General features: G+C 48.9%; 3 protein-coding genes across 6 annotated transcripts; 1 reads left to right on the top strand and 2 right to left on the bottom strand.

Moving 5' to 3' along the window:
* The first annotated feature begins 8,987 nt into the window (after positions 1 to 8,987).
* RIMS4 (regulating synaptic membrane exocytosis 4) lies at positions 8,988 to 64,901 on the top strand. 2 transcript variants are annotated; one of them, XM_064475651.1, is made up of 6 exons: positions 8,988 to 9,136; positions 43,960 to 44,101; positions 56,663 to 56,775; positions 57,069 to 57,170; positions 57,767 to 57,906; positions 60,200 to 64,901. In XM_064475651.1, the coding sequence occupies exons 1-6, from the start codon at positions 9,040 to 9,042 to the stop codon at positions 60,416 to 60,418; spliced, it is 813 nt and encodes a 270-aa protein (XP_064331721.1). In that variant the 5' UTR covers positions 8,988 to 9,039; the 3' UTR covers positions 60,419 to 64,901. The 2 variants fall into 2 exon arrangements, with proteins under 2 accessions (XP_064331721.1, XP_031289611.1); XM_031433751.2 differs by having other exon boundaries at positions 43,963 to 44,101.
* A 773-nt stretch (positions 64,902 to 65,674) lies between these two features.
* On the bottom strand, positions 65,675 to 70,544 carry KCNK15 (potassium two pore domain channel subfamily K member 15). The gene is made up of 2 exons (XM_031434437.2): positions 70,256 to 70,544; positions 65,675 to 66,379 (listed from the first exon to the last, which is right to left on the bottom strand). The coding sequence occupies exons 1-2, from the start codon at positions 70,536 to 70,538 to the stop codon at positions 65,676 to 65,678; spliced, it is 987 nt and encodes a 328-aa protein (XP_031290297.2). The 5' UTR covers positions 70,539 to 70,544; the 3' UTR covers position 65,675.
* Positions 70,545 to 85,632: 15,088 nt separating this feature from the next.
* On the bottom strand, positions 85,633 to 98,374 carry CCN5 (cellular communication network factor 5). Of its 3 annotated transcripts, none has more exons than XM_010977722.3 (5): positions 98,207 to 98,374; positions 97,962 to 98,054; positions 93,953 to 94,169; positions 88,577 to 88,831; positions 85,633 to 86,613 (listed from the first exon to the last, which is right to left on the bottom strand). In XM_010977722.3, exons 2-5 carry the CDS (start codon positions 98,019 to 98,021, stop codon positions 86,393 to 86,395), a joined length of 753 nt encoding a protein of 250 aa, XP_010976024.1. In that variant the 5' UTR covers positions 98,022 to 98,054; positions 98,207 to 98,374; the 3' UTR covers positions 85,633 to 86,392. The 3 variants fall into 3 exon arrangements, with proteins under 3 accessions (XP_010976024.1, XP_010976025.3, XP_064331722.1); XM_010977723.3 differs by having other exon boundaries at positions 97,962 to 98,076; XM_064475652.1 differs by lacking the exon at positions 98,207 to 98,374 and having other exon boundaries at positions 97,962 to 98,178.
* Positions 98,375 to 118,139: the final 19,765 nt, after the last annotated feature.

Raw genomic sequence — 118,139 nt, forward strand, 5'->3', positions numbered from 1 at the left:
GACCTAGAACAGTGCCTACCTCAAAGGAGGTACTCAGTAAATATTTACTACCTAAGGACCCTGTGATGTGCGAGTGAGTCAGCCTGGTTTGGTGGTATAAGGCTGGGGAGATGGCAAATGTTACCTTACTCCTCTCCCCCATATTTCTCCCATGGTTCAAGATCTGAACCCACATTCCTCCCTCCTGCCTGTCCCTTTCTCCTCTGAATCAGAAACAAAGATACCTACCATTAAAATCCACATTTGGAAGTGGCTTGGAGAAGCTCTGGCTGAGTCTGGGGTTACTTGTTTTCAAGAAATAAGACAAAGATATGGTTTTATTGAAGGGATGCAGGGAAATGTCAAAGACTCATTGGCAGGAATTATAGTCAGGTGAGTGTATCCGTTAGGATGCTTTTCAGTGACAGAAAACAAAATCAAAAAGCCCAAAGCAATATATATTAAACAGTAATGAAATGTACATGCTAACAGTTAGACTAAGCCACTAAGTAGGGCAGCTCCAAGGTTGGTTAATTCAGTGGCTCAATGACATCATTAAAGATCTAGGTTCTTTCTTTTACCTGCTCTGCCATCCAGTTTTTCAGGTTTGTCCTAATTTAGTTTCCCTCTTGGTTGCAATGAATATACACCCAGCAATGGAAAGGGTAACGTTTCTAATGTGTCTATTTTTCAAGGGCAAAGGAGGCTTTCCAAGTAGCTGCTTGCCCACTAAGTTTCACTCATATTGGTCAGAATTCAGTCATATGAATAAACCAAACACTGGTAGGAGGAATGGCTGTGTAGTGGAGGGTGAATCTCCCAGATAAAATCAGAGGAGGGAGCAGGAAGATGCATTTGGATAAGCAACTTAACACCTATGTTTCAGATGATCTCATGAAGAAATGAAATTAAGAACAGAAATATCAGGCACCAAGACCCCTTCCTATTTCCACAGCTTAATTTTTCTCTGTTCATCTCTACTGAGTTTTTTTGTTTGTTTGTTTGTTTGTTTGTTTGTTTGTTTGTTTTTCTCACTCTCCTGCTTCTCTGGGAAGGCTGTCTTTCTTTGCCCGACATGGCCCATGGCTCAGACAAGGGTCCTTTGGCCCCAACTTAATTTCTCCTCCCAATTCAAGTGCAAGGCCCAGAAGTATTAGCCAGAATAGGCTAATGGCTGTAACAAAGAAGTCTAAAATCTCAGTGACCTCAGACAATACAATTTTATTTCTTGCTTATATCACAATCCAATTTGGGTCTGTGTGTGTGTGTGTATGTGTGTATGTGCACACACGCTCTGCTCTATGTTGTCATTCAGTCACCCAGTCAACTTCTATTTTATTGGCTTGGCCTTCCTCTAAATTTTGGAGCCCTCTCCATTCCACTGGGCGATGGGGGAAGCTCCAGGGATTTATGGGACAGGCTTGGAAGTGACGTACACTGCTCAGATCTCAGTCATATAGGCTCCTTGTAATTACAAAGGAGGCTGGAAAGTACAGTCCAGCAGTGTCTATGAGAAAAAGTTATGGACTTTTGTATGGACCCTATAAACTCTGAGAAGACTTTGCCTCAATCTGTTTTACAAATATGATAATTAAAGCCAAGAGAGGAAAAAGCAGTAGTCTTGTGGAGGTCGGGGTCTAGGGGATGAGATACTTTTAAATTCTGCCATGACATCTTACACACTAGTGGAAGAGATAACATTTCAGAAGGGCAGTTTTAGTTAAGTGACAATATGTAACATGCACATACCCCTTGATTTTACTTGACCACTTCCAGAAATAAACTCTAAGGAGTTAATATGCCAGCAGGGTGATGAGATGAACAATGTGGATGTTCTTTACAGAGTTGTTTATAATATTCTCAGTTAGGTACAGCCTAACTGTTATCAACAAAGGAATGATTAAATTATTATCGGGACATAGAGACCATGATGGAGCAGTATGTGTAGTTGTTGATACTAAAGTATATCCACGTAATGTTGGATAATTTATAAAAGGTGACAAAACCTGATCTTGTTTATTTAAACGAGAATGAATTTTGAGCTGGCTAAGTCGATAAACACACCTATACAGTCCCCTGATTGATGACAAAGGGGCCACAATGGGGAATTGACATGTGAGGCCCAGAGGGAGAGAATGGCTTCCCCAGGGTCACACCACAAACCTGTGACAGAGCAGATGTGAATCCTGCTCTAGGCTTCTAGACACCAGCTGGCTCCTTCTGTTGGTCTGGGTGCCATCAAAGGAGAGCTTCAGATGTCAGGGTTGCCTGGTGGGAAAAGGGGTGCGGTAGGAAAAGGTTCTGGGTCCTGGAAAGAAAAAAGTCCACTTTTAACACCCAGATAGGGCCTCGCTTGGCTCAGGAGAGCAGGTGGCGGCCTGGGAAATGGCAGGTAGTTATCTGGGGCAGCTTAGCCTACTTCCCCACTCCTGGCCCTTGGAGCATGCGCCCACCTAATCCACGTTCCTGGCGTCAGAGTTACCAGGGAGATAGTGTGCAACCTTGGCCCAAGTAACACATTGACACTGTAACTATTTACTCATTGTTGATACTCACTGCTCTTTAGGTGAAGAATGTACTTAAATTATTTTATTCAAAGTAATATATGCTCATGGTAAAAAAAAAAATTCACATCATAGAGAAATAAAGCAAAAGATACTGACTACTACCTGTAAGTTATCTGTCTTACTTCCCAGAGGAAACCGTAGTTAATAGCTTCCTATATACATCTCCTGAAATTTGTATGTCTATTCAAAGATATATATTTAAATATGAATATATATGTACATGTACATAGGTATATACACATACACACAGATGGGATCATATTATATATACTATTCAGACTTTGCTTTTTTAAATTTAATTGTACATCTAGGCTATCAGTGCATACATTGAGAGCTACATTGTTCTTTAAAATGACTGTAGAATTCCCTGTATGGATGTACCAGTTTATTTAATGGGCATGTAGCTTATTTTCAATCTCTTGCTGTTATAATAATACTGCAACAAACATTCTTATACATATTATATATGCACATATGTGCAAATATTTCTATAGAATAAATTCATAGAAGTGGAATTGCTGAGCAAAATGGCAAATTTCTAAATCAAATGATTTGTAGATTTGAAAATTTGATGGATAATAACAAATCAATCTCCAAAGAGTTTCCATCAGTTGGTATATACTCCCACCAACAACTTGTGACAGTGCCTATTTCCCCGCTCCCTCTCCTATACAGTTTATTGTCAAGCAATTTCTTCTTTGTTAGACTGATGGGTGGAAAATGATGGCTTATTTTTGTTTTAATTGGTATTCCCTTCATTGTGATAGATATTGATTAACACTTTGCTATTTATATGTCATTTTATTTCTTATTCTGTGGGCTGTCTGTTCATGTCTTTTCTCCATTTCCTATTGGAGCAATAGCCCTTTCATATTGTTTTGTAAGAGCTCTTTATATATTAAGGAAATTTATCTTATTTAGCCTTTAAAAAACTTAACAGTAGTTTTATGTTTTACTGATAGAGCTCATTATTTCTCATTATTCTTCCATACTCTCCCCAATTCCAGATTTTCCTGATAATTTTTACATGTTTGTTTTTCCTTATGAACTGTAAAATCAGTTTGTATAGTTCCAAAGGCTCTTTTCCATTTTTTCCCCCATTATTTCTAAGACCCTTTTACATGTATTATCCCACTTAGCCTTGAAGCTACTAAATGAGGTTTGTGGGCTTATTTTCCAGATAAGAAAACTGAGACTCAAAATGTGGTTTAGCATTGCCCAAGGTCACACAGGAGTTTTCTCATAGCCAGAATCTGCCCCTACCTGGAGGCTCCTAGCTCCTTCTCCACTACCCACTGCTGTGTGTGTGTGTGTGTGTGTGTGTTTGTGTGCTGGTTGAGGATGACCCAAGAAGTGCAGCAGCTCTTGATGCAGGGGCCACTACAGGTGAAGCCTTGCTTTAGGGCAGCTCAAACCAGGTCTGCAATAAAGCCTGACTTCATTCCTTCTGTCTTCCTGTCTCTCCCTCTTGCTTGTTTCTGCCTCTGCCTCTTTTGTTCTTTGTCTCTTGTGTCTGTCTGTTACTATGTCCTGGTCTCTTTCCTAATCTCTGTCTCATTCTACCCTTTGTTTCCTTCTTTCTCTGTCTCTTGTCCAAAGGGGTGCTTTATTGGGGCAGAAATCACACCCCTTATACAGTTCCTTTCTTTTCTTTTTTGTAACCATAAGGCCCCTCACCAAATAGTAAGTGAAGATGCCCTTTGTGGACAAGTGAGGAAGGTGTGTTCTTGCCCACTTAGCTTCCTGTTTCTCACACGTTTGCTCCCTGCCACCAGAGCACATTAGGTGCTTCCAGAGGGAGAACAGAGGCTAGAAGTGGTAGAAGGAAGAAGCAGAAAGCAGTGGACTGAGCCCTGTGGTGGCAACAGGTCCTGGTTTTGTCCGAGCTCCTCCTGACCCTCCAGATGACCCAGGACCAGCCCCTGACATTCTGAGGCTCTGGGGTGTCCCTTGTCAGCCTACATAACTCTGCATAGCTCTTTGCAGTGTTTAAAGGGCAGGTGCACTCAGAATCTCCGTAAGGGAGGAGGGGCTAGGGTGCTCTATCCACTCCATGGGTCCAGAGTGGGCATAGGCTTTAGCAAGGTCACGCAAGCTGCTTAGGTAGGGCCTCACCAGCTTCTAGCTCGGGGTGATGCCCTTAGTAAAGGCCTGATGTGAATTTGCTGAAATGTACCAGCCACCACAATGATGATGATAGTTAATATAGTAAGCACTTACTATGTGCTATGCAATGTGTTAAGTGTTTTATATGTAATATCTCACTGAACTCCCCCATGCCCCTACTCCTAGCCTTCTTAGGTATCATCCCTGTTTTCTTATCTATAAGACACAAAGAAATTAAGTAATTTGTCTAAGAGAGATAACTATATAACTAGTAAATGTCAGTGCAACCAAGATGAATGGGTGGGTGGGTGGATAGACGGATGGATGGATGGATGGATGGATGGATGGTTGAATGGATGGATGGAAGCATAACTTAATGATTAGGATGGTTAAGTAGTTGGTTAGGGGACTTGGAGTTAATAAGAGATCTTAACATCTCTCTCCCCATCAGTTCAGTCACGTATTAGCTACTTAAAGGCAAAGATTAATCCAAGAAAATATGACTCCTCCCTTAAGCTACCACTCCACACGGACAAGTTCACACACAGCAGCATTTACACACAGTCAAGGATAAATTCCACACTGACCAGGATGCACGGAGGCAGATACACACACACATACATGTGGACAAGAACAGAAGTCTGACACTGTTGCCCAAATATAACCAACACAATCCAGTTACACACACACACACACAGACACTGATACACTGAGGTAAGGCAGGCACAGAGAAGGTCACACTATCAATAGGAGACACCAGCACATACCCACTCAAGAAGATGCAGAACCACACAAAGACTGGGGCACATGAGTCATGCCTGCAGAGAATGGACCAGTGCTCTCATCTGTCTCTACCTCTCTCTGTCTCACACACACACACACACACATGCACGCACGCACACACCCCACCAATGCATACAAAGAGTAGGATGCATATTGCATTTAAAGCCAGACCAGATTCACTTAACACAAGAACATATACTTTGCAAGGACATATTTAGAGACAAGGTCATTGACAGACAAGGACAGAAATATGCAGAAGTGCCCATCTATTCAGAGACATGCACAGAGAGATGCTTTACACACACACACACACACACACACACACACATGCACACGCACACACACGCCCACCACTAACTGAGCAGGCAAAACACAAACAAGATCAGTTTTTTCTCACTGACAGAGCAGCAACTAGGGCCCTCTTGGGTTTAGCTACATTCCAGCCATCTCTCACCTCCCCTAAAAAGGCCCTCACCTGGGTCTTGCTACATATGCAAAATTTCGGAGCCATGTCCCTCCATGCTTCATCTTAAAGGAGAGATGCTGAAGAGGAGGAGTTCCATCCATATGTGCTGTTTTCTCTTGATGCTGCAAAGCTTGGCAGCGCCTCTGTCCCTCCTTTTCCTTCCTGATCCTCACCCATCCAGCCTGTCTCTTAATCCTGCCCAAGTCATCTCGGAAACTTTCTCAGGCTCAGCGACTTCCTGTCTTCTCCCCAGCCTTGGCCCTTGTTGCCTCCCACTAAAGGTCCACAGAATTCCATCTGGCCTTGGGACCCACAGTCCCACCCCCTCCACTTCACCTTCCCACGGGACATTCTTTCTCAGCCTCCCCTGCCATTCGCATGTTAAAAACAATCAGTGGCTTTTTGGTTCAAATCAGGATTTATCTGAAGAGAAGAGGGGGAGCCACCCTCTGAATTCACTCCAATCCCTTCCTCCCAGAGCAGCCCCAGAGATTATTTTAAAATGCAAATGTGAGGGCAGTGACTTTATTTCATTCACTGGTGTATATATATATCCCCAGGGCCAAGAACAGTGCCAGGCACACAGCAGGTGCCATTTTCAGCTTAAATGTCACCTCTCCAAATAAGCTTTCCTAGATCCCTGCAGGCTGGGTAAGATACCTTCACACACATGCTCACACACACACACACACTTGCAGGTGCACACACATGAACACACATTCACTACAAAGTACATATATGTATATATCTTGTAAGTGATATTTATAAGATATATATATGATATATATGTGTCAAGATATATATATCTTGGGGGGACAGTATAGCTCAGTGGTAGAGTGCATGCTTAGCATGTGCGAGGTCCTGTGTTCAATCCCCAGTACCTCCGCTGAAAAATTAAAAAAAAAAGATATACGTATCTTGTCACATCACAATTGTAATTAAACTTATTATAATTAAACTATTAAATAATGTAATTAACTAATTATTGTCATAATTATCTGTTTGATGTTGCCAGACTCTAAACTCCATGAAGTCAGAGACCAGGTCTGTTTTATTCATCTCTGTGTTCTTAGAGTCTTTACTAAATCACTGGCACAGAGAGTTTTCTCAGGCCAGTAAGCACAAGGGAAGTTAGAGAGATTTTAAGGATGAGAGGTGTTTGACATCCTGATAATGATCTTGAGGATGGAGGAGACCATGTGCAAGGACAAGAGAACCGCTTCTAGGAGCTGAGAGTGACTTCCCACCAAAGGCCAGAAAGGAAACAGGGGCCTCAGTCCTATAGCCACGAGGAACTGAAAATTGCAAACAATCTGAATGAGCTTGGAAGCTGATTCTTCTTCAGAGCTTCCAGATAAGAGCCCAGTCTGGTCAATATCTTGTGAGGCCCCAAGCAAAGAACTCAGTCAAGGCTGCTCAGACCTCTGACCTAAAAAATGATAAACTAGGCCTCTTTGTTACACAGCGATTGAAAACTAAGGCATATTATCTTACTTAATCCTCACAACCATCCAAAATGGAGGGTTCGCATACACCTTATACAGATGAAGCAGGCAGGTGATGTAAAGGACTTCACCTTAAACCACATAGAAGGATAGAGCTACAGATGGGATCCAAATTCTGTGCTTCTGCCATCCCAGCAGGCTGCCTCATGAAGCAGATGTGGGAACAGCTGTGACAAGTTAGCCAACTGGGCCTGACTAGGTGGGGCCCTCAGGTCTTGGGTCAAGGCCAGGGAATGGAGTTTGGGTTTTTGATTGTGATTGTGTTCACCTAGGGGGCTCCAAATGTCTGAGCTTGTGTGTGTGTTTGAGTTCCTGGGGGTTTATATGTGCAAGTATCTGGGTGAGCGAGTGAATCTGGCAGCTCACTCAGTGTCCCTATATAAGTCTGAGGGTGTCTGTGCATCAGAATGTATCCATCACTGGGAGTGACTAAGTCTGTGTGGCTGTGTCTGAGTGTGAGCCTGTGTGAGCCCATTGAGGTGTGTTTGAGTGTCTCTCTCTGAGGGTGACTGTGTGGGAGTGTGACGCTATTGGTCATAGTATTTCTGTGTGTATGTGAATTTGTGCTGCTGGGGTCAACATTGGCGGGAGGAGGGGCACTGGTGTCTCTGTGTGCAGATCTGAGAGTGTGTGTCACTGGTTATGTGTCTGTCTGTGTGAATTCTGTGAGTAGTGTGGGTTCATGAGGGTGTGTGTGTCCATCTGAACTTCTTTGTGAGTTCCTGTGGGATCTGAGGGTCTCCCTGTGTGGTCAAGGGTGTCCCTGTTTGTTGCTCTGAGTGTCTCTGCAGGTCTCTGGATGTTTCTGTGTGTGTCCGCGGCTGGACCTACCTTTGCCGTTCCCTGGGTTTCTGGAGTCTAAGAGGGTCCGTGGATTGGTTCCCTAAGTGTCTCTGTGAGTGAGTGAGTCAGGGTTAATCTCTCTGGGTGTGTAAGAGTTGGAGAGTGTCTATGGTGTACCTTGCAGAGTGCGGGCGCCCGTTTGAGATCCTCTGCGGGTTCACGTACGAATTTGAGGGTCTCCAGTGAGGGTCGCTCTGAGTGTGTTCCTCTGAGCAGGTCTGTGTCCCTGGAGGAGGCCGGTCTCCATCAAGGACTGGACACTTGGAGCCGGGGAGACTCTGGGGGCTGAATGGGGGTGGGGGTGGGGTAGGGTGGGGGTTCGGCCCCGGGACAGAGGGCGCCCAACCCCGCGCTCTTTTCCCCCGGGGCGCGCACACCTGCGGGCCTGGGCGGCGAGGAGGGGCTCCGCCCGCGCTCTCCGGCTCCCACGCCCCGCGCGCGGCGCCCCCTCCCCCGGGCGGCGCCGATTGGCTGCGGCGGCGGCTGGAGCCCGCCCCGCGCGGCCGGCGGGGGGCGCCGCGGGCCAAAGCGAGCTGCGCCGCCACCTCCGCTGCCGCCACCGCCGCCGGGAGCACAGCGCGCCTGGGGCTCCGCGCGCCGCCAGCTCCCGGCCCGCCCGCCCGCCTGCCGGCCCCGCCGCGCCCGCCAGCCCCGCCACGGAGCCCCGGCCCGGCTCCGGGCCGCCGCCACCACGCCGCGCGCCGTACTCCGCGTCAAGAATGGGGCGGCCAAGCTGCCCAAACCGGCCGCCGCCGCTGCCGCGGCCGAGGCGCCGGGCGCCGGCGCGGGCATGGAGCGCTCGCAGAGCCGCCTCAGCCTGTCCGCCTCCTTCGAGGCGCTCGCCATCTACTTCCCGTGCATGAACTCTTTCGACGACGAGGACGCAGGTAAGCGCGCAGTCCGCCCCCGACCCCCGGGGCGCGTCCCGGGAGCCAGATCCCGAGGCCCCCTCGCCTACCCGGTGCTCTCTTAGAGGTGGCCACTCTCTCCTCCCCACCCCCAATCCCAACCCCGCTCGGGAATGCGCCCCCAGGGTCGTCTTCCCCACCTCTGGGACCTCAAGGTCTCTAGGATGCGGGGACTTCTCGCCTCCTGCCGTCCCCCAGGGACCCCTAGATTATCTGCATTCACCCCTTTCCCGCAGGTGGGCCCTTTAGGTCGTCTGGACTTAGCTCTTCCTACTCACCTGCGTCTACCGAATGCTCCCTGTCTTGTGCCTGGATCCGAGCTGCTACCCTCCCCGAGCTTCCTGCCTGTAACTGTGACCACTCCTCAAACCTCGGGGCTTTGGCTGCCTCACCCCCGGGGCCCCGACGCGCCCCCCGCCGTTTGAGGTGGCGCGCAGACCTTGCCGCTCCATCTTTGTCTGGGCTGCATTCAGAGGCTCCCTGCCCAAGACCCCCGCCCTGCTCCCAAGGCCTTGAGTGCCCCGGTTTGTCTCTCCTCCCCTTCCCCCAAAGGCAGGGGCTCCGAGCTCCTGGTTCTTACCTGACTAGCACGGACCACGAGGGGACCGACCGGGTGACGGCCTTTCCTTAGCGTACCTCCCCGCTGATCCCAGAGGGAGGCGTAGAGCGGCGCCGATTCTACAGCTGCGCGCCCTCCGGAGTGTGTCTCTGACCACGGGTGCTCTTGTGCCTGGAGTAGCCCTTCTGGGTGGGCTGAACCCGGCCACCATCCTGCGGCCTGAACCTTAGGCTCCCAGGCCTGCGCTTAACCTCAGCCAGAGCCCAAGGGGCGGGGAAACGTAGGGAAACCTGCTCTTTGGGGCCCTGGGTCCAGGCAGAGGCAGCAGAAGGGCTCCGGATATAATTCTGTGATGAGGAAGCAAATCCACCAACAGGTGGGGTAGCTAGAGGGCTTGGGTGAGAGTTCCCCAAAGAGTGCCAGGTTGGGAGTGGGAATCAATTTCCAGACTTGACTCTCTACTGATTAGCCATGACCTTGGGCAAGTCATGCCACCCCTAGCCTCCGTATCATCTGTAAAATGGGATGACAGGACTCAGATTCAAAGGTAAATTTTAAAAATGTTTTGTAAGCTGAAAATCTGAGAGTATTTTAATTCAATAAGGGGACAAACCGGAGAGGGGTGTGTGTGATGGGGAGGAGCCAGATGGTTTCATGGACACTTTTGAGAACTTGATGAAAATGTGGACAAGCTCTCCCCCAAATACACTTATGCACCATTCAAAAAATTTTTTCCAAGTTTTAGTGAGTTCATGGGCCCTGCTTTAGACTCTGCCTGCAGGCATCCTTATCTGGTCAACCAGTTATTTGATAAGCATTGGGATGCAGTGGTGGGTGATGGGCACTCAAATCTTCCTGCAGGAGCTAGAGGGAGATAGGGAGAAAGGCAGAAGGTTCTCCAGAGACTGTGTTGGCTAAGTAAATGATGAGGTATGTGAGTCCGACCCCTGACAGACCTGTCTTGCTGTTGACCTGGAGACAGGGGTGGAGTAAAGATGGTTACTGCAGAGCCGTTTTACAGAAAACATAACTGAGGCTCAGAGGCTTAACCTTCCCCTCGTTGCAGCTGAGGGAGGTTGTATTATTAATCTGGACAAGGCAAGGTGAGAGGGAATGGAGGGGCTCCCTAACACAGTGGACTCCCCTGGAGCAAAATCAGAGAGAGGAAATCAGGCTAGCGTGGGAGCCCCACCAGCCTTGTGGAGCTGGCTCCCCAGCCCCTCACTTGATATTCAAGGACACTCCTGAAGTTCAGCAGGCCACTTGGGTCTCGAGAGCCAGGCTGGACAGGAGCATGGTTTTGTAGGCGCATACGTGGCAGGGACAGTTGGGCTTTTCTCCAAAGTCATGCTCCACGTCATGGATCGGATGCCTTGGTTATTATTGCTGGTGCAGGCGGCTAGCTCTGGTTTCACTTAAGTCAGAATAGGTAACTTCATGGAACGTTAGAGATTTTTAAAGGTCCACCTGATTTTTTTTTCCCCCAGTGGGTTTCTTTAAATTCTTTTTTAAAAAACATTTAATTTATTATCGTATTATTTTTAAATTCTTTTTGTTTTGGGGGGAGGAGGTAATTAGGTTTATTTATTTTTTTAGAAGAGGTACTGGGGATTGAACCCAGGACCTTGTGCGTGCTAAGCATGTGCTCTACCACTTGAGTTATGCCCTCTGCCCCCAAATTGTTGTTTTTCCCTTGGAAGACCTAGTAATCAACTTGTCCAACCCCTTTTTGACCCCAAATGGATGTGTGTGTGTATTTGTGCGAATGTATTCACATGTGAGTTTGAAGCCCTGGGGTTGTATGTGTTTGTGTGTGTATGTGTATGTGTGTGTATGTGTGTGTAAGTAACCCAAGGTCACCCAGTGAGGCAGGCAGAGCCAAAACTAAAATCAGGTGTCTGGCTCTCTTTCCAGTAAAGCACTGGCCCTCTCTGAAAGGGAATTTTTTAAAAAGTTGAATCTCACTGTGTAGAAAATGGTTGCTAGGTGGGGAGGCCCCAGGGAGCAGCTGGTAGCAGAGTTTGGTTTGGGCATCTCCGTGCTCACTGTCTGCTCATCTTAAGGGATGCTTCAAGTTTGGGAGGGGGAGAAAGAAAGTGAAGTTTCATTTCCGGAAAGCTAATGCGTGTTTGGTGAAAATCAGAAGTTGGGAATGTTGTCTTGGTGCGTAATTTCTCCTGTTCATCTCAAAGTCATTAACTTTCTCCTAAAAAAAAAAAAAAAAAGATCCAGACTTTTGGATTTATTCTTTTAAAACAGCACCACACTGAACTAATTTCAAAGAGCAGTTTGAATAGCTCTCAGATGCTGGACAGAGACTGCTTCAGTTGGAGGGCCAGCAGAACTGGCTTTGCTCTGCCTTTTTCTTCTCCACTCCTTCCCCTGGCCCGTTTTATGCCCCTCTGTCCCTAATGGCTCAAAATTGTCCCTGATGGTCCTCTGGCTCATCTAGGTGCCTCCCCTTTGTTGCTGCTTCTGACTCCTGTCCAATGCATTTTGTTTTTAATCAACCAGAGCCATCTTTGGGGCTTATATGCTACCCTTCAGCTGGTTTCCTGAGAAACTGTATGAGGAAAAGACTTTCATTCACCTTAACTGGGCCACAGCACTTTCCTGCCTTGGGCTGGGAGCCTTGGATGTTTTGTGGGCAAAGGAAGCTGCCCCTTCCACTCCTTTCTAGCCACTCTGCGGCTTAGGATGCTGGTCACTGCGGATTCCTAGACTTCCTCCCAAGGGGCATCTTCTCTCGTGCATTCTGAGCTCATTTCTTACACTGCTTTTGCCACCTTTCACAAAGATGCTGGGGCTTTAGAGAAGCATGCACTTGGGGACATTTTTGTTTCTGTTTCTTCATTACTCAGTCTTGCTGATACTGAGTTTGTAATTTAGGAGGGGTGGAGCTGGGAAGAGTAAAACATGTGACCTCTTTCTCATCTGTATGAAGAAGAAAATAATAGCATGGACCGCAGAGGGTCAGCATTTAAAAAATAATTTCCTTTTGCTAAGTATCCTCCTAGGCACTTTCAATATTATTTTCTTTCCTCATAGCATAGCAGTTTTGTAAAATTAACATTTAACATCCCCACTTTCAGGCAGGAAAACTGAGGCACAGGGAGAGTATTCACTCAAGGTCACTGAGACAGGAAATGAGGGCAGTAGGATTTGAACTTGAGCAGTCTGACTCAAGCATCTATGCATTGATTATTACACTGTTTACGCCGTGCAAAGGGCTTATACAGTACCTGGCCCTAGGTAGGCTCTCAGTACCTGTTAGCTATTATCTATCTTATTACCAAGTAAGACTTGTTTCTAAACATGACTGTAAAAAAGAATCTATGGGTTTTGGGAGGGGGAAGCCTGGTTTTCAAAATGTTAGCTTTTATAATTTTAATACGCTAATTTTATCGCATTGTTATAGCTATTAAGGCAGAGTTGGGCCCTCCTTCTTGGGAGGGATTTAAAGATGGGGATTTGGGGAAATTGCATGTGGAGCAAGAGGGTGGGGAGCACCTAGTTCCCCATTTCCCTGTTCTACTTAACAGTTAATTTTCATCACATCTACAGTCCCAGCCCTGCCACTCTGCCTTGGGGCACAGTTGTTGGAGCAAGAGTGTCTCCAGTTTCCAGCAAATGCCGAAGGGATTTGCTACATCAGGGTCTGAAATTGAGAATGGTGTCCCTGAGTCTGACCAAGTGGTTTCGGCGTCCAGTTCTCCCCCACCCGCCCTGGAGAGGGGCGGAGAAGCTGGAGCAGCCAGCTCCTATTTGCCCATAGGATGCTTCGATCCAGCACAGGGAGGAAGTTGCCATGGCAACACCGGCCGGCTACCCGTCCCTCTCCTAGCGGTTCAGGCCATGTCTCTGGGCTGGAAAGCCCTTCCTTCATGGTACCGCCTTCTGCTCAGGCCAAATCTGGTGGGTGGGGTGGCGTGGTGGATGCGTCCCACAAACTAGTGCCAATGCCCACTCCCCTTGTTTTTGGACAGAGGGGAAATGGAGGGGGCTGTCTGAGTTACTTCTCCTGGTTTGTAGGGTGGAGATAGCCGTGTCTTGCCAGACAGATCACAGTAGGGGGGGATGAGAGCTCCAAATCCCTCCCCAACCCCAGGCACCTGGAATGACTGTACTAGAATCCCCCCTCCCTTCCCCAGTTTACTCCTTTTGGCAGAGTTTTATTTCCCAGACCAAGTGCTAACTTTTGTCCTTGAAATTTGACCTGAGCTTTTTCTGGGAAACCAAATGTTCTGCTGTCCTACCCGTCGCCCCTGAGATGGTGGGAACAGAGTACTTTAGTCCTGGTGGAAGGCTGGGGCTGAGTAGGTAAGGGGGAATGGGGAGGGGAGGCCTTAAAATATCCTTCAGGAGCCGGGCCCCTTGAGGGCATGAGGTGGGAGGTGGAGGTTTTGAAGCCTCCATTCCCACCCTCATCCCTAGCGCAGGCCTGTCCCCTCTCTTCCCCTTCCCCTGGTATACCACCAAGCACTGTAATCTCCTTTATGTGTTGGCAGATGGGCAGAACTCTTCTAGATTTGGATAACTGAGGCATAGTAAAGAATTCAACCAATTATTCCCATAGTTCAGTTGTGGAGTGGGATGAGTGTGGACCGAAACTACTTTATCTTAATCAAATTACCCTGAAAGAAATAGCTCAGAAAAATCAGGTTCATGGGGAGTTATCCCTTCCCCCATTTCACAGATCACTGGCTTGCAGCTCTGCTCTGATGGTGTTAGAGCTCTTTCCTAAAATGCTATCTCCCTCCAGCACCCCTCTCCCCTGTCCCCAAGCTGCCAGACTCATGGCTCCAGCTTCCTTGGTGTTTGTAGCTGCCAGAGGCCCACCTGGTTCTGTTCAGTGGGGAGGGAAAGATGGGGCCAATCCACCTTGTCTCCCTTTGAGAATGATGCTCTGCCTCCCACCCGACCCATCTCCATCCTGGAGGCTGAGCCCCTTCTAACTGAAGGCTGAGCGAGGGCCAGAAGCAGGTGTGGAGGAGAGCAGACTGTGGGTCAGCTGACAATCTCTCCAATCTCAGGACATTTCTTTTACTGTGCCTCTTCTAACAACTCTTCATTGTGGCCTTAACTACCATCGCTTCAGCGTTTCTTTTAAGAATTGTTGGAAAGGCTCCAGTTTTGGAGAATGTGCTCAGAAGGGTGCAAACATCTCCCCCACTATAATCTATGTGCCCCGCCCACCCCTTTCCAGTCAATCCCAGTTTTACTGTCAGAGCTCCAGTTCCCACCCCCACCCCCAGCCCCCTGGAATGACCAACTGGAATTCTCTCCTTTCCCCCATCCAGTTTATTCTGTGGGGCTTGATTTTACTCTGCTTTGGTTCTAGGGCCTCAGGCAAGTCCTGGACCTCAATTTCCTCATCTTAAAAAAGCATCTCTTGGGGTTGTAAAGATAAAATGATTGAAAGGCTTGCTCAACTGTGCTTAGTGCTTTCCATAGTCTCATGGAGTCCTATAACAACCTAAGCAAGAAGAGGCAACTACTGTGGCTGATGCACCCATTTTCCAGATGAGGAAAAGCCAGGCAGCTTGGTGTGGTTTAATGACTTTCTTGGGTTGCACGGTGTTAATTCAAACCCAGGTGTGTTTGACTCCAGAGGCCACCCTCTGCCTCTTGGACTGAAAGAGATTCCAAGTGGGAGAGGACTGTGCAAGCTCTGATGGCTGTGCTTATGCTATCAAAACATCCACTGACAAAGGCCAGGGTATGAGGGCCTGTTCAGGGTTAGATGTGCCCCTGCAGGGTCTGCCATCCCTTTATATTCTGCTCCAGCCTGCTGGAGTGCCTTCTTGGCCATCAGTTCCTGGATGATCCCCATCCCGGGGCTGCCTGGCCTCCTTGAAGAATCCAGTTGTCTGCCCTGGCCCTGGGGGCCCAGCCATCACCTGCCTCTCCAGACCGATGTAGGCCAATGCTGGATTATATTTAACGCTGTGCTATTTCCACTTGACAGCTCCAGAGCGCCATCCCCCCTCCCCTTTTCTGCTTCCTCACCCCTCCCCTTCTGATTCACTCGGAAACTGACAAGGCTGATGTCAGCGCCTTATTCTTAGCCCCCGTAATTGTAACTGCATTTAGCAGTGCGCACTTCATTAACAGTTTCTGCGACGGGGGAGTGAGATGACTGCGTGGCTGGCCAGGGACATGGGTGGGGGTGGGGAAGGGGCAGCTGCTGTAGGGACCCTGGCCAACTGTCTCTTCTGGATGGACCAACTGGGCAGGTTCCAGGCCTAGCTTTCCAAGACTCACAGTCTTGGAAGGCCCCTTCGAAAGGGACCATTCCAAGTCCATTCTGCTCATTAGACAAGGGGGGAAACTGAGGCTCAGTGAGGCAAAATGACTTGTCAAAGTCACATGTTAAGGATCCAGGACTCTGGCCTTTAAGTCCGGGTTTTTTCCTTTGGTATCATTCATTCAACTAATAATTAGCTGCTCAGTGCCAAACAGCCTTCTAGGTGCTAGGGATATATCCAGGGAATAAGACAGACACAGTTTCTGCTCTCACAGAGTTATGTTCTGGGTTGGAGGAGACAGACAATAAACAGGAAAGAAATTAAGCAATAAATGATTTCAGGTTGTATTAAGCGGAATGAAAATAGTAGATGGGATAGGAGATAACATTAAGTAAGATCAGGAAAGGCTCACTGAGGAGGTGACATTCGGGTTGAGGCTTAAATGACAAGAGAAGCAGCAATTGGAATATGAGGGGGGATAGAGGGTTCAAGGGGCAGAGGAAACAGCTGGTGCAAAGGCCCTGAAGTCAGCATGAGTTTGGGTGTTTAGGAAGCAGAAAGCAGACCAGCATGATTAGAGTGTGTGAGGGTAGACAAGGTCAGAGAAGTAAGCTGGGGGCAGATCACTCAGCCTTGTAGACAGTGATAAGGAATAGCAGGTGGAGAAAGTGAAGTTCAGAGTGGGAAGAGAAAAGGTCCCCCGCAGGGTAAAGTCAGAGAGAGGCCAAGAACTCATGCTTCCCAAATCTTTGTCTTTTTTGTTTTTCAGACACTCATGGCTTTGCCTTTAAGTGCATCACATGGCTTCCTTTCATATTGTAGCTGGAAGGTACTACGGAGTATGCAAAGGGCTTTTTCTGCTCTCCATGCCTGCCCCTCTCCCCTCCTCAACTCTCACCTAACCTGGCTGTATAGCTTGTCTGGGTGATGGGGTGACATAGCTGTGAAACTCTGGGGAGCTTCTGAGGTGGGATAGAAAGAACATGGCTTCGGAATCTGACACACCTGAATTTTTATCCTGCCTCTGCCGCTTCTAGATTTTGTGACCTTGGGCAAGTGGCTTCAATTCCCTGGGGCTCTACTTTCTCATCTCTAAAATGGGGGCATAATAATAGTAAGTTCTTCAAAGGGTTGTTGTGAGGAATAAATTGACATAATGCACAAAACACACCTACCCCAGAGCCAGGCATGTGGAACTAAGTTTTCCTCAGTTACAAGGACTCACGAGATTGTGGGGTTAATACCGGGCACATAATAGATGCTCAGTTAGTGGTTCCTGCTGCAGTTGTGCTCGTTTTCGTTGGTTTTAATGGGTCAGAATCATCGAAGGGGCTTGTTAAAACATAGACTGCAGGGCCCCACCCTAGAGTTTCTCATTCATTCTGAGACAGGACCTGAAAAATCTCATTTCTAACAAGTTCCAGGTGATGCTGATACTGGTTCAGGGACCCGACCTTGAGAACCACTGGGCTAGAGAAAAAAGCTGGAGAGAAACGAAGGGTTCTTCTCAACCTGGGATGTCTCCCGGATACCTGTGTCTTAAATACTTGGGACATTGGATACTAAATTCAGTACCCAAGTATAGCCTTCAGGCGCTCCTGTTCCCATCACATGGTCTCAGATCATCTGAGCCTCAGCTGCTGCCCTGCTTTGCACCAGGCTTAATGTGAAAGACCCCATCAGTCCTTTTGGAAAATGATAAATGAGTCGACATGAATAACACATCAGACTATAGTATCTTTTTGTGAGATATTGACCTCAGAGAGCTCTGGGGATTTTGAGGGGCTCAGGTCTAGCACCTTTTACCAGATGGAACAGGAGGACACAGTCCCTTTCTTGCACTGGGAAAAGGCAGGGCTGTGTGTTAAAACCAGGAGGTTCATTTGAGGACGGGTCTCTGCTGGGAAGAAGTAAATCAAAGGAACCATCGGTATAAAGGGGCAAAATGCTGGGAAATGTTACCAAGGGATTTTACTGAGACAGTTAATTTAGATGTTTGTAAGAAAGGGGTTGCTGGCAATTTTCTAGGGAAGGTTGAGATTTTGCTCAGATTGGAGGCACAGGGAACAAACATGATGTGATAAGATTCCCATCCAGTCCCATAAAACTAAAGAGTCTGAAGACAAGGGTATTTACAAATACTTTCCAAGTGGAACTTGTCCTAAACTGATGGGAAATACTCCAAGAGGGGTGGCTCCGGGTGGCTCGGGGTAGCAAAAGAGCACGGACTTCGGAGGCTCTTGAGCTTGGTTTTGAGTCTCTGCCACGTACTAGCTGTGTCTTTTGATCGTGATGTGTTACTGTTCTGGGCCTCAGTCTCTTCCTTTGTAAAATGGAGTGGATAACTCCCACCTTGTGAGAATTAAGAGATAATGCTCATACTAGGTAGAAGCATCCAGGACATGGAAGCACTGCATTTCCTGCTATTGTAGACTTCCTGGGCGCAGGAGGGTGGGATGGTAGGAGTGTGTTGCCTGCGGTTGGGACTCCTGGCTCTGGTCTGGACTGCTGGTGTTTACTGTGTGCCCCCAGGGGGCCTGAGAGGCTGCGTTAGGAGTCAAGAGAAGAGATCTCCGTTCAGCCACTGAAGCTCAGCATCTCCTACAGCTGCTTCCCTCTGTCTTTTGGGCCTCGGAATCCTTATTTGTAGAGCAAGGGTCTAGCGGGCTTGGTTTAGGTACAGCCAGAGTCTCCCAGAAAACAGAGGACACTTGTTCAGTCCCCTCATCTCCTCCTTTGGATTCCTCCCCTGTTCTGTGCCTCTATGGTCATCTTCATCCCCATGGCATCCCCTCCTGCCCAAGTTTCTGTCTTCGCTGATCCTTGGCTAATTGGTCATTCAATACTTTTAAAAAGAATAAATATTATTTGAATTAAGTAATATATGCAGATGGTACAAATTTTAGAAGCATGAAAAATATCCAATTAAAAGGGCCCCCGGCACCTCCATCTTCTGGCTCTCCTGTCCCCTCCCCAGGGTAAACACTATTTCCGGCCCTGACAACCCTTTATGCTGCTGTTACTGATAATGACATGTTACATGGTGAAAAGCCAAACGGTACCAAAGGACACCCAAGGAAACATCGGTCTTCCTAACGCCTCGGCCACCTAGTCCCACTCCTACAAACCATCATCACGGTTGTTTAGGCTACCAGTTTTTCCTTTATTTTTCAGCTAACAATTTCTTATTAAATGTGTATGGTGGTACCCAGCCCTGTGAGGATTCAAGAGTAATCAGATTATACTAGGCAAAAAAAAAAAAAAAAAAAAGAACAAAGAAAAAAATTATGCTGGGTGGTATAGCATAGTGGTGGTTATACAAACTCCACAGCTAGTTGGCCTGGGTTTGAATCCTGGCTTTGCCGCTTACTGGCTGTGTGACGTTGAGCAAGTTACTTAACTTCTCTGAGCCTCAGCTTCCTCAACTCTAAAATGGGCTAATAACAGCCCTTTCCTGCCTTGAAGGTGTAATGGGGATTAAATGAGTAAATATTTGTGAAGTACTTATAGAGTCCCTGTGCACAGTAAAAGTGTGTCAGGAGTGTTAGCTATTACTGTCTTAGAGTCTTTTGGCCAGAATTCTTTGTGAAATCCTCTCCTCATCTTAGCTGAGGCCCAGAGAAGGATTGCATGTTTTGCCCAAAGCCTCACAGCAGATCTCTGGCAAAACCAGGAATAGAACTGATGTTTCTGAACTCCCAGCCAGGGCCTCTTCCTCTCCCAGGTGGCCCAAGGGGCCACTCTGGACCCTATCGGCACCTGAGTCTTCAAGTCCATACCTTGCATTTCCAGCACTCTGTGTCCCTGGGAAATGCTACTTGGAGTTGCTTTGGAAGTGGATGGGAGGATGTGTCACTAATTGGGGCCTGTAATGGAAATTAATTAGTTCCTCAACAAATGTCTTGAGAAACATCTCTCATCTGCCTGGGCTCAACACCAAGAGCAGACCAGGTGCCTCTGTAGCCCACCCAGACCCCGGCCAACCCACCCCCGAGCCATCTGGCTGGAAGCTGCCACCACTTCTGCCTAGCTTCTCTTGGGTGTGCTGAGTCCTAGGAGAGAGACTCCCAAACTGGGAAGCCTGACCCTGATGGGACTCAAGTGGGTGCCAAAAGGGAGGGAGAAATTAACATGTTATAGTGTTCTTTGACTCCTCCCAGCGATGTTTAACTTGAAAAGAATGCAGAAGATGGGAGAATTCTCTCCTGTTCCCACTGCCTTAGCCTGAGATGTGGATTCTTGTGTAGGTGATATGCTGTGCAAGTGCTCTCAGGTAAGGCCAGAATGCAGGATGAGCAGGAACAGAAGCAGCAGGTAACGATGGGCACTCAGCCTCACGCTAGCCTCAGCCTGACCCCTGGGAGGCTCTAGAGGGCAGAAGGCATCACAGAGGTAACTGGCCTTCTGTACTCCTGTATCAGTCCGTCATGGACTGCGGACAATCCCCCAGGTGGGGGCAAGGACCTACTTTTGGGGCAAGGCAGCTCCCATCAGCTAAGGGCAGTTCTCCAAGGAAGGAGCAGCTGTCAGCTGGAACCGCAGATACTCGCAGCAGCTGTGGGATGGGCATCCTGCTTGGGGGATCTGGCTGGGCTGGGTCCACCCACCTGCTGTCTGGGAGCTTCTGGCAACAGAGTGGGGAGAGCAGGTGTGGCCAGCTCTGTGCTGAGCAGTGTCCACCCTGTTCATTACAGGTCGCCCTCTCCATAGTCCCATGAAGTGTGCATGATCACCACATTGGGTGGGGCTGGAGGAATCGAGTATTCAGATGGACTCTTGGCCAAGGTCAAGCTAGTGAAGGGTAGGACAGGGCTTCAAACTCAGGCCTGCCTCCAACACATATGGTCTTGCCAACATTCTGTGCTGCATTTTAATTCTTTTCATGATACTCTGTGTTTCCTAGTGGGCTTCTTTCCAGTTACCTCTTTGAAAAATATCTATCTTGGTTTTCTGTTTTGCACCTTGCAAACGTAAAGCCCTTTGGGTATGACAGAACATGGGTGCCTATCTGATCTCATCTGATCCTCATGGAAAACTGGCCTTGTTTCCAGAGAGGTGGGCAGGGGCCCTGACAGGCTGCTTGTGGTGAAAGGTTAAGGGGTAGCTGATTTGTCATGGAATGAACCCTGAGTGTGTCGTAAGAAAACCAGAACTTGAGCCCCTATTTCTGCCCATTTGAGTGACCCTGGGCAAGTCATTCTCTTGAGCCTTGCTTTCCTCTTTGGATGATCGACTCCACGGCTGTAAGCCTCAGGTGGCCTGGCAGGTGTTCTAATGATGCTGCATATAGCAAGGACCTGGCAGGGCTTTGATTGGGATGAGGGTGGAGAGTCCAAAACCAGAGCTGATCTCTGCAGAGTGTGTGCAGGGAACAGTGTCAGACCAGGGCCTCTCTGTGGAACGGGTGCAGTGACACTTGTCTTGCTGTCCTAGCTTGGGTTCCCTACAAGACAAGGATTTGAATACAAGAATTAGGTTGAACCATAGGAAACTGCCATTTTTAGGAGTCAAAACAGTCAAATAGTGGTTATATGTGGTTCATAGGGTTCACGAAGGTGATGGATGAAACTCCAGGAGGGAGTGAGAAAGTCAGTCAGGGAAACAGTGCTGTCCTCCAAGTGACCCCTGGTGGAGGGCAAGTAAGTTAAGTCTTGCTGGGGGCTCTGGGAGACTGTGTAGAACAGGGCTCAGCAAACTTCTCTAAGGGGCCAGACCCTGGATGTTTTCATTGTTATAAATCAGAAGGTCACTGTTGCAACTGCTCAGTTACACAGTTGGCGTGCCGGTGCAGCCATGGGCAATATATGAATGGATGAGTGGGGCTGTGTTTTAATAAAACTTTGTTTACAAAAATAGGCAGCGAGCTGGATTTAGTCCATGGGCCCTAGTTTGTAGACTCCTGGAATAAAACATGCACCTCCGTCATCCCACCCAGGAGTGAGGGAGCTGGGGTGTTTATACTCCCCATCTCCCATCAGTCACTGGTTGAGGGGTGGAGAGTTGTTTGTTGTCCTTGGGACAAGAAAAAGTGTGCTGGCCACGGGAAATCAGTGGTCACTGAAATGGTAAAGAGGAGGGATATGGGGGCAGGGGATGGCTCTTGCCAACTCAGGGGCCTGACAGTTTGGAGAGTGTACTGGAGAGAAAGTGGCAGGATGGACAAGAAATGAGCTGTGGGTAGGGTCAGATTATTTAACTTCGTATTTCTAGCCTTTTCAGCCAGTTGTTACTTCCAGGCAAAAATCAGCTCCTCCACTCTTGGAAGCCTCTATCTCCCATGTCTTTGCTTGGGTGATTCCCTGGGATGCCCTCCCTTGCCTTCTTCGGGCTCTGACACCACTTCCTCCAGGAAGCACACCTCTCTTCTCTCAGGTAGGGTTGGTCCCTCCTCCTGGGCATTCGCAAGGGACTCTGACCTCCTCTCTCTCCAGCAGTTGCAAAGTCTAACTGATCTCACTGTTCCACTGCCACACCACAAGTTGCTCCAGGTCAGGGACTGTGTGATTCTTTGCTGCATCCCACCCACTGATTTGCAAAAGGTGAAGCTGAACCCCAGTCCTCCCCTCCTTCCCTGCCTCTCCCCTCCTTCCCTGCCTCTCCCCTCCATTTCTCCCTTCTCCGGTAGTTGCTGATGGCCAGATCCTGCCCTAGGTGCTGGTGACCCAGGACAAGCCCAGTCTTTGCCCTCATGGAGTTTACAGTCTGGCGGGAGAGGGTTAGACATTCGACAGCTCAAAGAAACAACTAATAATTTGATCACTACTGTGCTAAGTGCCATGCAGGATGAGCGCAGGGTGCCGGGAGAGGCTGGGGCTGAAAGAACTGACCTGGGCAGTAGGAGGGGAGGAGGCAGCTAAGCTGAGACTTACAGGATGAGTGGAGTTGGCCACGTGAAGAGGGGGAGCAGAGGGGAGTGAGATACAATGCTATAATGCTGAGAGCACGGACTTGGGAGTCCATCATGTGAGTATGGGGTCAAATCCCAGATTCTCTCAATTGTGTAACTGTCTCCCCCTTCCCTCATCTGTCTCTCTCCCTCCTCCCCCTGTCTTTCATTCTCTCTCTGTCTTGCATATGCACACATATACACATACACACGGATGGAAATATTAACCATAATTGCTTCTGCAGCTCAGAATTATGGGTAGCTTTTGCTTCCTAGTTTGCACTTTTTTGGTATTTTCCAAATTTTCTACAATCGCCATGTCATGGCAAAAATTGAAGTCTTCAGAGTCTGGAGACCACACTCCCATTGGAAGTTGTATGGTGTGGTCTTACCATGTTGTTCAATCAATCCTGCTTGTCTCTCTCTCTGTAAGATGAGGACAATGATGATTAACCCTTGGTGCCCATCAAATTCTCATGCTTTACCTCCCTTAACTCATTAGAGTCTCACAACTACCCCGTGAGGTGGGTACTAGCACATCCCTGTTTTATGGATGAGGAAACAGGCATGGAGAGGGTAAGTATGTTGCTCAGGGTCACACGATTAGTAAGAGTCAGCAGCAGGATTCAAACCCAGAGGTCTGACTCCAAGGTCTGAGCTAACCCACTTGGCTCTACCACCTACCGCACAGAGCTGGGATGAGAATTAGTGAGAGGACACCTGCCAGGCCCTTAGCACGGTGCCTGGCACACAATGCTCTATAAGTATTAGCTCTTGTTGTTATTAGCAGCTATGCAAAGGCCCTGGGGTTGGAAAGGCACATGGTGTTTTGAAAGCCCAGGGAAAGGAGTGTGTGGTTAGTGAAGTAGCAGGACTGGGTCATGCTAGGTCTTTCAAGTCAAGAATCTTGGATTTGAGCTTAAGGACAGTTGAACCCCTGTTGGGTTTTTAGCAGGGAAGTGACAGACTCAGATCTGGGCTTTGCAAAGACTGCTGTGGCTGCAGATGAGAAGAATGGAGCCAAGGGGCCCAGGGATGGCTCCCTTTGGCTATAGTGACTCTCCCCAGATGGGTTAGACCATTCCAGCGTTGACTCCTCAGACCCTGGCAGTGATGACCTTCTGGTGTCTAGGCCAGAGCACAAGACAAGGAAGTCAGGAGTGTGTCACCAGTCTGGTCTGGTGATGCTGGGAGGCTGGGAAGTGCCAGTCGGAAGGCAGGAACAAATTACTCTCCTGGAGATGAGGCCGGGCCAGTTCCTGTCGTGTTACATTATTAAATTTGTAATCTTCATTCTAATACTTCCCAGCAGTGAATAAGAACCAAATTTAAAATGCCGGCTTTACATTTCTGGAATGAAGCTCTTTGTCACGAACTCTTGAAACCCATAATTTCTCTCCAGAGGTGAATGTCTACATCCTAAAAAAAAAAAAAAAAAAAAAAAAAAAAAAAATTAATATAAAAAAAGTAAAGGAAAACCAGTCTTTAGTTAAAGGTTGGGTTTGAAGGGTTGTCCGCAACCCAAGCCCTGGCAAGAATTGAGAGAGGTCTGTATGTCTCCAGCCCCAGGAAAGGCTCAGAGTAGGACTAGACGTGTGGCTGCCCTGGACTTCCCAGTAAATTTCAACCCCAAATCTGGACCTTGCTAGGAAAGAAAGGTAAGAGAAACCTCATGCCCACCTCACCCCTCAGTGGTTGGTGAATCTGCTGATTTGTGAAAGGATGTGGTAAAAAATTGGACCACAATCCTTCAGAGAATTGCCTCATGTCAGGTTCTGATGAGTTTTCTCATGACGTGTTTGGTGAGTGGTGGACCTGGCTGCTGCTGGAACCATGGGCTGTGTCATTTCTGCCGTTACACCTGGCAAGAAGGGCCCTGATCTGGGGTTACCAGCATTATTGGGCTGATCTCCAGCCCTCGTCACTGGATGAGGAATCTGTGCGGCAAAAGGGACATGTCCATCTGGACCCCTCTTTCTGGGCCATCTTCCGGGTGTGTTGGACCCTGGAATTCCCCATCCAGATGGCCCTGAGTCAACATCCAGGGTCTGTCCAGACCCTTTCCCTAGGTCCATCCTTCATCACTGGTGTTCTGATAGCTGGCCTCGAAATGGCTGTTTGTGGAGGTGGGATTAGAGCACAGATGTGCAGAGTGGGCCCCTTGATGGATTAGGGGGAAGGTGGGGTAGGTGGGGATGAAGGGAAGGAGGGGCTGCAGCTGAGGGCCTATATTCAGCTCCTCACTCCATATTCAGCCATGGAACTCTGAGGATTCTAAATTTGAACCTGTCCTGGCCTTCAAGGTCATTATGAAGGCACATTTGTCAGAGTGGAAGGACAGAACATGCTTTATTTAATAGCCTGATTTATAACTTTTAAATATTTAGAGTAAGTATGAGGGCCTCCAATGTACTCTTGCCCTGGGCCCCATCATATTGGATGGGGGATATGCATTGTCCTTAGAACTGAGAGTGGGAGCCACCCAGGGGTGCCCTTCCCATTGTGGTCCCACATGTGGGCCCCAGCGCACACACGTGGCTTGTATGGCACGTTTGTGCCAGGTAGAGAAAAATACTTCTCATCCCTACCCAGGTGATTGAGTTTAAAATGGTACCTCCTGTAGGGGGGCGAATTAGAGAAAGGCTTCCCCTCCTCTGGCACCAGTGGAGTGTACTGCGTGGCCAGTGGAAAGAGGCTGTATCTCCACCCACCTCAATTTGGTATCTGTGCAGGTAAGCAGCCTGTCCAGTAGTCCACAGGGCACCTTGGACTTGAACCTGAGAGAAGCCCTGGGCAAGACTGGAAGGGAAAGTACTGACACCCTGGGATCCCGAGATAATCATTAAGTCATTTTACATTTTAAGTAGTCATCCTTATCATGATAGCAAATGCTCATTTTGTGTTTCTTACATGCCAGATCTGCTGAGCACTTTACCTGGATTATCCTATTGAATAATCAGGATATGACAGAATATCAGAATATAACATGGATACAGTTCTTATGCCCATTGTGCAGACGAGGAAACCGAAGCTCAGAGAAGATAGGCTTGCCTTTGGTCCAGGGTCATTCAGCAGTAAGGTCAAGTGCAGGTCTGCCTGGCTTGTGAATCTATTGGCCTGACCACGTCTCTGCGCTCCACTTTCTCATTTTGAAAAGTGTTCTTTATGCAGTCAGCATGTTTACTGCCCCCGTACTCCAGTGTGCTGGGTGCTGAAGGTGGGTGTGGAATAGAACAGGCCTTCCTCAGCCAAGGAGAAGAGACAAGCAGAGCAGATAAGTGGGTGACCCCATTGAGCAGGGGGTGCTGAGTACAGCCTTGAAGGGTGAGAAGCTGTTTACCAGGCTGGACAGGGAGAAGATGCTGCAGGTCACTGGGGGTCCTGGGTGGTCAGGGAGGAGTGTCCTGAGGTTTATTTGTGCCTTTTGGGTAGGCGCATTAAGAAATGGGTGTGGGGAGGAGGTGGGGCCAAGGAAGGAGGGTTGGGAAAGGCTCTGGTGCTGCGCCCTGGACCTGGCCCTTGGAGATCAGAGCTGTGTCATCATCTTCAGGCCTCTTGGGCCCCTGCTTACAGGAGTGCTACTTACTGTCCACTCACTACCATGGTCCTTTTCAAAGTCAGAAAAGCAAGATTGAAAGGGGAAGGAAGGATCCTTTGGTGCATTTTTGGCTGAGTTGGGTTTGGAACCAAGGCTCTGAGCCCCCTAGGCTATAGTCTGTCTAGTCCTTCATGAGCTTCTTTGCTGGGAGTGGGAGAGTCAACATTTATCATTTTAGTTTCTTAAAACAATCTTGTGCTTTCATAAGTTAGCAACACTTGTACAGTTATTCTAGCTTGCATTTTCTGAGTACACGCCATGTTCCCGGTGGCGTGCTAAGATTTCATGCATGTTACTTTGTATAGTCCTCAGAACAAACCTCTGAGGAAGGTCCTGCTGCTGTTACCATTTTACAGATGAGGAAATTAAGGACCGCTACCAAGGTCACACAGCTAGCAAGTGGCCGAGCCGATTTCCTTGAGTCTAACATCCTCAGTCTATGCTCTGTGTACTCAAATTTTCGGAGAATGCAGAGAAAGCACACAGAAAGAAAATAAAAACGACTCTAATTCTATAATCCAAGAGCAGAATGTTTAACCATCATTGCTATTTCTCTCCAGTTGTGTGTATATATATATATATATATATAGATGTGTGTGTGTTTGTGCATGCACAGGAATGCGTGTTTAAACCAAGGCAGGGTCATGCTGTGATACTGTTTTGTAAACTGAAGTCACTATTTAAAAATCACCTTAAAAGGACCTTCACAGGCTGCTCTCCACAGGAACACTCTGGTTTCTAGGATCAGGTCTAGAACTGTGTGTAATTTGTCTGTAGACCACAGACTTGCCAAGGCAGGACCAGGGACAGCACCAGGCAGCTCACCCTAATGGCCACATTTCATTTTTGTCCTCGCTTTCTGCTCCTGTTCTTGTAAAAAAAAAAAAAAAAGAATTTAAAAACTGACAGACCTACCCAGGATTTCATTCCATGCCTGGCCCGGCATTTAAATGCAAGAAGCAGAAGGCTTGTGAGCTATAAATAGCCCAGGCTGCTTCTGAACAGTGGCAGGGAGAATTTGTAGGTCCTGTTTCCTCCGAACCTGGTGACCTGGATTACTTCCTTCCTGCAGTGGTTACTTTCCTCGCTGCCCCCTCTGCCCATCCTTCGTGGAGCAGAGCAAGTCCCTCTCTGCAAATGTTTGGTGAGCATCTACGCTGGGCCGAGGTGCTGGGCACACGAACTTGAGTGAACCACCACGAGCCCCATCACAGCCTGGAGTAGCGGGGGTGGATGCGGACGCAGATGTCCGCAAATGAAAATCTGGTCTCTGGGGAAGCCCAAAGAGGGGTCCCTAGTTCTGGGAGTCAGGAGAGGCTTCTTGGAGGAGGAGATGCTGGAGCTGGAAAAGGGAAGAAGGAGACAGGGAACTTGGGGAGGGGAGAAGGAAGAGACTTATGGGACCATGGGTGTAATGCTTGGCACAGAGCAAGGTTTCGTTATACGTAAATGATCATATGCTTCTTGAGGGCATGTCCTCGGTTCCTTTGTTAGCTCCCGTGGCTTCCAGGATCCGGTGTTCCTAGGTAAAGAGGGGCTGCAGCATTTCACTAGTCCAGTGATTCTTAACTTGCTTCACCCATGCTCTTCCATCTGGAACCAGGATCCTTAGCTCCAACCCTGATGACTCAATTAGGAACCTCAGCTGGAATCTGCAAATCTATTTCGTCATGAGCTCCCGAGGTGATTCTGATGTCCAACCACATTTGGGATTCATGGTGCTAACCCTGTCTCCCATCTGGGGACCATGCCTCAGACCCCAGTCCTGTCTCCCTTGGATGACAGTGAAGGGAGCTCACACCCTCTCAGGGTGGATCCTTCCATTGACAGCTCAACTGCAGCAAAACTATCTTCCCTTCTGCCCAGAGTCACCATCACCATTAGTTGTAACATAGTGATACTGAAAATCAAATTTGTACAGTCCTTTGTTGTCTACAAAATACTTATTTAATACGAGAGGTGAAAACTACATAGATTTTAAATCCAAATAGACCTGCATTTAAACCCCACCACTTTTTTTTGTCCTACCCTATTGGCTGTGTTCTTAAACAGATGACTTAACCTCTCTGTGTCTCACTGTCCACATCTCTTAAATGGAAATAGTAATAGTACTTACCTCTCAGGTCATTGAGGGATTTGAATAAAATGCACAATAAAGGCTCAGGACTATAGTAAGACACTCACTCCATAATAATTTATTATCAGAGTTGTCCAAAGAGGCAGGAGGGAAACATGGGTTCCTGTAAGATCCGCTAAAACTACTTCTACAATTTGTCAAGAGCCTACTGGGAGTAAGGCACTTACAGATTCATTGTATTTCATTTAAGCCTGTGAGGCGATTGTTATTTACAAGTGGGGACACTGAAGCACAGAGAGGTTAAGTGACTTGCCCAAGATCACACAGCTGGCATTTGGCAGAAACAGAATCTACTCCAGATGTAGCTCACCCCAGACCTGAGTCTCTATTCCAGACAACCTCCTTCCAGATTCCCGAATTGCATCCCTCATCTTCCCAGAGAGGACAGGAAACATGTTCAAGATCTCACAGCTTAACATATTCAGAGCTGGATCTGGAGCTGTATCGCCCAGTAAAACAGCCATGAGCCACATGTGACCACTTAAATTAATTACAGTTTTTAAAATTAAGAATTTGGTTCCACAGTTGCACTAACCACAGTTAAAGTGCTGAACAGCTGCATGTGGCTAGTGCCTACCATTTTGGACAGTGCAGATACAGAGCATTCCATTGCAGAAATTTCTATCAGACAGCACTGGTCTAGAGCTTGGTCTCTTGACTCTCAGCCCAGGGTTCTTCCCCTGTCAGAGGCTACTGGAAGTTGGATTTGTCTGATCAAAGAAGTGGATGGAAGGAGAGATAGGAATAGGGCAGCTGAAGTTATGCAAGGGAGAGAGCAAGCTCAGAAAAGCTTGTAAGAGGGAAGCTTAAGTCAACAGAGTAAAAACTTGTACAGAATAAAAAACATGAGAGCCATTGGCTTGGGACCCACCTTGTCCAGCAACGAACCTGTCTATATGTCTGATTACAGGGACTGTCTACTAGCTACAGCATTTCTCACTGCCTTATTGATGTCTGCAGTTTCTCTACTGGGAACAGGGCTTTCCAACCAGTAGAGGGAGATTCAGCTGAACAGCCAGTTCCTGGAAGAGAGAACTCAGCGGCTGAAATGCCTGCTCCCTTTCCTGGGACAGGAAGGAGGCTGAAAGCAGGGGGCATTCTGAAGCTAGCCAGGGCAAGCCTTAGACCTAACAAACCCAGTGTGACCCGGACTCGGGGACTCCATGCCGTGGGGACCAGGCAGTGACTCAGGGTGGAGTGGGGTCTGCGGACAGTGGACAATGTGTGGGCATCACCCTCAGCTGCCAGGGCAGGTCTGAAGACCCAGACTGCACTCAGGCTGAAGACCCAACCTGGGAGAGCGGTCTGTATGTCTGTGTCCTCTGTGTTGGGAGCACTCTCCCCCCAGATATCCATGTGGCTCATTTCTTTACCTCCTTCATGTATCATAGTGAGGCCTCCCTGACCTCCATCTAAAACCGAAACCCCCATCCCTCCACTCATCACCTTCTAACACCCACTGTGTCCTCACATATTTGTGTGCTTTGATGTTTGCTTGCATCTCCTGGATCAGAGCTTCAGGAGGACAGATGGTTTCCCTTATTTTGTTCCCTGCTTTAGCTCCAGTGCCTAGAACAGTACTTGACATATAGAAGGTGCTCAGAAAAATGCTTGGCAAGTGAGTGAATGAATGAGTGAATGGATCTCATTTAGTCTGAGATAGACTCCCGCAGGATCCTCAAACTCCAGATAATGTCTTCTATGGAGTATGTTCAATAAGTAAATATTCCCTGTGTGGACCCTCCTTTGTGCCAGATTAAGTCTTTGGTTCTAGGGGTAGAAAGATGAAGACTATCTCAGCTCTTGAGGAAGAATTCACAGGCCTGGAGGGAGGGAGTGGGGTGACCACAGTGATGTTCTCTTCCAAGCACCGCAGTTGTAACTACTGAATGTTCCACTGTCCTATTTGTGGTCCGTCTTCCACCCTAGACCAGAAGGGCTTTGTGAACAAGGATCTTGCTTGATGCTGTGTCCTCAGCACTAGTACAAGACCTGGCAAATACATGTGGGCTGGATGCATGAATGAGCAGATCCAGGGTGTGATGGGATAGGGACTGGCAGGAAGTCTGTAGTTCTACCAAGGCAAGGAAGGGCAGAAGCGTGCAAGAATTCACATGGGAGGAAGGGAAACTTCCCCTGTCCTTTGGCAGCTTGCCTTGACTCTCACTTGGCCAACGATGGAGCAGCTTGGTGATGATGGGAGGGTGGTGGCTTCCCTTCCCCGAGAGGCTGGGTGGCCTGCCACAGCCCTTCTATATTTCAGCCTCTGCCTGCGCCTCTGTCCTTGGAGTTAAAAATAACCAAGGATGGGAGCGCAAGGACACGCTGTCCTTCTCTGCCGTGAAGCAAGGATTCTTCTACCTTGTCTCAAAGGGGGCTGCAGGGAGACAGGTTTGAGAAGCCAGCGGCTTAAAGAATTACCCCTTCCTGCCCCCTTGAGGACAAGCCCAGACCTCACTTTCCCCAATCTAAGATGACTCTAAATGAATTATGGAATATCACAGCTGGAAGGGCTCTCCAGAGTAGGCTGGATACTTGGCAGGAAGCCCATGGCCCTCCAGGCCTGGGACCTTGGCAGATATCACCAATCAATTAAAGCCCCCTCCCCCCTCTTTCCTGGGACCCTGGCAGCCATAACCAATCAATCATGGCACCCTTTTCTGCCAAATCCAGACACAGTCTAAGAATTCTTAACATGGGATATTTTAGGCAACAGCTACCAGAGTTGGCAAAAAAGAGAAAACCTATCTGTCATCGTAATCTAGTCCAGTTCCCTCATAGTGGGGAAACTGAAGCTCAGAGAAGGGCAGAAACTTGTCTGATATTACACAGGAGACACATAGTAGAGCTAGGACCAGACCCAGGAGTCCTAACTCTGCTGAGACTTTTTTCCCCCTCTGTCCCCTACTGCATCCTCTTTCCCTTGAGAACTGAGGTTCGTCTGTCCAAAAGAAGGGTTTTTAACCCACAGACTGCAAGCTTTAAAATTTTATGCCACATACTGTGTGTATGTGCTGACAGGTACTTTTCTAAGGAAAGTGAGAATAACTTTCATCGGCTTCTCAAGGAGATCCTTGCACAACCAGGAAAGGCAAAGAAATCAGAAAAGAGTGAGTGGAATCGACAGACTAATGTCTTGCTACTCAAAGTGTGAGCCACAGACTAGCAGCATCAGCCTCACCTAAGAGTCATTAGAAACGCAGAAACCCCAGCCTCCCTGGGATCTACTGAATCAGAATCTGCATTTTTAACAAGACCCCCAGTTGATTCATTTGCCCACTAAAGTTGGGGAAGCACAGGGCTGAAATTTGGAAGTGTAGCCTTTGGTCCACCTGAAAGTGTATGGAGTACCTGCTGAGTGCCAGGCACCCTTGCCAGCCTACAAGACGGCCGTGGTCCTTGCTCTCATTTGAGAGAATAGAAAGAAACCTAGGTCCTTTAGGCAAGATGGGGCCCAGCTGCTCTGCAGCTCTGCTAAGGCCAAATCAAGGGAGGAATTTGCTTAAACTGTTTGAAAATGAAAGGTCGAACTTCCGTCCAACAAGTATGCATTAAGCAGGTGTGTGGGGAGGTTCTCACCTGGAAAGCCTTAGGAGGGCACCAGGTTAGCTGCTATCCTGTGGAATGGTGCGGAGAGGGACTGGCTATTAAGCAGTCATGGGATTTGGATGAGTTGAGTGGGAGCAAAAGGGGGTGTGCTGCTTGAGGCCAGCATTGTCAGAAGCCTCTGGTGCTAAGAGCCACTAATCTAAGATGGGTTTGCTCCGATGAATACTAGTGCCAGATGATTCCAGCTGGTACCATGGTCTCAAGTGATCCCGGCTAGTTCTTCTGGGTCTGATAGGCTCTGAAGGAAGCTGACCATATGTAGGCTGAGGAAGGGGATAGTGGGGAACCTAGGGCAGAGAAAGGTTTGCTCTGGTGAGGCCGTCAGTAAGGAATTCAACCCCTGTCCACCATGTGACCCCTGCATGTTTTATCCATGCGTCATTGTGGGGATCCCAGTGCACATGTGTGCTTTGAAGATGGCACACCTGGTGTCCAAACCGCACAGCCTAGGCCTTCCCAACAGGCTTTGTGTGCTGGCCACTTGCTCAGCTGGAGCCATCTGCCACCCCTGCAGAGGCCACTGCTGACCTGAAGAAGCCTTACCCATCCCGACACTACTGGTTCTTTGACCCTCTGGGGGTCAGTGTAGAATAGGGGTTAATAGCAGGGCCTGGGAAATAACACACACACACAAACACACACACACACAGCTTTATGAGATAATTCTCATACCATACATTTCACCTACTTGAAGTGTATATTCACAGAGTTATGCAGTCATCACCACAATCAACTGTAGAACATTTTCATCACCCCCAAAAGAAACCTGGACCCATTAGTCATCATGCTTCAGTACCCCCTCACCCCAGCCCTCTAGCAACCACGAATCTGTTTCTATCTCCATGGATTTGCCTATTCTGGATATTTCATATAAATAGTCAGATAAATGGACTATGTGGTGTTTCATGACTGGCTTCTTTCATTTTGCACATTTTCAAGGCTTATCTCTGTTGTGGCATTTATCAGTAGTTCATTCCTTTTTACAGCTAAATAATATTCCAATAGATAGATATACTACTACATTGGGTTTATGTAATCATCAGTTGATGGACGTTTGGGTAGTTTCCACCTTTTGATTATTGTGAATAATGCTGCTGTGAACATTTGTGTTCAACTCCTTGTGTGGATGGTGTAGGTTTGTTTTGCATTGTCTGTCCACCACTCACTTGCTATGGGACTTTGGGTAAACTGCTTCAGTTCTCAGAGGCTCAGTTTTCTGAGAATTTTTGGGAATTGGAGATGCTACTGTCTGACTCAGAGTATTATTGATAATAGTGGCTATAATTTACTGAGTGCTTTTATCTTATCATGACAGTCACTGTACATATGCTGTGTCCTTCAGCCCCACGAGGGACATGAGAAGATTTATTTCACAATTAATGTGGACTTGTGCTATAATAGGCTTATGTGCTGCCTTGTTACAGCAAATCATTTGGTAGCTCGATGAGTTCTCTTTCCAACGTGTGTGCCCAGGGAAAGGGCTTTCTGACCTCCCCTATGCTTTTGGCCTTTTCACATTACTGGGAGGCATATCTTTAATCTTTTCTTTTGTATATTTAAAACATTTTTTGAAGTATACACAGAGAAAAGTGCAGTAACTAGAAGAATTATCTCATGGTTCCATCATTTGTATTTTCCCTCTACCATGAAAATAGCATGTCCCAGATAGGGCTTGCTCCTTCATCCTGGATTCCAAAAAAGATTCATGAGACAGAACCATAGCTAACTCACAAGGGATTTGTAATATGAGCAAGAACTAAATCATGGTTCTATAAGCCACTGAGATTTGGGGGTCACTTATTACTGCAGCACAACCTGGCGAGAGCTGATCAGTATGTTTAATCCTTATGACAGTGTAAGGTGGGTTCTATTACTGTTTCTATTTTATAAGGAAACTGAGGCTCCGAGATGTTCAGTAACATTCTTTAGTTTACTCAGAAAGTGGCAGAGTAACGTTTCCAGTCCCAGACTCAGTTATTCAGGCTCCAGAGCCAGTGCTCTTAAGAAGACGGAAGTATGTGGGCTGTTTGGTGAACGATGAGTAATCCAGTGTGGATCGAACACCTGGTATGTGCATGATGTCAGACTTGTAGTATAGGTTTGGGGCAGATCCTGGAAGCCTTGAAAGCTGTGTGGATTGTGAGGCTTCCCAGTGCCAGATGGGACCATCGACTCTACCTTTTGCCCACAACTCAACATTTCCCAAAGCTTACTCAGCTTGTCCGAAGGAATGGCTTCCTGGAGAAACCTGTGGGGAATGTAAATTATCTTCCTTTCAATGATTGCTGAGATGCTTCTTCTCCAAAAAGTCTTCCCACACTCTCAGTAGACTGGGAGCTGGAATAGAGTGAATGACTCCCTGGCCATCCCTGTTCAGTGTAGGACCTCTGCCTCCCCAAAATGCATTTACTCTGCATTCAGAACTGTTTGTCTTCAGTTTACATTTTGGTTCCACATTTTCGCCTTCTCCATACATGTTTTCCACTTGTCGGTATAGCTTTTGGTTGTAGTCTCTCAAAAGGTAGCACTTCATCTACAATAAAATCTTATGATTTTATTTGCAGTCAAGTATAATTCAGCATTGAAATAATTCTTCTTACAACCCAGCCACTGCCTCTACTTGCAGTGCTGTATTAATTACTCTTCTCCCCTGCTCTCATAATACTGTGTATATTTCTGCCCTTGAACTATGTACTATGTTGTAATTATAACACCTTGTGTTAAAATTGTCCCTTTACTTGGCTGTCTCCCAGTAAACTGGGAGTTTCAACCAGGTCTGGGTTTAATTCATCTGTATTAGGAATCTCCAGCGCAGACCCTGGCACTGAATAGGCACTTAGTAAGAGTTTGTTGAATGAATGCTAATTATCTGTTTCATCTCCTCTCCCCATTCACTGACTGTAAGTTCCTTAAAGACAAGGAGTGTGTGTCTTATTAGAATCCCCAAGGCCAAGAAAAGCGTGATATAGGAAATGAGCTTAATAAATATATACTTCACTGGATACATGACAATCACATTTCATTCCACGGGCAGAACCCTTTAGAGTCACAAAGCACATTTATATCCGTTACCTAGTCGATCCTCTCAGAATCTTCAGCTTCTCCATGTCTGGTGTTCTCAAATCCTATCATGTCCCCTTTGCCTCCCTTCCTCCTACCTCTTTCACCTCTGCATCTTCATGATTTCTTCCTCTTTCCCCTTCAAATCCTCTTGGGAAAAGTTCTGCGGGATCCTTCCTACCCCCACTCCCCACCCCACCCTATCCCACCCCTCAGTGAAAAGTGATTTAAAGGGCAAATTATACTCTGGTCTTCACTGAACCAAGATCATGCTCCCATTTAACAGCTTTGCTATCTTGGGCATGTTTACTAACCTTTCTTATTCAGCTTTCTCTTCTGAAAATGGAGATGATAGTGGTTGTGAGGCTTGGATGAAGTAATGTATGCACACATCATGGGCTCTGGTTGAGCCCAGTAAGTGGGAGTTTCTGTCTTTACATGGAAGGGTGGAATTAGAGACATCAACAAGCCCATAGGAGGGAATTGTGGTTTAGAAACAAGTAGGGGATGGGGTTACATTGTTCTGAGATCTCCCCTTCCTGTGAGCTGCCACCTTTGCCCTAGTCAAGCCAAGGCCTCAGTGCCTGGTCAGCACCACGGACAGTTCACCCATGTGCCTGGCTGGCTAATTACAAGTCACAACTTTATTTTATGTATCACCAAGAGAGATAAAAACATGTTAGAATTTAACTCTGACATGCTGTTGGTTGTCATTCATATCTTAATTTCAGAGACGTTGAAAAATATGTGTCTTAGAATCAATGAAATAATGACAGTTTAGTGAGAGATGATATCAGTGAGCTGTTGACCCCTGACCCTTAAAGAGGTTAATTATAAACTCCAGCAGTTTTTGAATGCCTACTGTGTTCCAGGCCTTTTTCACTTCCCCCCTCTCTTGTCCTGGGTGCTGTCCGCCCTCTGTACATTCACTTAACAAATAATACATTTGAGGAATATAAATTAAGCCAGATAGACAGTTTTCTCATTATCCTTCCCAAAATATTCCAGTCCTGAGCCTCATTTCTTCAGAACATTGCTTCCTGCTGAAGGATAATCTAATGTATTAAGCTTTCTAGTCCACATCATGCTTAACCCCTTTAAAGAGCATGTCAAATGCATATTCTCTGACCCAGTAATTTCATTCCCAGGTATGTGCCCAGAAGAAATGTACAGAGATGGTCACCAAAAGACATATACAAGAATGTATCTGGCCGAGTTATTTGTAATGTCCTCGAACTGGACACTACCCAAATGCTCATCAATAATAGAAAGAATAAAAATAATTTTGGTATATTCACACAATGTAAGACAATAAAGCCATGAGAATAAATGAACTGCAGTGAAACAATCAACAGGGGTGAATCTCACAAACATAATGTTGAGTGAAAGAAGTCAGATGGTAAAGAATATATTCTAGATGATTCTATGTATATGGAAGTATAAAATAGGCAGAACCAACTTGTGCTGTTAGAAGCCAAGGTAATGCTACTCTTGGAGGGGAAGTAACTTACTCAAGAGGGGCTTGGGGGACATTGTTCTGTTTCTTGATCTGGGTGTTGGTTCAATAGTTGAGTGTACTTTGTAATAGTCATCAAACTGTATACTTCCAGTTATACACTATGTAATTGTATACTTTTGTGTATTATACTTCAACAAACAGTTGTTTTTAAAAGCACCTTTCTCTAGAGGAGAAGAGAATACTTAGAATTTCCTATGCAGGTTGATGGGTAAGACATTTGGGGGAGCTGGTCACATGGAATGTTTGGAATTATTCAATGTGAATGGAATGTAGCACACACTGGGGAAAGGGAGAAAAAATGAGGCTGGAAATGTAGCTTGGGACCAGTACAGAAAGGCACTGTGTGTTAAGGCCGTTGAAATTTATTCTGCAAGCAACGGGGTACCATTGGATGTTTTAAATCAAAGAGATGACATGTTCAGGATTGTGTTTTAGAAAGTTTGTGCAGGCCACAGAGTGGAGAACTGGTAGAAGAAGACATTTCTCAGTTGGAGACACCAATTAGGGTAGAGGCTGACCACCTGACCAAGCATTTGAGTTACTTGGGGATTTCCTAAACTACAGATTCATGGGCCCCAGCCTAGACCTACTGAACCAGAATCTCCAGGAGAGAAAACCAAGGAATCTGTGTTTTAACTAAGTTCCCAACATATTCCAAACTGTCAGACTTACACTGGCCTCCGAGCAAGTGCTTGGGAGCCACCAAGCTAATTGACTCTTGTAGTAGTCCAGGCAAGAATAGGTAGGGGTGTGAGCTGTGACCTTGTTGATGCAAAGCAGGCCTGAATTTGTGTCCCCAAAAGGAGTCATGGAGACAGTTTACTTAATTAATTAACAAATAGTTATATGTCATGTACTAAATAGCACTTACTATGTGCCAGGCCCTATTCTAAGTACTTTTTGTAAAACAACAAATATTACCTCATTTAATCCTCATAAAAGTCCTGTAAGGCACATACTATTTCTCCATTTTTTTTTTTTAAGAGGAAGAAGCTGAGACACAGAGAGGCTAAATAACTTGCTCCAGATCACACTACTAATAAAATTAAGTGACTGGGCCACCTTTAAAACCCAGGCCATGCCTTTTTTTTTTTTTTTTTTTTTTTCCCAGAACAGGTCATACTTTTAACCACTAGGGTTTGCTGCCTCTTGAAGATGCTCCACAAATAGTAGTGAATGGCTCTTTTATATGAAAAGAAGCCAAGAAGTTGGCAGTTAGGAGACCTGAATTCTAATGCCAAGGTAGTCATTGCCTCATGTCCCTCTCTGGACCTCAGTTGTCCTTCTACACAAGGAAGGCATTGGTTTGGATGACCCCTAAGTTCCCTCCAAATGGAATTTTCTCTAATTTTAAGGGAAGGCAGATGTTGACAACTCTAGAAAGAAGAGGTTGAAGGTGAAGGGTTCTCACTCAGGCTTTGTGCTTCCTTGGCCTGTCCTTGGAGACACAGCCATAGGCAGCATCAAGGCTGTGGAGACCTGAGTACCTGCACATCAACTTAGCTTTTGATTTTCAGATGAGTTTTAAGACCTGGGTAGGGGAGACATGTGAGGCTTGAAATAATTGGGAATAGTTAGGCCAGGGAGAGGCTGACCATGGAGAAATAAGAGGCAGCAGCCTCCACGGTATTTATCTTGGAGGGACAAGAAGGGCAGTGGCTGTGGGAAGGGAAAGCAGTCAGCCCTAGAGTATCACGCTGGTTTGAAATAACCCGCTGACCCAGAGCTCTTGTGTCTTGAGGGATTCACAGGCTGTGATATGTATCTGGAGAGGGCCACTCACAGAGGTGAGATTACATCTGGTCAGTGGCATGTTTCAGGATTTTAGAGCCTGGGGACCTAGGGCAAGTCACATAACCTCTCTCAACTTTGGGCTCCTTGTCTGGAAAACAAAGTTGTAAAGGCAGTCTTGGAATCTTGGATAAAATGTCAAAATGGAGAATGGTCATGTCCTGTCCTTGCTTTCCCTCCCATGTGTACATTTCTGAGATATCTAATGATTAAGAGTATAAGATCTGTTTTCACAAAGATCTGGGTTTAAAACCTAGCTGTGTCCCATCTGGCGTAACCTTGGACAAGTTACTGAACTGCTTTGAGCCTGGTTCCTTTTTGTAAAATTAGGATAATGATACTCAACTCTCAGAGTTATGGCTGAATTTTATATATACATAAACATAAAAGATATATAAATATGTAAATATACTTTCATATATTTAATTTATAATTTATGTATTATCTGTATACTAATCTAATATATATAACATATATATGTGTGTGTATATATATATGATAGTGTCTAGTACACAGTAAATGCTAAAAAGAATGGCATCTGATAATTTATCATTATCATCATTTTATCATCCAGTTAGTTCCTTTGTGAACACTTGCTTTTGGGAGAAGGTACATTAAACACATTCATATTCGGTTATAGACCACAAGATGAGGCTTACTTGTTTTCTTTACTGGAGAATCTGCACTTTTCTTGAGGACACATTCTAAAAATAAAAGCAATTCAATTAAACACACTGTTAGTGGGATGGGCAATGCCAAGTGCTGTCCGTGGTACTGAACGGAAATGAAGGCGGAATGAGCTTACAGGGTCGACACAGACATCAAATAAGTTGACCAAAGAACCCACACCCCCAACCACACCACCATCAATAGAAGTGAAGATAAAGTGTCCCTGGGACTCAAGAAGTCTGATCAGAGAAGGGTTTGTAGAAGACATGGCACTTGAATTCTGTGGTAGAGCATAGTGAGTTTAGTTTAGTGGTTCATTAGAAACATGGTTATTGGAGTCAGAAAGATATGGGCTTGGATTCCAGCCCTGTCATTGGTAGCCATGTGTATCCTTGGGAAAGTTACTTAACCCTCTTTATCCTCATTTTCTTACCCTATAAAATGGGATAGTAGCTATCACACTCACAACTTACTGTGAGAATTAAATGAGAAGATGCCTATGTAAAACACTTGGCATAGCATCTGGCACAATGACATAATAATATTCATAATAGCCACCTTTACTGAGTGCTTACTGTGTGCCACAGCCAATTTAGGGTATCCTGAGGATTAAATGTTATTATATTATTACATTACCTTATTATATTTAATCCTCACAACAGCCCTAAGGGTTTGGTGAGTTCTTGATAAACTGTTATTTAAAGCTTAACTCTGAAGGATGGTTAGAATTTTGATAGAGAAGATTACAAAAGCAGGAAGGTAAAGAAGAGAAAATGTGCATGAGGAAGTTATTGAGGATGTGCATGGAGCAAAGAGGTGCCCGGCTGGGCTGGGGTGTGGAGACTGAGAGGGGAACCAGGAGCAGGTGGGGAGGGAATCAGATAATGGAAAGTCTTGAATGCCTGGGTATGAAGGTGGTACCTCATTTGACAGGCAGTGGGGAGCCATTTTAAGGTTTTAAGTAGGATCATGGCATGGTTAAAGTTGTGATTTATTTATAAACTTATATTTTACCTTCATTTACATTCTAGAATTAATATGTTTAACTATAAAACTTTCAAAAGATGCGGCAGCATACAAAAGAGAAGTATGAGCTGATTGGACTGTAAACTGGCACAACTATTTTGGAAAATCATTTGGCAGCATCTGCTAAAACTGAACAGATGCCTGCCCTGTGACCCAGCATTTCCACCCTTAGGTATATTAATGAGAGACACAGGTGCAAATGTTCACCAAAGGCCATGCACTGAAGTAATCATTAGCAGTATTATTACTAATAGCCCCAAACTGGGAAAAAAATGAAGCACCCATCAACAGTACAGTGGATAGGTAGATTCTTACAGTGGAATACTATATAGCAATGATAACAAGCAGTCTACAACTACACAGAACAATATGGATGGATCTCATAGAGTCAACATAACACTGAGCAGAACAAGCCAGCCCCTCCCCCCCAAAAGGCCTTGCTCTTTATATAAAGTTTAAAAACAGGCAAAACTAATATCTAATGTTTGAGATCAGGATAGTGGCAACCCTTGTGGCATGAGATAGAGCCTGGAGACTGGGCACAAGTGGGCTCTGGGGATTCTGGTAATGCTCCAGTTCTTCATCTGGCTGCTGGTTCCATGGGTGTGTTTACTTTGTGAAAACTAATCAGGCTATATACTAATGGTTTGTGCACTTCTCTGTATATATCTTATCCTTAGATGTAAAAGTTACAAAAAATAATCTGCCACACATCTCCTCTAACAGTCTCTCTCCCTTCAGTTATTCTGCATTTACAGTTTGGTTCACATCCTCCCTGATTTTTCTGTGCCTTTGCATAAAGAGAAAGATGAAGCTACACTATCTATAGCTTTACAAAAATGGTCTTATGTTTTACATACTGTCCTGCAAAATGCTTTTTTAACTTCACAGTATGTTGAGGCAGTCTTTCTATGTCACTGTAGATGTGGGTCTAGATGATTCTTTCTAACACCTGCACAGTATTTTATTGTGGGAATGTACCATTTAGTAAACTTATCTCCTATTGACAGACAGTTAATTCCAGCATTTCATTGGTGTAAGTGATACGTGGGGGAAACTTTTCATGCATAGCTTTGTGTACTTTTCTGACTGTGAATTTATCAATTACTAGGAATGGAATATCTTGGTCTGAAGTGGTATGTTAAGATAGCTAAGCTGTTAATGACTTGCAGGATGATTGGGTTGGAAGCAGGGAGACCAGTTAGGAGGCTGTTAAAATAGTTTAGACTTGGAGCAATTAGGGTGGTTGACTGTGAAAATGGAGAGAAAAGGAGAGAGATAAGAGATATTAAGGGCAAAGACTTTATATGACCTGGCATCTGGTGAGAGAGGGGGAAAAGTCAGAGTGGTCCTTGAGGGTTCTGAGTCTAAATGTCTGGGAAAATTGGAAACATAGGTCAGAAGAAGTAGAGGGAAGTGGGACCAGGGATGGGGTTAGTTTTGGCCAGGTTACATTCAAGCAGCCTCCTCGTCATCCAGGTGGTGATGTCTAGAATGCAGTTGAAAAAATTGCTCTTTATGGAATTAAGAGCTACAGATTGAGGCATAGGATTTATTTGCTTAGGGTGGTTCTCATGTTGTGGCAAGGGAATGAAATCAGCAAGGGGAAGGCTCTAGAGAGCGAGAAAGAACCCAAGGACTGGATAGTGAGGGCCTAATGTATAGGGATGGGGGCAGTGGTCAGAGACATAGGAAGGGATTTACTATCATGGAAGCATGTCTGTCTGCCTGCCTGCAAGTCAGGGAGGAAGGAGACACCATTGTTGAGTTAGGAGGAGGGAGGCCAGCCAGGAGAGGCTAGCAGGAGGTGTCCTGGCCTCATCCTGTTTCCCGGCACTGAGACCCAGCTCCCTGTCTTCTTGCTGAGCAGGGTGATGGGGTTTGGGAGGCCATACTCTCCCCTAGTGGGTCAGTCAGCAAGCACTGGTGAAGGCCCTGAGGTTACCAGCTCATCCCAGACTCTGTGGGGACATGGGGAAGTTTCCACTAAAGATCTGCCTCCACCCCTAGGAAACCCACAGTCCCTCCAGCAGTGATGGGAGATGTGAAGCTTGCCTTGATCACCAGCTGTGGAGCATGGAGTAAAGAGACTGCCCTGCAGTCAGATCCCTCCGGCCTTCTGGCTCTGCAGTGCAGACAAATCCCTTAACCTCATGTCCTGGGTGCTAAAGCAGGGAGAGCAGGCTCAGCTGCCTCCCGGGTGGCTGAGGATTAAGACTGCCTTCAGGGCAGACATCCATTCATCCAGCAGTTATTAACTGAGCACCTACAGTAGCTAGACTGTTCTCACCCCTGGGGCTTCAACAGTCAACACAATGAAGCTCGTTGTCTTCAGGGAATTTACTTTCTGCATCAATAACCCAACAGTGTACAACATGTTGGGGGTGGTAAGTGTCAGCAAGAAAGCCAAAGTAGGGTGATGGGTGGGAGGGGCCAAGAGATGGTCCAGGAGAGCTTGGATGAGATGATGTTTGATCACAGAGTGGGAGCAAAGGAGTGAGCTGCCAACGAGGGAAAGGATGTTCAGAGGGAGGGAAGGGAGGGAATAGAAGGGCAGAGGGCTATTGTCCTCATAATAACCCTGTTCTCCTGTTTTACAGTTGAGGAAATGGAGGCACAGAGAGGCTAGTAATTTGCCCAAAGCCTCACTGCCAGTAAGAGATCCAAGACAAACCTGGGCAGGCAGGTTTCAGAGCCAGTGGTCTAAGTTGGTGGCCCTCAGTCAGGGCTGATTTTTGGCCCCCTCTCTGCAGGGGATATTTGGCAGCGTCTGGAGACAGTTTTGATTGCCATGCCTGGCCTGGATGGGAGGGTGCTACTAACATCAAGTGGGTAGAGGCCAGGGACACTGTTAGGTCCTCCGCGGTGCACAGGACAGCGCCTGGCCGCAAAGCGATAACCCATCCAAATTGCTGGTTGTGCTGAGGTGAAGAAACCCTGGTCTAAATCGATGTAAAGCCCTTGACAGAGAATATGACACATAGTAGGTGCTCAATAAATAGCTGAAGAAGAGGAGGGAGATGATTTGGAGAAGATTGCGGGAAGAAATGAATTCAAGAAGTACATGTTGGGTGGACTTAGAGAGTATTATACTTAGTGAAGTAAGAGAAAGACAAATACTGTATAACATCACTTACACGTGGAATCTAGAAATAGTACAAATGAATCTATATGCAAAACAGAACAGACTCACAGACACAGAAAACAAACTTATGGTTACCAAAGAGGGGAGGGAGGGAGGGACAAATTAGTCATGTGAGACTAATAGATACAAACTACTATATGTAAAATAGGAAAGCAACAAGGATTTACTGTATAGCGTAGGGAATTATATTCAATATTTTGTAACAACCTGTAATAGAATATAATCTGAAAAAAAACTGGATAACTTTGCTGTATACTTGAAACTAACATAATATTGCAAATCAACTATGCTTCAGTTTAAAAAAAAAAAAAGAGTACATGTAAATGGATCGGCCAGGTTAGAGAACTCATGTGATGCTGTTTGTTGGGTGGGTCTAAAGGGCAGGGCTGCCCCAGGGAGGGTGGGTGCAGGTAAGGTTGGTGGTGGGAGGAGATTGATGGATGGATGTCGAAACTGGGCAGCCACCAGCCTTTGAAACGCTAACCAGAGGACTTGTCTCTCTGTCCCCTCCCACCCCGTGTCTCTCTCCCCATTGCTCCTGGCCTCTCTGCCCAGAAGGGGACAGCCGGAGGCTGAAGGGGGCCATCCAGAGGAGCACGGAGACGGGCCTGGCGGTGGAGATGCCCAGCCGGACACTGCGCCAGGCCAGCCACGAGTCCATCGAGGACAGCATGAACAGCTATGGCTCCGAGGGCAAGTGAGTGTGGGGTCTGCAGTCGTGTCTGGCATGGGGTGAGGCAGGAGGGACAGAGAAGCGCCTCCATGAGCCTTGGGTCAGCCTCAGGGGAAGGAGCACTAGTTCAGGACTCCTGGGTGGTCCTCATCCTCAGAAGGGAGGTGATGGAACAAGGACGCTGTGAGGAGTATGACTGGAGCACAGACTCTGGTGCCCAACTGTCTAGATCTGAATCCCAGCTCCACCGTTCACTGGCTGTGTGATCCTGGGCAGATCACCTCCCTGTGTCTCAGTTTCCTGGTCTGTAAAATGGGGACAATAGTACCAACCTCATAGAGGGGCTGTTATGAAGATTAAATGGGTTAATATTTATAAAGAGCATAGCGCAGTGGCTGGCACATCAGTGTTGGTAAATGAAGAAGGGGGTCAAGAGGGATTTTGTTAGGGTTGTTATTTCCTTTTTACTTTCTTAGTTCCTTAAATCCCAATTCGTTTTTAAAAATATGTACTACTGCTTGATAAGGAGTTTCACACACATCAAGTCTTAAAACATTGGGCCTGACTGGCTCCTCGCCCATGTGTCTCTCCACTGGCCGTGCACCAGAATCGCAGGGAACTTGTTACAAATACAGATCATGGGGCCCCGCGTCCAAGCTGCTGAATCAGAGTCCCTGGGAGTGGAGCCCGGGAACTCCATTTTTAAAAGGCTCCCTGGGAGTAGACTGATCTAGACTGGGGCCTCTCATCATTGGAGCAATTATGGACCCCTTTGAGAATTTTGGGAAAGCTTTGGGCCTGCTTTCCCCTGATCTATACACACATATCCATCCTAACACATCCACACACTCTTCTCACATGCATAGTCGTTCATGCTTCTCATAATTGTGTAGGGGGTTCCCAGGTGCCTCTAAACCCCATCTGTGGCAAAGAAACTTTGACCCAAAGTGACTTTCTCATTGTACAGGTGACCAGAGCACTCAGAGAGGTTGAGGGGATTGGCCTCGATCACACAGCATGATAATAGGTCTGGAACCCCAGCATCCCCACTCTCAGCCGGGACTTGTTCTGAGGCACCACATCTCCTCACTGTCTCAGCCATCCTTGACTAGGGAGGACCAAGGCATCAAGATCTTTGTAGAGCACAAGAGGAGATTGGTGCTTGGGGAAGTTAAGTGTTGCACTGTCCAGTACAGTAGACCCTAGGCACATGTGGCTATCTAAATGTAAGTGAATTAAGATGACATATTCTGTGCCTGTGTTGCATTAGCCGTATTTCAAGTGTTCAGTAGCAGCATGTGTCCAGTGCCGGCCGTGTTGGACTGTTCAGATGTAGAACATTCCCATTGTCACAGAAAGTTCCACTGGACAGTCCTGCCGAGTGGCTCTTCCAAGGGCAGACACCCATCCAAGCCACTGAGGACTAGGGCCTGGCCACTGCCTTCTGCTCCCCTCCTGATCCTGGCCCTGCCTTGCAGCCAGGGGCGCTGCTGGCTGAAAGCCTTCCCACCCCCAGCCCCTCCTAAACCGGGCATCTCTGTCTCTGAATGGCCTTGCCTTGGCAGATGCTGCCGTTCCACCCACCTCCTAGGGAGACTTTCCGGAGGGCGAGAAGAGGAGGAGGACAGGCGGAAGGGAGCGGGAGAGGAGGAGGAGGAGGATGAAGAAGGGAACAAATGTTTTCTTTAACCTGAGAAACGGCAAGGCAACGAAACCTCGAGGAAGATACTGTCGGCATCTGAGTAGCAGTGGGTCCCAGCTGAATTTCAGGGGGTCAGGAGATTTGGGTCCTAGTCCTGGCTTGGTCACTGACCCCCTGAGCAGCTGTGGGCATAGTACCTTATCCTCTCTAAGCTTCAGGGAGGCTGCTAAACATCCTGTCTGTTGGCCTCATGGGCAGGTCAGAGGACCAGGTCGTGGGGATGGCAGCGTGGTGCAGTGAATAGCAGCAGTGGGTCAAGCCCATATTCCCATTTTGCAGAAGAGGAGCTGAAGGCTGGGAGAGGCCACATGACTTGTCCAATCAGAGCAGCATAGGCAGGTGTTGTGAAGAAGAAACGAGGCAATGCCTGCACATGACAGGGGCTTGCGAGGTAGCTCTTGTTGTCATTTGCTGTCACGTGCTTTAAGGCACTAGAGAGTCTGATTATATTACAGACAGTTTCAAAGCCAGGACTCTGGAGTCAGACAACCCTGGTTTCATCCTCATTTTCTGCTTCTTAAGAGCTGTGTGACTTTGGGAACATTACTTTACCTCTCTGAGCCCATTTTCTTCATCTGTAGAAAGAGGTCCATAATAATACAGACCCCTGATAAGAGTTGTAAGGATTCAATGAGTTAATATATGTAAAAGCACTTAGAACAGTGACTGGCACATAGCAAGCAATATTATAATTAATAGCTATTGTTGTTTGTTGATTCAGCCACTGTTAATTGGGTATTTTGCTCCCTGTAGCCAATTGCATCCTAGCAGATACAGTGAGCCACCTCCAATATAATCATACCTAGCGCTTGCTTAGCACAGGGTAAGCATGGGATAAATGTTGGCTATGATGTTTATGATTATTAAAAGGTTTGGTGGGGGTTGTCTTATGCCCAGTTGAGGAAGGATCAGGTGGGCTGGAGGGTGCTATGTTCAGCAGAGGGGAGTGTCTTGCCCTCCTGAGAGGGGCTGACTTTTGGTGGAGCTTGGCCAGGTGCTGCCTGCCACCACACCCAACACCTGGGCAAGGAAGGAAGGTCAAAGGGACAGGTGGGGACATTGAGCTGTGGTTGGCCTCCTCTTTGTTCTGGAGGTATTTTGGGCACTGGTGGGACCCAGATGCCAGGCTCTGAAACAGGAAGGGGTGTGACCGTCCTCCCCTTGGGCTCCTGCCAGCCCAGCTGAGACTTACAGGGAGCCAGTGCATTTAAACAGCCCCCACTAGCTTGCAGCCCCTGGCGCTGCTGGGTGTGTCTGCCCCTGCACTGGATCACTGGGCATGTGTGTTCCTGCAGGTGGGCACAGGGGTGTTCCCATGTGAATTTTCATTTAGCACCTACAGTGTGCCAGATAATTTTGCCGGGTGCCTTAGAGACCCTGCCTCCCACTGGCCATGCAGCTAGCAGTGTGGTGAGAACTGCAAAGGACAGGCACGGCAAACTTTGTAAAGGCTGCATGCTGACCGGGTTATGGGGCTGGGGAAGGGGCGCTTAAGGGTTGGGCCCCTCTACAGTGAAGATCCTTGGGCTCCTGGCTATACAACACCAGCTAACAGTGGCTTTAGCCCTTGCTGTTGAAAGTGTGGTCCACAGCCCAGCAGCATCAGCGTCCCCTGGGAGCTTGTTAGAAATGCGGCATCTTAGGCTCCTAACAACATTCCCAGGTGGTTCATGGGCACGTTAAGGTTGAGAAGCTCTGGCTTAATGGTAATAATGTCCTAGAGCTAACACTTTACAGAGCACTTGCTACATGCAGGCACTGTGCTAAGTGTTTTTACATATATTGACTCATTTAATTCTCCCAACAACCAGATGACCCTGGAATTGTTAATATCCTCATAATACAGATGAGGAAACGGAAGCCAAGAGAGGTTAATTAATTTACCCAAGGTCACACAGCCAGTAAGCGGCTTCAAATTAGGGGATTCAAATCTAGCATTTGGCGTCTGCCTTTAACCAGCTCTACTCTGCTTCATTTAGTGGCTGTGTCTACCAAGATTTCTGGAGGTGGATGCTTCCAGGAAGGTTTGGTGGCTCAGTGAACCCTCTAGCTTTTCCCTCTGCAGGCCTCAGCATGGTGGACCAATCCTGGTTTATCCCCTGGGACTAGGGAGGGGCTTTCCTTCCTAGAGCCCCTTTCTGGCTGATTGAAAACTTGGTTCTACATGTTAAGGATGGAAGGGAGCAGCTATGGGTTTGGCAATCAGCCAAGCTCCCACCCACCACCCTGGAGTGGGCCCATCTCCCCTAGATAAAGGACAAGGATTCAAGGCCCCTGAGAAAGGGCTGTGAGAACAGTACCTCCCTAGCCCCCTCGTCGATCCTGAGATACTCCCTGGTGCCCATCTGCTTCAGTCTGAGTTCTCCAGAAGCAGACCCAAGACATGGATGTGAATGCAGGTAGTTCACTTGGGAAATGATTCTGGAAAACCACGGTGGAGGTGCCCAAGAGAGAGACAGGGTGGGGCAGGCATCCAATAGCGTGTGTGTTGAGAAGCCAGCTGCCACTGTGGGCATCCCATGCTTAATCCTGATGGGGACTCTGGGAGCCAGTGTGAGACAGGTGCCTGAGTGTCATTCCCTGGGAGGCCAGGGAGCCGGGGTATTTATAATCCCACTTTTATCGGTTACTGGTTGATGGCTATTTTTGATTAACTCTTCTGCCTTTCCTGTGGCAACGTCGGCCCTGGAGGCCAGAGAAATTCCTTGGGGACCAGAGAAATGTAGGCAAAGGAATGCAGGTGCCAACAGTTAGGAGTCAGTGAACACTGACATGGTGAGGGTCAGGGGACGTGCGGGAGGGCAACAGAGTCTGTTAGGCTGTCTGAGTGCACAGCACCACTGTCTCCCAGCTGCCCAAACCAGACAGCTCCTGCTCTCTCACACTCCATATCCAGTCCATGACTGGACTACCTTTTCACTCCTAATTGTCTTTGACTCCATCCATTTCTCTCCATCCCCCCTTGGAGGCAACTCATCACTCTTGCAAGTCTTTTCGGTCTAAACCGCACAGTCTGTCACTCAGCACTTACTTCTTGTTTCTGCCAGCCTCTCCCAGTCCCAGCTGTGTGCCCCGCTCCTCCACCACCCTGAACCTCTTATGCTTTCCTTCAGCTCACCTCCGGATCTTTGCATACATCGCCCCCTCTGTGTGGCACTCCCTTTCCTACGCCTATACCCCATCTTCACTGACTCTTTCCTCCTCCACATCTCAGCTAAGAACTGAACATAAGCTTTATCTCCTGTGCCAGCTCCAGTTAATAGGTAGTGGCTTCCTGAAGTGCTGTGTTGAGAAGGATTCTGAAGCCCAGTCCTGGCTTGGCAGGGGTGTTGAGGTTGATCATCAAGGTCTGCCTGGACGTGGGAAAGGGAAGTAGAACGGCAGGGGCCTGCTATTCCTCAGGCCGTATCAGCAGCTCCCACTGCCCATTCTTTCCCCGCCACAGCACCCATCACTCCATTGTACTTGTCACATGTGTGTCTGTCTGTCCTGCTAGACACTGAGTTTGGTACTTGCTTAGCACTGGGCCTGGCCCTCAGGGATGCCCTGCAGAATCGGCTGAGTAAAGGGTAGGCACTATTAGCAGAGGTACACATGCATTCCTCTCCTTTCTGCCCCTCTCCAGCCTCCTCCATCGCACAGAATCCAGGGTCTCAGCATCCTCCCTGTAAGCCCGAAGCTCTCAGAGCTGGCTGCCGGTGCCCCTCCTGCTTCTTCCCTCTGCCCCTCGTTGTCCTGTGGTGTCTGGGTCATCAGCACCCAGCTCTCCAGGTGTCTGGGTCATGGTGCCCGCAGCTCCGAAGAGCAGAGTGTAGCCGACCTTTGGGCCACTGCACCTGGCCTCAGGGTTGCTTCCTGTCATGGCTGTGTCCCTAATCACCACAGGGCCTGGATGACAGGGGGTGGTCGGAACCTGCTTCCCCTTCCCCACCTCTGCTGTTTAGCAGAATCATCGTGCCTGAAGGACAAACCAGAACTGCATGTGGCCGTGGACTTGGAAATGGGGATTTGTTTGGTTCTGTTTTATAAGCATGGTACTAGTTGAGCACTTGACTGCACCGGATTCTAAGAAGTGTATCTCCTGTAATACAGCAGCACCGAGGGTGTCCTGCCATTGTTTATTCCTCCTTTGCTGAAAAGGAAACCCAGGCTCTGAGTGGTGAAAAACGTGTCTCTACAACCAGTGAATTGGGGACAGTCAGCATTCAGATCTAGGCCTGCCTGACCCCAAACCATGGACTGCAAACCCTTGTGCTCCTCTGGGCAAGGCTGAGGTCCCCTCGGGACACACAGAGACAGTGTAACAGAGTGGTTAAGAAGATGAATCCCGGAGCCGACTCCCAGGTTCAAATCCCAGGTCTGCCACTTACCAGCAGCGTGATCTTGGTCAGGTTACCTAACATTTCTGGGCCTTGGTTTCCCCTTCTAGAAAGTGGGTATTAATAATAAATCCCTGGCTTTCACAGAGTTGGTAAATGAGGGTTGAATGAGTTAATATTGATAACTTAGTCCTATCCGTACTTGGCTCATGGCAAGCTTTTGATCAATAAAAAATAAATCAAATCCCTGGCTTCATGCCCGGGAGCTACGCTCTCATGGGGCGGGGCAGGTTTGGGACTGTCTTGAATACTTGAGAAGCTGGAGTCAGGATTGTATGATGCTGTGCATCCTGGCATACAGTCAATTCTGCTACAACGCTTGTTTTGAAAACGCAAATCTGTTCCAACACGATTGAAATATTCAGGAAGAATTTGAGCACAACATACATAGCGCCTTTACTCAGGTGTGATTTCATCCACGAGAAACACTAGGTGAACACAGGGGAACATAGAGAAACACACAACACACACCTCTCGCATCTGCCTGCTCCCTCAGCCCCCACCGACAGCTGGTGGTACAGCTCCCCGTCTGTCCGTTTCACTTTGTAGTAACTCACGCTGCAGACCCTCTGACACTCATTTCCACGAGCAAACATCAGGCTGTCTTCAAGGTAAAGCACCATGTTTATTGTAGTAACTATGCACTTCTTAACCGTTTTACATGTTTAAGACTGTGCTACCATTTTTATGTCCGTGGTTTTTTTTTTTTTTTTTTTTTTGTGTATGATCCTGGCATACTTTTTGGGTGTTATACCCCTAACCATATTTTCCCTGTAAGCTCTGGAATTTTGATTGTGGGACTTTGCACACACAGCAGTGTAATTTTTTGGAATGTGTATTTCGCATTAATGGCAGAACTGACTATATTGCAGACTCAGCAAGGCTGTGGGAAGGTGGACAGATGGGTGGGTGAACACATACAGTCAGGCTGTGGATGGATGGACAGAGAGCCCGTGAGGTCCCTTTCAGGACCACATAACCCATAATCACCATGAGGGCTGTGCTGCCTTTTAATTTCTGATGCAGCTGAGACAGGTGATCTTCTGGAAAAGAGAGTATAAGTCAAACCGCCGAATAACCCAATTATTTCTTTAACCATCGAAAAAATGGAAAATCCAGGGGCCAAACCAAGCTCAAAGTTTAATAATAAAAGACAAATGGGTTTCAGCTCCACTTACAAAACTAACAGGATTTGAAATGCAGGACATCTCATTTCGCCATTAACACAAAATAAAAGGCCAGCAGAACATGGGGTTTAATCCTGTTTCAGGCCTCTGCCTCCACCCACAGCCCCCCCCCCCCCCCCCCCCCCGCTGATGGCCTGGGCTTGGTCTCCTGCATCCAGATGCTGCACTTCCTAATAGGCCTGGAATCAGAAGTGCCATGAAAACACCACTGAGAGGAAGAAGGGGCTCTCCCAGGCTGGGCAGCAGAGACCCGAAGGCCATGATATCTCAATCCTTTCTTCATTCAGGAGATGTTGTGTGCCAGGCCAGGTGCTAAGCACCCTGCCTGTGTTATCCTATTGACTCTCCCCAACAACTCAGCCAGACGATTCCAGTCTATTCTTGTTTTTAACACGTAGCTCAGAGACGTTACCAAACTTACCCCAGGGTGCACAGCACTGGAATGCCAGGTCTGTGTTATGCCAAAGTCTAGTCTTAACCAGTATATTTTCCCAGTTTGGGACCAGCCTAAGGGTTTGGCAGTAAACATTTAATGAGTTTCTACTGCATACAAGGCATGATCTAAGCAGTAGCAAGTGTGTGGTACTTAGTAATTCAGCATGATCTTTCCTACCCCTTTGGGAATAGATCCTATGAGCAGAGATTTTCAAAACATTTTAAAACCATTATAGCATAGGCACCCATCAGTGGAAGGGCTGTGCACTATCCCTAGGGTAGGTGTGGGCTTATTTGCAGATCAGAAGATTCAAATGCAGAGATACCAGCAGCTTGCCAGAGGACACACAGCAAGGGCTTGACCAGCGAGGAATAGAATCAGGTCTGACTTTGTATCTTCTGCCTTCCATCCTTTTCCAGGGAAGACCTCAAGGTGGAGCAGGGTCTCTGATGCAGTTGGTCCTCTGGCCAGCAGGGACGTACCACCACTTAATTCTTCTTCCTCTAGCCCCATGGAGGGTGGGACAACCCGTTCAGGGATTCTGGGGCATCAGTCTGGTTCCTTGGCAGCCGGCAAGGCACCCTGGAATGGGAAATCAGGCAGCTGCCCAGATATTATAAACAATTACCGCTAATTACCAGGCCTGCCAGTTCCCCATTGTCTGCTCACAGTCCCACCAGGAACTGAGGAGCAGACAATGACGATGTTGGAGGAAACTTTCAATTTCAGGCTGCAGCAGGCCTTGCTTTGCCTAGGAGGCTGAGCCCCTTTAGTGCCTTAGAACCCGAGAGGCATTGCCATTTCTCGGGCTTTTGGAGCCCACACCCTCCTAGCAGAATGGATCCCGGACCCTCAGGTGGCCAGGAGAATAGGGTGGAAAAGAGACGGGGGCGTGGAGGAAAGGCCAGGTCACAAGCTGTGGGAGAGTCTAGGTCTTAGCTTTGGTGCTGTTAACTAAGGGTCTTTGGGTTTGCAAGAATACTGGGTACCCATTTCCATCCCCAGATATCTGTTATTTTTTCCATACTTTCTCTATAATACTCGCATTATTGTAGAGATAATAGATTCAGAAGCTTTGACTGCCTGGCTTCCAATACTACTCTGCCTGTCTTGGTTTGGCTCTGTCTCAGATACAGTGGGAACATGCTCCCTTAGGGCACAGAGGGACACACAGAGCCTCAGAGGCGCTCCGGGTTCACTTGACGAGGCACTCGGCATCATTTCCGCAAAGCGTCGGGCCCTTTTCTCAGCTCCACCCAGTAAGGACAGGCCCTAGTCCCCTCTGCTTTCAGATTCTCCAAACCTCTGTGGAGTTTCCCATCATTCCCAAGCACTGCCAGTCCAGCCCGAGGACCCAGACCTTCCTCAGCTCTCTCTCCTCCCTCCCTGACTCCCTCTGCTTTCCCAGGCTGGGAATTTGGGGTTGATTTGTTTACTGGGGGGCAGACAACCTGGTTTTGCACCTCTCCTCCCAAGACTGCTTCTTCCTACATTTTAAACTGAAAAGCCAAGAATCTGACTGTCTTGTTCTCTGCATCCTACTGGGTCATCCCTTGGCGGTGGACCTTTGGGCACCCTGGCTCCCGCCTGAGTGGGGAAAGGGTAGCAGGAAATCATGAAAACAAAAAAGCACTCAGACTGAAACCTCAAAGTATTACCCTGCCATCAACTCTGCTGGTAACGTAAGTCCAAACAGAATTTATTGGAATGATGCCAGGACATCTCACATGGCTGAGGAAAGAACTGGGTGGCCAGGACTAGGTGGCTGGTAGTTTGGGACTCTCTACGAGGGCAGGCCATTCACACGGCTCAGTTCTCATGACTTTTTATCTCCAGGATTCTCTTTTATTTCCTAGTGAGAGTCTTTGCTTGACTGAACTTGGGTCAGCTGTCTGTCCTGGGATCCATCAGCTCTGGCCAGGGGACAGGGTCACTGAATTAGTTTAAACCAGTTACTATAACCAACTTCTTCAATCAGTGACTTAATACAAATGTTTATTTCTTGCTCATGCAAACTTCAGTGCAGGTGTTTCTGGTTGTTGCACTCAGCCGGGCTCCTATATTCTTTTTTTTTTTTTTTTAATAATTCAATACATGTTTATAATTTCTCTGTTGCCAGATATTTAGATTGTTTTCATTTTTACTATGATAAATCATCCATGGCTAAATACAACCCTTTTGTCCTCAGCGTCTTAAAGTCTAGAAGAGTTGACTTCCCTCTTTCCTTTGTGGCTCTCTATCCTTTCCTGTGTTCTATGACATTGTATAAACCTGCAACATAGGCCCTCTCCAAGGTCCTGAACTAGACTCTCTTGTCCCTGCCTTGTCTCCATTACCCTCCTTGGAGAGAGGGAAGGACTTACTTTCTCCTGCTTCTCACCAGCCTCCTTTATGCTTGTGGCTTCACCATCCTGAGGACCTCAGGACGTTCTGCTGGTGACTCTGGTGGGGGAAGAGAAAACATAGTATGTGGAAAGTTACCTTCCTTCATCTTCCTCTCTTGCTGGACCTTGTGTATGCTTTGCCCTCAATTCAGAGTCTCCTTTCCTGGTCCATCCTGGTCCATTCTAGACCACTGCAGCCAGCAGTGATTGTTCTCTTCTGATGGCCCCTGGGCTCTCACAACCCGAGGTGGGTGGGTAGGGGCCCTGTTGTGCCTTGTAAGAAGACTATTGTCTTCTTTAGTTGTTTCTTTGCAAGCAACACATTTGCCCAACAAAATGGTAAGTCCTTTGTACACAGGGTCTGCTCTTGCCTCTTCACACAGCTCGCTTGGAGTTTTATACGTAAAAGTGTACACACTATTGGGTGACTTGAATTGGGCAGCAGCCTGGTATAGCAGCAGGCACTGCCATCACACAGCCCTCAGGCAACTGTCTTTCTCACTCTGGGCCTCAGTCTTCCAATCTATGAAACAGGGAGTGTGCTGGGTCAGAGGACACCTTCCTGTAACTGTTTGCAGAGCAAGTGGGTGAATCCTTTGCCAACTATGAGGTTTTATGAGTAAACAATAAGGTATAAAGACAGACAGATGTGGTTCAAGCACCAGGCAGCATGTCTAGGGTGTGAAGATTTGGGTGCAGGCAGAGAAGACCATGCTTGAATTGTTCCTTCTGAAGAACTGGGGAAAGGATAGCCTAGCAGAGTGGTTCAGAAGCAGAAGGGGGCACCTGGGGTGGAGCCAGAGACCCCACCTCCCTTGGATGATCCTCCTCCGGCTCCTTCAAGACCGAGAGTCTAGCAGGTTCCCCAAGAAGGGAGCTGGGGGCAGGTTAGGGGTGTGCTCTCAGAGCAGGGAACAAAGTGTTCAGTGCCCTTGAGACCCAAGGCAGGCTCCCCCTCCTGCTTAAAGAACCCCCACCCCACCGGCTGCTGTGGTGAAACCCAGCTCACAGTATCTGCTCGTTCAAAGTTAGCTGTTACTCCTGGATGCCCAGATGGAGAGTCACCTGAGGTTGGCATTAGAAATGTTGTTTTCAAGTGCTGACTCTGCCCTGTGAGTTCTGGCTTTAGGTTGGGCTGAACCTGCTTCCTCATCTGAATAATGCTGGTAAAAGTAAAAAAACAAAAACAAAAACAAAACCTGTCTCCTTTGGTTGTGGTGAGAATCCGATGAGAAAATGTGTTGGGAGTGTTTTAGTCCTGAAGATAATAGGGGTACACCAGGCATGGTACTTAGTGTCTGATCTTATATAATACTTACAGCAGACCTAGAGATGGGAACATTAGTATTCCCATTTCAGAGATGGGTAAGAAAAAACTAACTAAAATTGGCTTCAGCAAATAATAATAATAATAATAATAATAATAATAATAATAATAATAATAATAATAATAATAATAATAATAATAATAATAATAATAATAATAGTTGTTGTTATTATTGAATTATGTAACAAAAAAAAAAAGATGAAATATCTTGTTTCAGGCAGAGTTTGATCCAGGAGCTCATGCAGTGTCGCCAGTGTGTTGGCTTCCTTCATGGGCTCCAGATGGTAGCAAAAGACCTGCCAGAGGCTCCAGTTTTCTGTCTCAGGTTCAAATCAGATGGGAAATGAGCTTCTCATTTCCTACAGTTCAAAGAAAGCTTCCTGGCCAGATTCTTGTGGACTTTGTTGGGCCGCATGCCCAACTCTGAGCCAGTCACTGGCCAAGGAAGGCATGGCCTTACTGGCCAGACTGAGCCCATACCAGCCTCTGGAGCCATGCTCTGCTCCACAGGAATCATTGCCTTGGGGAGGAGGCTCCCTAAGGAGATTTGAAGTCTTGTTCCCAAAGGGAGTGGACATTGGGCAACCGCATAGCAAGAACAAATGCGAACCTCCAAGGCTGAGCTGCTGGCCTTGTGCGTCTCAAACTGTCCAGTGCAAATGAGTCTTCTGGGGCTCATATTAAAAGGCAGATTCTGATCCAGCAGCTGGGAGGGCGTGGTGGGGTGGGCCGAGGAGCAATTCTATTTCTAATTAGCTCCTGGGTGATGCTACAGGTCTCTGGACCACACTTTGAGTATCATGGCATTAATCATAGGAGCCAGGCACTGACAAGCATCACCTCCCACAAGTCCTACAGCCACTCCAAGAGGCGGATGTCACCATACCCATTTCATGGAGGGGGAACTTGAGGCTTGGCAAGAAGAGGTAGGAGAAAGGTACAGGACACAGAAGCTAAGTCCTAGAATTTTGGAGTCAGAGCTGAGAGTTTAGGGCCATTAAAGTAAGGAGGAGGCAGCGACAGGACACCAGTCTGCCTGAGGCAGGGTGATGGATGTGGACAGAATGGCTGTGGAATGAGGGACATTCTGGAGCTGACTGCCTGAGTCATCAGAGTCCTCAGTTGGCCCTTAGGAACGTTTGTTTTTGTCTCATTTCTTCCTTTTTGCAGTCTTAACTATGGGGGAGTTTGCCTGGCATCGGACGCCCAGTTCAGTGACTTCCTGGGCAGCATGGGGCCAGCACAGTTTGTGGGCCGCCAGACCCTGGCCACCACGCCAATGGGTAAGTGCCCCAAGGCCTCTTTCAAATGGAGGGGGGGTCCCACCAGAAGCCCTGTGTCTCTCCTTCCTTCCCCTCTGCCTTAGCTCCATCTGCTGAGCACCGAACCTGGAGCCCATTTCATACCCGCCAGGTGCTCGGCAGAGCCTAGGCGCTTGGTGTGGGGATTGGTTGTGGTCTTGTCTGGGGCTGGGAGCAGGGGGAGGGGACATCATCCCTCAGCAGAGAGGAGGATCTGAGTCTTTGACTGAGCTTCCCAGCCACTTCCGAGGCTCATCACTCAGGGCCCATTGCAGGGGACGTGGAGATCGGCTTGCAGGAGCGGAATGGTCAGCTCGAGGTGGACATCATCCAGGCTCGGGGGCTGACGGCCAAGCCAGGCTCCAAGACACTGCCAGGTGTGGGGGCTGCCCTCCCATCAGCAGGGTGGGGGTGGAGGTCAGGGAGGATGTCCTGAGGTTACCTGGGTCTAGAAGAGAGAAAATTGGGTCCAACTGTGGGGGATCCCTCAATCCCAAAGCTAGTGACTCACATATAATTAGTGATGTAGGATTTATTCTTGGGACCCAGTTGAGATTGTTGGTTGACCCTGTTGGCCTCCCGGACTGGACTGAGTTCCTGGGGGGCAGGGACCATTTTTCTTGTTTATGGTTCTACCTCATAGGGTGCATGGCTCACCACGGGTGCTTAGCAAACATTTGAGTGAATGAGTCAGCCATGAATGTGTAAGCCAGAGAGGGTGGGCAAGCCAGGGACTGGGAGAGGGGACAGGGTGAGCAAAGGAAGCGGGAGGCAGGCAGCACGACCCAAGGGGGTAGAGTAGGCCCCACCCAACCCTGGCTGCACTCCACCACCCACCCCCACCCGCCCCTGTTGCCTCCTTCTCAGACCCTGTAGAGGCACTCCGATCCCCAGCAGTGGGTCCCTCTGCTGCACCCTTTGCCCACTATTTGGGGCTCAGATTAGAACTCACCCTGCTGGCCTCTGTCCCCAGCGGCCTACATCAAGGCCTACCTGCTGGAGAATGGCGTCTGCATTGCTAAGAAGAAGACCAAAGTCGCTCGCAAGTCGCTGGACCCGCTGTATAACCAGGTGCTGCTGTTTCCCGAGAGTCCCCAGGGCAAAGTCCTGCAGGTGAGGGGCATGGGGGTGCAGAGTGCAGTACCAGGGGGTGAAGGAGGTGCTCCTGGGACTGGGGGGTGGGTCTCTGCAGGGCCTGATCTAGAGGAAGTAGAGCACTGTGGTTGATCTGAGCACATACCTTGCTGTGTGACTTTGAATAAGTTCCCTTCTGAGCCTCAGCTTCTTCATCTGTAAAATGGGGATATGAATATTACCCACTGATAACATTACTGTGACAGCAGAATGTGTGCTTTGTACAAGAAAAGCATTTGGAAGTTTGACCTGTAGTCAGTGCTCTACAGCTGGCTGCCGTCATCATCACCACCACCACCACCACCATCATCACGACCACCACCATCATCAGCACAACCACCACTACCATCATCACCAGCACCACCACCATCATCATCACCACTACCAAGATCATCACCATCACCAACCTCTGGAGGCCAGGGAGTTGGCACGGAACACACTGATAAAAGCTGAAAGTCTTTGAAGGATCCAGAGAGGTCTTTGGCTCTCTTGCTTTTAGGAGGATGCTAGTGGTTGCTCAAACCTGGAGCTGGAAACAGCTGCCCATCATGGGTAAGGCAGGGCCCTGGTTGGATGCCTGCAGGAGCCATGTGCCTGCTCTCTCAGAGCTGCTGCTGGGCACCTCTGGCTTGTACCTCAGTCTCTTGCTCCTAACCTGGGTGAGCAAAGCAAACAAGAGTAGGCTAAGGTGTTATAAGTCACCAAGACAGGGAGACTTTTGCCAAACTGGGAAGCCCAGGTCCTGTGTAGTAGGGTAGTCTTTCAACTTGTGGATTGAGACCCACTAGTGAGTTGTGAAATCGATTTAGTGAGTCTCAACAAGTATTTTTTTTTAATGGAATGGAATTGGAAATAGGACTTGGAAAGAACATTTCTCACTTCTAGTAAGGTAAGTCTTATTTGGTGGGGCACTTGCTTCAGTTATGAATCTTGTATGTTCACCATAAATACCTGTCTTACTGTGTATACCTGTCAAAAAAGTTTGGAAAAACCCTTCTGGTCATTTGCTGCAAATGGCATTATCATTCTTTTTTATGACTAAGTAATATTCCTGTGTGTGTGTGTCCCTGTCCATCCATCTGTCCGTCACAGTTTCTTCAGCCAGTCATCTGTTGATGGTCACATAGATTGTTTCCATGTCTTGGCTATTCTAAATAATGCTGCTATGAACATTGGGGTGCAAGTATCTTTTAGAATTAGAGTTTTTGTGTTTTTCAGATATACACCCAGGAGTGGGATTGCTGGATCATACGGTAGCTCTATTTTTAGTTTTTTAAGGAACTTCCATACTGTTTTCCATAATAGCTGCACCACTTGACATTCCCCCCAGCAGTGTAGGAGGGCAGTCTTTTCTCCACACCCTCTCTGGCATTTATCGTTTGTAGACTTTTTGATGATGGCCACTCTGACTGGTGTGAGGTGATACGTCATTGTGGTTTTAATTTGTGTTTTTCTAATAATTAGTGCCTGTTGGTCATCTGTATGTCTTCTTTGGGAAAAAATGTCTATTTAAGTCTTCTGCCCATTGTTTGAATGGATTGTTTGGTTTCTCAATATTGAGTTGTATGAGCTGTTTATGTATTTTGAATATTAACCTCTCGTCGGTCCTATTATTTGCAAATATTTTATCCCTTTCTGCAGGTTGTCATTTTGTTTTATTGATGGTTTCCTTTGCTGTGCAAAAGCTTTTAAGTTCGATTTGGTCCCATTTGCTTATTTTTGCTTTTATCTCTTTCCTTGGGAGACTGATCTAAGAAAATATTTGCTACAATTTATGTTAGAGAATGTTTTGTCTGTGTTTTCTTCTGGAAATTTTTACAGTGTCATGTCTTATATTTAGGTCTTTAAACCCTTTTGAGTTTATTTCTGTGTATGGTGTGAGGGAGTGTTCTAATTTCCTTGATTTACATGTAGCTGTCCTACCAGCCCCTTTTAAAAACTTTGTTTTTGATGATCTGGATGGAAGCAGAGGGCCGAGGGTGGGGCGTGGGGCAGGTAGGACACTCACAGTGTAGGGTCGGCCTTTAAGGCCTAGGCTCCAAGATGAGGTGTCTGGAGGATGGAACAGAAAGGGCAAGACTGGAGGCAGGAAGCCAGTCATTCAAATGGTGCCACTGGAGCCAGAAGAATATGGTGGGACTTGAGCCATTTTCAGGCGGTGAAATTCACAGGACTTGGGGATGAATCGGGCATGGAGGTGACCCCGGGTTCTGGTTCCAGGCCTGTGAGTGGCATTGGCAGGATTTGAACCACTGTGTCTCTTGCCCCACAGGTGATCGTGTGGGGGAACTACGGGCGGATGGAGCGGAAGCAATTCATGGGTGTGGCCCGCGTACTGCTGGAGGAGCTGGACTTGACCACCCTGGCCGTGGGCTGGTACAAGCTCTTCCCCACCTCCTCCATGGTGGACCCAGCCACGGGCCCCCTGCTCCGGCAGGCGTCCCAGCTGTCCCTTGAGAGCACCGTGGGGCCCTGTGGTGAGCGATCTTAGTGCCAGGGATGGGGAGGGGCTCCCCGAGATGGCCTGGAGACTGCCCAGCCCCGACCTGGGACCCCAGGCCCAGGGGCACATTGAACGGAGGAGGATGGGGTTCTCCCCCACAGTGGGGAAGCAGAATGGGGAGACCTGACCCCCCAGGGCCCCTCCTCACCCCTTCTTTGCCTCCTACCCCCTGAGACCTTCCCTCTCCCAATGGGATTGGCTGCACTTTTGACTTGGCCAGTTCTTGACCTGGTGGATGTGGCTGCAATCTGGAGAAAGGAAAGACTGAGGTGGCAGAGCAAACCATTCTCCTGCCCCAGACACTGTCCGACCACTCCCCCTTTTTGCCTCCTTGGAAGCTCGCTGCCCGGAGCCAAGTCCAGAACCCAGCGGCCATCTCCATGGTGCCAATTACCAGCAAGTGTCTTTCCTGCGGCACCGGGTTCAGGCAGCTACTCCTGCCCCGTAGCCAATGGGGCAGCTTTGCAAGGATCCGGAGCCAGCTCCGGGGCCCCAGAGCCTCCCACTTGAAGAGGAGCTCAGGCCTCCCTCCACCTGCCTGTGGAAGGAGCTTTGCCGCAGCCTGTTCGAGTCCATCTGTTTGTCCCCTCCTGCCTGCCCCTCTTCTGGTGGCTCTAGGAATTGGGGTCCAGCAGGGACCAAAGGAAAGGAGGAGGTGCTCAGGGCCTGGCACAGACCCCCAGGGGGCCTGGCTCTGTGGGATTGCAACAAGCTAGTTTGCAAACCATTGGTAGACTGGAAAGAACAGTGTTGTCTTTGTTTTGCTGGAGGAGCTGTTGGACCCTGATTTTCGAGAACCCTAGCCTCAGAGGGCTTACCATCTCTGAATCTTGGGGTTGCTGGATTGGAGAGGGAGTCTAAAGAAAGCTGAGATTGGGGCTGGTGGTGCCAAGGCGAGGGTTTCCCAAGTAGGAGAATCCCTCCTTGTTGGATGAGGTCAAAGGTCATCTTGTCTGTCCCTCTGCCTCCAGGCTAGAGGTCTGGGGAGGCAACAGAACTCCCCAATTTTAGTCTTTTTAAACAAACCATCCTGTGCTAAGGGCAGAATCCACCGCCCTGGCCTCAGTAACCTTGGCTCACGGAGAGAAACAGAGTGAGAAGAGGCGTGAATGTAAGAGTCGGGAGATTCCTTCTCTAGCAGGCCTGGGTAGCTGCCTGCCTGGCCCAGCCCAGCCCTCCCCTCCCTGGGACCTGTGGAAGCCCCTTTGCATGCTGGGGAGGACGCAGGCTGGCCCCTCACTGTAGAAGCACATTTCTGCCCCCTCCCCTGGGAGGCACCCAGCAGCCCACTACCCACCACCCCTCATTACCCAGTCCTGCTGTGTAGGGCGTAGTCCAGGTTAGCTGGGTAGAGTTAGCGTGCCAGGCCCTGGGCCTGGTCTTAGCTCACATCGAGTCCTTACAGAGTCCCGGACAGGGGCGGGAGGAAACAGTGCATTCTAGGAGATGGCCTTCTCCTCGCTGGCCTGGGCCTGGATCCGGAGCCTGATCCACAGGAGGCCGGCGCCGCCTCCTCCCCCTCCCCCTCACACCCCTTCCCCATGTAGGGTTGTAGCTGGACCTGCCCACAATACTCAGATGTTCTGATTTATTACCCTTGATACTGATTTTATTTAGGAAGCACTCCTGAGGATGTGGGCCTTGGCAGAGAGGTCCTGGGCTCCATCAGAGGAGAGCATTTTCCATTGAAGATGCCTGGCTGTGTTGGGTCCCACCTTGTCCCTGGTCCCTCTCTAGGCTACTTGACCAGGTGATTCCTTCCGCCTGGAAATCGCCCCACCCCTCAGCCTGTTTCAGCCCTGGACCTCCTTTAAAGTTATAGCACCTCCATGTGCTGGGAAGGGGAGACGGAGGTGCCCCTTTTATCCAGGTGGCCGGCAGACCTTCCTGGGATTGTGGCACTGGAATCCCAAGGTTGGGGTAGGAGGTAGCAGGGCTCTGGAGGGACTCCCATCAGAGGCTCAGAATCAGCCCCTCCACCATGTGTTTTTTTTAAACCAGTGTGATTTCTCTGCCGTTCGTTTATTACTCACCATTTGGAATATTTTGAGCCAGGAGAGCGCCTTCTCTCTCCAGCTGGCACTGCTCTGGTAGTTCAGGACTAGCTTTTCAAAGATGGGGCGGAGCCTAGCTGCCCCATCCAGAGGGAGGCGGGGCGCAGTCTGTGCACCCCAGCCTGAGCCCACCCTCAGGTGTCTGCACAGCCTTTATAAAGAGAGAGAGCGCTCCAAAGCAATAACATCCAGAGGGTGGTCACCGAGGGCCCCCCTCAATGACTTTCTTGTTTGTTCTGTGAAATCTCAGCTCACCTCCTGGAGGGGTGGGAGGGGGGCTGGAGCCCTCTTTCTTTGTATCATTGTCGTGAGCACATGGCCGCCTTCCGAGGGGGCTCTGATAATTTGGCGTGGGAATCACCGTCTGTCCTCACCAAGGGATAGGGGTTTGGGAAGGGGGTGATGATTCTCATTATTAGCTTTGGGGAACCTTAAAGCCCACTCCTGTCTGATCCTTTGCCAGCTCAAACTCCACCATCTGGAGAGAAGCAGAGAGTGTGGAGCTGGGGGGATTAGGGGTGGGGGTGCTGGGGTCTCTAGGGGACAATTCGCTTTTCAGTCTCTGAGCTGGAGGTCACATGCAGGGGTACCGTGGGAGGGAGTCATTGCCACTTTCCTTCTCCAAAATCTGCCTGTCATACTAAAGGGAAAGGGCTTTGGGACCATCAGTGGAGTCATTTCCATTTTCCAGATGAGGAGACCGAGGCCCAGGGTGGGGAATAGTCGCCTCTGGGGTCCCCCGTGAGTTTATGTCTCCCCCTGCCTGGGTCTCCTCGTCCACCAAAGGCTGAGCTGGAGCCAGGGCAGGACAAGGTGGGGCCGCTATTTCCCACAACATTGCCTCCGCCCTTCTCTCCCTGGAACCTCCCAGGGGCCTTGAATAGATGGGCAGGGTGAACTGTAGCCCATCTGAGAGGGGAGGAGTCTGAGGCTTAAAATCTGGAAGTGACTTGCCCAAGACATGACCCATCAGCAAGTGAGCCATGGGGCCGGAACGGGGGGTCCACTGTGCTCCCTCCTTAATGGGACAGGAGCCCGTTGCTCCAGGGCACATCTGCCATGATAAACATCTGTGGCCTTTAAGCCCTGGGCCACTCAGCCCTACTTGGTTCCACCTCGATGGGCCAGTAACTTTTCTGGGCCATGGTTTGGAGGAAAAGGTTGCCATAGAGACCTTGTTCTCCTGGGGGCCTGGCCTGGCTGACTGAGGCTGTGCAGGATTTGGTCCAGGCCTTGATGTCTAAGTGGGGGCTCCCGCTCAGGGGCCATCGTCCCTCCAGGACCAACTTGAGGGAGGCAAGACACCAGGCCCTCCCTGGGACTGTGTGGGAGTGAGGCTGCTGTGGACCACCTCATCTTAAGGAAATCCTCACCAAACCTTCAGATGTGATAACACTGATCTTCCCATAGTGCTTTGCAAACCTTTTTGTTCTCAAAGTGCTTTTACCTCGCAGATACCCTCCCAGGAGCCCCTAAGCAGTTGATGGGGGCCTGTGTTATCAGCCCTGTTTTACAGAAAAGGAAACTGAGGCCCTGGGAGGGGAGGGCACCTGCTAAGGTCCAACTATATGAGTTGGCAGCCGAGCCCGGACGAGAACTCTGTTCTCTAACAGTTGAGAGATCTTTCTTTGACCTGGGATGAAGCCAAGAGTTGAGGTCATGCACTTTGCAAGTTGATTTACCACCCATTTCCCTGAAGCAGGCGCTCACAGGGACACCCAGGTGCTCAGGGCAGCTCTGAGCCCCGCTGCTCTTGGAGCACAGCTGCTGCGTCTGGCAAGGCCACCTGCATTTATTTACTGAGCAGCAGTGCTGTGCCAGGCCCAGGGGACTGGGGTGCCCCACTTCCATCCCCCGTTCCCCTGTCACGACTCCCTTAGGCTCCGGAGGCCCCGTGTCTGTATAGCAGCACCTCCGAGCAGACCAGAAGCTTCCATGTCCACGAGCTCATCCGACTCTCCAGCTCGGTGCGGGAGGTGCTGACTGCCCGTTTGATTCAGCTTCTGTGAGGATAAAGTGGAGACTTGAACCCGGGGCCTCAGGCATCCTCTCTGGAGCCCTTTCCCTCTACCACTGCCCCCTGAGAGGGTGGCAAGAAGGCTGGACCCCTAGTTTTCAGGCCCACTCTCCGCTCACTCACCTTTCCCCTTTCCCTCTCTGGGAGCAGAAGCCCCTCGGGCTTTGGGGGAGGGAGGGTTTCCAGGGCCCCTGGGTTGGAGCAGGTCACGTTGCATTGTGTTCATGACCATGTAGCTCATGTTGAAAATTAAAGTTTTTGGCTTTTCTAACCTGGCTTGCTCTGCTTTGTGTTGACACAGTTCAATCTGGGATGTTAGTTTTAAAGAGCTGAGTGCTACGGGATGTCAGCTTTGTTAATGCCCCCTCATGGGGCCCAGGCCTGTCCCAGGAACCCTTCCAGAAATGCACAGAAGGGAACAGAAGTATGTGTGAACCCAGTCATTTTACAGGAAACTGAGGCCCAGGGAGGGAATGAGATTCCCCGAGGTCACATTGTGGGTGACCTCACAGTTCCCAGAAAAGACAACATCCAAGTAGTCCGAGAGACGTGATGTAGCGAAGGCCCCCTGCATTGCAAAAGGGGTCAGGCCAAGGACAAGGAGCATCGCATTTGGGGGTGGGGCCAATTCCGCCGTACACACTGAGTAAGAGAATGAGTAATCATTTAAATATTGCAGAGATTTGCCCACTGGTTCACACTGGACGGTAAGTGTTTCCCTTCAGTCCATCTGATCCTTTTGCTTCTCACAGAGGGAGCAGCTGGCCTCACAGGTAGGATTCCAGTGTTGAAAGTCGTACATTTCCCCTACAACACGGAAAACCCACCTCTTCACACAACAGAAATATGGGCACCTGCTTCCTCTCCATTGGGCTAGCTAGTGACATGGGCCTGTGATGTGCCACGCCTTCCTGAAACAATTTGGATCACAAGGGCAGTACTGTGTGCATTCGGGGTGACTTTAGAGTCGTGCTTGTGCTTATGATGCGACTTTAATATATTTTTGAAGAGGAGGGAGGGGCTTGCCGCAGGAGGTAATGAGAAGCCACTTGTGGCAGAGGACGACATTGAGGCCACAGCCCCTCACCCCTCTCCAAGCTCTGGGGAGGGTGCACCGACAGGTGAGTCCAGACCCTCCGGTTCTAGGATCTAGCTCCGGCCAGGGGTAGGGCCCTCAGATGGACTTCCGTCGAGCCGGAGGCCTGCCTTCCCTGCCGTCGCCAACCTCAGTCCGAGGGCTCGCGGGGGGCGAGAAGCCCAGATTGTCGCGGGCCCACAACTCCAGCTGGTGGATGCGGTAGGAGATGGAGGTGGAGCCTGCGGGGCACCCTGGGCGGCGCGGCCGGGAGGGGCCGCGGCTCTCGGGCGCCCCCCGGCGGAGCGGCCGGGCAGCGCGCTCGGGCGCATCCGCGCTGGCGGCCAAGAAGCGCAGGACCACAAGGTTGAGGAAGGCACCGATGACTGCGAGCCCTAGGAGGATGTAGAGGAAGCTGAAGACCACGTAAGGTGGCTTCCTCTGCAGCGCCTCGTCGCTCTGCAGCGCCACGAAGTCGCCGAAGCCGATGGTGGTGAGGGTGATGAAGCAGTAGTAGAAGGCGTGGAAGAAGGTCCAGCCTTCGAAGTGCGCGAAGGCCGCGGCCCCGAGGGCCAGGGTGGCCGCGCACACCGTCAGCCCCGCCACCACCATGTTCTTGGTGGACACGCGCGGCCGCCTTAGGCCCAGGCAGCGCTTAGACGCCAGCAGGAGGCGCCGCACCAGTGCGTTCAATCGCTCGCCCAGGCTCTGGAAGGTGACCAGCGTCAGGGGGATGCCCAGGAGTGCATAGAACATGCAGAAGACCTTGCCTGAGTCCGTGCCCGGCGCAGCGTGGCCGTACCCTGGATGGAGAGCGGAGGGAAGGGTTGGTGAGTGCTCGGCTCCGTCTCACACTCTCACCCACCTCTTTCCCCGGGTCTCTCTCTCCATCCCCCAAAGCCGCCAGAGCATCTTCAAATGCTAGTTCTAACTAATCATTCCCTGGCTGTAAAGCCTTCCATGGTTACTCATAAAATCGTCCCAAATTGTAAACAACCCAAATGGCCCTCAACTGGGGAATGGATAAACAACCTGTGGTACATCCATGCAGTGGAATTTGTTTCAGCAATAGAAAGGCATTTACTACTGTTTCCTCGGCAACAAAGGATGGATCGCAGATGTCTTATGCTGAGTGAAAGAAGCCAAGCTGAAGAGGCTACATACTGCATGGTTCCATTTAAGTGGCATTCTGGGAACAATCTGGCAAAACTATAGGGACAGAGAACAGATCTGTGGCTGCCAGTCCTTGGGGTTGGAGGAAGGGTTAACTAACTATAAAGTGGCATGACAGAATTTTGGAGAGTGATATAAATGTTTTATGTCTTGATCGTGGCTGCAGCTACAATGACAGGTTTTTATTTGGCAAAACCCACAGAAGTGTACACTGAAAAACTGAATTTTGCTGTATCTAAGTTTTGCATTGATAGAAAAAGAAAAGTAAAATCTTTCATGGCTCCCCAGGACCCCCAGGGTAAAGTCCCAGTTCTCAGGTGATGGATGTCCAAGCTAAACCCCCTCACCTCTCCAAGCCTTCCCCCGTGTTGTTTCCCCAACCATGCCTCTCCTCTTCATGCCTTTTCTCATGGTTCTTCCCGCACCCACAATGACCTTTTCCCCCTGCCCCAGTCCACATCTCCCTTCTCAGATCCTGCTCCAAGCCAGCTCTCACCAACACCTCTTCAGTCTGGTGGAGTTCCTCACTCAGTCCCCTCAACTGTTGCAGAGAACATAAACATGAGTGGGCTTCCCTGAGTCTTGGCACACTGTGCCATCACCATGGAATTAGTGGATACATGTCTCTTCCAGGATGAAGAAGTGAAAGCTTTCATGATATTCTCAAAGGGCCCCATAACCCAAGAAAAGTCAGGTGGTCCTTCCCCAGCAGAATATGCCTCCTCTAGCAAATTGGCCCCATCTGCCAAAAGGTAAATACACGTTTGGCCTGTGCAGTTCCACAGTTAGGAAGGTAGTCTTCCAAAACACACACACACATGCAAAGTGAGGTATATGCATGAGTTGTTGCAGCATTTCTGGTCATAGCAAAAATGAGAAGGAGCCTAAGTGTCCATCAGTAGGGGCCAGGTTAAATAAGCCATGGTGCTGTCTAAACGACGGAACACGCCACAGCTCTGGTTCCAGCTGGAGGTTCTTTTGCCCCTGAGGGGGCAATTAGCAACATCTGGAGACATTTTTGGTTGGTAGAGCTGTGAAGTGGTGGCTGTGTGCTCCTGGAGTCTAGTGGGTAGAGGCCAGGGTCCTGCTTAACCTCCTGTGATGCACAAGACAGCCCCCCCCACAACAAGAATATCTGGTCCAAAATGTTGGCAGTGCCGGGAGTTGAGAAGCCCTGCTGTTCAGCCAGGGAAACGAGGACACAGTTCTTCAAGGACTGATATAAAAAAATCACCAAAACATATGAAGTGAAAAAAGCAAGAGCATGTATAATATGTCTATATAGGTGTGTATTTTAAAGGACTGTATTGGCAGAGAATATGGTCAGAAGGGTACTCAGAAAACAGATCATTGCAGTTGATCCAGGGAAAGGAATTCATGCATCGAGGGGCGAGGTGAGAGGCAGACTTCTTTTTCATGACGTGCCTTTTCTACCCTGTGAAGTGTGTACTGTCTGCATACATAACTTCTGAAACAGCAGCACAATATATATATTTATAGATCTGACTCCACTTCCATTTTTCTATTTCATGGTCCTGTCAGTCTGCCTCTATCTATTACTGAGGGTTGGGAAGGGTCTCTGCCAACCACTAGACTATGAGGTCCTTGAGGCTAGAGACCATGCTGGTCATTTCTCTGTGTCCCTGGTCACTAGTGCCCTGTACAGAGCCTGACACAGACCAAGGACTGAATGAAAGTTTAATAATCAATAATCAAGCCAGACTGAAAGCAGAGCTGAATGTGAGACAGAGAAGCCTCTTTAGGAATAAGGGGTCAGGCAGTGCTGTTTCCAGCTGTTTGGGGCTATTTCAGGTTTTGACAGAAAGGAAAAATGAATAATGATGATAACTAAACATGCTAGGTACTCTACATGGATTATTTTTTTTTTTTTGTCCCAGTGACTGGATGAGATGATATTATCATCCCCATTTTACAGATAAGGAAACCACGTTCAGAAGGAGGAAGCTGCCCAAAGGTCACAGGGCTGAGCTATTAAGCACTATCCTCCATAGCTTCTCAGTAACTCTCTCCTGTCCATGCAGAGCTCAACTCCTGGGTTCTGGCACCTGGTTCTCTGCAAGGCTGGCTGATGCAGCCTGGACCACACGGCAAATGCTGGCGCCCCCAGGTGGCCATAAAAAGCAAAATGCTTGCTGTTTCCACTCAAGTCTCTTCACAGGATCCCAGATGCAGATCAGAGAGAAGAGGGGGACGCCGAACCTAGCTGGGAGGCCTCCAAAAAATGTGGAGGAGGGCAGAGGAAGTGGATAGGGTCCCACACCACCAGGCACAGTGACAGGGAGGGTCTTAGGCTGAGCCAAGATAGGGAAGCAGGGGGCCCATGTTGACAGGAGGGGTCAAAAGGGCTGAATGGGAGCTGGGCCCACAGTTGGCAAATAATGAACAGCACATTTTACACACTTGACCTCTCTTAAACCTGGCAGTCTCCCAGTGAGGTAGCAACAACTGCATTTTGTAGTTGAGGAAACCAGGGCTTAGAGAGGTACAATCAAATGCCAGAGACGGCAGGAGGCAATAGAGATGAGAACTGAACTCTGGTCTATGTAATTGTAGAACTCAGGCTTTTGACTCCACTGCTGAACCCACAAAGTCACACTGACTTGCAAGAGCATCCTGGAGGAGCTTTCTCCAAGGTGCTAGCTTCCGGGGTCATGGTCCAAGCCCAGATTGGCACCTGGACATCTATAGCTGGGGCCTGGGGAGTGGCTGGCACCCAGCTTGGAGCCCTGTAGAACCTGCTTCTCTCCTTTTCTGCTTCCCCAGGCTGAGGCTTAGCAGGTACCAGCCAGACGGTAGCCATGGCAACGGCTGGCAGGCCAGATGCTGCAGAGGAAGTGCTCTGGATCCCCGAGGGTGAGGTCCAAAGCTGGTGGTAATCAGTCATTCCTTCAACAAATATTTATTGAGTTTCTACTACAGGCTAGGCACTGGCCATCCCACAGTGACTAAGACAGACTAGGTGCTCGTTCTCTTCGTTACAATACAAAAATCAATCTTTTTTTTTTTAGTGCTTTCTAGGTCCTGTATCAGACCCTGTGCTGAAACTTTCTGCATATATTATCTCCTTGATGATAATTGTCCCACCACAGCCTTGAGATAGGGTCTGTTAGCACCCCTATTTTACAGAGGCGACAACTCGGGCTCAGAGAGGTTAAGCAACTGGTCTGAGGTCACACAGCTAGCGTGATGCAGCCAGGCAAGGAAACAGCTCCAGCCACTTGGGCTTCTGGCCCCACTCCATCCGTCTCCCCCTGGGGCGTTTCTGACAGTCCCACGGGCCAGCTCCTTGGCAAACGGGACCTACTGGCTCCTCCCAGGTTTGCCTGCGCGGAAGCACAGAGCGCATTCGACAAAGGGAGGCGAGCTGAAATGACTGGTCCAAAGTCATCCAGCTGATCAGGGGCAGAGATGGGATTCAAACCCAGGGGCGCCTCAGGCGGCTGGGGATGGAGCGAGCGCCGAGGGGAGTCTCCGGGGCCGCTCACCGATGGTGGTGATGACGGTGATGGCGAAGTAGAAGGAGCCGGCGAACTTCCACTGGCGGCCGGCGCGGTGCGGCTCGGCTTGCAGCGCCAGGCGCTCCAGCTCGCGGTAGTCCTCGGCCGAGAAGCCGTACTTTCTCCGCAACTCACTCCGCTTCTGGGCCAGCAGCAGCTTGCGGCCGCTCTCTGCCTCGGACTCCAGCGCGTCGAAGACCGCGGCGCCCACCAGCAGGTAGGACAGGATGCACAGGATGAGCGCGGCGGTGCGCACGTTCTGCTTCCTCATCGCGGAGCCCCGGGCCCCGCTCGCCGGCCCCGTCCATGCGCCCCGACGGCCGCCCGCGCCCCAGGAGGCAAGAGCCTCGGCTGCGGGCGGCTGCGGGGCGGCTGCGGGGCGGCACCCAGAGGCGGGGCCTCGGCGGGGCGGGGCGGGGCGAGGAGGGCAGAGAGGGCTCCTCCCTGCCTCCTTCCGCACAGCTGCCTTTGTTTACCCGGTGGCGCCCTGGGGCTAATGTGTCTGCAAATAGTGACATCTGGAGCAAAGCGTCCGAAGCCCAGGTCTGCAGGAGTCGCATCTCCACCACTATGTTGTCCTGTATCCTTGGGCAAGTCATTCCTTCCTTCCTTCGGTCCGTCATTAAATAAATATTTACCAAGAACCTACTGATGCAAACAAGATTCCTAGTGTAAAGAGAACTGATATCCTAGGACAGAGGGTTGGCTAAAATGCAAACAAACAAAAAGATGATTTAAAACAAGTGTTATAAAGAAGGAAAACATCTTTTCTTGGGACGGCGGGGGGGGGGGGTGGCATCAGCTAAGGTGGTGGGAGAAAGCCTCCCTAGGGAGTGACTGGGGCGGGAGTCCAGGCAGCAAGTGCAAGTCCTTTAAGCAGAGAAGCCAGTGTTGTCTGGTGTCACAATAACTAGGGTGCTGGGAGGGATCGGGAGGGGGAAGGAAGGAAGTGCAAGGAAGACAGAGAGTCTACTTCCCACGGGGTTTTCCAGGCCCTCAGGAAGGCTTATTCGTCAGTATGTTAGATAGCCCTGGAAAGGCTGTGAGCAGTAAAACAAACACCGATGATCTGATTGACGTTTTTTTAAAAGAGCATTCTGGCTGTCAAGTGGAAAAGGGATGGTGGCCAAGTGGAGGCCACTTAGGAGACTCTTGTCATCCAAATGCTGAGGGTGGCCTGGACCAGGGGCACCGCCCTGGAGATGGAGACAAGTTGGTGGACCTAAGATGTCAGGGAGGTGGTGCCAGGTGCACGCAAGTAGCCACATTTCCCAGCCTCCCAGGCACTTAGGTGTGTCCATGTGACGGAAATGTAGCCAATGGAATAAAGGCATAGTGACAGGTGCCACTTCCAGGCCTGGCTCATAAAACCCTCCCACATGCCATGCCTCACCTCTCTCCCCCAGCTGCAGACTGAATATGGAGACCTGAAGTCTTTAGGAGAAAGCAGAGCCATGGAATGAGGAGCTAGAGTGCCTGAATGACACCTTGCCAAGGGTCCCCCAGCAGGAACACCTGTTATGAACTTTGGTGGCATTAAGCCCCAGACATGTGGGTCAGCCTGTTCCTGCAGCTAGTATTACCCAGTTGGGCAGAGCAACAGGACTTGCTAATGGGTCTCTCCTGCAGCTATCCGGAGCCCCCACCGTCCCACATCTCTGCTGCAGCCTTGGCATGTATCACTTGTCCCCCTGTGACTCCTCCAACCCCTCTCCCTGCAGCCCCTTTGCACTTTTTGGCTCCAGCTATACTAAAATTTTCACTCCTTGCACAAACTCTTGCTTTGCTTGGAACAGTCCTCTCCCAAGCCCGACATTCAGTGAATGCCTACCAGAGGCCAGGCGTCAGCTGAAGCACTTGATGGGTATTAATGCATTTAATTCTCACAACCTCCTTGTGTGGTAGGGGCAGCTGGCTAATGCCCTATTCATCCTTCAGACTCTCCACTTAGTTGGACAGCCTTCCTGACTTCTCAGGTGTTTCTCCTCTGTACTCCCAGAGGCTGCTGGGCTCCTGCCATCTCACATTTCTCCCACTGCATTGTAATTCTCACCTTCCATGTCTGTCCTCCCTGAGGACAGAGACCCCATCTTGGTCACCTCTCTGTCCATAGTACCCGGATCCGGCACAGAGCACACATCCAGGGACAGTCTGTGGATGAACAAGCAGCAGCAGCACGTAGAAGTTAAGAGCATGGACTCTGCACCCCCACTGCGTGGGTTTATATCCCACTTCTTTTGCCTACTGCCCACCAGTGAAACAGGGTTAGAAAGGTTCCAATCTCATAAAGTGCTGTGGTCAGCGGAATAACGGCCCCTCTAAAGATGCCCACATCCTATCCCTGAGACCTGTGAAGGAGACATCCATCCTACAGACCCGGAAGGTGACAATTTTGTGTTGTTCAGGCCGCTAAGTTTGTGATAGTTTTTTCCAGCCGCAGCAGGGCACTGTTGCAGAGGTCGTGAGGATTAAATGAGCCGCCAGATGTGCTGCCCTAAGGACAGTGTCTGGCCCTGAGAACTCACTAGAAATGTTCGCCAGAATTGCAAATATCACAGCAAGGCAAAGGCCCGGGTCCACAGGGATGTTTAGACTCATCACCTGCCCTGACTCAGTTCTCGGGGAGAATCGGGGCCCCTGGTAGGGGGGCCTTGGACCCCTCCTTCCCCTGAGAAGCTGGAGGCGGAGCAGCTCAGCAGCCCAGAAGCAAGGACGCTGCTGTCTCAGCCTTATTTTAGGGATGGCATGAGCAAGTTTGATTCTCTGATTTCTTCAGAGGAACAGAAACCTGGACTATAGTCTCAGAGTGGGGTTGGGGGCTTCACCAAGGACTTATAGCCCTAGGAGGATCTGAGAAGAACTTGTGGGGACAGGGTGGGAGGGAGGCTGAGTCTTAGGGGAAGGGCCGGGTCCACCACGGGGACAGTTAATGAGTCCTGATCATGAACATAGCTGGGATCAACAAGGCTTGGGTTTAAATTCCAGCTCATCCACTTCCTAGCAGGGTGTCTATCTTTGGATAGAAGACTTGCACTTCTCTGTGCCTTGGTTTTCCCATCTGAGAAATGGGTGTCACTGTCCAAGTACTTGGTAACAGGTAGCCACTTTTCCTCCCTTTGTATGACTGTCTGCCTACAGATATCAAGCATTCTTTTTCCAGAAGCAGGGGCAAGGCTAAGACAGTGGACGAGGCACATTCATTGACGTTGCTAAGGGAGCCCTCAGTTTCCAGTGCAGGAAGCCGAGGTGCAGAGAAAAGACCCCATTTGCCAAGTCCTCACAGCAGGCAGTGACTGAGTCAAGACTTGAACTCAGGGCTATCTGGCCCCCAAGGTCACCATCCTTCCGATACATGGCACCACCTAATCAGGTAAGATGCTGGGGGCTTTATCACCCTCCTGTGGCCTCTCCGGACCTGACTTTCCTTCTTTCCGAGGAGCGGTGGCTGGCTCCCCACCCCCACCGTTGCGAGCATCCTGAGATGCAGCGGAGAGGTGTTTTGTGAAGTGGGCCTGCTGGGGGTGCATATTATTGGGGCCGTGGGGGGCTGTCTGGTCCTGCCAGGCAGGTGACTCTGCCCTGTGCTTGGCATTTTCGGTTCAGCGGCTCTATTTTAAGCCAGAGGAGGTTAGAGTTTGTTATGTGAGTTTCTCAGCTTGGAAAACTGTCAGCTGAGCAGTCACCAAAAACAGCAACACCCCAAGGCACCCCCTGCAGCTCGCCCTCCCTCTGCCTCTTGTGGGGACCTCGTGGTTTTCCTCTGTCCCTTCATGCCCCAGTCGCACCCAGGACCCGTCAATTGGGCCTTGGATCTTCTTCCAGAGCTGCAAGGTTGCCGGCCTTGAGAACAACGAGTCCCCAGCTGGGTCCTGGACACCTTTCAAAGCCCTTCACATCCTTTATGAGTCTAGATTCTTCTGACAGCTTTATGAGCCAGGCAGGCCTTGCTGTTCTCGCATCAGGGAGAGAAACAGGCTCAGAGAGATAGGAAGGACTGGTCCAAGGTGGCACATGGTAGGACAGTGGTTAAGAAAGAACATGAGTTTAAGAGTGAGCCAGACCTCAGTTCCATCTTGGGCAAGTGGCTTCCCCTTTCTGAGCCTCAGTTTCTGCCTCTGTGAAAAGGGGGTATAAGTATCTGCCTAACAGATCTGTTCCTGTGAGGATTCAGTGAAAGCCTGGAGGGGCACTCAGCACAGATTAAGTGCCCAGCAAATGTTAGCACCCCCTCCACCCAATTAATTTCTTTTTTCCCTTTTCCACACTGCTCATTCCCCAGACCTACTGGGATCTTGAGAGATTGATTTTTATAGTTAGAATATAGTTCAGTCATTTTCCAGAAGGCCAGAAGCCAGAAGCCCTGGGCATTTTCCCTAGATAAGATCTCTCTTGCCTGTCTCCTAAAAGAATGGGTTATTTGGACCTCAGGGGGTGAGCGGACCAGCTCCTTTAAGATGGCACATGTAGCCTTTCTAGAGCATCATTTAGGGATCTGCTTTGCAAGAAATTAAAAGCTGCCTCTTGCTAATCTAAAGAACATTTTAGGTAGGATTTGGGGGTCTTCCAAAATCTTACAGGCACTGGAAGACACATGGTTGGGGGGACCCAGGGAGATGGAACCTATGGCCAGGGACACATGAGAGCCACATCCACGTGGGGGACACCATTGTTTTCAGGCTGGGGAAGATATCATTTGTGGCACAAATGACAGCTGTCTGAGCATGACCCTGAGCAGTCTCTGGCTGTTGGGACCCGCCAGGGCTGCTCAGAGGATTCCGAACATATGTTTGTGGCCATTTGGTTGGAGCCATTGCGAGTTTGTTCTTCACCCTCCTAAGGATGGATATCTTTGGCTTAATGAAGATACTAAAACCTTTACTCTGGTTAATAATTTCTAAAAGCTGACTGATAGAAGTAAGGGGAGGTTATTAAACCATTCTCTCTATTTTCATGTACAATTGAGAATTTTCTCACTAAGTTTTTTCGTTTTTGAAAGAGCCTTTTCTTCCTCTCCATCCCCACCCCCATTTTTTTTTCCTGCTGTTCCTTTGGTCTGAGGGGGAGGGTTACTCTGAGGGTTGGACTGAATTAGAAGGACGTTTACGGAGCAGTTACTCTGGTCCAAGCAGAGAGTTAGGTGCTTAGCAGCTATCAGCTCACGAAATCCTCACAACACTAGGCACTTAATTTTTTTAATTGACGTATAGTTGATTTACAATGTTGTGTTAGTTTCTGGTGTACAGCATAGCGATTCATAGCGAAAAGAATATATACGTTCTTTTTCATTGTAGGTCATTACAAGATATTGAATGTAGTTCCATGTGCTATTATACAGTAGGACCTTGCTGTTGGTCTATTTTAAATATAGCAGTTTGTATCTGCTAATCCCGAACTCCTAATTTATCCACCCCCCTTCCACCTTTGGTAACCATAAGTTTGTTTTCTATGTCTGTGAGTCTCTTTCTGTTTTGTAAATAAGTTCATTTGTGTCACTTTTAAAAATTCCACATATAAATGATATCACATATTGGTCTTTCTCTCTCTGACTTACTTCACTTAGTATGATCATCTCTAGGTCCCTCTATGTTGCTGCAAAAGGCATTATTTCATTCTTTTTTATGGCTGAGTAATATTCGTGTGTGTGTGTGTGTGTGTGTATATTACATCTTCTTTATCCATTCCCCTTTGATATGCACTTAGGCTGTTTCCATGTCCTGGCTGTTGTAAATAGTGCTGCTATAAACATTAAGGTGCATGTATCTTTTCGAATGAGATTTCTCTCTGGATATATGCCTAGGAGTGGTATTGCTGGATCATACAGTAAGTATGTTTTTAGTTTTTTAAGGAATCTTCATACTGTTTTTCATAGTGGCTGCACCAAACTACATTTCTACCAGCAGTGTAGGAGTGTTCCCTTGGCTCCTCACCCTCTCCAGCATTTATTGTTTAACACTAGGCACTGTTTTTCCCTTTCCTTTTTTTTTTTTTTTTTTTTTTTGAGATGTCTTATTGATTTCCCACATTTTTTTTTAGTTGATTTATTTGTTTTTGTGAGGGAGGTAATTAGGTTTTTATTTATTTACTTTTAAATGGAGGTATTGGGGATTGAACCCAGAACCTTAAGCATGCTAAGCACGTGCTCTACCACTGAGCTATATCGCACACCCCCCGCCCCAACACCAGGCACTTTTCATCCCACTTTACAGAGGAGGAAGCCAAGGTTCAGAGAGGTGCTGTGATTTGCCTCCAGTCACACTGTCAAGGAGGGAGGGAGCCGTCCTGTCCTGCTGTGAAGCTTTTGCTCCTAAAGGTGACACTCCCCTGCCCTGAGGAACAGCTGATGCCACTTAGCTGTTGCCGAGGCTGACAGAGGCCTGCCCCTTCTCCTCCTGCCAGTGCCCACCCCTCCTGTTCCCCAGTCAACACAAAGAATTGGAATCAAGAGACATCTGAATCGGGGCTTGCACTTCAGAAGACATCAATGGCTGGGAAGGGTCAAGGCAAAGAAATAAAAGAGCCTGAGACGCTAAGAAGCCACATGTTAAAGTAAGGACAGCACAGAGCTGTGTTGTCCCATATGGTAGCCACTGGCCATAGGTGGCCACTGATATTTAACAAAAATTTAATTTAATTTAAAAATTCAGTTTTCCAGTTGCACTAGAAAATGCACATTTCAAGTGCTCATTAAACCCATATGCTAGTTAGTGTCTGCTACATTGGACAGAGCAGATGGAGAACATCTCCATCACCACAGGAAGTTCGACTGGACATTGCTAGCATGGAGAGTGAGACATAGACTTCTGGCCAGACTGGCTGGTTTTGAATCTTGGCTTCACCACTTACCTGCTGGTATCCTGGGCCTCAGTTTCTTCACCTATAAAATGAGGATAAGAATCCCATACAGTTATTGGTACACATCCAGCTCAGTTGGGACCAGTGGTTAGCAGGGAATTGTTTTAATGATACACACCTTGAGCATCTGCCACTCTGTCCTTTGAGTGTGGGGCTGTTGATTGACTTCTCACGCTCCTCCTTACATGAACTTCACCAGGATCTCTCTTCTGATTTCTAGTTTGGGTTTATTTCGAGTGGGGCCAGGATCTGAAGACACTTGTGTTGCAACTTGAGTGCAGAATCCCTCTAAATCCTCATGGTAATTTTTTTCAGATCTTTTGTAGTTGTTTCTTCCACACCTAATTTGGTAGTCTTTTTTAGTAACTCATCTTTATTGAGTTTTCATAAAAACAGATCTCCTCCTTTGTGCACTCGTATTTCATCAGTTTATGGAATATCTAATTAAATTACACCATGACAGTAACAAATGCACTTGTGCAGGCTGGCTTGGGAACAAACCCAACAGATTCTTGGCGAACACACCATTTGTCTTAGCTTGGGCTGTTCTAGCAGAAGACAGTGGACTGGGGGCTTCAACAACAAACATTCATTTCTCACAGTTCTGGAGGCTGGAAGCCTGAGATCAGGGTGCCAGTACAGTGGGGCTATTGGTCAAAGCCCTTCCCCTGGTTTATACACTTCCGTCTTCTCCCTGTAGCCTCATGTGGCAGAGAGCAGGGAGAAGACGGAAGCTCACGCGCATCTCTTCCTATAAGGGCACTAATCACGTTCATAAGAGCTCCACCCTTATGACCTAATTACCTCCCCAAAGCCCCACCTCCTGATACCATCACATTGAGGGTTAGGGGTTCAACATATGAATTTGGTGGTGATGGGGCGGGGCACAAACTTTCAGCCCATACGCCATTCTATGGGAGAGAGCAGAAGGGAGCAAGGGTGCCAGAGACTGGCCTCCTAGCTGTGAGCATTCATTATGCTCCGGCCAGGAGTGCTGTACTGAGGTGGAATGGTGAGTACTGGTTAGCCGGGTGAGCTGATTAAACAAACGTTAGTAAAGAGAGCTTCTTTGCCTAACTGTCAAAGCCTGTAGTGTGGAATTCTCTTGGAAGACACTGGCTCAGCCAGAGACTACATCTCCCAGCCTCCTGTGCGGCCAACATAAGACCATGTGACTAGTCCCCACCAATGGAATGTGAGTGGAGTGGTGCCACTTTCAGGTGGGGCCTTTATCAAGCAGGTGATCTCCACCCCTGCCTGCAATTTAGACGCAGAAGGCTGGTGGGCCCAGGAGCTGGTGGAGCTGTAACGCGTAGGTCACCTGACTCACCACGTGAGGGAAAGCTGCCCCCCAGCTAGGAGCACCTGCCTTGGAATACTATGTGAGTAAGAAGCTTCTATTGCATTAAGCCGCTGAATTTGGGGATTTGCTTGTTATAACAGCTACCATTACCCTAATTAATAAACTTACTTTATAGGGCTGTTGTGAGGATTAAGTTCGATGATATACATGTAAGAGACTCTTAGATGGGACTTTTCCTATTATCTTGTATTTCCAGTTAAAGTCCCAACGCAGGGACACAAGGTGCTGAATACCCTCATATTTCAGAAAGCCACGAGACACACACCAGCAGGACTGACTCTTTTAGGGGCATCATACCAGCTTTTCTCCCACTCCATCCCTTCCCCATCAGCCTCCCTAAGCAGAAGACTAGGATTTGAGAATGATTTTCTAGAATGAGGAGAAACGATACACCTTTTCTGCTCTCTTGGGAGAAGTGGTGAGTGGTATCTGATTCTCTGACAAGGGAAAGAGGACCCTGGCAGAAAGAGGCTGTGAAGTGTACTCAGACAGGGTCTGAAAGAGGTCAAGGGGTCCAGATTTCTCTCAACAGTCAGAAGCCACTACATGTGTTTGAGGAATAGTAGCATTTAAACAGTTGCCACACAAAAGGAATCCATCCCCTGAGAGGACCTGAAGCAACACCAGCTATGCTTGTTCCCTTTCTTTCTTTCTTTCTTTCTTTCTTTCTTTCTTTCTTTCTTTCTTTCTTCCTTCCTTCCTTCCTTCCTTCCTTCCTTCCTTCCTTCCTTCCTTCCTTCCTTCCTTCCTCTCTTTCTGATGGAGGTACTGGGGATCGAACCCATGCATGCTAAGCATGGCCTCTACCACTGAGCTATACCATCCCCACCCCCACTATGTTCTTGGCCTCATGCTAGAACTCAGAAGGGGAGGAGGGTGGGGAAGGGTTTTAGGGAACTCTCACACTGTCAGTGCTGCAGAGATTCAATCTCAGTAATGCAGAGATTAAGGGCAACTTTCTGGAGCCAGACAGCCTGGGTTTGAATTCTGTGTCTCTAATTTACTAGTTGTGTGACCTTGGGCAAGTTACCTGGCCTCTCTGGGCCTTAGTATCTATAAGATGCCATTAATAATAGTATGTACGTTATAGTGTTGTCAGGTGCACCTGGTTAGGCTGTTTGATAGTTTGTTAAATAACAGTGCCTCCTTGAGGTAAAGGGCCAAGCTTGACTTAAAGGAAGTGTTAAAAAGGATATGATTAGATGTTCAATCTGGACTGAAAAGCATGGAGGAAGGAGAGATGTGATTGAATGTGTTCAAAGGCAATGGTGGAAGAAAAACTAGACCCATTTATGCGTGTCCCTCACCAAGTTCAGATTATTCAGCCAGTTACATGTGTGAAGTATTTAGATTGGTTTGGGACACTTTGAAACCCTCAATCCATGTTAAGTATTATTATTCAAACTGATCCCAGGTCAGAAATCGAATCCTCTCTAAGCTATATTAGTTTCGAGTGTTAATAAGAATGACTATTTTTGTGGTTGTATAAAACACTGATTCTCATACTTTTTGGTCTTCAGAAAACCACTAAATTGCATAAAATATTTGTGAATCCAAATAACGTTGCCAACTCCATTTGCAAAGTAAAAACAATGGGAAAAAACCCACAAACACTCTCTTTATAATCCTCCTCATTTTTTAGAAGAATGAGTTTCATAACCCCTCAAATTAGGAAGGTCATAAGTTCAGAGTGAAGGCCAGTCTCACAGTTGGAATCCATTTTACTTGGTGAGATGTCACTGTGTTCTTATTTTTAATACCAGCTCACTGGCTGGTGTTGGAAGATCTCAGATATAAATTCCTATAGAATTTGCAAGCATCCCAAGCCATTATCACCTTTAATTCTCATGACTACCCTGTGTGACTGGGACCATGGCCTACATTTTCTTCTGAGTCTGTGGAGGTTCAGAGAGGTTAGACGGCTTGTTCAGGGTCACCCAGCTGGAACAATAAATCAAGCCTGGCTTCGAGTCTCCATATTCCTGGTAAAATATGGTCTTTTCCTCTGGGGTGAATGCGTGTTCAGCGTGTTGGAGGGGCCCCTGCTCTCCGTGGCCACCCGAGCACACAGGCTCTCCTTGCTTGTGGTTCGGTCATGTCCTAATGCAGAGGTTCTGTTCCCAGGGACAGTATCCAAGGATCTGGGGATGAAATTCCAGGATTCCTGAACTTGAAAGGGAAAATAATGGTGTCTCTGCACCGGCCTCGAGCTAACACCTAGCGCTTTCTTCAATTAGGAGCGTAGAAAACAAAGTCGTATTAATAGCAGTACTTACTTGCCACCCAAGAAACCACGAGTATTTTCTTATCACAAAGTAGTCATTGCAGATATTTCAAAATACTGTTGTTACTACCATCACACTGAAATGGTGGTTATTAGGGGAAAGGGATATTGCTCAGTGGTAGAGCCCACGCTTAGCATGCACGAAGTCCTGGGTTCAATCCCCAGTACCTCTGTTAAAAAAAAATAAGAAGAAAGGAAGTTACGGTAATTAGACTATATCAGATCCTAGACCACATTTTCACTGCAGAGAGGCAGGTGGACTTCTGGATAGCACATGAAACGTAGTGGCCATACATAGCATTTCCTTTCCCAGGCACCCCACCTCACCTCCCCCAGGCTGCTGGAGTTGCCCCTTGAAGAGGGAGCCCCAGCTTTTGTTACCAGAGTAGCCAGGATAGGCATGGGCTGGCGGGCTGCCTCCTTTGAGCCCTGGAGAAAGGACCAGCGCATCTGTCTATGGATGGGGATGATCTGGAAGAGAGGGAGAAATGGGCGATGTAGGGGTAACGAAGGGAGAATGGCAGAAGTCAGCACCTGAGCTGGTGAGAGGAGGTAGGAGCCAGGGCCTGGGGAAGGGCTGGCCTTGGGTGGAAATTGTGACTAATGAAGAATAATCAGGGGCACCTGTGAAGACATGGGGACAGGAGTGTGCTGGCCCAGGCTTCTCCCTGGCTGTCCCCTCTGCCTGGAGCATCAGATGTGGCTGGGGCACAGGAGAGGCTGGAAGACATAGCAGTGAGTCATGGAGGGAGCCTGGAGCCCACCCAGAGGGCACCTCTGAGCCTCGGAGGGGTTTAAGCAGGGTGGCGTAATCATAGTCATGCTCGACAAAGGTCCTCGTGGCTGTATGGTGTGGTCAGTGGGATGAGGGAGCTAGACGGTGGGCAGAGGGACCAGGGGGACGGATGCAGGTACCCTGGCTCTTCCAGGTATCTATTTAAAGGTTTTAAGGAAGCTGCTGCATCCGGCACAAATAGGAAATATTCCTGGGCCTAGCTCTGCTGCCGCCTCACCCTGAGGCCTTGCTTGGGTAAGTCCGTTCCCCTGGCTGTGACTCCTTTTCTCCATGGTGAGTCAGGAGGCAGGTGGGCCCCAGTCTGTGAGGAGTTTCCCTGACGGAAACCTCTCAGTGGTTCATTCACCAAAGCGCCACGAGAGGGCAGCAGCGCAGCACTGTTTTCTTCAGATTCCTATTCATCTTAAGATTTTAGTAAGGTGGAGGGCTTGTTAAAACAGATTTCTGGGCCCCACTTCCAGGGTTTCTGTGGATCTGGGATGGGGCACAAGATATTTGCAATGCTAACCAGTTCCCAGGTGACGATGAGGCTTCTAGGCTGGGGACCCCACTTTGAAAACTACTAAATTTGAGGATTAGGAGGGTGTGGTGAGTTCCAACCCACAGGGACACGGCCACTGGGAAATCACTGTGAACTGAGCGGCCACTCCATTTGTCAACTACGTATTGACTTTTCTAAGCTGCATTAAATCCCTTTTTAAAAAGCAATATGTATTATTTCACTCATTCAGTAATGACTGGGCATGGCCTGTCCTAGGCACTGCTCCAGGTCCTGGGAGCCCATCAGTGAACAAAGCAGACAAATTAATTCCCACCGCTTGCAGAGTCTGGCAACAAATAGCAAATGTTATATATAAATAAGTTTCACGGTATGTTGAAAGGTGATTCGTGCTAGTTGCGCCAGGGGGGTTGGAAGAAGGTGGCTGGGGTGGGTTTTCAGTGAAATGGTGACTTGTGAGTCAAACTTGAAAGAGAGCAAGGGGATTAGCCACGTGGGGATCTGGGGGAAGATGATGTCAGGTGGCGGGAACAGCCTGTGCAAAGGTCCTGAGGTTGGGAGTAAGTCTGGTGTGTTGGAGGAACAGCAAGGAAGCTGATGAGGTCGGAGCAGCATGCACAAGGGAGAGAATAACTGAGGGTAAGGGCAGAGAGGTGACGGGGCAAGAACAGGGGGCCTTGTAGGTCCCGCAAAGGTTGTTAGCTTTTCTCAGAATGAAAAGGAGTGGCATGGGCCAGCTTGGTTTTAACAGGATCCCTCTGGCTCCTTACACCCTGTAAGGAACAAGGGTGAAAGCCAGGCGAGCAGGAGGAGGCTACTGCATTGTTCTGGGCAGAGATGATGGTGGCCCCAGCGAGGGGGAAGCAGTGGAGCTGGAGAGGGTAATAAGAGGTGATACACACCAACACGCGCATGTACCTGTTTGCTGTTTCCGTAACTAAACCAGCTTGGTCAATCCGATTATCTAAGCTGCTCCTCTGCACGGGTGACCCAAATTCTCGACCTGAACTCTTTTTCTCTATGCCCAGACCTGTCCTATCTTTCATCTCCAGCTGCCTCTAGCCACACTGTCCTGGATGACTACTGCCTCCTTAAATTCAAAACATCTAGGACACCACCTCCTATCTGCCACCAATAGGGGTTTACCTCTGCTCTTTCCGGTTTCTGGCGATGGCCCACCAGTCTCCCTGTCCTCCAGCAGAAAGCCCAGGGATGTGTTTGTCATCTTATTTCCCCTCTCCTCACATTCATCCTTCCAACAAGATCTCACAGGCATGGTCAGGTCCCGCTGATTCTCCAGTCTGCTTCTGTTCTTTCTTTTCTATTCCCACTGCTACTCATCCAGGCCTTACCCCTGAACCCTGCAGTGACTGCATTCCTAATGTAGCCTAGTGGCCAAGAGCAGGGGCTCTGGAGTGGGTCTCTCTGGGTCTGAATTGGTTTTGCCAAATTTGAACTGTGTAAACTTGGGCTTTTTCCTTAATTGCTCTGTACCTCAGTTTCTCCATCTGTGAAATGGGCATGATTATACTTACTTCAGAGGTTATCATGAGGGTCAAGTGAATCATGTGTAGAAGAGGTTTGGAACAGTCTGGTATGTGGTTAGCACTCGATAAATGTTAGCTCTTATTTTTATTATTTATGCAATAAGTCTTTACTGAGCACCTGTTGTGTGTAGAGACCGCCATCATACTCAGAGACAATCTGACCTAGGAGAAAGGGCACAGGCCTCGACTCAGAAATTCCACTCCTGGGTGCATATCCAACAAAAATGTTTACTAATATCCAGCAGAAGACATGTACTAGAATGTTTACAATGCCTTATTCATCATAGCCTCAAACTGGAAATGTCCCAAATGCTCACCAAGAGTAGAATGGATAAATAAAATGTGCTGTATTCACACAATGTTATATTCTACAATGGCAAGAAAAAATGCACTATTGTTACTTGACTATCACGGATGCAACTTACCTATATAATGGGCGTGGCTGGGCTGGGCACCTCTGGCTCTGGGCTTCCGTGGGAGGAAGTCCTATAGGGTGGGCACTACCATTTATGCCCATTTTACAGATGAAAAAGTTAAAGCACTAAGAGGTCAAGATAATAATAACAAAAATTTTGATTTAAATCACATAATAGTCTCAACAGCCTTATGTTGAGTCCTGCCACTATCCCCATTTTAGAGAAAAGGAAACTGAGGCACAAAGAAGTGAAGTACCCTCCCTGAGATCACAGCAGGAAACCAGCAGCTGGGACCAAGCAGGTTGGCTGAACCCACAGTTTCTCAATAGTGAGATCACAGGCCTTGCAGCGAACCTGGCCCAGAGGCCAGCAGCACAATCCTTGAGCAACTTATTATTCACTTTGAGTCTCAGTTTACCCATCTCTAAAATGGGAATGTGGGTAGCACTGTCCTTTAGGGATGTTCCAAGGGTGATCATGTGGGTAGAGCTCTTGGCAGAGAGTGCCACGCATGTAGAATAGTTCCATGAAGATCCCTTGTTCTCATCCTGGTCTCAGGATGTTATCAGAATTGTTCTGGGCAATGTGTGATCAGATCCATAAAACTCTCAAGCCTGTGAGAGAACACCAGCCTTGAGAGTCTGATAAACAGCTTGGACTAAAATCCTACCGCAACTATAAGCCAGCTTTTGGACAGAGCATGTCTCCAAGTTGTTTCCTTATCTGGAACCAGAGTTAATTATATTTTGTGAAGATCAAATGGTTCAAATGCTGCCTCAGATTCTCAAACTGGGGTTCCTGGAGGAGGTGGTACCCGAGTGAAGTGCTGGAGGCAGCTGTACTGGGGAGCAGGTTGTTTACCACCTGGAATCGCCCTTCCCCAGCTCTGCTTTGTATTTCAAGGCACTGCATTCCCAGGCTCCCTCACCTTCCCAGTAGGCTGGACCAATGGGGGGCACTACTGGGAACTCGGGGGTAGAAGAAAACTGTCTCCCCATCTCCATCTGCTTTTTGTTAGCTCTGCAAGGCTGCATCTCCACGGTGGCTCCTGCTCCTGGCAGACAACCCTGTGTGAGTCCATCTTCCACCTTCTGGTCCCAGCTTCTGCGCTCTGCCCTCCCTCCGCCCCTCCACCCTGAGGACTGGTATTGAGGGAAAGATGCCGCTCATTAAAGAACAGCTACTGTATGACTCTACATGACTTATCTATGGTGATAGAAATCAGAATAGTGGTTGCCTTTGGGGGTAGAGGGGATGATGGGGAAGGAGCCAGAGGAACTTTCTGAGATGATGGAAATGTTTTATACCTTGAGTGAGGTGTTGGTTACCTAGGTGTGGATTTTTGGAAAGACTCGCGAAGCCATACGCTTAAGACCTGTGCGTTTAACTGTGTCTGCATCGTCCCTTAATAAAAATTAGTCCAGTAAGAAGAAATCCCTGTTTGAATACCAAGAGTGTTTTCTGATATCCTGGTTAGATCCTGATGAAGACACAGTTTTTATTTTTAAACAAACTCAGGTAGATCACAGAAGAGGAAATAACTTTTGTATGTAAGGTTTTTTTTTTAAGCAATAAAACATGAGACTTCAAATGGAATTTCACACGTGGGTTGGTTTATTTCAGGCCATGTTTTCCAGTCTTTGGGAGGTATTTTTCATTCTCCCCTGCTTTTCCCTAGTCAAAAATGTTCCGAAGCACCGACCTATATAAAGTGTCTAGCTTGGTGCCTGGCACATTGCAGTGGCTCAAGAAAGGTTAATTGTTACTAATACAGGTTGGGTTTAATGAGTCACTTTAAGGCCTCTTTTCTGAGTTTCTTCAAGACAGTGTGATTTCACCTTGTGATTTTTTTACAAAGCATTCAGCCCCTGAATTCTGCCCAGAGTAAGGAGGGAGGGCTTTCTCAGACAGCATAAGCCTGACATGTAAGTTCATGCATAGGCAGGTATGCAGGGACGTTTTTGCATCCCTCCAGGAAAGGAACCAGGAGATTCAGAATATCTGTGCCCCTCTTCACCATGCCCCTAGAAAAAGAGCCCATCCAGCCTGGCACCTGCCTCAGTCTAATGATTAAGGGTGAGATGGTTGCCCCATGTCCTGTAAAGCTAGCTCGTGCACATCTTTGATAAAGGCTGTGCATGGGCTGGGAATGGACCAGGAGAAACCTGGCCATCTTCCCAGGCTGTGAGTTAGAGGAAGGGGGACTAGGGCATGCATTCCTCTGGATCTCAGAGTTCAGATGGACTTGCTGGCTTGAAACACTCTTTTCCTCCAGGACCCGGAGGGTGGACCCAAGCTGGACTGTTGTCTGCAGCCAAGATTGCCAGCTGGGGGAGGTGGACACCGAGTCTCTGTTCTCAGCCTGGCTCTAAAAGGCACTGTTCCGGGGGCTGCGGACCCTGGTGGATGGGCAGGGCCTGAGTAGGCACAGACGGCGCTGGGTCTCCAGGCGGCAGAAGTGGTTCTGGTTGGACACTCGGGTGGACACACCCAGCCCACAGGTGGTTGAGCAGGGGCCCCAGGCTGTGCTCCATTCTGGGCAGGAGATGCCAGGGGGTGGGGGAGCGACAAGGCCAGAAAACTGAGGTCCTAGAGGAGAGAAAGGGGTCAGCATGGCAGAGTTAGGGAGCTAAATCCACCCTCTGGTTTGCGGTACAATCTTGGTCATGTTGCTTACCCTCTCTGGACCTCAGTTTCTTCCTTTGTAAATTTCCTAATAGTTGATTGTTAGGATTGAATAAAACAATGGAGGTGAGGTGCTTAACACAGTGTCTGGTACTTGTAAGCACTTCATAGATATTGGTTATTAGGCAGCTATGATGGTGGGACCATGATGGTCCCTCAGTAAACGGGGGTGTCTCATTTCTGTATCCTCCACAACTCCTGTGATAAGCAGCATCTTACAGGATGGAGGTTGGGGCCTGTGTGTGTGGTGGTGCCGTGACCTGGCGGCAAGGATGCTGGTGGTTGCAAGGCTGTGTCTGGGGCAAGGTAGCAGATCCACCGTGGTCTAGCTTTTCCTCCTCCTCCAGTCTTATTCTGTTCTGTTAATATTTTAGTGTCCTTCCTTCTGGTCCTTTGTAACCAGTGGTTCTTAACGGGACAATTTTACCCCCTGGAGGATACTTGGCAACATCCGGAGACATTTTTAGTGGTCACAACAGGGGGTGGGGGCAACTAGAATCTAGCAGGGGTCCTACACTGCCCAAGGCAGCCCTCACAACGAAGAGTGACCTGACCCAAAGGTCACTAGTGCCCAGGTGGAGAAACCCTGTGTTACACACACGTGTGCAGTATGTATGTGTGTATGTGTTCATGTAGCTGTAGACGCCCATATGCATACACACTGGAGATCAGATTGCATATACGATGTTCTATCCTGCTTTGTATACATAAGGCAAACCCCCTGGCATTCGCCTATGTATTTAAACAGATGTACCGCATGCCAGGGTAGGAATAATAAGCGCTGTGTGCCAAGCACTGTCATGACGGCCTGGCTTGTATTTATTTACTCATCAGTCCTCACCACAGCTCCCCGAGGTCGATGCTCTCATTCTCCTTTTACAGCTGGAGGAACCGAGACACAGAGAAGTTAAGCAACTCTTTCAGAGTCACACAGCTAGGAAGTAGAGGAGCTGGGCTTAGAACCGGGCAGACTCCATGCTTAACCTACTTTGCTCTATGGCCCCTCGGGTGGCCCCATCTTCCAGGGAACAAATGCCCTCTTTTTGGTTGCCTTCAAAAATTCATATTCATATAATAATAGCAATTTTGATGATGTGACAATAACATAATTTCTAGGGGGGAGGGTACATATCGCTCAGTGGTAAAGCGCCTGCTTAACGTGCACGAAGTCCTGGGTTCAATCCCCAGTACCTCCATTAAAATAAATAAATAAATACATAAATAAATCTAATCACCTCCCCCTCCAATTTCTTTTTAAAAGTTAAAAAAAAGATAATCTCTAAAACTGAAGGGTTTATACCATGAGGTCACTGTCCTTCCAGCCCAGCCCTAGGCCCACCTCTCAGAGGCAGCTACTTCTGCCTGGTTCGATTTTGAGTTCCTCTTTTGATAAACTCCAATAATGACATATTAATAATATTATATAATAGTTAAATTGTATTATATTAATATTATATAATACAAGAATATATAATAATATAAATATCAATATATTATATGCATATTATTAGTATAATAATAGTGTATATTATAATAATACACGCCTATATTATACCCCTGCTATGAAATGTGAGAATTTGGTTCAAGCATCCTAACCCTCCTTTCCCCTCCCACTCTACCACCAATTTTTATTTTTGATTGTTTATGATTTAAAATTATATACGTGTACCGCCGCTTCCTGTTTTGTCAGTTTTAAAGAGGTCTTGTGACTCTCTATTTGCTTACCTGTCTCCTCAGCCACCGCCCCCTCCGAGCTTTTGTCAGTAAAACCTTGGCTTTGATGTGTCCAGATGTCCTGGCACCTAAGAAGCCCTGCCCATCTTCCCACCTCCCACTCCGAGCGGCCCTGGACCAGCCGGGCACTCACCTTGGGCTGGGAGGGGCTGGGCCCCCAGCCCCGCTCCCTGGTCGCACACCCACTCCGGGCAGCACTTGCCTGGGACCTCAACCCTCCTGGGGTGGGGGCAGTCCCAGCTGGGCAGCCGCACGTCCTCGCTGCACAGCGGCACACAGGTGAAGCCGCCATCCTGGCAGTGGCAGCGAACCCTGCAGTGGGGCTGGAAGGTCTCCCCATCCCGGTATACCCGGCCGTTCACCTCACAGCTGCCGTCATCCTCTCCAACTGCAAGGGAGAAACCAGACCCCCATCAGTGACCCCCAGCTTCTCCCTGGGCAGGGCTGTGCCGGCCACATCCTCCACAGGGTCCTCTCTGGTCCAGATCCCACAGGGTGCAGTGCCCTTATGGAATCTGAGCGCTGCCAAGAGGCTCCAGCCCCCAGATTTGCACCCCACCCCGCGGCCATCCTATCCTGGGCACCTGCAGGAAGAAAGTGCAGCCTCCTACATCCTGGCTTTGAGGGGAGACTCGCCTGGTTTCAGCTCCTTTATTGGCTATTGACCTTGGCTAAGTGACCTCACTTCTTGCTTTTCCTCACCTGCAAAATGGGTTATGATGGTACTTATCTCACAGGGTGTGGTACAGACAAAGTGAAATGATATTTGTAATGAATACAATATGAAGGCAACCTTCAATAGATCCTAGCTGCTCTGTTGTTCTTGTTAGTATAATTATTATGTATTAATAATCATATCTATTTTTAGATATATACAATATTACCACTATTGTACATACACTGGGATTTCATGCAACAAACGTTCCTTGTCCATCTGCTGTTTTATAGTCATCCCTGTCAGGTCAGAGCTTAACTTGCTGGCTGTGTGACTTGGGGTTAATGACTTCTCTGAATCTCCCTAACAGTAGCAATGATGAAAACAGTAGTTTGCATCTTCAGTGACATGAAATAACGTGTACACAGCAGCTAGCACAATGCTTGGCATACAGTAGATATTTAAGAAACACTCTTTGGCTGAAGCCCTCAAGATATGGGCATCATTACGACCTCTTCCTCCACTGGACATGAATTCTTTGAGGGCTGGGGCCGAGAGTGTTCATGCTAGGATCCCCCGTGCCAGCTTAGAGTGTAGACGGGATACACAGAACCGCAGGAAATGCCCTTTGCACAAATGCCTGGCACAAGGCTTAGCACGTGAGGGACGCTGATAAAAACACTTCCGACTCCTTATGATTTCAGAGATGTGTACCATGCCCCTCCTGTGTGCCAACCACTGTGCCCCTAGACAGGACTAAGGCTCAGTCCTTACCCAGAGGGATTCAAGGGCCAGTGCAGGGGACAGATGTGAATGTCACCATCTCCAAGACAGGAGAAGGTAAGAGCCCTGGGGAGGTGTGTGTGAGCTGCTCAGGAGGTGCAGAGAAGGGAACAATCAGGGCAGTTTCCTGGAGCTGAGGCTGGCGCTTTAGCTGGGTCTGGGGGAGAGGACTCACGGGTAAGCAGGTTGTCCTGGGTCTTTTGAGAAAAACCTCGAAGAGGTCCATATACAGGTAGGAATTTTGGAACCACAAAAATCTGGGTTCAAATCCCAGTTCCCTGCTTGCTAGTTGTGGGACCTGAGGCAAGTTACATCACCTCTCGGAGCCTCAGTACCCTGCTCACAGGGCCACTGGAGGACCAAATGAGCTCGTGTACTTAAAACATTTCGCCCCAAGCCTGGAACATGGTAGATGTTCACTAAACAGGAGTAGGTGATGCTTTTCCTCTAGGGAAAGCCAGCCCCTTCTCCTTGCTACTTCCAGCCCACAGCCCTGACCAAAAATATCCTGCCCTTTCAGCCTGGACCACGTGGCCACTGGTTTCCAACCCGCAGGGGCAGCTGCACCTTAATCCAGACCCCTCAGCCCGGGTCTCCCAGCCTGACTCCTGGGACCGCAGCCCTGGAGCCTCCTGGTCACTGAGGTGATCTGGTCAACAGAGGAATTGTTCAGGAAAGTCAGCCAGCGGGTGATGATTTTAGCAAGGCTTCCTGACACCTCTCCTGGGTCCCCCAGCTCAGCGCTGGTTGTGGTCGGGGTGGGGAGTAGTGATCCCTGGGTAGCCACTCCCCACCCCGGAGTCTGTGTGTCCAGCCCAGACACCACGAGTCACCTCCAAATGTCTTCGATTTGGGATCCCCCCACCCATACACATATGTGTAGCTACCAAAACCTTACTCCTCCTTCCAGGCCCTCTTAAATGGCCCCCCTTGTCCAGAAGCCTCCCTCAAATAATTTCAGGGCACAATCTATTCATCTGGTGAATTCTGCATCCTTTTCTCCCTCTGAGAGTCCCTTGCAGGAGAAGGAAAAACAGGGTTTTTTTGTTTGTTTGTTTTTACCCTCAGCCACTTGCACACTGTGTGACTTCAGGTAGGTGACTTAACCTCTCTGAGCCCCAGTTCCCTTATCTGCAACATAGGAGTAATAATAGGACCTACCTCATTATTAAGGATAAAATGAAATCATGTTTATAAAGTACCTACTCACATGTTCCATAAATGGTACCCATTACTGCTAGCCCCACTGGAACTGTTTTTTTTATTCATGCATTCAACAATTATTTATTGTGTGCCTACCAAACACTGTTCTAGGCAACTTGTGATACAGCATTGATGAGAACAGGCCAAAATCCTGCCCTCATTGGAGTTTTCATTCTAGGGGAAATGCAGTAAATAGAGTTTGTGATGTCAGATGGTGATTGGTGCTAGAAAAATTAAAAAGGGCAGGATTAAGGAGTGGGTTGTAGTTTTTAAATATAGTGATCAGGGAGGGCCTCACAGACAAGGTGATATTTGTATAGAGATGTGAAGAAGGTGTGGGAACTTGCCATGCAGATATCTGGGGAAAAGAATGCAGGCAGCAGGAAGGGCCAGTGCAAAGGCCCTGAGGTGGGATGATTCCTGGGGACTTTAAGGAGCAGCTGGTGTGGCTGGGGCAGAAGCAGGAGAGAGAGAGGGAGTTAGATGAGGTTAGAGAGAAAATAGGAGCAGGATCCTGCGGGGTCTTGTTGGACCCTGAGATGGCTTTGGCTCTTACCCTGAGAAGGTGGGGAGCTGTGGGGGCTTTCAGGCAGAGGAGGGACGTAGTGTGTATTTATGTATTAAGAAGCCCTCAGGCTGCTGAGTTGAGAACAGACCAGGGGCCAGGACAGAAGCGGGGAGACTGTTGTGGGGCTTCTGCCAAATCCTGAGGAGTGACGAGGGGGCTCGCTCAAACCAGGGGTAGCAGCAGAGGGACTGGGCAGTGCTGGATTCTGTAAGGATTGTGGAGACTTTACTGCTGGGAACTGTGTGGGATGTGAACAAAAAACGGGAAGTCAAGAATGACTCCAGAGTTAGAGGCACGGGAAGGAAGGAGATGCCTGTGGCTGAGCCGGGGTAGCTCTGCGGTTCCCGCGTCAGGAGCAGGAGCTCCCGATAGACACGAACGCAGCTCGGAGGGAGCCCTCAGAGGAGGGCTGTCCCACCAGTCAGAGAGCGGGGAGATGGGGGCAGCACGTTCCCTCCAGAGCCAGGACCGGGACGCAGCCTCTGTGACGTCTCCAGGTCTCTGGGTCACCTGTGGGCGTCACCAGCTCCCCGCTTCCCAATTTGGTTCCTGTCATTATACATTCCTGAGCACCCACTCACGGTGTCCCCTGACCAGGGCTGGAAGTTGCAGGAAGGAGCAAGGACCAAGTAAATCCTGGCCTCCTAGCATCTGAAGTCTGAATCAAGGTGGAATAAGAAAAGCCCCTTAATAAAGTTAGTGACAATGACAGCCACTATGTACTAATTATCTGCTGAGCATCAGGCAGTAGAGTGATGAAAACAAAGATTGTGGGGGCAGCTCCCTGAATTCAAATCCCAGCTCAGCCTCTTATGAGCTGTGTGACCTTGGGCAAGTAACTTAACCTCTCTGTACCTCTTTTTTTTTTTTCCCATTTACAAAATGGGGATAACATCTGTACCTATCTCATATGGTTGTTGTAAGATTAAAAGAGGTAATATTTGTGAAACCATTAATGCTTGGCATGTGTTGTGTGCTAGACACACGTTCAATAAATAAATTCTGCCAAGTGCCTCACATGTGTTGTGGCTAATCTAACTAACAGCCTTGTCAGCTAAGCGTCACTTGTCTAATTTTTTTCCTTTAGATACTTTTTTTTAAAGCAATCATCTCTAAGTTTATAAAAACGCATCACCCCTTTCTCATTATTATATTCCACTGATCAAAAAAAAAGCATTTAATAGGGATTTACTATTGATAACTTTATAAGTTTTGTTTTTCTTTTTAACAAGGTTTTTTCTTATAGACAGACTTATTGTGGATGATTCATGGGAGTCTCTCTCTCTCGTTCTTTTTTTTTTGTGTGTTATATGCACATAGTTGAGAGTGGTAAATTGCCCTATAAGGCTTATTATTAAAAAAGAGAAAAAAAACCAAACCCACAGCAGTCGCTCCCCTCTCCCCTCTAAAGCAGTTGGGGGTGATTTTGCTCCCCAGGGGACATCTGGCAATAGCTGAACCCAGATTGTCAAGACCTGTGGGTCGGGGTGCTATTGGCATCTTGTGGGTAGAGACCAGGGACGTTGCTAAAAGTCCTACCATGCACAGGACAGCACCCCACAGCAGAGAATTATTCAGTCCCAAATGTCCCTAGAGCAAAGTTGAGAGACCCTGATCCAAAGCACCAGAGGGCACCAAGGCCTAGAGCAGTAAAAGATGTAACATGCTCAAGGTCGCTAGTGAGAAGCAAAGTCAGGGTTCAAGCTATGGTCCAAGGGCTCCCAGTTCCAGAGGAAGACAGAATGGAGTGTTGCTTTAGAGCCTGTTTGACTCAGTCCCCAGCTGGGAAATTTTAAGCATCTCAGTTAGTATTGCTGAGCCTCAGTTTCCTCATCTAGCAAATGGGTCTGAAAGTACTGAGCTCATAGGATTATTGTGAGGATTCTGTGACTTGGGAGATAAGTGCTTAGCACAGTGCCCGACACATGTTATGCCCTAAATAGAGAGTGGTACTTTCATTTTCCCAGGAGTGTTGTGAGGGTCCTGGGAAGGGACAATAACTTCTGGTTTGAAGAACCTGGGAGGGCTTCTCAGGGCGGAGGTGTTGTTTTGAGCTTGGCTTTGAAAGCTGGCTATGATCTGGACAGGTAGGAAAGGGGGAAGGTGGTGTGATCTGAGTAAAGACAAAGGGGGAAGTGGAGAGTGGACCTAGGGAACTGGGTCACCAGGTTTGGCTGGGATGGATGGCCTACCTGAAGGAAAGAGGACAAGTGGTAGAGAGAGGAGGGCTTCTCTTGGGACCCCACATCCTCAACTCCCACCCCAAACACCCCCTCCATCAGTCCCGCAAACCTGCTTACAGAGGCACACGGCCCCCCGGCCGCCAGGGCCCGCCCCGGGCTGGCAGACCAGGCCCTGGCTGGGGTCGCAGACGTGGAGATGGTCGCAGTGCTCCCCCAGCCGCCGTGCACATACCCGGCAGCAGTTGCAGCCGTCCAGCACCAGGGGCACCCCCAGTGGGCATCGGGGTGGTGGCCAGGGACAGGCACATGGTGTTGGGCATAGCTGGGTACACACCTGCCGAGACAGAGACCCCACTCAGCCTCAGCCGCTCATGGTGGGCAGTGAGACCGACCCTCACAACTGGCTCCCTCTCTGCCAGGCTGGGCATGTTGGGTCCACACCTTGGCCCTAGAGTCACACAGACCTGGCCTTGAACCCTGGCGGTCCCACTGCACTCCCTAAGAGGCAACTTGGCATTGTGGTCACGAGCAAGGGCTCTGGACTAGAATTCCAGTCCTAATTCTACTCCTTATTAGCTGAGTGACCTTAAGCAAGTTACTTCAGCTCTCTGAGCCTCAATTTCCTCATCTGTAAAAAGGGGATAATACTATTTAACTCAGAGGATTGTTTTGAGGGGTGCGTGAAATGACACATGTTAAACCTTTAGCACAGGGCCTGGTGCGCAGTAGATGCTCAATGCATTTAGCGATGATGATCATCATTGTGAATTACCATGAAAGGCTTAGGCTCTGCCTTCTAGGAACTTACAGGAAGGCCAAAGCAACAAAACAAAGGATTGAGATAATGGGGTACTATATACATTTTCTAGCAGGTGGACATGGATATTTCTCTTGAGGGCTGAATAAATCAAACAGTATCATGGATGTTTTTGATCTTTGGAACAATCCAAGATATGTTTTTGGATGAGCATCGCATCAGCCAGGAAAGTTGGTAAAATACCGACACCCACACCGCCTCGGGGACTTACCAAATCAGAACTTCTGGGGGAGGGCACCGGAATCTGTAGGTTTAACAAGCTTTCTGGGGGCTTCTGGTGCATAGCCAGGTTACTGGCACCTCTGCTCCAGCCTAACCCCCATCCCCCACCATGTAAAGATGGGGAAACTGAGCTCCAGAGAGAGGAAGGGGTTAGCTGCAGGGCTGGGAGCCTGCTTCCCTACTGAGGACCCAGGGACCCAGGGTGGGGATAGACTTTTCCTGTACTAGGGGAAAACCTGGGCCAGGGACCCACCCCCCCAGGGGCAGGCTCAAGGTATCAACCCAAGTTGATGCCCCTCCCCATTCAGGACCGAGAAACAACCAAACCAGAAACCAGATGCCCTGGGCTCCCCATATGTCCATTGGAAGGTAGGGACCAAGAGGCATGCATAATTCAAGTTGTTGCTGGTGGCCCCGTCTGTGGATCCTTGGAGGGCTGCAGGGTTATATGTAGAGGATGGAAGACTTGCAGTTTAGGAAGATAAAATCAATGATCTCACATATCCTGCGTGTCCCTAAAATAGGCAATGACCTCTTTACGCCAATCCCCACCTTGTCCCGCCCCTAGGACTTCTGTTCTGCAGATCTTTCAGTGGCCTTCAGCTCCCAATCTGACCACCGGTGGGGATCTCAGATTGGGAGGCACTCGCAGGGCCCCCCTTAAGTTGGCGCAGGTGATAATAGATGCAAGTGTGCGTCTCTGAGCCTGGTGCCTCGCAAGGGAGTGAGTTCCCATCTCTGCAGGCATTTCAAGCTGGAGATTGGGTGATACCAGATTCTAGAGAAGATGGCCAAATGAGGTCTGGACCAGCAGCATCAGCAGCCCTGGAAGCTTGTTAGAAATGCAGCATCTAGGGCCCTTTTCTGTGAATCTGAATTTGCCTCTTAATAAATCCAGAGGTGATTCACAGGGAGTTGACCTGAGAAGAAACTGGCTGGACTTCGGGGTTCCCTTCCAAACCAGAGGTTGAGCTCCCTTTGTTGGTTAGGGAAGTTCTGACCAGAGCTGGCTCTTGGCTCCCTCCCTCCTGAAAATGGGGGCATCAGGACATGAGCCCTCTGCTTTGCACCTGGGTTCTAACTTTGAGCTCTCACTACCAGGTAAGCTTGGCAGGGGGTGGATCTACAGGTCCTAACATGCAGGCAGGGCCAGTGATAATATTGTTGCTCGTGACTGATATTCACCAGGCAAACCAAGCGATGAGCGCTTTAATGTGAGAATTTAACCCCCCTGTGTGAGGTACCAGCACTATGTCCATTTTAAAGGTGAGGAAACTGAAGCTTAAAGCAGTGTAGTGACATCACCAGTAAGAGGTAGAGCCAGGATCAGAATCCAAGTTCATGTGAACCCAAGGCCCAGGCCCTTAACTGCCACACCTACCTCTTGTCCTCTGGTGGCTCTGATGCCAGATAAGCCTCTGCCTCAGTTTACCCACTTGTTCAAGAGGGGTGATGACAAGCCGGGGAGGGTGTCTCAGCATAGCCAAAGAGAGATAGGCCCTCTCTGGTCTCCTTCTGTCTCCACGCCCTTTCTAACCAGCCCAGCCCAACATTCAAGTTGCTCCATCACACACTTGGTTTCCCCCAGACCCCAGGCCAGAGTTGAAATCCAAGTTCTACCACTTGCTGGGTGACTCTGGGAACTTCATGGTTTCATGGGGAAGGAGCTGTTTCTGCCTCAGTAAAACGGGGTGGAGACCACCTATCTTGGAGTCATGACAGTGATTTCATGAGGTCACGGCCAGCTCTCAGTCACTGTGACCTGGCTTGTTACCAGGCCTCTGCTCCCTGCCCCTGTCCGCAGGCCTGTACCCAGGAGCTCACAGCCTGCCTGGAAGACTTCGAATTCTCTCTCTGAGGATCGTTGTGGCTTCCCTGTGCATGATGACTCTGTCCCCCTGTTCCGTGCAGGATGCTGCCTGGCTCCCTGGAGCTCGGGAGGACTGGAGGGTGGGGACAGGTGGCCAGTGATTCTAGGATGGCTTCATTTTGGCTTTTCACTTAATCCTAGGTCCAGAACCCCAAGTCCCCTGCTCTAACTACCCGAGTCTGCCTCCCTCGTGTCATTCTTTCTCACCCACTTTGGGAGAACAAACAGCAGGGTTGGTTGCCAACAGCGTTCTCAGCCTTCCTCCAACCACTGCTCGGACCCAGGAAAGAAAAGTCCCTGTGATCCTCAAAGGAGCATGAAAATACAGTGAGATCATGGCTTGTGGTGGGGCCAACCCCCATGACACCAGGAACCCTGGATTTGCTACGGTGATGGCAGGTTCGGCAACTGTGACCTTGGTCCAGGATGGGGATGGAGAGGCACAGACTGAAGTCCCCTCCCTCATACACCCAGTCCTATTCTGGGCTCCACCTCCTCTGTTGCTCTGATGCTGTGTGGTTTGGGGCAAGTTGCTTACCCTCTCTGAGCTTTCCCTGACTGAAAACAGGGATTAATAATTCTTTATGGGATTGTTGGGCAGGTTAAACAAGGTACATGTTCCACAAGCCCTTTGAAAATCTCCCATAAGAGAAGGTCCTTATTCCACAGAGCTGTCTCCCTACCTGACTCCAGCTAAGGTGAGCAGGTCACTCACTGCCTGAGGGCCCCACAGCATTGATACCCTTATAGTATGAGCTTCCTAGTCAGCTAGGCACCAACATCCTTTCAAATCCTGACTCACAGGCAAAGCAGGCTGTGTCTAGCACCTGTCCATTTACACTGAGAATATTCACTTCTGTTTGCAGAGGGTCTACGGGAATTGGGAATAATCATAAAAATCTTCTTTTAAATATTTGCCCTATTCCAGGTCCTGTGCTAAGCAATTCAGATGAACTGTGATAAATGATCTTCCCAAAGGCCTCAGGAACAGTCTACCCATTCAGCTGAAGAAGCAGAGGAGGCTCAGAGAGGAGGGGGGATTTGCCTGAGGTCACACAGCAGAGCTGGCCAGAGGCAGCTGTCTGGGCACCAGGGAGGGAAACTGAACTGAGCCCAGCACAGGAGGAATTCTTCCAGGGGGCCCTTGGGTGTGATTTCACACCTCCCCACCACACCAAGGAAGCCAGCAGTACTTTCGGGGCCCAGGGCTCCCTTACCTTGGAGAGGAGGCAGAGGAGGGCGAAGGCCAGGAGGTGGGTCTGTGGTGTGCCTCTCATGTCACTGTGTCCCCTACAGAGCCAGCTTTGAGCCTGGGAGGGAGGACCTGTAAGACTTAATGTTCCGGCGACTATGAGGTCACTCCCAGGCTCACACACACGCACACACACACACACACACACGCTGGCCTTTGCAGTCATCGTTTCTCTCCCATCCACATCCTCCCACAGATGAGCCCATTTACCTGAAGGTGACACCGTGGCAGCCACCCAGGGGTGCTTGCCTGTGCGTGCGTGTGTGCGTGCGTGTGTGCGTGTGTGAGAGCCAGAGCCGTGCCAGCACCAAGAGCCTGTGACAGGCTGGCAGGGGCCTCTCTGGCTCCTCCCAGCCCACAAGGGCCTCACCAAGCCACTGCTGGAGCTGCTGCTCAGCCCTGCCCCCGACCCCCTGCTCGACCCCAGAGGGGGGCTGTTGGTCCAGGCAGTGCTCGGCAGACAGCCCCTTTGCGGAGCTGACCCAAGTCCTCCCGAGCCCTGGACTCCGGGCAGCTTCGGCGGGCCTGCGGTTTCTGGCAGGAAGATTGGCAGCCATCCAGAGGCGGGTGTGACCCACAGCAAAACTTCCCCGGGCGGCCTGTTTGCTTTTGGCAACGAGGGGCCTCCGCACGGCCTGCTTGCTGAGCTCTGGGAGGCGGCCCGCGGTGGGCGAGCCCATGTGGGCTGGACCTCATGTGTGCCCACCTTACCTAGGCAATCCTGGTGACCTAGAAGAACCAAATTCATTTCCTTTAGTTCAACCAACTCTTCTGTGTCTGCAGCAAAGGGCAGATGGGGAGAGAACAGCGGGAGAGGACAGGTGGTGTTCCTAGGGATGCCGAGCAGGGGTCCTTGTTTGGACTGAGGGTGGGGACAGCTTTCTGAAGGAGGTGGCTTCTCAGAGAGCCAAGGCAAGAGGGAGTCACAGAGGGCAGAATGTTCCAGGCAGAGGCAACGGCACATACAGAGGCCTAGAGGGAGAGGATGGCAGGATTGCTGGGCCTGTTCTGGGAGCCCCAGGCCCCCGGAGAGACTGGAGCTGACTGTGTGGTAGGGAGCCGTGTTGTCACTGGGGAGTAAGACATACGAACTTCAACCCACCAGTATCCGGGAGCAGCCGCAGTCACTGGCCGGGGATGTAGGGACAGGAGCTCTGATTGTAGAATTTGGCAAAGATAAGAAAAGAGGTGGTGTCAGGTGGTGGCCAGGAAGTCTTCAGCCTCCATCTTTGGGGTCCCCCAGACCCCAAATCTCAGTGATGGAACTGGACAATACAGGAGTCCAGAATGGGCAATTGGTGAGGGAGAAGAGTGACTTGACATTGGGTGCCATCCCTGGAAGGGGAGTTGATGGGATGGAGGTTGAAGGTGAAAATGTGGGATTTGATCATTTATGGCTGGAGGAAGTGGCCGGGGGGTGTCCACAGACTTGGAGAGAAGGAGATAGTGTTATTCATTTATGAATGCTTATGTTTTAGTCAGAGGCTTGCCCAGGGTATTTGACACCTAGCGTGGATCACTTCTGAACACCCATCTCCTTCACATACAGCAAAAGCGTTCTCAGTGAGAACTGTGAGATGAAACAAATATATTTCCTGTATGAACTAGAACTGGCCCTCCCCAAGCAAAACCATGAGCCTTTGCAGCTGACACTGTTTCATGTTCTAAATTTTAAACACAAGTCAAAACCCCACAGGGGTCACCTAGAAAGGACTGAACTGCCTGTATCTGTTTTCACCACCACTCTCCATTCATTGTTTCTTTGAATCTACTATTGAGATGCAGAAATACGTAATACCACAGAGCAGGAGACAGGAAGTGCACTTGAAGTGAGCACAAAGATTCCAAACTGCTAGGAACTGACCCTCTTGGTGAATGTGAGTTCCTGAGTCCACGTGGATTGGGGGCATCTGTATTCCTAGAAATTCTCCAGATTCTTCTTCCATGGAGAAGATGTTTATTAAAGGATAAGACACTTAAATGTGCTCATTTGAAGCTCACCTACATCTTATTAAAATTCAACAGTTACCACAACAATTGTTTAGAACTTAGACCAATAGAAGACACTTTTAGGATGCAGTCGTTTATGACTGACTTTATTTAGACTTGCCAGCGCCGGGCGATAACAAATGGCAGAATTTTAAAATCATCAATTATATTTCATCTTTAGATTGTCTATGAGCTCTGTACCCCTTTTATTGTCTGTACCCAGGGGAGACCCCTCCCACACCCTATCCTTGCTAGGGTCACTGGTTTTAATAACAACGAAAGTGATTCTGTATTGAGTACCCAGTGGGAGCCAGCCCTGTGCTAAGTACTTTTTATAAAAAGAGTTTCTAATCCTCACAGTCCACACCTCACAAAACAAAAACAAACCAAAAAAAACCAAAAAACAAACAAAAAACCCAATTAAGTTCAGAGAGGTTAAGTAACTTGCCTAAGGTCACACAGCTAGAAAACGGAGCCAGATTTTCAGTGCAGGTCCAAATAACTCCAAAACCCATGTTGTGGGTTTTGTTGTGGTTATTTATTTTTGCTCCTTCTCACAGAGCTCTCTGTGGCATATGTTTTTTAAATTGAGGGGTAACATATAAACACAGAGAAATGCTTACAGTGCACTAGTCTTAAGTGTACATCTTGACAACACTTCACATATGGACACACCCATGTAACCACCACCCAGATCAAGATACATTTTCAGAAAGTTCCTTCCAAGACTGTACTCACTGCTCCCAAGGTACTTACTATTCTGACCACTATCACCCTTGATTAGTTTTGGAGGGGAGGAATTGCGAGGCCTGAGGAGGAGGCGGAGAGAGGCACATTGTTCATAACAACACATGACAGAGGAGGAGTCCCTCCCCTACCAGTGATGGGGTGAGGCGGGCGGTGCGTCCCAAGGGGAGTGATGGAGGTATGACAATATTGTCCAGGAGGTGACAAGACATCACTAAAAGTGTTGTCTGGAAGGGCCCCTCTGACTCAGAGCACGTGTTTTTACTTAGCACTTGTTCTCCTAAATAACAGAAGATGGGAGTGTGGATAGCAGGCGGCCCGGGTCTGGCCACTTCAGGAAGCACGTGGGCTGGCAACGAGGCTGTCGGATGATGGGAGTGTGAGTGATGGATGAACCGTCCGTACATGTTCAAAGCACTGGAAGTCTGCAGCAGGAGCTGCCAGTTTGCTGACTAGTTACTGTGGTTCAGGCCCCCAAACTACCAAGTTTGGCACTAGAGGGATGTGACAGTCCAGGGAACCCTTCTGGCTGCTGCCATAGCTCCCTAAATAAGACCCTGGAATGAGCACAATGGTTCTTTGCACAACCAGAAGCAAATTCAGGCTCGTAAGCCAAAAGGTCCACATTTCCAGCCCCGTCTCCCCTACTGACTTACAGCACTGGGACCAGGATGCAGAAAGACAGGTGCCCGAGGAGCAAAATGTAAGGAGCTCTCACCATCAGGTGCTGAGCTTGTGCGAGCAGGACCTGGAGAGTGAGTGCCTCCTTGAGTGAGGCGCCCAGGGCACAAAATGAGTTCATGGTAGGAACTTAGTAGATATTGGCTGACCGGCTAAATGACAATTCCCTATCCAGTGTATTAACCGGAGTACATTAGGCTTTGCTGAGGTCACAGATAAACTCCCAAATGTCAGTGGCTTATCCCAGCAAAGGTTTATTTTTGCTCGTGAGTACTCCAATGAAGTTGGGAGGTCTTCTCCCATCTTGGTGCTGCATCCTCTGGCTCTTCCCTACTCAGATGTGTGCCCTGATGCATCCGCATCATTCAGTTGTTTGTTTGAAATGAAGAATTTCAGACACCACCCCAGAACCATCCCCCACACCCACGTGATCTGTATACACATCGCAGCTTGTGAACCACCATTCTAGACCAGTAGTCTCCAAGGTTACCTTGGAGAGGAGGGGTGGAGAAGGCACACTGGACCTTCACTGCCTCAAACCAGAAATGATGCCACTCGTCTCTTCTGTGCATGTTTTGTTGGCCAGAACTACGGGTTCCCTCCTCCCTCTACCCCAAATGACCTTAGGCAAGTCACCTCATCTCTCTGGGTCCCACTTCGCCTGCTATGACATGACAGGGTTGCCCTTTGTGGCCTCTTGGGACCCTTCCAGCCCTGAGGAAGCCCTTGAGTCACATGTGGTTAGCAAAACCCATAGCCATGTGAACATCTGGCCTAGCCTGAGGAGCAAGTTAATTGTTCCCAGTCCCTGTGCATGTCGAGGGGGGAGCACCTTGGTTAGGGGGACTCTGGTTAGGGGCCGCACCCGTGGGGCTCCCAGTCATGGGACGGCAGGATGTGCTGAGAAGGGAGTGAGTCACCAGCCAGTCATCAGCTTGGGCCCCAGGGTCCCCAGGTGCAGGAAGGGGAGCTCCATCCCTGCTCCTTGCTGCCCAGGGTCCCCTTCTCAGGACAGTAGACCCTCATTCAGAACAAAATCCCACATAAAAATAATTAACACACACACAAGGAAAGTTTTTTGGGACAAAGGGGAGGGTGGGAGCCCTGGGCTGGGGTTCTGGGCCCTCCCTCTCCCCTCAGCAGCCCCTGAAGCCCTCCTGAGGAGCCCCTTTGAGTTCAAGGAGGGGAGATTGGGACCCAGACGAGGAAGGGATGGACCCAGGGTCACCCAGCATGTTGCCTCACTCCCCTCCTCTCCTGGGCTCTGACACTGCCCTTCCCCAGCCCTGGGCTGGAGAAGAGAGCAAGCACCTTCTCCATCCTCCCCTTCTCCCTGCATCTTTCCCTTCTTCTCTTCTCTCAGGGCCTCCCTCAGCTCAAACGCGAGAGCTTCTCAGTGCTCTCAGAGGAGACGTGGGCCAAATGTGTGCAAGACGCCAGCAGGTTTTGCCTCCATCTCTGGGCCTGTGTCTCCCCAGGTCTTGAGTGGGAAGGCTGGCGAGAGATTAGAAATAACTAGCATTTGTGGAAGGCTTACTATGCATCAAGGCTGAATTTAGTCCTCGTAGCAACCCTCTAGGGGATGCATGATTATTATCCTCATTTCACAGATGGGGAAGCCGAGGCATCAAGAAATTGAATAGCTTGTCCAAGGTCACATAACAGGTAGGAGGCAGAGCTGGGATTTAAACCCAGGCAGCTGGCCCCTGAGTCCGTGCTCTTACCCACTGTGCCATACTGCCTCCTAAGAGATGGCCTGGAGGAAGCACCTTCCAGTCCCTACTGTCTGGGATTCAGATGGTCAGCTGGAAATGGTTCAGAGGGAAGGAGGAGACCTGGTCATGTCTGGCTCTGTCACTTGCTGTGTGACCATGGGCGAGGCACTTCACCTCTCTGGGCCTCAGTTTCCGAGCAGGGTGGCTGTGAGAATTAAAGGGCAGGGGTCGAGTTGCACTCAGGACCCCTGCTCTGGTGATTGACGGTCCTTCAGTCTCCACCCACAGCCCCTTCGCTGCAGCCACACACTCTGGGTGGGGAGAGGTGGTGGCCACGGTTGAGACTTACCCTTGCATCTCCAAGTGCCTGGCTCTGTCTGCATAAGAAGTTGTTTCCCTAACCTCCCAACCCCTCAGAAAGGACAGATAGGGTCTATTCCGGCCACACCCACTCTCTGGGCTCAGAGCCCAAGACTTGTCCCCTTAGAGGCCAATTTCTCCTTAGACACCCGTGGGCCTATGGGCTGCCCAGGCTGCAGTGAGGGGCTTCCAGGATCCTAAGTGGGACAAGTGGGACAGAGTCCCCAGTGCCCCATCCCAGCAGCCCCACCAGTCCCACCAGCGCCACTAGCCCCACAGCAAAACACTTCATTACTGGAAGCCCAGCCAGGCAGAGGGGGTGGAGGTGGCCATGTTGGAGGAAACCGCGCAGGGCCAGCCAAACCTCGGCCCTCGAAGCCAGCGGCCCATGGACTGACCACGCAGGGCTGGCTCACTGGGGTGTTTACGGAAACGTTGGCCCTGAGGCCGGCCCAGCTGCTGGCCTAGCATCCCTTGAGGCACCCCCAGGCCTCAGAGTGCCAGCTTGGCAGGGGACATCAAAGGCTGCAGCTGAGGCCTTGTTTGCCTCCACAGCCCACCTGGGGAGTAGAAAGCTGAGGAGCCCGGGGGTCAGCAAGTGGTGGAGACGGGCAAGGTCTTCAGACCAGGCCCCTCCTGGACACAGCTGGAAAGTGGCATCAACTCGAGAGAGGCATGGAGTGAGTCACGGGGATTCAAATCCTGGCTGTTCCCCTCACTGGCTATAATGCTCAGGGTAGTTTGCTTAACTTTTCTGTGCCTCAGTTTGCCTATCTGTAAAAGGGGGTGATGACCAGAGTACATACTTGAGAGGGAAAAGGACATGATTTCATGTTTGTAAGGTGCTTAGAACAGTTGCTATCACACACTTAGTGTCGTAAGTGTTTGCTACAGTAATCTTTTCAACTTACGTATGTGCGGAGTCTCCAGACGGTGATTGAGGAGCTAAGGTTATGGAGAGAAATCAGATTTAGATCCTGCTCAGGTGCTTCAAGGTCAAGGTGAGGGGTGGAGGTTGGAGAGTTAGGGGTGATATACCTAATTACAGTCACAGTGGCAGCTAGTGGGTGAACATCTCCCTCCCTGGTCTCCGTTTCTAAGAGCTGTGGCCACATGAGTCCATTCACGGCTCCATCCCCACACCCAGCACAGAGACCAGCTCCAGATGGGCTCCTAAACCTGCTGTGTTATGAGAACACCTGGTACCTTTTTAGCTCTGACCGTGTTGCCAGTACTGAGCCCAGAGTTTCAGTCGCATGGCCCCCTCCAGTCCCTCAGCACAGCGCCCCAAATGGAGAAGGTTGGATCATTCTTTCTGTGTCCAAAGAAGTAAACTGAGGCCCAGAGAGGCTGCCCAACCTCCCACAGCTGGTAAGTCACAGAGCTGGGACTGAACTCACATCCAAGTTCAAAACCCGCCTTTTAGATGCCAAGCCACCTTTCGTCTTCGTCAAATGCCGGCCTGGTATCAAATTACACAACCACCCTGGGGCCGGGGAGTTCAGAGTCGTGCCCAGCCAGGCCTGAGAAGATCTAGAAGGATCTCAGGGGAAGGAGGACATTCTAGGCGGAGGGGCCCACCTGTGGAAAGGCAGAGAGGCAGGGCCAGCCCTCTGCATTAGTCTCCACGGATAGCCTTGAATGCTGGGAAATGTTTAGCTCATCCTGCGGGGAGGGAGTGAATGTCCTGAGTAGGAGGCTCCCATGTGGCCAGGATGAGGGATGAATTACAAAGAAGAGGGTCAGGCCAGGGAGAAAACGAATTTGTACAAATAAAGTTCAGCATCCTCACTGAGCTGTCTCCTCCAGACTGAAACTCACCTGCCCAGGTTCCACTTCATCCAGAGCAGGGTGTGCACCTTGGGGCCCAGGGCCTGGGCATGGAGCACCCAGGCGTAGGGTCCTCGGAGCCCAGAAACATGCCTTCCTCCCCACGCCACCACCGCAGCCCCAGCCCCTGCAATGACTTCCTTTTGGGTTAACCCTCATTTAATAGTGGCTGCCAGCAGAGGGAGGAGGCACAGAGGTAAAGGTGATTGGGATCAAGGGCCCACAAGGCCCTCGGCAGCCAAGCCTTCAGCCCCAAGCCTACCTGGGATTCAGACAAGTAAGGGTTCGGATCTTGGACCTACCATATATTTGGGCTGTGACCCTGACCTGGTGTCTTGAGGTCTTCCTCATTCATAACATAGACAATAATGCATAAGAAAGCTGTTGTGAGGATGATCAAGACCTTGAATGTGACTCGTGTAGCACAGGGCTGGTCCAGAATGAGCACTTAATAAATATGAGCTCAACGTCATTATTATCACAGCCTGAAGGCAGAAGCCACTCTCTGGCCTGGGAAGAACTCAGAAACTGCCTGCTGTGGCTTGATGGGCCCCTCCCCCTGCCCCCAGGTCCCTGGGACCTCACTTAGCTTGGTCTCCTCCAGTGGGCTTTAGGGCCTCTGCCTGGAGCCATCTGCCTGCTCCATTGCATGGGTTGTAGGGTTACACTGTCTTGGTCTATACACCCCTTTGGCCGTCCCCAGCCGTCCATCCTTGGACAAGGTACTTAATATTGAAACTGAAGTGCCTCAGTCTCCTCATTTGCAAAATGGGCACAATCCTAGTTTCCACCTCACAGGGTCATTGCAAAGATAGGAAGAGAGACGGCATTATAAATGCTTAGCACAGTGCCCTGCACCTGGTAAGCATTCGGTAAATATTAGCTATCATTGTTTCCATGCTGCAGGACAGAACAGGGGGATAGGGTATAGCTTAAGTGCACAAGATCCTGGTTCAATACCCAAAACCTCCTCTAAATAAACCTAACTACCACCCCCCTAAAAAAAAAACTAAAAAAAAAAAAAAGAACAGAGACTATAGGACAAGGAAAATACTAGAAATTCATAGTAATGAAATACTGTTAGAAGGAGATAAAAAATAAAAAAGAATGCAATACACACAGGTGGAGGAAGTGATGGAGGTGGTCGAGAGAGATGGGGCCCTGGCTGGGAACCACCCCCCCAGCCATCAATAATAGCAACAATAACTGCATTTCCCAAAGAATGAGCCATGTGCTAGGCACTGTGCTGATGTACTTGGCACAAAATACCTCATTTCCTTTCCAGGACCACCCTGGGAGGTGGGGCTGGGACTAGGGTCCAGGTGTGGCGGTAACCAGGGTGCACAATTTAAGGAGGCACTCACCCTCGGGATCCCACAAGTGCAGGGTCAGCAACCGAGAGCCAGCACCTCCTTAAATGCTGTGCCCTGGTCTCCTGGCTTGCCTCACCCTAGCCTCGGATCTGTGTGAGGTTGGGATAATAAGTGTCCCCATTTGATAGATGTGAAAACCAAGGCTTCCCCAGATTGGGCAACTGTCTGATGTCACACAGGAAGGAAGAGGTGAAGAGGCAGACCCCAGGTTTCTTTGATTTTGAAGCTTGGAGCTCTGTTTACCCTGAGGAACTGCCTCCCAACCTGAGGACAGAAGGTTCCCAGTCCATCTCCCCAGAAGCCCCAGCAACCCGGAGAGCTACCTAGAACCCGCCTCCTCTGGCTGGAGCAACTGGGAACGCTGGCCTGCAGGGTGGAGGCCTAGAGATTCCGCTCCACATTCCTAGGGGTTAAGTCTGGGGACCTAGGCTTCCGGCATCAGCCATCACGTTCCCCAGAAGGAATCTCTACTCATAACAAACCCCAAAGGTCACTCGTCTGGGAAGGAGCTTTCTGTCTCCACCCCAGGGTGGAAGAGAGGGCCCCAGCCTTTACGGAGACCACCTGGGTTCCCAGATGGGGATGCCCTGCTTCTGGTCAGCCTCCCGGTCTCCTCTGTGGATGGTACCTGGGTGGGATAGGTGGACAGAGAAGATGAAAGAACATCCAATCAAAGGACCCCCTAGAGAGATCTAGGGCAGTGAATGTGTGGACTCTGGACTCAGCCCTGTCTGAACTCAAATTCCTTTCACTATCTCCTAGCTGTGTGGCCTTGGGCAAGTTACTTTCCCTCTCTATGCCTCAGTTTCCTCTTCTGTAAAATGGGGATAATGCTAATACCTAATACTTAGGGTTGCTATGAGGATTAAGTGAGAGTCATTCATTCACCAACTATCTGTTGAAGGTCTACAAGGTTCCAGGCAGTGAGTGATACAGCAGCAAGTGCCAGAGACAAAACTCTCTACCTTCAAGCTTCTAAAGAGAAAATAGCATGATGAAAATGATTTACTTTAGAAAATGCTGGCACCAAGGAAATGAAGCAAATAATAAAATGTTAACAGTTGTTAAATCTAGGTGATGGGCCAACGGCAAATGAATGTTCATTGTTTTCTAGGCTTTTATGTATGTTTTTAAAAAATTTTTATAAATACCGGAAAGGAAATAAATACAAAAGTAAAGAAAGAAAACAAAAAAAAAGAGAAGTGAGATTGAAAAATAGAAAGAAACAAGGAAGGGAGGGAGGGAGAGAGACATCTCTGCCCTTCTGAAACTTACAACCAAGCGGCAGAAATAGACAACAAAGAAATAAATAAAATATGCTGCATCAGTGATGCTAAGTCCTTTGCGAACAGAGAAAGAAGAGGGGTCAGGAATAGGCAACGTGGTGGGGGAAGTTCCATTTTAAACCAAGTGGTCAGGGAAGGCCACCCAGGGAAGGTGACATCTGAGAGGAGAGTTTCTCCTGGTTTCCAGGCCTGGGCGCTCCCAGTGTCCACCTCCAACTTCTACCCAGTGAAAGAGTCATGATAAAAGCCCAGAATCCAAGAGTCTTAGGGCTGTGGAATTTTAGAATTATGCATAGCAGGTAAAAATCTCAGTTCAAAATTCTGACGGGCAGGAAAGGTAATCTATTTTGAATTAATTTTTATGATGATACCCTACTTCCTATGTGGGCAGAAAATTAATCTTAATCAATTTGGTTTGCTCCCCATACCCCATCACACACACACACACACACACACACACACACACACACACACACACACACATCTTTCCTGTGGCTGGGTCTCGCTGGGAGGTTGTTTCAGGCCCTTTTGGCTTCAACATACCACATGACCATTTCATCACTCGAGCCTTTCCCCACTCTCTACTTTTGGACTCTTCAAAGCTCTCTGGGGTCATGCTGACCCACAAAATTCAAAACATCCTCGGTCATAGCTTTTTGTCTGGCTCTCTTCCTAGATTTCTTATTTGGGAGGAAGGAGAGAGGGGAGAGGGGAGCCGTGCATCAGTCAGGTTAGGGTGCAGTAACAACCACCCCCAATCTTGTTCCTCAGCCACTCATGCCATGCGTCCACTCAGGTCCGCCAAGGCCCTACTCTGTGTCTCCTCACTCCAGGACCCAGGCTGATTAAACAGCCATCACCCCAAATGTGGTACAGCAGAGGGACAGAAAGGCATCAAATTCCTCCTTTCTCTGATTCAAGAGGTGTTCACTGTGCCCCAAGTTCCTTCAGGAATGGTCTTTTTTGGGAGGAAAGGGTGCTTTTGAGATCCAAAAAACTTGCTCTCTGCTTTTACTGAAATGTCCCTTCCCTGAGTCAGTAGATGCTACACAGTCTACCTGCCTGAATAGGGACCAGGAAACACAAAAGAGGGAAGAAACACACACAGTCTTAGATTCCTAGATTTTTGCATATTGTACAATCTTAGATTGAAATCTGACAAAATGGGATCTGAGAATCTTACAGTCACAGACTTTCAAAATTGTAAGTTCTTTGAATCCAGTATCATTTTTCATGCAGGAATTGCCTCTCACTCCTTCTTCACAGATAACTGCCAGCCTTTGCTGGTGCCCTCACAGCCAGGGAGCACGTCACATCCACATTCTCCATCATGGCTCAAATCGTTCAAACGTTCTGCTTTTTAAAGTAGCCACACTTTCTCTCTCTCAGGCCCTTCCACTCCAGGTCCCAGGGATTTTCCTGGGAGAGCAAGGGTGCAGCCACCACCAGCACAACCTTAGAGATGGGCTGAACTCACAGCCAGCTGGAAGTCATGAATTACTTCATGGATCCCTGAACCGCCCTGGGAGCCAGATCTATGACTCCTCTGATGCCTGAAGCACCACCATAATAGTCTGTGGGTCTCTGTTAGGGAGGCTTATAAATAGTAGAAAGAATGAAGGCTTGGACTCAGGCCTAGGTTCAAACCCTGACATTTGGACGCTGCCTGTAGGCAAGTCTTATCGCCTCTTTGAGCCATGGTTTTCCCATTTGTCTGACAGGAATAACAACAGCAACAACAATGATAATACCTCCTACGCAGGACTACTTTGTGACTCCAATGGCATAATGTGTCACAACGCCTGACACAATGTCTGGCACATAATAGTTGCTCAGTTAGACCTGGGTTCAAATCCAGGCAGGCAGAGAATCAGGCAACTGTAGATTCATAACACACGGTGGCTCCACCTGAGGAATCTGGGTTCTTAGAACCACCTGGGGACTCTTAGCATATGGCATCTCAGTTGTGTCAGGCCTTGGGGCCTGGGGTGGGGTTGTTCAGGTTGCTTCTCCCTTATCTCCTAGGGGAGGGGAACTTGCAAGGCCATAAGAAGCCAGACTTTAGCTTCTCATTGCCACAACTTCCTAGCCTGGTCCCCTGGACAAGTGAGCCCACCACTCTGAACCTAAACGTTTGCACCCACAAAATGGGGGGGGGGAATTAATTCCTTCCACATAGGGGAAGAGGAAATGAAATAATTGATACAAAGTGTTAAGCAGAAGACTTTGAACCCTGTCAGTGCTCCTTAAATGCTGGCTGCCCTCGTCATTGCTGGAGGGAAGGGTCTACATCCAGATTCTGTCACCAACCCCTCCCCATCCTGCATCTCCATGGGCACTCCTGGAAGAGCTTTCTTTTCCCCAGAGCAGATGTACGGGGTGGAAGCCGGCCCTGGCGGGTGGGTCCTGGCCCTGACTCCTTCTCCAGCCCGGCCAATCTTAGTTTGCCAAGCTTCAGTCTTTCCACCTAGACAATAAGCACAGGCAGCTCCCCACCTCCATCACACAGAATTGTAACAGATTTCAGCGGAGGAAGAGGCAGTAGATCATTGTGCTTCAACAGTCAGACTCAACGGGCACCCAGGACTGCGTTCAAATCCCAGTTCTGGCCTCCTCTCATTTTGTGGCCTTGAAAATGCCACCGATCTAAGGCTTGGGGTGCAGGGGCTTTCAAATGAGATAACACCAGCTCCTACCTCATAGGAAGGATGAAGTGGGACCAGGTATATAAAGTACTCAGATCTATGCCTGGGACTTGGAAGGGCTCAATTACAAGTAGCAATTATTATGATCATACGTAGTCTCAAGATTTTGGAAAGTACAGAGAGGGCCACATAGCAAAATGTTCTTAGGTCAGCCTCCAAAAGATACAGATGAGGAGAGTTCCACCCGCACCTTGAGACCCTCTGAGTCCCCTGATCCTCCTGCTCCAAATAGCTCTTCCAGAGCTCACTTCTAATATCTTCTTCCTAGAACTGGAACCACGTGGGAGGCAGCATGGTGCAGGGCTGAGAGTCTGGAGTTCCGAGTTCTAGTCCGGCTTCCACTGCTCTCTGGCTGTGTGACTCTAGGCAAGTATATCACCGTCTCTGAGCCTCCCTAACAATTGCATGTGGCAATGGGACTGCAGGCTCTACCCTAAGGGCCTATTTGCCTATGACATTCACTGACTCCTTCCTCACACTGGCCAGTGGCCAAGGAGGGAGGGTGGGGCTCCCTTGCGGGTTCAGGGTCAGGGTCACTGCTCTGTGTGGAATCTGGTCTCTGCTGCCCAGAACCACCTCTCCTGATGCCTGGAATTCCGCCATTCATGACTCATGCCTTTGGGAAATCATTGCCCTCACCCCACTGAGTAATAACAATAACAGTCCCTCGCGGCTGTTCTTCGCTAGTACTCCTGGGTCTCACTTGGACTCAGCGCGCTGCTGTGAAGTAGGCAGGGACCATAAGGAAAGTGAGACTCAGTTGCAGAACACAACGTGCCCGAAGCGACACAGCAAGTTAGTGATCGAGTCCGACATCCCATCTCCTGGCTTCTTAGTCAGCACCTTTCCCTCTCAAAAACTGTTCAAAAATGCTGCCCCCAATATGTGTGCACCCGTGTTCACAGCAGCATCATTCACAGCAGCCAAAAGGTGCAAGCAAACACAGGCACCCATCGACAGATGAATGGATAAGCCAGATGTGGTCCATACACACAGCAGAATATTATTTAGCCTTTAAAAAGGACATTCTGACACAGGCTACAACATGGATAAGCTCGGAGGACATGATGCTGAATGAAATAAGCCAGTCACAGAAGGACCAATACTGTATGATTCCACATATATGAAGTACCTAGAGCAGCCAAATCAGAGAGAGAGAAGGTAGGAGGGTGGTTGCCAGGGGCTGGGAGGATGAGGACGGATGGGGAGTTAGTGTTTAATGGGCGTAGAGTTTGAGTTTCACAAGATGAAAGTTCTGGAGATGGATGGTGGTGACAGTAGCTCAGCAATGTGAATGTACTTAATACCACTAAACTGTACACTTAGAAATGATCAAGATGGCAAATGTTATGTTACGTGTATTTGGCAAAACTTAAAAATTAAAAACAAATCCTGCTTTTTAGAGGAAGATAAGTCCTAACATTTTGAAGATCATGTAACTTAGTTTACCATGATTTGTATCAATCAGATAATCTAGGTCACACTGTTGTAACAACAACAACAAAAAAAAACCCCAAATCTCACTCTTGAGTCAAGCACTTAACCACTGCCCCAGACTGCCTCCCACCCTAAACCCTGTATCCCCCAGAACATTCTTCTTTATGGTTGGTCCTAAACCTCTTCTTCCTCTGTCTGCACCCCAGGCTCAAGATAAGGCAATAGCATCACTCAGATTCACCCTTGACTGGCTGTGTGGCTGTGGACAAGCCAGTTAACCTCTCTGAGCCTTGGTTTACTGACCTAGGAAATGGGGCAATCACAGAATGTACCTCAAGGGGAGAATTCAAGAAGCACGGAAAGCATTTAGCGTGGCCTAAGTTACGCAGTCAGCCTGTGGGGATATTTAAGCCTCATGCAGAGTTTGGCACCCAGGCAGGAATGGGGTAGGCCTTAGCCTCCTGCCAGCCAGGCCCTCAGTTTGAACAGTCCCAGGAGACACACCTTCTGCCTGCCAGCCCTGCGTCAGGGCCAGGGAATGGGCGGGACTGGAGCCGGCAGCTGCAGAGACAGCCATCTCACGCCTGAAATACTTTTCTCCCCAGTAATCTGTTTTCAATCTCTCGTTGCCTTTTTTCTTTTTCTTTCTCCTTTTTTCAAACCCATCCTGCCAAGGAACAAGCACATATGTGTGCATCAGCTCCCAGCACAGCCAACATCCCACCCTTGGGGAACTTCTGCTTTAAATATGGGGGTGCAGGACCCTTCACTAGACCACGTGTGCTCCAGCCTCCACACCTCTGCACAGGCTGGTTCTCCTCCCTGCGGGCGGTACCCTACGCGTGGGGTCTATTCTGATCCTGTTCCTCATCTGTCAAGGCTCAGCCACAGGGTCCTCTCCTGCAGTGAGCCCCTGCTCGCTGCGCCTCCCCTGTTAACAGGACCCCTCCACTCTCCCCAGGTCTGGGCACATCTTGAATTCTTCTCTCCGCCTGTTACTTAACATCTTTGAGGGCAGGGACAGTGTCATCCACTTCTCTGCCAAGTCTGAGACCCATTTTGCCGATGAGAAAATGGAGGTCCTGAGAGCAGAGGTGAGTGGTCCCACCACTGGGGAATCAGGACCCCTTTCCCTGAGGTCCCTGCTCTCACTAAGCCTCCCTGCTAGGCTGAGGACACAGTAGGCACGTGCCTAACCGTAACTGTGCATCTGCGGGGGGTGGGCAAGTGTGGCGAGACTGGCAAGCTCTTCCCTGAACCCGTTTCCTCCTCTTCCTGGACACACAGCTGGTCTACATCGCCCAGCTGCCCTCGCAAGGGAAGCAAGTCCTTTTTGGTAGACTGTTTTCACACCTCTTTGCGATGTGACATTGCCCTGGCTCCCCTGTTCAAGGCATGGGTTCTATTTCCCTCAAATATGGGTTGGCCTCCTGTCTCCCTTTGGTCACCAGAATGTGGTGGAAGGAATTTTGTGCTAGTCCTGAGTGAGACTTCAAGAAGCCCTGCTGTTCCTCTCCGTCCCTGTCTCTGTCTCTCTCTGTCTCTGCCTCTCTCTGCTTCCCGGAGAACCGGAGGGCACGTGGCATGGAGCCACGTGGCCTTGACCAGCTTTTAGATAACAGACAGTTCTACTGATGCTTTAAGTCACAAACACGTTCTCCACTCAAATTTTAAATGTCCAGTCAAGAGACTTGTGGAAACTGCTAACTTGATCTGGGTTTAGACCTCCCCTCGCTCCCTGTCCACAGTGGGAGAGGTGAACGCAAGGTGGGGCTGGGTGCAGGGGGCTCATTTTCCAGTTCTCCTCCCCTCCCCCACAGGAGGGGCCGAGAGGGCTGCGCGGCGATGGCAGCGCTGTTGTCAGCTCCATGGAGACAGTCATCTCTGTGGGGATGCCCCCTCCTCCTGGGGGTCCCCTGCCTCTCCTCCTGGGAGTCCAGCATCCAACGCCAGCTTCTTGCCTCTCCAGGAGGTCCTATTGGACCGAACCCAAGATGACCTCCTGCCAATCACCACCCCCACAGCCCCCGTCTGATCCAGAAACCCTCCCAGGTCCCCCAGCCAGACATACAGAAGTGCCACCTCTGCTTCACTGTCTCAGGCAGGAGTCCCTTGGCTGGGAGCTGCAGCTCCTCCTGGACAGCAACTCAGCCAGCCCCCTCCCCCTTTATCTTCTGAGTCCCTGAGGGGTGAGGATGGGAGGCAAGGGAGACAGGTCCCAGTCCACTTCCTTTGTTAGCCTCTTGTACGTGTCACTTCTTTCCTCTCTGTCTTCTGTTTAACATTTTGATATATTTAAACAAATGAGAACGTCCCTTCTATGCTGTTCTTCCCTTGGTGTTTTATTACCCATTATCTCTTGAAGATTTTTTCTCACCTTTCCTTATAGACACCTCACTCTTTAAATGTTTTCATTGCAGTAAAATACACATAATATCAACTTCACCATTTTACTCATTTTTAAGTGTACAGTTAGGTGGTTTTAAGTATGTGCACATGGTTGTACAACCATCACCACCATCCATCTCCAGAACGCTTCCCATCTTCCGAAACTGACTCTTGTACCATTAAGCAGCAACTCCCCATTCCTCCTCCTGCCTGTCCCTGCAACCATCATTCCACTGTCTCTATGAATCTGACCCCTCTAGGTACCTCTTTTAAGTGGAATCATAGAATATTGCTCCTTTTGTGACTGGCTTCTTTCACTTGACATAATGTCCTCCAAGTGTATCCATGTGGGAGCATGTGCCAGAATTTCCTTCCTTTTTAAGGTTGAATAATATCCCCTTCCATGTGCATACCACAGTTTGTTTATCCATTCATCAATCCATGGACACCTACGTTACTCCCACCTTTTGGCTACTGTGAATAATGCTGCTATGAACGTGGGTGTACAAATGTCTGTTCAAGACCCTGCTTTCAGTTCTTTGGAGTACACACCCAGAAGAGGAATTGCTGGGTGATATGGTAATTCTATTTTTAATGTTTTCAGGACCTGCCATACTGTTTTCCATAGCGGCTCCACTACTTTATCACCACCGTATAGTCCTACCAGCTGTGTACAATGATTCCAATCCCTCCACATCATCGCCAACACTGTTCATTTTTGGTTTTTGATAGTAGCCACCCTAATGGGTGTGAGATAGCATGTTTTCAATTAGATAGCATGTTTTCAATTGTTTGCTGTGATAAAAACTGCAGCGGATAACCTGGTTCATACATCATTTCATACGTGTGAAAATGTAGCTGTAGTTTTAATTCCTAGCAATGGAATTGCTGGATCAAAGGATATATACATTTGGGGGAGGGGACTTCTTATGGAAGCCTAAAATCTACACAAAGCTGATCACAGATCCCAAGTGTTTAGCTTGGTGAACTTCCACGAAGTGATCACACTCTTGAAACCAGTGACAGATCAACAGAATATTGTCAGCCCCACAGGGGCCCCCATCGTGGCCCACAAAGAGTAGACATCATTCTGACTTCCAGTATCACAGGTTGGTTCTGCCTTTTTTGAGCTTTGTGTAAGTGGAATCCCACCATAGGTACTGTTGTTTGTGCGGCTTCTTTTTGAGTTTCATGCACACTGCTGCAGGAGCTGTTCACTCCTTCTCACTATAGGGTTTCCATTTGAATATACGACAACTTATTTATCCATTGTGCCATTAATGAGCATTCGGGTAGTTCCTAGTTTGGGGATATTTCAAATAGTGCTGCTATGGAAATTCCTAGTACAATGCTGTCCAGTAAAACACACTGGGATCTGTACAAAAGAATCGAAAACAGGGACTCTAAGAGGTATTCATACACGAATGTTTATGGCAGCATTATTCACAACCGCCGAAAGGTGGAACAAGCCCAATGTCCATCACCTGAGGAGTGGATAAAGAAAACATAAAAACAATGGACCATCATTCAGCCTTAACAAGGAACGAAATTCTGAAACAGGCTACAATGTGGATGAAACTTGAAGACATTATACTGAGTGAAATAAGCCAGACACAAAAGGACAAATATTGTATGATTCCGTGTATGTAAAATACCTGAGTAGTCAAATTCGTAGAGACAGAAAGCAGAACGGTGGTTCCCTGGGCCTGGGGCGAGGCAGGAACTAGGAGTTATTGTTTAATGGGTGCAGGGTTTCCATTTGGGCTAGTGAAGAATTTCTCGAGATGGCTGGTGGTGATGGTTGCACAACAATGTGAGTGGATTTAATGCCACTGAGCTCTAAAATAATAAATGTGATGTTATGTGCATTTTACCACAATAAAAAATATGAGCCACAAATGCAAACCACGTATGTAATTTAAATTTTCTAGCAGACACATTTTAAAAGTAAAAAGAAACAGGTAGGGTTTAAAAAAACTATTTAACCCAACTATCAAAGTGCCTGCTTGTTGCGGATTTAACACAGGTTTCTCCAATTAAGAGCGAAGTTAAGCATCTTGTTATGTTACAGTCATTGTGTTTCCTTTTCTGTGAACCATTGGCTCGCCTCATTTGAAGGCTGTGTTTTATATTTCTCTGCATACTTCATGCTCCCCAGACCCCACCGGAACTTGGGACTAAATGAGCGCTCAGGTGATTTCTGAATCATGTGTCCGTGGTAGCAGGGTTACTCCCAGCACTGAGGATTCTGTCTGCCAGAGTCTGGGAAGCAGGGTTGATCTTTGAGAGCACACCACCCTCTGCTGGCAAAGCTGACTTTCTCTACCTCAACTTGGACCAGAAGAGGAGGCCGGGTAGCTGGGAACTCAGGAGGTTGCCTCTGGAGTCCGGGTCTGATGGCGCTTCTACCATTTACTGCTGTGTGGCTTTGGGTTAGTAAATTCACCTCTCTGGACTCTACAACTCCTTATCTGCAAAATGGAATTAATAACCATGCCTCTCACAGGCTTGGAGGAATAATCAGGTTGGTGGGATATGAAGGTGCTTAACACAAGGCGTGGCACAAAACAAGGCTACATAAATAGTAGCTGGGGTTCTTTTTTTTTTTTTTTTTTTTTTTTGGTAGCTGGAATTCTTGACATTTAGAAAGATTTGGGTGGAAGAGAGAAAGGATGGCCTGGAGTAAAAGAGGCAGCAGGTGTAGCTGGATGTGCATATGTCCACCCTGGCCCACCCAGCTTCCAGACCTCAACTTCCTCTTCTGTGGAATGGCCACCTCACTTCACTGCAGGGACAGGACATGCAGCCATGCCTGGGACTCTCACATCGTATGACCCCACGCCTGACCTGCACAGGGCCCCAGCCCCCCCCCCCAACATTATTGGGCTGGGCACACAGAGCAAATCTAGGTTTAATACCCACCAATGCATTTGGACTCTCCTAGCCTGGACTCTCCCTCCCAGGGACCGGCAGACACCCTGGCAGGGAGCAACTGGAGACATTTCTCCCCAAGAAGCACCCCGTTGGAGGGTACCCCTCTGATTGCATCTCCTGAGTGACAGCTTCCTGGGAGTGTGGGCGGAGGGCAGCTTTATGTGAGCCAGTCTGGTCCCCCTGCCACAGGGCCCTGTCTTCTTATCTAAGATTCAACTGCTGCCTAACTGACAGTTACACTCAAGTCCTTCCTCTGCTCTAAAACCTCCCATGGCTCCCCATTGCCTGATTCCTTGCCCTGACATTCAAGGTCACCCATGGCCTAAGTTGAATCTGTCTGTGGAGGGCACCCCTAGGCCTCATGAGAAGCATTTGCGAAAATCCTGCCTTCAAGATTGAACTAAATGCCACTTCATTCACTCCTCTATCACCCATTCATTTGTTCAACACAATTTATTAAATGCATTATTTATTTATTAATACATCTTTGTTACCCACTACGTGAAGATGTTATTTTAGGCACTAGAGTAGAAAGAGACAGTGGTCTTAACCAATTGCAATGAAAATGTCTTCATTTTGCAAGATTTATCAAACATGCAATAAACTGCATTGCAGAGCCCCTCCAAAGGTTTTGGAGGCAGATAAAAATCCACCTCTGTGTCCAGCCATGTGGGGCCAGAGCAGGAAGACTTCCTTCA

The sequence above is a fragment of the Camelus dromedarius genome, chromosome 18 (assembly GCF_036321535.1).
Source record: "Camelus dromedarius isolate mCamDro1 chromosome 18, mCamDro1.pat, whole genome shotgun sequence".
In the NCBI taxonomy this organism is placed as follows: domain Eukaryota; kingdom Metazoa; phylum Chordata; class Mammalia; order Artiodactyla; family Camelidae; genus Camelus; species Camelus dromedarius.

Bases quoted from the DNA above. Each gene is read 5' to 3' on its own strand.
- RIMS4 (XM_064475651.1), top strand. From the start codon at position 9,040: ATGGAGCGCTCGCAGAGCCGCCTCAGCCTGTCCGCCTCCTTCGAGGCG. The intron at 9,137-43,959 runs GTAAGCGCGCAG...CTCTCTGCCCAG, and splicing joins TTTCGACGACGAGGACGCAG to AAGGGGACAGCCGGAGGCTG. The intron at 44,102-56,662 runs GTGAGTGTGGGG...TCCTTTTTGCAG, and splicing joins AGCTATGGCTCCGAGGGCAA to TCTTAACTATGGGGGAGTTT.
- CCN5 (XM_064475652.1), bottom strand. From the start codon at position 98,162: ATGACTGCAAAGGCCAGCGTGTGTGTGTGTGTGTGTGTGCGTGTGTGT. The intron at 88,832-93,952 runs GTAAGCAGGTTT...TCTCCCTTGCAG, and splicing joins CCGGGGGGCCGTGTGCCTCT to TTGGAGAGGATGACGGCAGC. The intron at 86,614-88,576 runs GTGAGTGCCCGG...TCTCTCCTCTAG, and splicing joins CCAGCCCCTCCCAGCCCAAG to GACCTCAGTTTTCTGGCCTT.
- KCNK15 (XM_031434437.2), bottom strand. From the start codon at position 70,538: ATGAGGAAGCAGAACGTGCGCACCGCCGCGCTCATCCTGTGCATCCTG. The intron at 66,380-70,255 runs GTGAGCGGCCCC...CTCTCCATCCAG, and splicing joins CACCGTCATCACCACCATCG to GGTACGGCCACGCTGCGCCG.